Consider the following 144,179-nt stretch of genomic DNA (forward strand, 5'->3'; position numbering starts at 1 on the left):
GTGTGTGTGTGTGTAACCTGCTCTGTGTCTCAGTGTGTGTGTTTAGCCTGCTCTGTGTGCCAGTGTGTTTGTGTAACCAGCTCTGTGTGTCAGTGTGTGTTTTGTGTTTAGCCTGCTCTGTGTGTCAGTGTTTAGCCTGCTCTGTGTGCCAGTGTGTGTGTGTAACCTGCTCTGTGTGCCAGTGTCTGTGTTTAGCCAGCTCTGTGTGTCAGTGTGTGTGTGTGTGTAGCCTGCTCTGTGTGTCAGTGTGTGTTTGTGTTTAGCCTGCTCTGTGTGTCAGTGTGTGTGTTTAGCCTGCTCTGTGTGCCAGTGTGTGTTTGTGTTTAGCCTGCTCTGTGTGCCAGTGTGTGTGTTTAGCCAGCTCTGTCTGTCAGTGTGTGTTTGTGTTTAGCCTGCTCTGTTTGCCAGTGTGTGTAGCCAGCTCTGTGTGTCAGTGTGTGTGTGTGTGTGTCAGTGTGTGTAGCCTGCTTTGTGTCAGTGTGTGTGTGTTTAGCCAGCTCTGTGTGCCAGTGTGTGTGTTTAGCCAGTTCTGTGTGCCAGTGTGTGTGTATGTAGCCTGCTCTGTGTGTCAGTGTGTGTTTGTGTTTAGCCTGCTCTGTGTGCCAGTGTGTGTTTGTGTTTAGCCTGCTCTGTGTGGCAGTGTGTATAGCCAGCTCTGTGTGGCAGTGTATGTGTGTGTGTGTGTGTCAGTGTGTGTTTGTGTTTAGCCTGCTCTGTGTGTCAGTGTGTGTGTTTAGCCTGCTCTGTGTGCCAGTGTGTGTTTGTGTTTAGCCTGCTCTGTGTGCCAGTGTGTGTGTTTAGCCAGCTCTGTGTGTCAGTGTGTGTGTGTGTTTAGCCAGCTCTGTGTGCCAGTGTGTGTGTTTAGCCAGCTCTGTGTGCCAGTGTGTGTGTATGTAGCCTGCTCTGTGTGTCAGTGTGTGTTTGTGTTTAGCCTGCTCTGTGTGCCAGTGTGTGATTGTGTTTAGCCTGCTCTGTGTGGCAGTGTGTATAGCCAGCTCTGTGTGTCAGTGTATGTGTGTGTGTGTGTGTGTGTCAGTGTGTGTTTGTGTTTAGCCTGCTCTGTGTGTCAGTGTGTGTGTTTAGCCTGCTCTGTGTGCCAGTGTGTGTTTGTGTTTAGCCTGCTCTGTGTGCCAGTGTGTGTGTTTAGCCAGCTCTGTGTGTCAGTGTGTGTGTTTAGCCTGCTCTGTGTGTCAGTGTGTGTGTGTAGCCTGCTGTGTGCCAGTGTGTGTGTGTAACCTGCTCTGTGTGTCAGTGTGTGTTTGTGTTTAGCCTGCTCTGTGCGTCAGTGTGTGTTTGTGTTTAGCCAGCTCTGTGTGTCAGTGTGTGTGTTTAGCCTGCTCTGTGTGCCAGTGTGTGTGTGTAACCAGCTCTGTGTGTCAGTGTGTTTTTGTGTTTAGCCAGCTCTGTGTGTCAGTGTGTGTGTGTGTAACCTGCTCTGTGTGTCAGTGTGTAGCCTGCTCTGTGTGCCAGTGTGTGTTTGTGTTTAGCCTGCTCAGTGTGTCAGTGTGTGTGTGTGTGTAACCTGCTCTGTGTGTCAGTGTGTAGCCTGCTCTGTGTGCCAGTGTGTGTGTGTAACCAGCTCTGTGTGTCAGTGTGTGTTTGTGTTTAGCCTGCTCTGTGTGCTAGTGTGTGTAGCCAGCTCTGTGTGTCAGTGTGTGTGTGTGTGTGTCCGTGTGTGTAGCCTGCTTTGTGTCAGTGTGTGTGTGTGTTTAGCCAGCTCTGTGTGCCAGTGTGTGTTTGTGTTTAGCCTGCTCTGTGTGCCAGTGTGTGTGTATGTAGCCTGCTCTGTGTGTGTGTGTGTTTGTGTTTAGCCTGCTCTGTGTGCCAGTGTGTGTTTGTGTTTAGCCTGCTCTGTGTGCCAGTGTGTGTAGCCTGCTTTGTGTGTCAGTGTGTGTTTGTGTTTAGCCTGCTCTGTTTGTCAGTGTGTGTTTGTGTTTAGCCTGCTCTGTGTGTCAGTGTGTGTGTGTGTGTGTTTTGCCTGCTCTGTGTGTCAGTGTTTAGCCTGCTCTGTGTGCCAGTGTGTGTGTGTAACCTGCTCTGTGTGCCACTGTCTGTGTTTAGCCAGCTCTGTGTGTCAGTGTGTGTGTGTGTAGCCTACTCTGTGTGTCAGTGTGTGTTTGTGTTTAGCCTGCTCTGTGTGCCAGTGTGTGTGTGTGTAACCTGCTCTGTGTGTCAGTGTCTGTGTTTAGCCAGATCTGTGTGTCAGTGTGTGTGTGTGTAACCTGCTCTGTGTCTCAGTGTGTGTGTTTAGCCTGCTCTGTGTGCCAGTGTGTTTGTGTAACCAGCTCTGTGTGTCAGTGTGTGTTTTGTGTTTAGCCTGCTCTGTGTGTCAGTGTTTAGCCTGCTCTGTGTGCCAGTGTGTGTGTGTAACCTGCTCTGTGTGCCAGTGTCTGTGTTTAGCCAGCTCTGTGTGTCAGTGTGTGTGTGTGTGTAGCCTACTCTGTGTGTCAGTGTGTGTTTGTGTTTAGCCTGCTCTGTGTGTCAGTGTGTGTGTTTAGCCTGCTCTGTGTGCCAGTGTGTGTTTGTGTTTAGCCTGCTCTGTGTGCCAGTGTGTGTGTTTAGCCAGCTCTGTCTGTCAGTGTGTGTTTGTGTTTAGCCTGCTCTGTGTGCCAGTGTGTGTAGCCAGCTCTGTGTGTCAGTGTGTGTGTGTGTGTGTCAGTGTGTGTAGCCTGCTTTGTGTCAGTGTGTGTGTGTTTAGCCAGCTCTGTGTGCCAGTGTGTGTGTTTAGCCAGTTCTGTGTGCCAGTGTGTGTGTATGTAGCCTGCTCTGTGTGTCAGTGTGTGTTTGTGTTTAGCCTGCTCTGTGTGCCAGTGTGTGTTTGTGTTTAGCCTGCTCTGTGTGGCAGTGTGTATAGCCAGCTCTGTGTGGCAGTGTATGTGTGTGTGTGTGTGTCAGTGTGTGTTTGTGTTTAGCCTGCTCTGTGTGTCAGTGTGTGTGTTTAGCCTGCTCTGTGTGCCAGTGTGTGTTTGTGTTTAGCCTGCTCTGTGTGCCAGTGTGTGTGTTTAGCCAGCTCTGTGTGTCAGTGTGTGTGTGTGTTTAGCCAGCTCTGTGTGCCAGTGTGTGTGTTTAGCCAGCTCTGTGTGCCAGTGTGTGTGTATGTAGCCTGCTCTGTGTGTCAGTGTGTGTTTGTGTTTAGCCTGCTCTGTGTGCCAGTGTGTGTTTGTGTTTAGCCTGCTCTGTGTGGCAGTGTGTATAGCCAGCTCTGTGTGTCAGTGTATGTGTGTGTGTGTGTGTGTGTGTGTGTCAGTGTGTGTTTGTGTTTAGCTTGCTCTGTGTGTCAGTGTGTGTGTTTAGCCTGCTCTGTGTGTCAGTGTGTGTGTGTAGCCTGCTGTGTGCCAGTGTGTGTGTGTAACCAGCTCTGTGTGTCAGTGTGTGTTTGTGTTTAGCCTGCTCTGTGCGTCAGTGTGTGTTTGTGTTTAGCCAGCTCTGTGTGTCAGTGTGTGTGTTTAGCCTGCTCTGTGTGCCAGTGTGTGTGTGTAACCAGCTCTGTGTGTCAGTGTGTTTTTGTGTTTAGCCAGCTCTGTGTGTCAGTGTGTGTGTGTGTAACCTGCTCTGTGTGTCAGTGTGTAGCCTGCTCTGTGTGCCAGTGTGTGTTTGTGTTTAGCCTGCTCAGTGTGTCAGTGTGTGTGTGTGTGTAACCTGCTCTGTGTGTCAGTGTGTAGCCTGCTCTGTGTGCCAGTGTGTGTGTGTAACCAGCTCTGTGTGTCAGTGTGTGTTTGTGTTTAGCCTGCTCTGTGTGCTAGTGTGTGTAGCCAGCTCTGTGTGTCAGTGTGTGTGTGTGTGTGTCCGTGTGTGTAGCCTGCTTTGTGTCAGTGTGTGTGTGTGTTTAGCCAGCTCTGTGTGCCAGTGTGTGTTTGTGTTTAGCCTGCTCTGTGTGCCAGTGTGTGTGTATGTAGCCTGCTCTGTGTGTGTGTGTGTTTGTGTTTAGCCTGCTCTGTGTGCCAGTGTGTGTTTGTGTTTAGCCTGCTCTGTGTGCCAGTGTGTGTAGCCTGCTTTGTGTGTCAGTGTGTGTTTGTGTTTAGCCTGCTCTGTTTGTCAGTGTGTGTTTGTGTTTAGCCTGCTCTGTGTGTCAGTGTGTGTGTGTGTGTGTTTTGCCTGCTCTGTGTGTCAGTGTTTAGCCTGCTCTGTGTGCCAGTGTGTGTGTGTAACCTGCTCTGTGTGCCACTGTCTGTGTTTAGCCAGCTCTGTGTGTCAGTGTGTGTGTGTGTAGCCTACTCTGTGTGTCAGTGTGTGTTTGTGTTTAGCCTGCTCTGTGTGTCAGTGTGTCTGTGTGTAACCTGCACTGTGTGTCAGTGTGTGTGTTTAGCCTGCTCTGTGTGCCAGTGTGTGTGTGTAACCTGCTCTGTGTGCCAGTGTGTGTTTGTGTTTAGCCTGCTCTGTGTGCCAGTGTGTGTGTGTGTAACCTGCTCTGTGTGCCAGTGTCTGTGTTTAGCCTGCTCTGTGTGCCAGTGTGTGTATGTAGCCAGCTCTGTGTGTCAGTGTGTGTTTGTGTTTAGCCTGCTCTGTGTGCCAGTGTGTGTTTATGTTTAGCCTGCTCTGTGTGCCAGTGTGTGTAGCCAGCTTTGTGTGTCAGTGTGTGTTTGTGTTTAGCCTGCTCTGTGTGTCAGTGTGTGTGTTTAGCCTGCTCTGTGTGCCAGTGTGTGTTTGTGTTTAGCCTGCTCTGTGTACCAGTGTGTGCGTTTAGCCAGCTCTGTGTGTCAGTGTGTGTGTTTAGCCTGCTCTGTGTGCCAGTGTGTGTGTGCAACCAGCTCTGTGTGTCAGTGTGTGTTTGTGTTTAGCCTGCTCTGTGTGTCAGTGTGTAGCCTGCTCTGTGTGCCAGTGTGTGTGTGTAACCAGCTCTGTGTGTCAGTGTGTGTTTGTGTTTAGCCTGCTCTGTGTGCTAGTGTGTGTAGCCAGCTCTGTGTGTCAGTGTGTGTGTGTGTGTGTCCGTGTGTGTAGCCTGCTTTGTGTCAGTGTGTGTGTGTGTTTAGCCAGCTCTGTGTGCCAGTGTGTGTTTGTGTTTAGCCTGCTCTGTGTGCCAGTGTGTGTGTATGTAGCCTGCTCTGTGTGTGTGTGTGTTTGTGTTTAGCCTGCTCTGTGTGCCAGTGTGTGTTTGTGTTTAGCCTGCTCTGTGTGCCAGTGTGTGTAGCCTGCTTTGTGTGTCAGTGTGTGTTTGTGTTTAGCCTGCTCTGTTTGTCAGTGTGTGTTTGTGTTTAGCCTGCTCTGTGTGTCAGTGTGTGTGTGTGTGTGTTTTGCCTGCTCTGTGTGTCAGTGTTTAGCCTGCTCTGTGTGCCAGTGTGTGTGTGTAACCTGCTCTGTGTGCCACTGTCTGTGTTTAGCCAGCTCTGTGTGTCAGTGTGTGTGTGTGTAGCCTACTCTGTGTGTCAGTGTGTGTTTGTGTTTAGCCTGCTCTGTGTGTCAGTGTGTCTGTGTGTAACCTGCACTGTGTGTCAGTGTGTGTGTTTAGCCTGCTCTGTGTGCCAGTGTGTGTGTGTAACCTGCTCTGTGTGCCAGTGTGTGTTTGTGTTTAGCCTGCTCTGTGTGCCAGTGTGTGTGTGTGTAACCTGCTCTGTGTGCCAGTGTCTGTGTTTAGCCTGCTCTGTGTGCCAGTGTGTGTATGTAGCCAGCTCTGTGTGTCAGTGTGTGTTTGTGTTTAGCCTGCTCTGTGTGCCAGTGTGTGTTTATGTTTAGCCTGCTCTGTGTGCCAGTGTGTGTAGCCAGCTTTGTGTGTCAGTGTGTGTTTGTGTTTAGCCTGCTCTGTGTGTCAGTGTGTGTGTTTAGCCTGCTCTGTGTGCCAGTGTGTGTTTGTGTTTAGCCTGCTCTGTGTACCAGTGTGTGCGTTTAGCCAGCTCTGTGTGTCAGTGTGTGTGTTTAGCCTGCTCTGTGTGCCAGTGTGTGTGTGCAACCAGCTCTGTGTGTCAGTGTGTGTTTGTGTTTAGCCTGCTCTGTGTGTCAGTGTGTAGCCTGCTCTGTGTGTCAGTGTGTGTTTGTGTAACCTGCTCTGTGTGTCAGTGTGTAGCCTGCTCTGTGTGCCAGTGTGTGTTTGTGTTTAGCCTGCTCTGTGTGCCAGTGTGTGTAGCCAGCTCTGTGTGTCAGTGTGTGTGTGTGTGTGTCAGTGTGTGTAGCCTGCTTTGTGTCAGTGTGTGTGTGTGTTTAGCCTGCTCTGTGTGCCAGTGTGTGTGTATGTAGCCTGCTCTGTGTGTCAGTGTGTGTTTGTGTTTAGCCTGCTCTGTGTGCCAGTGTGTGTTTGTGTTTAGTCTGCTCTGTGTGCCAGTGTGTGTAGCCAGCTCTGTGTGTCAGTGTATGTGTGTGTGTGTGTCAGTGTGTGTTTGTGTGTAGCCTGCTCTGTGTGTCAGTGTGTGTGTTTTGCCAGCTCTGTGTGTCAGTGTGTGTTTGTGTTTAACCTACTCTGTGTGTCAGTGTGTGTGGTTAGCCAGCTCTGTGTGCCAGTGTGTGTTTGTGTTTAGCCTGCTCTGTGTGCCAGTGTGTGTGTTTAGCCAGCTCTGTGTGTCAGTGTGTGTGTGTGTAACCAGCTCTGTGTGTCAGTGTGTGTTTTGTGTTTAGCCTGCTCTGTGTGTCAGTGTTTAGCCTGCTCTGTGTGCCAGTGTGTGTGTGTAACCTGCTCTGTGTGCCAGTGTCTGTGTTTAGCCAGCTCTGTGTGTCAGTGTGTGTGTGTGTGTAGCCTGCTCTGTGTGTCAGTGTGTGTTTGTGTTTAGCCTGCTCTGTGTGTCAGTGTGTGTGTTTAGCCTGCTCTGTGTGCCAGTGTGTGTTTGTGTAACCAGCTCTGTGTGTCAGTGTGTGTTTTGTGTTTAGCCTGCTCTGTGTGTCAGTGTTTAGCCTGCTCTGTGTGCCAGTGTGTGTGTGTAACCTGCTCTGTGTGCCAGTGTCTGTGTTTAGCCAGCTCTGTGTGTCAGTGTGTGTGTGTGTGTAGCCTGCTCTGTGTGTCAGTGTGTGTTTGTGTTTAGCCTGCTCTGTGTGTCAGTGTTTAGCCTGCTCTGTGTGCCAGTGTGTGTGTGTAACCAGCTCTGTGTGTCAGTGTGTTTTTGTGTTTAGCCAGCTCTGTGTGTCAGTGTGTGTGTGTGTAACCTGCTCTGTGTGTCAGTGTGTAGCCTGCTCTGTGTGCCAGTGTGTGTTTGTGTTTAGCCTGCTCAGTGTGTCAGTGTGTGTGTGTGTGTAACCTGCTCTGTGTGTCAGTGTGTAGCCTGCTCTGTGTGCCAGTGTGTGTGTGTAACCAGCTCTGTGTGTCAGTGTGTGTTTGTGTTTAGCCTGCTCTGTGTGCCAGTGTGTGTAGCCAGCTCTGTGTGTCAGTGTGTGTGTGTGTGTGTCCGTGTGTGTAGCCTGCTTTGTGTCAGTGTGTGTGTGTGTTTAGCCAGCTCTGTGTGCCAGTGTGTGTTTGTGTTTAGCCTGCTCTGTGTGCCAGTGTGTGTGTATGTAGCCTGCTCTGTGTGTGTGTGTGTTTGTGTTTAGCCTGCTCTGTGTGCCAGTGTGTGTTTGTGTTTAGCCTGCTCTGTGTGCCAGTGTGTGTAGCCTGCTTTGTGTGTCAGTGTGTGTTTGTGTTTAGCCTGCTCTGTTTGTCAGTGTGTGTTTGTGTTTAGCCTGCTCTGTGTGTCAGTGTGTATGTGTGTGTGTTTTGCCTGCTCTGTGTGTCAGTGTTTAGCCTGCTCTGTGTGCCAGTGTGTGTGTGTAACCTGCTCTGTGTGCCACTGTCTGTGTTTAGCCAGCTCTGTGTGTCAGTGTGTGTGTGTGTAGCCTACTCTGTGTGTCAGTGTGTGTTTGTGTTTAGCCTGCTCTGTGTGTCAGTGTGTCTGTGTGTAACCTGCACTGTGTGTCAGTGTGTGTGTTTAGCCTGCTCTGTGTGCCAGTGTGTGTGTGTAACCTGCTCTGTGTGCCAGTGTGTGTTTGTGTTTAGCCTGCTCTGTGTGCCAGTGTGTGTGTGTGTAACCTGCTCTGTGTGCCAGTGTCTGTGTTTAGCCTGCTCTGTGTGCCAGTGTGTGTATGTAGCCAGCTCTGTGTGTCAGTGTGTGTTTGTGTTTAGCCTGCTCTGTGTGCCAGTGTGTGTTTATGTTTAGCCTGCTCTGTGTGCCAGTGTGTGTAGCCAGCTTGGTGTGTCAGTGTGTGTTTGTGTTTAGCCTGCTCTGTGTGTCAGTGTGTGTGTTTAGCCTGCTCTGTGTGCCAGTGTGTGTTTGTGTTTAGCCTGCTCTGTGTACCAGTGTGTGCGTTTAGCCAGCTCTGTGTGTCAGTGTGTGTGTTTAGCCTGCTCTGTGTGCCAGTGTGTGTGTGCAACCAGCTCTGTGTGTCAGTGTGTGTTTGTGTTTAGCCTGCTCTGTGTGTCAGTGTGTAGCCTGCTCTGTGTGTCAGTGTGTGTTTGTGTAACCTGCTCTGTGTGTCAGTGTGTAGCCTGCTCTGTGTGCCAGTGTGTGTTTGTGTTTAGCCTGCTCTGTGTGCCAGTGTGTGTAGCTAGCTCTGTGTGTCAGTGTGTGTGTGTGTGTCAGTGTGTGTAGCCTGCTTTGTGTCAGTGTGTGTGTGTGTTTAGCCTGCTCTGTGTGCCAGTGTGTGTGTATGTAGCCTGCTCTGTGTGTCAGTGTGTGTTTGTGTTTAGCCTGCTCTGTGTGCCAGTGTGTGTTTGTGTTTAGTCTGCTCTGTGTGCCAGTGTGTGTAGCCAGCTCTGTGTGTCAGTGTATGTGTGTGTGTGTGTCAGTGTGTGTTTGTGTGTAGCCTGCTCTGTGTGTCAGTGTGTGTGTTTTGCCAGCTCTGTGTGTCAGTGTGTGTTTGTGTTTAACCTACTCTGTGTGTCAGTGTGTGTGGTTAGCCAGCTCTGTGTGCCAGTGTGTGTTTGTGTTTAGCCTGCTCTGTGTGCCAGTGTGTGTGTTTAGCCAGCTCTGTGTGTCAGTGTGTGTGTGTGTAACCAGCTCTGTGTGTCAGTGTGTGTTTTGTGTTTAGCCTGCTCTGTGTGTCAGTGTTTAGCCTGCTCTGTGTGCCAGTGTGTGTGTGTAACCTGCTCTGTGTGCCAGTGTCTGTGTTTAGCCAGCTCTGTGTGTCAGTGTGTGTGTGTGTGTGTAGCCTGCTCTGTGTGTCAGTGTGTGTTTGTGTTTAGCCTGCTCTGTGTGTCAGTGTGTGTGTTTAGCCTGCTCTGTGTGCCAGTGTGTGTTTGTGTAACCAGCTCTGTGTGTCAGTGTGTGTTTTGTGTTTAGCCTGCTCTGTGTGTCAGTGTTTAGCCTGCTCTGTGTGCCAGTGTGTGTGTGTAACCTGCTCTGTGTGCCAGTGTCTGTGTTTAGCCAGCTCTGTGTGTCAGTGTGTGTGTGTGTGTAGCCTGCTCTGTGTGTCAGTGTGTGTTTGTGTTTAGCATGCTCTGTGTGTCAGTGTGTCTGTGTGTAACCTGCTCTGTGTGTCAGTGTGTGTTTGTGTTTAGCCTGCTCTGTGTGCCAGTGTGTGTGTGTAACCTGCTCTGTGTGTCAGTGTGTGTTTAGCCTGCTCTGTGTGCCAGTGTGTGTGTGTAACCTGCTCTGTGTGTCAGTGTGTGTTTGTGTTTAGCCTGCTCAGTGTGCCAGTGTGTGTGTATGTGTAACCTGCTCTGTGTGCAAGTGTCTGTGTTTAGCCTGCTCTGTGTGCCAGTGTGTGTTTGTGTAACCTGCTCTGTGTGCCAGTGTCTGTGTTTAGCCTGCTCTGTGTGCCAGTGTCTGTGTTTAGCCAGCTCTGTGTGTCAGTGTGTATGTGTAACCTGCTCTGTGTGTCAGTGTGTGTTTGTGTTTAGCCTGCTCTGTGTGCCAGTGTGTATGTGTAACCTGCTCTGTGTGTCAGTGTGTGTTTGTGTTTAGCCTGCTCTGTGTGCCAGTGTGTGTGTGTGTAACCTGCTCTGTGTGTCAGTGTCTGTGTTTAGCCAGATCTGTGTGTCAGTGTGTGTGTGTGTAACCTGCTCTGTGTCTCAGTGTGTGTGTTTAGCCTGCTCTGTGTGCCAGTGTGTGTGTATGTAGCCTGCTCTGTGTGTGTGTGTGTTTGTGTTTAGCCTGCTCTGTGTGCCAGTGTGTGTTTGTGTTTAGCCTGCTCTGTGTGCCAGTGTGTGTAGCCTGCTTTGTGTGTCAGTGTGTGTTTGTGTTTAGCCTGCTCTGTTTGTCAGTGTGTGTTTGTGTTTAGCCTGCTCTGTGTGTCAGTGTGTGTGTGTGTGTGTTTTGCCTGCTCTGTGTGTCAGTGTTTAGCCTGCTCTGTGTGCCAGTGTGTGTGTGTAACCTGCTCTGTGTGCCACTGTCTGTGTTTAGCCAGCTCTGTGTGTCAGTGTGTGTGTGTGTAGCCTACTCTGTGTGTCAGTGTGTGTTTGTGTTTAGCCTGCTCTGTGTGTCAGTGTGTCTGTGTGTAACCTGCACTGTGTGTCAGTGTGTGTGTTTAGCCTGCTCTGTGTGCCAGTGTGTGTGTGTAACCTGCTCTGTGTGCCAGTTTGTGTTTAGCCTGCTCTGTGTGCCAGTGTGTGTGTGTGTAACCTGCTCTGTGTGCCAGTGTCTGTGTTTAGCCTGCTCTGTGTGCCAGTGTGTGTATGTAGCCAGCTCTGTGTGTCAGTGTGTGTTTGTGTTTAGCCTGCTCTGTGTGCCAGTGTGTGTTTATGTTTAGCCTGCTCTGTGTGCCAGTGTGTGTAGCCAGCTTTGTGTGTCAGTGTGTGTTTGTGTTTAGCCTGCTCTGTGTGTCAGTGTGTGTGTTTAGCCTGCTCTGTGTGCCAGTGTGTGTTTGTGTTTAGCCTGCTCTGTGTACCAGTGTGTGCGTTTAGCCAGCTCTGTGTGTCAGTGTGTGTGTTTAGCCTGCTCTGTGTGCCAGTGTGTGTGTGCAACCAGCTCTGTGTGTCAGTGTGTGTTTGTGTTTAGCCTGCTCTGTGTGTCAGTGTGTAGCCTGCTCTGTGTGTCAGTGTGTGTTTGTGTAACCTGCTCTGTGTGTCAGTGTGTAGCCTGCTCTGTGTGCCAGTGTGTGTTTGTGTTTAGCCTGCTCTGTGTGCCAGTGTGTGTAGCTAGCTCTGTGTGTCAGTGTGTGTGTGTGTGTGTCAGTGTGTGTAGCCTGCTTTGTGTCAGTGTGTGTGTGTGTTTAGCCTGCTCTGTGTGCCAGTGTGTGTGTATGTAGCCTGCTCTGTGTGTCAGTGTGTGTTTGTGTTTAGTCTGCTCTGTGTGCCAGTGTGTGTAGCCAGCTCTGTGTGTCAGTGTATGTGTGTGTGTGTGTCAGTGTGTGTTTGTGTGTAGCCTGCTCTGTGTGTCAGTGTGTGTGTTTTGCCAGCTCTGTGTGTCAGTGTGTGTTTGTGTTTAACCTACTCTGTGTGTCAGTGTGTGTGGTTAGCCAGCTCTGTGTGCCAGTGTGTGTTTGTGTTTAGCCTGCTCTGTGTGCCAGTGTGTGTGTTTAGCCAGCTCTGTGTGTCAGTGTGTGTGTGTGTAACCAGCTCTGTGTGTCAGTGTGTGTTTTGTGTTTAGCCTGCTCTGTGTGTCAGTGTTTAGCCTGCTCTGTGTGCCAGTGTGTGTGTGTAACCTGCTCTGTGTGCCAGTGTCTGTGTTTAGCCAGCTCTGTGTGTCAGTGTGTGTGTGTGTGTAGCCTGCTCTGTGTGTCAGTGTGTGTTTGTGTTTAGCCTGCTCTGTGTGTCAGTGTGTGTGTTTAGCCTGCTCTGTGTGCCAGTGTGTGTTTGTGTAACCAGCTCTGTGTGTCAGTGTGTGTTTTGTGTTTAGCCTGCTCTGTGTGTCAGTGTTTAGCCTGCTCTGTGTGCCAGTGTGTGTGTGTAACCTGCTCTGTGTGCCAGTGTCTGTGTTTAGCCAGCTCTGTGTGTCAGTGTGTGTGTGTGTGTAGCCTGCTCTGTGTGTCAGTGTGTGTTTGTGTTTAGCCTGCTCTGTGTGTCAGTGTGTCTGTGTGTAACCTGCTCTGTGTGTCAGTGTGTGTTTGTGTTTAGCCTGCTCTGTGTGCCAGTGTGTGTGTGTAACCTGCTCTGTGTGTCAGTGTGTGTTTAGCCTGCTCTGTGTGCCAGTGTGTGTGTGTAACCTGCTCTGTGTGTCAGTGTGTGTTTGTGTTTAGCCTGCTCAGTGTGCCAGTGTGTGTGTATGTGTAACCTGCTCTGTGTGCAAGTGTCTGTGTTTAGCCTGCTCTGTGTGCCAGTGTGTGTTTGTGTAACCTGCTCTGTGTGCCAGTGTCTGTGTTTAGCCTGCTCTGTGTGCCAGTGTCTGTGTTTAGCCAGCTCTGTGTGTCAGTGTGTATGTGTAACCTGCTCTGTGTGTCAGTGTGTGTTTGTGTTTAGCCTGCTCTGTGTGCCAGTGTGTATGTGTAACCTGCTCTGTGTGTCAGTGTGTGTTTGTGTTTAGCCTGCTCTGTGTGCCAGTGTGTGTGTGTGTAACCTGCTCTGTGTGTCAGTGTCTGTGTTTAGCCAGATCTGTGTGTCAGTGTGTGTGTGTGTAACCTGCTCTGTGTCTCAGTGTGTGTGTTTAGCCTGCTCTGTGTGCCAGTGTGTTTGTGTAACCTGCTCTGTGTGTCAGTGTCTGTGTTTAGCCAGCTCTGTGTGTCAGTGTGTGTGTGTGTAACCTGCTCTGTGTGTCAGTGTGTGTGTGTGTTTAGCCAGCTCTGTGTGTCAGTGTGTGTGTGTGTAACCTGCTCTGTGTGTCAGTGTCTGTGTTTAGCCAGCTCTGTGTGTCAGTGTGTGTGTGTAACCTGCTCTGTGTGCCAGTGTCTGTGTTTAGCCAGCTCTGTGTGTCAGTGTGTGTGTGTGTGTAGCCTGCTCTGTGTGTCAGTGTGTGTTTGTGTTTAGCCTGCTCTGTGTGTCAGTGTGTCTGTGTGTAACCTGCTCTGTGTGTCAGTGTGTGTTTGTGTTTAGCCTGCTCTGTGTGCCAGTGTGTGTGTGTAACCTGCTCTGTGTGTCAGTGTGTGTTTAGCCTGCTCTGTGTGCCAGTGTGTGTGTGTAACCTGCTCTGTGTGTCAGTGTGTGTTTGTGTTTAGCCTGCTCAGTGTGCCAGTGTGTGTGTATGTGTAACCTGCTCTGTGTGCAAGTGTCTGTGTTTAGCCTGCTCTGTGTGCCAGTGTGTGTTTGTGTAACCTGCTCTGTGTGCCAGTGTCTGTGTTTAGCCTGCTCTGTGTGCCAGTGTCTGTGTTTAGCCAGCTCTGTGTGTCAGTGTGTATGTGTAACCTGCTCTGTGTGTCAGTGTGTGTTTGTGTTTAGCCTGCTCTGTGTGCCAGTGTGTATGTGTAACCTGCTCTGTGTGTCAGTGTGTGTTTGTGTTTAGCCTGCTCTGTGTGCCAGTGTGTGTGTGTGTAACCTGCTCTGTGTGTCAGTGTCTGTGTTTAGCCAGATCTGTGTGTCAGTGTGTGTGTGTGTAACCTGCTCTGTGTCTCAGTGTGTGTGTTTAGCCTGCTCTGTGTGCCAGTGTGTGTGTATGTAGCCTGCTCTGTGTGTGTGTGTGTTTGTGTTTAGCCTGCTCTGTGTGCCAGTGTGTGTTTGTGTTTAGCCTGCTCTGTGTGCCAGTGTGTGTAGCCTGCTTTGTGTGTCAGTGTGTGTTTGTGTTTAGCCTGCTCTGTTTGTCAGTGTGTGTTTGTGTTTAGCCTGCTCTGTGTGTCAGTGTGTGTGTGTGTGTGTTTTGCCTGCTCTGTGTGTCAGTGTTTAGCCTGCTCTGTGTGCCAGTGTGTGTGTGTAACCTGCTCTGTGTGCCACTGTCTGTGTTTAGCCAGCTCTGTGTGTCAGTGTGTGTGTGTGTAGCCTACTCTGTGTGTCAGTGTGTGTTTGTGTTTAGCCTGCTCTGTGTGTCAGTGTGTCTGTGTGTAACCTGCACTGTGTGTCAGTGTGTGTGTTTAGCCTGCTCTGTGTGCCAGTGTGTGTGTGTAACCTGCTCTGTGTGCCAGTGTGTGTTTGTGTTTAGCCTGCTCTGTGTGCCAGTGTGTGTGTGTGTAACCTGCTCTGTGTGCCAGTGTCTGTGTTTAGCCTGCTCTGTGTGCCAGTGTGTGTATGTAGCCAGCTCTGTGTGTCAGTGTGTGTTTATGTTTAGCCTGCTCTGTGTGCCAGTGTGTGTAGCCAGCTTTGTGTGTCAGTGTGTGTTTGTGTTTAGCCTGCTCTGTGTGTCAGTGTGTGTGTTTAGCCTGCTCTGTGTGCCAGTGTGTGTTTGTGTTTAGCCTGCTCTGTGTACCAGTGTGTGCGTTTAGCCAGCTCTGTGTGTCAGTGTGTGTGTTTAGCCTGCTCTGTGTGCCAGTGTGTGTGTGCAACCAGCTCTGTGTGTCAGTGTGTGTTTGTGTTTAGCCTGCTCTGTGTGTCAGTGTGTAGCCTGCTCTGTGTGTCAGTGTGTGTTTGTGTAACCTGCTCTGTGTGTCAGTGTGTAGCCTGCTCTGTGTGCCAGTGTGTGTTTGTGTTTAGCCTGCTCTGTGTGCCAGTGTGTGTAGCCAGCTCTGTGTGTCAGTGTGTGTGTGTGTGTGTCAGTGTGTGTAGCCTGCTTTGTGTCAGTGTGTGTGTGTGTTTAGCCTGCTCTGTGTGCCAGTGTGTGTGTATGTAGCCTGCTCTGTGTGTCAGTGTGTGTTTGTGTTTAGCCTGCTCTGTGTGCCAGTGTGTGTTTGTGTTTAGTCTGCTCTGTGTGCCAGTGTGTGTAGCCAGCTCTGTGTGTCAGTGTATGTGTGTGTGTGTGTCAGTGTGTGTTTGTGTGTAGCCTGCTCTGTGTGTCAGTGTGTGTGTTTTGCCAGCTCTGTGTGTCAGTGTGTGTTTGTGTTTAACCTACTCTGTGTGTCAGTGTGTGTGGTTAGCCAACTCTGTGTGCCAGTGTGTGTTTGTGTTTAGCCTGCTCTGTGTGCCAGTGTGTGTGTTTAGCCAGCTCTGTGTGTCAGTGTGTGTGTGTGTAACCAGCTCTGTGTGTCAGTGTGTGTTTTGTGTTTAGCCTGCTCTGTGTGTCAGTGTTTAGCCTGCTCTGTGTGCCAGTGTGTGTGTGTAACCTGCTCTGTGTGCCAGTGTCTGTGTTTAGCCAGCTCTGTGTGTCAGTGTGTGTGTGTGTGTAGCCTGCTCTGTGTGTCAGTGTGTGTTTGTGTTTAGCCTGCTCTGTGTGTCAGTGTGTGTGTTTAGCCTGCTCTGTGTGCCAGTGTGTGTTTGTGTAACCAGCTCTGTGTGTCAGTGTGTGTTTTGTGTTTAGCCTGCTCTGTGTGTCAGTGTTTAGCCTGCTCTGTGTGCCAGTGTCTGTGTTTAGCCAGCTCTGTGTGTCAGTGTGTGTGTGTGTGTAGCCTGCTCTGTGTGTCAGTGTGTGTTTGTGTTTAGCCTGCTCTGTGTGTCAGTGTGTCTGTGTGTAACCTGCTCTGTGTGTCAGTGTGTGTTTGTGTTTAGCCTGCTCTGTGTGCCAGTGTGTGTGTGTAACCTGCTCTGTGTGTCAGTGTGTGTTTAGCCTGCTCTGTGTGCCAGTGTGTGTGTGTAACCTGCTCTGTGTGTCAGTGTGTGTTTGTGTTTAGCCTGCTCAGTGTGCCAGTGTGTGTGTATGTGTAACCTGCTCTGTGTGCAAGTGTCTGTGTTTAGCCTGCTCTGTGTGCCAGTGTGTGTTTGTGTAACCTGCTCTGTGTGCCAGTGTCTGTGTTTAGCCTGCTCTGTGTGCCAGTGTCTGTGTTTAGCCAGCTCTGTGTGTCAGTGTGTATGTGTAACCTGCTCTGTGTGTCAGTGTGTGTTTGTGTTTAGCCTGCTCTGTGTGCCAGTGTGTATGTGTAACCTGCTCTGTGTGTCAGTGTGTGTTTGTGTTTAGCCTGCTCTGTGTGCCAGTGTGTGTGTGTGTAACCTGCTCTGTGTGTCAGTGTCTGTGTTTAGCCAGATCTGTGTGTCAGTGTGTGTGTGTGTAACCTGCTCTGTGTCTCAGTGTGTGTGTTTAGCCTGCTCTGTGTGCCAGTGTGTTTGTGTAACCTGCTCTGTGTGTCAGTGTCTGTGTTTAGCCAGCTCTGTGTGTCAGTGTGTGTGTGTGTAACCTGCTCTGTGTGTCAGTGTGTGTGTGTGTTTAGCCAGCTCTGTGTGTCAGTGTGTGTGTGTGTCACCTGCTCTGTGTGTCAGTGTCTGTGTTTAGCCTGCTCTGTGTGTCAGTGTGTGTGTGTGTAACCTGCTCTGTGTGTCAGTGTCTGTGTTTAGCCAGCTCTGTGTGTCAGTGTGTGTGTGTGTCACCTGCTCTGTGTGTCAGTGTGTGTGTGTGTGTAACCTGCTCTGTGTGCCAATGTGTGTCTGTGCAGCCAGCCTTAGGTTTTGATGTGTGTTGCCATTGCTGAGATTCAATGTGTGTGTAATTAACCCCAGTGGCAGCACATTACACCAAGATTAACTAATAGACCAGTAATAGAAACCAGTAATTTGTGATGATCTCAGAGCTGCTGAAGACAGTCACATGATAAGGACAGTGCCAGTCATTCTGTGGATTAATCTCACTGCAAGGATGAGTTCCAATAATTAAACCGATTCCATCCTATTCAATTCCAGTGCAGTTTAACTCCTATCCCTGTCAATGCTGTGCCTCCTCATCAATTCCTGCAACAACCTGAGGCTGATAAAGAGGGTGGTTTTAACCCAGCCCCCTAGCGGGTACCAGACAGTGGTTATTTATCGGCCATTCAGCCACCCGCATATTGCCGACTTTAACATTTATGGGAGCTTCTAGATGGGCAGCTGATGCTGGCAGGATCTTCTTTAAATTTGTAGATTGGGGTTCTGTGATGTCATCAAGCTCTAATGTCCTTTAGGGAAGGAAATCTGCTGTCCTTACCTGGTCTGGCCTATATGTGACTCCAGACCCACAGCAATGTGGTTGACTCTTACATGCCCTCTGAAATGGTCTAGCAAGCCACACAGTTGTATCTAACCGTTATGAAGTCAATCAAAAAGAATGAAACTGGACGGACCACCCGGCATCGACCTAGGCACCGGAAACGACAATGGCAAACCCAGCCCTGTCGACCCTGTAATGTCCTCCTTACTAACATCTGGGGGCTTGTGCCAAAGGTGGGAGAGCTGTCCCACAGACTAGTCCAGCAACAGCCTGACATAGTCATACTCAGGGAATCATACCTAACAGACAATGTCCCAGACACTGCCATCATCATCCCTGGGTATGTCCTGTCCCACCGGCAGGACAGACCCAGCAGAGGTGGTGGCACACTGGTATACAGTCGGGAGGGAATTGACCTGGGAGTCCTCAACATCGTCTCCGGAACCCATGAGGTCTCATGGCATCAGGTCAAATATGGGCAAGGAAACCTCCTGCTGATTACCACCTAATGCCCTCTCTCAGCTGATGAGTCAGTACTCCTCCATGTTGAACACCACTTGGAGGAAGCACTGAGGGTGGCAAGGGCACAGAATGTACTCTGGGTGGGGGACTTCAATGTCCATCACCAAGAGTGGCTCGGTAACACCACTACTGACCGAGCTGGCCGAGTCCTAAAGGATATGGCTGCTAGACAGGGTTTGCGGCAGGTGGTGAGGGAACCCACAAGAGGGAAAAATATACTTGACCTCATCCTCACCAATCTACCTGCCGCAGATGCATCTGTCCATGACAGTATTGGTAGGAGTGACCACCGCACAGTCCTTGTGGAGACGAAGTCCCGCCTTCACATTGAGAATACTCTCCAACATGTTGTGTGGCACTGCCACCGTTACACATGGGATAGATTTCGAACAGATCCAGCAATGCAAAACTGGGCATCCATGAGATGATGTGGGCCATCAGCAGCAGCAGAATTGTACTCAACCACAATCTGTAACCTCATGGCCAGGTATATCCCCCACTCTACCATTACCATCAAGCCAGGAGACCAACCCTGGTTCAACGAAGAGTGCAAGAGAGCATGCCAGGAGCAGCAGCAGGCATACCTCAAAATGAGGTGTCGACCTGGTGAAGCTACAACTCAGGACTACTTGCGTGCCAGACTGCGTAAGCAGCATGCGATAGACAGAGCTAAGTGATCCCATAACCAACGGATCAGATCTAAGCTCTGCAGTCCTGCCACATCCAGCCGTGAATGGTGGTGGACAATTAAACAACTAACTGGAGGAGTTGGCTCCACAAATATCCCCATGCTCAATGACGGGGGAGCCCAGCACATCAATGTGAAAGATAAGGCTGAAACATTTGCAACAATCTTCAGCCAGAAGTGCCCAGTTGACGATCCATCTCGGCCTCCTCCTGAAGTCCCCAGCATCACATGCCAGACTTCAACCAATTCGATTCACTCCGCGTGATATCAAGAAACGACTGAAGCACTGGATACTGTAAAGGCTATTGGCCCTGAAAATACTCTGGCAATAGTACTGAAGACCTGTGCTCCAGAACTTGCCACGCCCCTAGTCAAGCTGTTCCAATACAGCTACAACACTGGCAACCAACTTCACCAACTACAACCAACTTCAGCTGCTTCATCAATGACCTTCCTTAAATCATTAGGTCAGAAGTGGGGATGTTCGCTGATGATTGCACAATGTTCAGCACCATTTGCAACTCCTCAGATACTGAAGCAGTTCGTGCTGAAATGCAGCAAGACCTGGACAATATCCAGGCTTGGACTGATAAGTGGCAAGTAACATTCGCGCCACAGAAGTGCCAGGCAATGATCATTTTCAACAAGAGAGAACTTAACCATCTTCCCTTGACATTCAATGGCATTACCATCACTGAATCCCCCACTATCAACATCCTAGGGGCTACCATTGACCAGAAACTGAACTGGAGTAGCCATATAAATACCGTGGCTACAAGAGCAGGTCAGAGGCTAGGAATCCTGCCACGAGTAACTGACCTCCTAACTTCCCAAAGCCTGTCTTCCATCTACAAGGCACAAGTCAGGAGTGTGATGGAATACTGTCAACTTGCCTGGATGGGTGCAGCTCCAACAACACTCAAGAAGCTCGACACCATCCAGGACAAAGCAGCCCACTTGATTGGCACCCCATCTACAAACATTCACTCCCTCCACCACCGACGCACAGTGGCAGCAGTGTATACCATCTACAAGATGCACTGCAGCAATGCACCAAGGCTCCTTCAACAGCACCTGCCAAACCTGCGACCTCTACCAACTGGAAGGACAAGGGCAGAAAATGCATGGGAACACCACCACCTGCAAGTTCCCCTCCAAGTCACACACCATCCTGACTTGGAACTATATCGTTGCTCCTTCACTGTTGCTGGGTCTAAATCCTGGAACTCCCTTCCTAACAGCACTGTGGGTCTACCTACAACAAATGGACTGCAGTGGTTCAAGAAGGCAGCTCACCACCACCTTTTCAAGGGCAATTAGGGATGGGCAATAAATGCTGGCCTGGCCAGTGATGCCACCTCCCATGAATGACTTAAAAAAAAATGTTTACTCTGACCTGAGTGGGGGAGTGACAGCAGCTGAACCAGGTCAGTGGAGCATTGGGACATGACTACTCTTTGAAAGCTAAGTTTTTCACTTTTCGTTGTAGGGTCAGGAAGAGCAGGACTGAATTCTCCATCTCCTGCCCACACCTACCTGCGCACTGGCAGGCGGCTCAGGGCTGCCCGATGTTTCCACAGGCCACTAGCTGCTGGTGCCCATGGTTTGGGGAAGACAACTGGTGGCTTATTAATGAGGCTTGGGAGTTAAGATAAGCAGGGCTTTGTTTCTGCAGTGGTGGGACCTTACCAATCATCCACCCAGAGTTAAAACTGGAGCCAGTGTTCTCTCATGTCCTGTCAAATGTTTAGTTTCTTTTCAGTCAGCCAGTGCCACTCTTTATCTCTGTATACCAGCAGGTGCCACCCTCTACCTCTGTATACTAGCAGGTGCTCTTCTCCTACCTCTTGTGTACCAACAGGTGCCAATATCTCCCTCGGTGTACCAGTAGGTGGCACCCTCTTGCTCAGAAGATAGCCTGTCTGCTGCAAATTACTCAGAGTTTTACTTAACTGAGCATTACAGTTTATTGTATGAGTACAAATCAGCGCTGTTATACTCTTGATCATGCTCAGTGATGTTAACTGGATAAGGTAAAGTCAGAGCTATTAAAAAACAATCTGCAAATAAAACATTCATTTCTAGAAAGACTTCATTTATATAGTACCTTTCACAACCACCAGACATCTCAAAGCACTTTACAGCCAATGACGCACTCGTTAAAGTGTAGTCACTGTTATAATGCAGGAACCACAGCACCAATTTACACACAGCAAACACCCACAAACAGCAATGCAATAATGACCAGATAATCTGTTTTTGTGATGTTGATTAAGGAATAAATGTAGACCAGGCCAATGGGGATAACTCTCTTGCTCTTCTTTTGAAATAGTGCCATGGGATTTTTTACATTCACCTAAGCAAACAGATAGGGCTTTGGTTTAATATCTCATTTGAAAGACAGCACCTCTGACCGTGCAGCACTTCCTCAGTACTGGAATGTTACACCTGATTTTTATGCTCAAGCCCCAGAGGAGGGCTTGAAGCTGGAACCTCATGACTCAGAGCTAAGAGTGCTACCAACTGAGCCATAGCTGACATGCCTGTAGAGTGACTTCATATCTTTCAAACTGAAGCAAGTATGGGGGAGCATCAGGTGAGGACGGGATTGGCCTTCTGCTCTATTGCCTCCTGATGGTTGAATAACCTGGTGGCCCACACGGTCAAGATATAGCCTGGCCATCTGGGGCCTTGTGGAACCACATCCTGCCAAAAGGGTCATCGGCACGAGCAACGTGCCAGGGATAAAGGGAGAAAGATGGTGGAATAGAGGGTGGGGAGTGGGGGTGTCAGTGGGTGTGGGGCTGTAACACATCTTTCGAAAGTGAGAAGGAAGTCATTGAAACTTCTCCTTCATGGCTTACAAGTCGTTGGTCACCTTTGACTGTGTTTTAAGCTGTTTATAATTGTTGTTTGAAGGGATGCTGAGCAGGTTGCCTGTATTTTCCTGAGGCTCTCCATTCAACTCCAGGATTGAATCCTCAATAGGAACAGTGAACCCCTGCCCTGCAGTCACTGACTGGATTATAATTCTCATTCCCTCACAGGATGGGGAAACCCAGATAAAAACAGCTGCTGGCAAAGCAACATTGCTGTATTGAGGCACAGCCACTCCCCAAAGGTCTCCCCTCCAACTTTGGGAGGCCAAACAGAACAAGTGGCTTCCAACAATGATAAAAAAGTAGACTAGAATTTTCCACACCTCTTTTGAACATAAGGAAGTGGCCCTGGTTATGAGGAAGGAGTGTGTTGCACAGAAGCACTCGAACCCATTGCCTAAACTGGAAGTGATGCACGGAGGAGCCACAGGACACTTTTTTTTTTAGTTTATTTTTAGAGATACAGCACTGAAACAGGCCCTTCGGCCCACCGACTCTGTACCGACCATCTACCACCCATTTATACTAATCCTACACTAATTCCATATTCCTACCACATTCCTCCCCTGTCCCTATATTTCCCTACCACCTACCTATACTAGGAGCAATTTATAACGGCCAATTTACCTACCAACCTGCAAGTCTTTGGCATGTGGGAGGAAACCAGAGCACCCGGAGGAAACCCATGCAGACACAGAGAGAACTTGCAAACTCCACACAGGCAGTACCCAGAATTGAACCCAGGTCGCTGGAGCTGTGAGGCTGCGGTGCTAACCACTGCGCCACTGTGCCGCCCTTGCACCACTGTGCCGCCAAGACACTGGTGTGCAGGTCTGCACTCATCTGTGGGATCTGTCTCCCCACGAGGGTCACCACCCTCTTGATGGAGGAAGCCATGCACTCACATACCTGAGACATGGCATCACTCATGGCATGGATGGACTCCGCTCATGGCTACACATTGCCTCCAGCGATAGTGATCACAATTCGGTTAGGTTTACCTTAGCGATGGGCAGGGACAGGTATATACCGCAGGGCAAGAATTATAGCTGGGGGAAAGGAAATTATGACGCGATTAGGCAAGATTTAGGATGTGTAGGATGGGGAAGGAAACTGCAGGGGATGGGCACAAACGAAATGTGGAGCTTATTCAAGGAGCAGCTAATGCGTGTCCTTGATAAGTATGTACCTGTCAGGCAGGGAGGAAGTTGTCGAGCGAGGGAGCCGTGGTTTACTCAAGAAGTTGAAGCGCTTGTCAAGAGGAAGAGGGCGGCTTATGTTAGGATGAGACGTGAAGGCTCAGTTAGGGCGCTTGAGAGTTACAAGCTAGCCAGGAAGGATCTAAAGGGAGGGCTAAGAAGAGCAAGGAGAGGACACGAGAAGTCATTGGCGGATAGGATCAAAGAAAACCCTAAGGCTTTCTATAGGTATATCAGGAATAAACGAATGATAAGAGTTAGAACAGGGCCAATCAAGGATAGTAGTGGGAAGTTGCGTGCGGAATCAGAGGAGATAGGGGAAGCGTTAAATGAATATTTTTCGTCAGTATTTACAGTAGAAAAAGAAAATGTTGCCGAGGAGATTACTGAGATACAGCCTACTAGGCTAGATGGGATTGAGATTCACAAGGAGGAGGTGTTAGCAATTTTGGAAAGAGTGAAAATAGATAAGTCCCCTGGGCCAGATGGGATTTATCCTAGGATTCTCTGGGAAGCCAGGGAGGAGATTGCAGAGCCGTTGTTGTTGATCTTTAAGTCGTCATTGTCGACAGGAGTAGTGCCGGAGGACTGGAGGATAGCAAATGTTGTCCCCTTGTTCAAGAAGGGGAGTAGAGACAGCCCTGGTAATTATAGACCTGTGAGCCTTACTTCGGTTGTGGGTAAAATGTTGGAAAAGGTCATAAGAGACAGGATTTATAATCATCTTGAAAAGAATAAGTTCATTTGCGATAGTCAGCACGGTTTTGTGAAAGGTAGGTCGTGCCTCACAAACCTTATTGAATTTTTCGAGAAGGTGACCAAACAGGTGGATGAGGGTAAAGCCGTGGATGTGGTGTATATGGATTTCAGTAAGGCGTTTGATAAGGTTCCCCACGGTAGGCTATTGCAGAAAATACGGAAGTATGGGGTTGAAGGTGATTTAGAGCTTTGGATCAGAAATTGGCTAGCTGAAAGAAGACAGAGGGTGGTGGTTGATGGCAAATGTTCATCCTGGAGTTTAGTTACTAGTGGTGTACCGCAAGGTTCTGTTTTGGGGCCACTGCTGTTTGTCATTTTTATAAACGACCTGGATGAGGGTGTAGAAGGGTGGGTTAGTAAATTTGCGGATGACACGAAGGTCGGTGGAGTTGTGGATAGTGTCGAAGGGTGTTGTGGGGTACAGAGGGACATAGATAGGCTGCAGAGCTGGGCTGAGAGATGGCAAATGGAGTTTAATGCGGAGAAGTGTGAGGTGATTCACTTTGGAAGGAGTAACAGCAATGCAGAGTACTGGGCTAATGGGAAGATTCTTGGTAGTGTAGATGAGCAGAGAGATCTTGGTATCCAGGTACATAAATCCCTGAAAGTTGCTACCCAGGTTAATAGGGCTGTTAAGAAGGCATATGGTGTGTTAGCCTTTATTAGTAGGGGGATCGAGTTTCGGAGCCATGGGGTCATGATGCAGCTGTACAAAACTCTGGTGAGGCCGCACCTGGAGTATTGCGTGCAATTCTGGTCACCGCATTATAGGAAGGATGTCGAAGCTTTGGAAAGGGTGCAGAGGAGGTTTACTAGGATGTTGCCTGGTATGGAAGGAAGGTCTTACGAGGAAAGGCTGAGGGACTTGGGGTTGTTTTCGTTAGAAAGAAGGAGGAGGAGAGGTGACTTAATAGAGACATACAAGATAATCAGAGGGTTAGATAGGGTGGATAGTGAGAGTCTTTTTCCTCGGATGAGGATGGCAAACACGAGGGGACATAGCTTTAAGTTGAGGGGTGAAAGATATAGGACAGATGTCAGAGGTAGTTTCTTTACGCAGAGAGTAGTAGGGGCGTGGAACGCCCTGCCTGCAACAGTAGTAGACTCGCCAACTTTAAGGGCATTTAAGTGGTCATTGGATAGACATATGGATGTAAATGGAATAGTGTAGGTCAGATGATCGGCGCAACATCGAGGGCCGAAGGGCCTGTACTGCGCTGTAATATTCTAATTCTAATTCTAATTCTAATCTCCTCTCTCTGAAACTCCAGCACGTCCTGTGCTGGCTACACCAGAAGCTCAGGTGCCTGGGGCTCAACATGGGTCTGGACACCTACAATCTTCTGATGCCAGAGACCTCGGCTGTCATAGCCTCCGTCAGCTGCTCAGGCGCATATATGGTGCTCTTACCAGCTTGTGACCCTGACTGCACACAAACCTCACTCAAATGTGCGGACACTCCTGTCTCACCACCCGCTACTGGAAGGCTGCCCTAGGCCCCTGCTAGCTCCAGTGTCTCCTCCTCAGCTGTTGACAGAAACCAAAGATCTGGAATGCGCGCCCCTCCACCCCACTCTGTCCTTGAGGTCTCTCTTGTGCTTTGGGCCTGTATATCCCGCAAGTTGAAAGAGGGACATATTGAGACTTCACAAGAAGAGCAAGAGAACAGTTATGCTAGTGGAAGCCAGGATGTTGTGATGCTAACGCCCTTGGCAGCACCTTTGTGGTCACTCCCTCCCCATGTAGCGTTTGCTCCCATGTCGTCACATGCAAGCCCCAAAGAGGAGAGAGGTATGGAGGATTCACCTTGGCGGAATGAAGGAGGCCATTGACTCCCTTTCAACAGTGGACCCAGTTCTGTGGGTCCGGGAGCTCCAACAAATCTTTAGCCATGTCCAGCAGCAGTCCAGCTTCACTGCCTGACTGAGAAGCAGCAATACAAGCAGGGCTGGCAGCACTTTAAATATGGTACCAGCACCTGCGTTAAAGTCAACTGATGCAGCATTCATGCCTCAGAGCCCACCCCCGTTGCATAATTGGATGGGCCCTGCGCTTCCATTATGGTAAGCAGCCGCTGCCAACACATGATCGCAGTCAGCTGTCCGCTCACATCACTGGTGCAACGGCATCCACTTCCAGGTCCGCCAAAGGGACCCATAACAGGGTTGCTAAATTCAGTACATCCCCTTTTTTATTATTCTTTCATGGGATGTGGACGGCACTGACTAGGCCAATATTTGTTGCCCATCAAAGAAGGTGAGCTGCCTTCTTGAACTGCTGCAGTTGATCTGGTGTGGGTCCTGCCACAGTGCTGTTAAGGCAGGGAATTCCAGGATTTTGATCCAGTTACAGTGAAGGAATGGCGATACATTTCCAAGACAGAATGGTGTGTGGCTTGAAGGGGAACTTGCAGGTGATGGTGCTCCCATGCGTTTGCTGTCCTTGTTCTCCGAGGTGGTAGAGGTTGTGGGTTTCAAAGGTGCTGTCACGGGAGCCTTAGTGAGTAGCTGCAGTGCATTTTGTAGATGGTACACACTGCTGCCACTGTGTGTTAGTGGTGGAGGGAGTGAATGTTTAAGGTGGTGGATGGGATGCCAATCAAGTGGGCTGCTTTGTCCTGGATGGTGTCGAGCTTCCCGAATGTCTTTGGAGCTGCATCCATCCAGGCAAGTGGACAGTATTCCTTCACATTCCTGACTTGTGCCTTGTAGATGGTGGACAGGCTTTGGGGAGTCAGGAAGTGAGTTACTTGCTGCAGAATTCCCAGCTTCCGACCTGCTCTTGTAGCCACAGCATTTATGTGGCTGGTCCAGTTCAGTTTCTGGTCAGTGGTAGCCCCCAAGATGTTGATAGTGGGGGATTCAGCGATCGTAATATCATTGAACGTCAAGGGGAGATGGTTAGATTTTTTCTTGTTTGAGATGGTCATTGCCTGGTACCTGTGTGGCGCGAATGTAACTTGCCACTTATCAGCCCAAGCCTGAATGTTCTCCAGGTCTTGCTGCGTATGGACACGGACTGCTTCAGTATCTGAGGAGTTGCAACAGTCTGGGCCACCACATTGGCCAGTGCATTGTCTGTGAAACTCTCCTCTTGCTTTCAAAGAGATAAAAGAGTGCAAGCGTAACAGATGGAGTGTGAGAGCCTGTGAGAGAGCAAGAAAGTGAGAAATGTCTTGCTGATCTAAGTCCTGCACTAAATTACATCTCCATACATGAATGTGTTTCTGTAGCTGCTCTGCTGTGTCTGGTTAACAGAGTAAGATAAATTGGTGATCATGCTTAGGGGTACCAACTCTAGTTGGACATATTCTGGGAGGCTTCATCACATGACCTCCAACTGCCTCCGACCCGACACTCCCACCATTGGCCACCTGACTTGTCAGTCCTTGCGACCATTGTAAAGCAAACAGAATCTCTGTTTTCCGATTGGAAGATTCCTGTCAATCAAACAGCCTTTCTTCCCATCTCCAATATTTTTTAATTTCTAATAAACAAAAGTCTTCAAAGAAAATTAAAGCAAAACAATTTTTTTTAATGGCCACATGCTTTTTTCTCCTCGGTTTCTTGCAGCATTGTTCTTTAAATCTTGGAGCCTCCAGGATGATTGATTGGCATGTCAACGACTTATGCCTTTGTGTGGAACTGATTCAGATAAGCAGATTTTAAATGGAATTGGGCTTAGCGCTAGTTTTTCCACTGTTGGAAAATCTCAGAATAGAATAGAAAATAAATTCCCGAGCAAAGCAGAAATTCATTCTGTAACAAGCAAAGTTAATTTGTAAGCCACATTTATTGGCAAGCATCTTGCAGCACAGCAGCCTGAACTTCAGGTCTCCTCCAGTTACCCTGCCTACACACACACAGTCCCAAGAAGTAAAACCAGCGCCTCTCTGTTTTCACTGCTGGATGGCACTGTTGGGCAGCTGTAGAATGGCTCCAGATCTCCTGCAAGAACTTAATTCCTGGATGAAAACATCACGCAGTCTGATTGCATAGAACAGCACAAGAGAAAGAACACGTCAAATGTATTTCTGCCTATACCTCTGCTATCCCAAGATGACAGTGCAGTTACTGAGCTGCAAGTGGCTCATTTGTGATGGACAAGTCTGAGCGATTGACTGTCAGTGCAGAAAGAATGACTTGCATTTGTATTGAGCATTTCACAATCTCAAGATGTCTCAATGTGCTTTACAGCTAACTAAGTACTTTTAAAGTATAGTCACTATGTAGAAACTTGATCCTTTGCTAGGATCACTGTCATAAAAATACAAATATAACAAGTTTCGCTTTTACTCAACCAATGCCAAGAGTGTCCAAACGTGTGTTTCTAATATTTTACACAATCTGAAGCTATGCTAGTGATGTGTATATGAAAGGCTGTTCTGTTCTTCCATTTTTGCTTGTGGGTAATGGCACTGACTTAAAATGTTTGAAAATATACCAGCATTTTATTTTAATCATAACTATAGGGTGAAGCACATACTGGACTGTGTTACACTCAAGGTAGCATACAAACTATGCAGGAGGTTACACACGGCACGATGCACAGTCAGGAGTGTGTTATACAAAGAATAGCACATAAACCAAGAGTGGGTTATGTGTATGGTGACTAGTATCCTGTGTACCACACAGGTTGCAGTGCATCATGCACTCTATGATGTGCAGGTACTTGGATCAGTACTTGGAGCTACGATGTTGTGGCCATTACGGAGACGTGGATATCACAGGGGCAGGAATGGATGTTGGATGTTCCGGGGTTTAGATGTTTCAATAGGAATAGGGAGGGAGGTAAAAGAGGTGGGGGAGTGGCATTGCTAATCAGGGATAGTATCACAGCTGCAGAAAGGGAGGTCGTCGAGGAGGGTTTGTCTACTGAGTCAGTATGGGTGGAAGTCAGAAACAGGAAAGGAGCAGTCACTTTGTTGGGAGTTTTCTACAGACCCCCCAATAGCAACAGAGACATGGAGGAACAGATTGGGAGGCAGATTTTGGAAAGGTGCAGAAGTAACAGGGTTGTTGTCATGGGTGACTTCAACTTCCCTAATATTGATTGGAACCTCCTTAGTGCAAATAGTTTGGATGGAGCATTTTTGTCAGGTGTGTCCAGGAAGGTTTCCTGACTCAATATGTAGATAGGCCGACTAGAGGGGAGACTATGTTGGACTTGGTGCTTGGCAACGAACCAGGCCAGGTGGCAGATCTCTCGGTGGGAGAGCATTTCGGTGATAGTGATCACAACTCCCTGACCTTTACTATAGTCATGGAGAGGGACAGGAGCAGACGGGATGGGAAAATATTTAATTGGGGGAGGGGGCATTACAATGCTATTAGGCAGGAACTGGGGAGCATAAATTGGGGACAGATGTTCTCAGGGAAATGCACGACAGAAATGTGGAGGTTGTTTAGGGAGCACTTGCTGCGACTGCTGGATAGGTTTGTCCCGATGAGGCAGGGAAGGGATGGTAGGGTGAAGGAACCTTGGATGACAAGAGATGTGGAACAGCTAGTCAAGAGGAAGAAGGAAGTTTACTTAAGGTTGAGGAAGCAAGGATCAGACAGGGCTCTAGAGAGTTACAAGGTAGCCAGGAAGGAACTGAAGAATGGACTTAGGAGAGCTAGAAGGGGACATGAAAAAGTCTTGGCGGGTAGGATTAAGGAAAATTCCAAGGCGTTCTACACTTATGTGAGGAACAAGAGGATGGCCAGTGTGAGGGTAGGGCCGATCAGGGATAGTGGAGGGAACTTGGTGCTCAAGTCGGAGGATGTAGGGGAGGTCCTAAATGAATACTTTGCTTCAGTATTCACTAGTGAGAGGGACCTGGTCGTTTGTGAGGACAGCGTGGAACAGGTTGATATGCTCGAACAGGTTGAGGTTAAGAGGGAGGATGTGCTGGAAATTTTGAATGATATGAGGACAGATAAGTCCTCGGGGCCAGACGGGATATACCCAAGAATATTACGGGAAGCGAGGGAAGAGATTGCTGCGCCTTTGGCGATGATCTTTGCATCTTCACTGTCCACTGGAGTAGGACCGGATGATTGGAGGGTGGCAAATGTTATTCCCTTGTTCAAGAAAGGGAATAGGGATAACCCTGGGAATTATAGACCAGTCAGTCTTACGTCAGTAGTGGGCAAATTATTGGAGAGGATTCTGAGAGACAGGATTTATGATTATTTGGAAAAGCATGGTTTGATTAGAGACAGTCAGCATGGCTTTGTGAGGGGCAGGTCATGCCTCACAAGCCTTATTGAATTCTTTGAAAATGTGACAAAACTCATTGATGAAGGAAGAGCAGTGGATGTGGTGTATATGGATTTTAGCAAGGCGTTTGATAAGGTTCCCCATGGTAGGCTCATTCAGAAAGTAAGGAGGCATGGGATTCAGGGAAAGTTGGCTGTCTGGATACAAAATTGGCTGGCCCATAGAAGTCAGAGGGTGGTAGTAGATGGAAAGTATTCAGCATGGAGCTTGGTGACCAGTGGTGTTCCACAAGGATCTGTTCTGGGACCTCTGCTCTTTGTGATTTTTATAAATGACTTGGATGAGTAAGTGGAAGGCTGGGTTAGCAAGTTTGCCGATGACACGAAGGTTGCTGGAGTTGTGGATAGTGTGGACGGCTGTTGTAGGTTGCAACGGGACATTGACAGGATGCAGAGCTGGGCTGAGAAGTGGCAGATGGAGTTCAACCTGGAAAAGTGTAAAGTGATTCATTTTGGAAGGTCGAATATGAATGCGGAATACAGGCTTAAAGACAGGATTCTTGGTAGTGTGGGGGAACAGAGGAATCTTGGGGTCCATGTCCATAGATCGCTCAAAGTTGCCACCCAAGTTGATAGGGTTGTTAAGAAGGCGTATGGTGTGTTGGCTTTCATTAACAGGGGGATTGAGTTTAAGAGCCGCGAGGTTATGCTGCAGCTCTATAAAGCCCTGGTTCGACCACACTTGGAATATTGTGTTCAGTTTTAGTCGCCTCATTATAGGAAGGATGTGGAAGCTTTCGAGAGGGTGCAGAGGAGATTTACCAGGATGCTGCCTGGACTGGAGGACATGTCCTACGAAGAAAGATTGAGGGAGCTAGGGCTTTTCTCATTGGAGCGAAGAAGGATGAGAGGTGACTTGATAGAGGGGTACAAGATGATGAGAGGCATAGATAGAGTGGACAGCCAGAGACTTTTTCCCAGGGTGGAAAGGGCTATCACCAGGGGGCATAATTTTAAGGTGATTGGAGGAAGCTTTCGGGGAGATGTCAGTGGTAGGTTCTTTACACAGAGAGTGGTGGGTGCGTGGAATGCACTGCCAGCGGTGGTAGTCGAAGCAGATACGTTAGGGGCATTTAAGCGACTCTTGGATAGGTACATGGATGATAGTAGAATGAAGGGTAGGTAGTTAGTTTGATCTTAGAGTAGGTTAAAGGTTTGGCGCAACATCGTGGGCCGAAGGGCCTGTACTGCGCTGTACTGTTCTATGTTGTAACATATTACAAGGCAGCGACAAAGCAGAAGGTTAAAAATTATATTACAAGCTACACACGTTCAGGTATGCTCAGCCTTCATTTAAATACTGTTTCAAGTTTTCTTAACAGCAAAATACTTTGTGTCATACACTTTGAAGTATTGTTTAAAATATTATGAATACCATGCCCATGTGTGAACTTCCACAATCAGATGAACAGAAGTGTGCATTGGAGATGTAGCAAAATTAATCTTGAATAGATTGGAAATTATCTATGTTGAGAACCACCAATATTAATAGCAATATGACTGTGTGCTTTATGTCGCATAGCCGCACTGGTATTGGAACCTGCAAGTGAAAAGCAGCAGTGATCTGTATCTCTACTGCAATTCCACCTCACCTTAGCACATTTAATTACTTTTAAAATTTGAAGTGTGGACCAATTTTATTTCACTAGCTCTTAATTATAATTTGAGTGGAAAGGATAGGGTTAAGGATTATAAATTATACAGATTGAATAACCAAAGCCAACATTTAAGTTTCTACCACAAACTCTAATACTTGCAAGGGGGCTCCATTCCCCTCTCTGGCCAGTGTCTCAGACCGAAATGGACTATTCACAACCTCAACGTCCCCTTCAACCCTGACCTCAATTTCTGACCTCATATCCTTTCCATCACAAAAACCATCTCTACCACCTTGGTAATGTCGTCTGTCTCCGCCCCTACCTCAGCCCATCTACTGCCGATTATACCTTCCCATCTCCAGACTTGACTATTCCAATGCTCTTCTGGATGGACTCCCACCCTCCATAAACTTCAGTTCATTCAAAACTCTGCTGCACCAATCCTATCTCACATCAAGTGCCACATGCCCATCACTCCTGTCCTCATTGCTCTGCATGGGCTCCTGGTTCCCAATGCTTCAAATTAAGAATTCAGAATACGCCATTCACACCTCCTCTTGACACATCTTTTGATTCTTTACTTGTCCCATTACCACTTCCTTAGGCCCTGCACCATGAAACCTTTTGCCATTTGATCTCTCCTGCCCTCCACCCTATCATAGACCTTCCCTTTTGTCCTTCTTCCCACTCTTGACCCCGTCACTTGCTCAAAACCTATTACATTTCCAACTTCTCCCAGTTCTGATGAACGGACGCTGACCTGAAACATGCAATTTCTCTCTCCACAGATGTTGCCGGACCTGTTGAGTATTTCCAGCATTTTCTGTTTTTTATTTCTGATTTCCAGCACCTGCAGGATTTTGTTCACGTAAAAATTTTGGTTCTTGTGTTCAAATCCCTTCATGCCCTCGTCCCTCCCTTTATTGCCTTTCAAGCCAACACATTAAGGTAAGTTTCCACTCAATTATACACTCTGACTATGCTTGATGCTGTTTATACTGAAGAAATGGCATTCAACAAATCACCAAGTTACTTTTTCAGTTCAGTGGCATCTGACGATTCTTCTAAAAATACACTCCTCCAGACCTGCAAACATGACCACACCCCCTCCCCACATTCCCCACACCACTCTCCACTCCTCCGTCAAGCACTCTATTCATCTAACTCTGGCCTTTTGTGCATTCCCTCCTCCTTCTGCCCCATCAGTTCCAGCCATGTTTTCAGCTGCTAAGATTCCACACTCTGGAATTCCTTTCCTAAAACCCTCCATCTCCATCTGTCTCCTCTTCAATACATCCCTTAAAACCAAACCTTCTTTAGTACACGTTTTGATCACCACTTCTAATCTCTCCTCCTTTGGCTTGATGTCTGTTTTTACTTGCATCTCTGTGAAGCACCTTGGGATATTTTCTATGGTAAAGATAATATAAAAATACAGGTTTCTGCAGTGCAGACCTTGTCTATATTTTCCAGTTTCTTTACAGCAAGGAGTGTTGGCATGCTGGCGGTATGGGAGGGTAGTTGGATTGATGCTTCAACTGAAGGCAGTTCTGTGGGATGGGGTAGATGGAGGTGTCTGCACCCATTGTATTAGACTGCATTTCTATTGTTGGGGCAGGTGCACTTTGGAAGAGTCTACAGCATTTTCTGTGTTTATTTCAAAACTCCAATGTCTGCAGGGTTTTTTTTTCCAATTTTGCCCATTTCCTTGGCTTATTTGGGCCTTTTGTTACACCTTGTCAATGTCAGCTATTTGCACATTCTTTTGTTCTATTTATGTCTTTTTATTGCCTCACTGATACGATCTTTTAGATCATCTAACAAGTTCCTGCTTTTCTATTAAGCCATTTGCTGGCGATTAAACCCATTAACCTTCTCTCTGTGTTTGTTGTTTCTTCACCGCCTTTCTCTCTCTCGCTCTCTTTCATGACCATTACTCTCTGTTTTTGTTACTTTACTGCGTTTACTTTAGAGATCTGTACAATTGCTGCACCCATAGAAGAGTTGCATTTATATAGCGCCTTTCATGATCTCAGGACATCTCAAAGCACTTTACAGCCAATTAAGTATTTTTCAAGTATATTCACTGCTGCAATATAAATAATGTGGCAGCCAGTTTCTGCCTAGCAAGGTTCCACAAATAGCCGTGAGATAATGACTAGAAAATCTGCTTTATGGGTTGGTTGAGGGACACATTTTATGCAGGACACTGGAGAGAACACCCTTGCTCTTCTTCATATAGTGCCATGGAATCTTTTACACCCACCTGAGAGGGCAGACAGGGCCTTTATTTAACAATTCATCCAAAAGACTGCACCTCCGGTAGTGCAGCACTCCCTCAGTGCTTCACTGAAGAGTCTGCCTGGATTTTGTGCTCCAGTGTCTAGAGTGGGACTTGTAAGGATGTTGTATAATTACTAAGGCAGGTTCTGGTGTCTGTGTCCAAAAGAGGGTGGAGATGGAGGCGTAGCAGACCATGAATTTAAGCAGAAATCAGTTCCTCCTATTTTCGACCCTACTAAAACTTCCAGTTGGATCTGGGAAAAATGTTGGAGGCTCCTATCCAAAACAGGTGGGAACTTCATTTCAATGCTACACAAGAGGGTATGCTGCAGTAACTGGCTAGTGGGGATGCTGAGATGTCCAAATCACATCTAGGAAACTTGGCATCTATTTTGATGGGAATGGACCATCAATAACAACAACTTACATTTATATAGCAACTTTATTGTAGAAAAACATCCCAAGGCACTTCACAAAAACTTAATGGACTAAAATAGATGCTGAACTAAAGTACGAAATATTAGGAGAGGTGACCAGAAGCTTGTTCAAAGAGGTTGGTTTTAAGTTGGATTTTAAAAGAGTAGGGGGGACTGGAGAGGCAGCAGCATTTAATGAGAGAATTCCAGAGAATGGAGCCTAACTGGCTGAAGGCACAGCCACCAATGGTGGGGCTTGGGAGGGGGGGATGTAATAGAGGCCAGTGTCAGCGAAAGAGAGAGCTCTGGGGGTGTGGTGGGGGTGGTGCTGTGGTTGGAGAAGGTTACAGAGATGAGAAATGGTGAGACCATGAAGGGATCTAAACATGACGATGATATTTTATGCTGGAGGCGTTGGGGTCCTAGGAGCCAATGTAGGACAGGAGTGATGTGTGAGCAGGATGTGAGGGATGGGATACAGCAGAGTTTTGGATGAGCTGAAGTTTACAGAGTGTGGAAGAAATGTGACTGTCAATGAGAGCATTGCAAAAGTAGAGCCTGATGGTGACTAAATCGTGGATAAGGCTTTCAGCAGCAGGGGGGCTGAGGTAGTGGTGGAGGTGGGTGATGTTACAGCAGTGGAAGTGGGTAGTTTCTGTGCTGGACAGGATATGGGGTTGGAAACTCAGCTAAGTATTGAATAGGATGCTGAGCTTATGAACAGTCTGGTTCAACCAGATACAGCATCTGGGAGAGGGATTGAATCAGTGTCAAAATCATGGAGTTTGTGCTGGAGGCTGAAGATGATGGCTTTGGCCTTCCCAATGTTTATCAAATACTGCAATTCATCCAATGTTTGGATGTCGGACAAGCAGTCTAGCAGCACAGAGGTAGTCGATGGGTCATGAGAGGTGGTGGAGAGGCAGGTCTTGGTGTCAGGAGATGATTTTAAGGGCACTTTGCTTAGAGGTGTACACTGCTGCGTCCCCACCTGTCACCTGTTCCAGAGGGCAAAGGTATCAAATGCACCATCCATATCTGGGCAATGCATCAAAATCAATACAAAATCAGGAAAACACAATTTTTCCTGCCATTTGACCTGTTTCAGTATTGGACACCAGGGCCCAGATGCAGCAAATGCCTTCATCTCCTGCATCAAGTTTCCAGCTCCAATTCTGTGCAAGACTGGGAAGCTGACTTCCAGCACACTAATGACCTTGGGGCTGGAAAGTTGGCCGGTGAGGAGGGGCATCTCCTTGGTCAGTGGAAGTACATTGAGGAGGGATAGTCCTCGATTAGACAGACTAGGCCATTGTGTAAAATGTAACCATCACTGTGTAATTACTGTTTCCAGAGTGAGGACTGTGTTGTGGGGAATGCTGTACTGTTACTGTGCCCAGTGATTTGTCATTACTGCCTCCAAAATAAGTTCTTGGTGCTATGTCCAGATTAAGGATGCTGTGTGATTACTGTGTCCAGAGTAAGGGGACTTTATTATTATAAAAGCAAAATACTGCTGATGCTGGAAATCTGAAACAAAAACAAGAAATGCTGGATTCACTCAGCAGGTCTGGCAGCATCTGTGGAAAGAGAAGCAGAGTTAACGTTTCGGGTCAGTGACCCTTCTTCGGAACAGTTCCGAAGAAGGGTCACTGACCCGAAACGTTAACTCTGCTTCTCTTTCCACAGATGCTGCCAGACCTGCTGAGTGAATCCAGCATTTCTTGACTTTATTATTACATTCTTTAGCAATGAAAATGCTGTTGGAGAAAGCCATAAAACTGGGTCCTGGGTCTTATACGAGGGACATTGAATACAACAGCATGTGGGTAATGTTGAATTTGTGCAAGCAATTGGTGAGGCCACAGTTGGAGTTGTGCATGCAGATCTATTATTGGAAGATTACTGGAACCAGGGGAAGGTGCAACATAGATTCACAAGGATATACAGAGCTATGATAAATAATGGGATAAACTAGGGGTGTGCTCACTGGAGGAGAGAGGTTGATAGGTGATCGAACAGAAATATTCTACATTATGACAGGGTTTGAGAGGGTCAACAGTAGCAAGTTATTATCACTGGTCAGTGAATTGTACTAGCAGCATGAAGAAGGAGGAGAGGATTTTTATCGTGCAAAGTGCCATTAGATTATAGAGTGCCTGACGATATCTGACTTTCAAAACACAGGAGGGAATTCGACGTAATTTAACAAATATATGCTCCCAGTGTGACGCTTTACCCTCTGGGAGCACACAAGACAATTTGGGTGCACACCTATTCATTAAAATTATCCCTTGGAGTATAACATTTACAAGATTGCATGTATCGGGAGAGAGTAAGGAAGTGGGACTAATGCAGGTTGCTTGAGTGTGATGATAGCAGTAACAAAGACAGGATGACTTCTTTTTGTGTTGAGGTTCTGATTGTATAATAGATTGGCACATTGTACAAAAGGAGTTGAGGTGACAGAAAGTTATTGACATAGCTGTAATGGAAAGGGTTAGTAGTAAATTCTAAAATGGGCCTCTTTTTTTATTTTGCTCGGTGGATGTGGGGGTCAGTGGCCAGGCCAGCATTAATTGCCCATCCCTAATTGCCCTTGAGAAGGTGGTGGTGAGCTGCCTTCTTGAACTGCTGCAGTCCATGTGGGGTAGGTACACCCACAGTGCTGTTCAGAAGGGAGTTCCAGGATTTTGGCCCAGTGACAGTGAAGGAACGGCGATATAGTCCCAAGTCAGGATGGTGTGTGGCTTGGAGGGAAACTTGCAGGTGGTGGTGTTCCCATGCATCTGCTACCCTTGTCCTTCTAGCTGGTAGAAGTCGCGGGTTTGGAAGATGCTGTTGAAGGAGCCTTGGTGAGTTGCTGCAGTGCATCTTGTAGACGGTATACACTGCTGCCACTGTGCGTCTGTGGTGGAGGGAGTGAATGTTGATGGGGTGACAATCAAGCAGGCTGCTTTGTCTTGGATGATGTCAAGCTTCTTGAGTGTCACTGGAGCTGCACCCATCTAGGCAAGTAGAGAGTATTCCATCACACTCCTTGTAGATGGTGGACAGGCATTGGGGAGACAGGAGGTGAGTTACTCGCTACAGAATTCCCAGCTGGTTCATGAGGTTACAGATTGTGGTTGAATACATTTTTGCTGCTGCTGATGGCCCACGGTGCCTCATGGATGCCCAGTTTTGAGTTGCTATATCTGTTCGAAATCTATCCCATTTAGCATGGTGGTAGTGCCACACAACACGATGGAGGGTATCCTCAATGTGAAGACGGGCCTTCGTCTCCAGTGGTTTGCAGTGGTTACTCCTACCAATATTGTCATGAACAGATGCATCGGCGACAGGAAGAGAACGAGGTCAAATAGGTTTTTCCCTCTTGTTATTTCCCTCACCACCTGCCGCAGACCCAGTCTAGCAGTTATGTCCTTTAGGACTCAGCCAGCTCGGTCAGTAGTGATGCTACCAAGCCACTCTTGGTGATGGACATTTGTGGCTTTGCTACCCTCTGTGCTTCTTCCATTTGGTGTTCAACATTGAGAAGCACTGATTCATCAGCTGAGTGGGGTGGTGGGGGTGGGCGGGGGGGGGGGGTGGGTGTTGTGGTAGGTGGTAATCAGCAAGAGATTTTCTTGCCCATGTTTGACCTGACTTCATAACACTTCGTGGTTTCTGGAGTCAATGCTGAGGACTCCCAGGGCAAATCCCTCCCTTCCATCTGTATACCACTCTGTCACCACCTCTGCTGGATCTGTCCTGCTGATGTTTGACATGGTTTCATTGCTTCTGTTTCTGCCCAACTTCAGCACCATCTTCACATCAGTTTCCCCTGAGTGTCTCAGCATTGGTTTCTGCTGTGTGTCTGTGTGCGGCTGGTGTGCCTGTGTGGGCGTGTCTGGTGTCTGTGTGATCTGTATTTTTGTGAGTTGTGTGTCTGTGGCATATGGTTGGGTGTGTCTGTTGTCTATGTAGGTGTGTGTCAGTGTGTGCCGGTGTTTGATGAGTCTATCTACGTGGTGTGTGATGTGTGTGTGTGATGTATTGTATTTGTCTGTGCTGTGTCTGTGTGGTGTTTGTGGTGGGTATGCATGTCTGTGTGGTGGGTATGGTGTTTGGATATGTGTCTGTGGGTGTGTGTCTGTATGTGGTGTGTCTGTGAGTTGGTTTGTGTCTGTCTCTAGTGGGTGAATGTATGTCTGTCTGAGGTGTTGCTGTCTATGTGGTGTGTCTGCCTAGGTGGTGTGTCTCTGTGTGGTGTGCGTCTGTGTGTGATATATGATGTCTGTCAGTTGGTATGTCTGCGAGTGTGTTTGGTGTGTTTGTGTCTATCTCTGGTTGATGTGTGCGTGTGTGCGTGTTGGTGTATGTGGTGGCTGCAGATGTATGTGATGAGTGTATCTCTGTGGTGTGTCTTTGTATTTGTGCCTGTGTGATGTATCTGTGTGGGTTTGTGGTACATCTGTCTGTGTGGCGTGTGTCAGTGTGTGATGTGGTTGTGTGGTATACATTTGTCTGTATGGCTGGTGTCTGTTGGTGTGGTGTGTCTGTCTCTGTGATGTGTGTGGTGTGTTGCTATGTGGTGTCTGTGTTTGTCCGCGTGATGTCTGTGTGGTGTGTGTCTGCATGCTGTAATTGTCTGTCTGCGTGGTGTGTGTCTGTGTGGTGGGAGGGTGTGTGTGTGTTTGTCTTTATGGTGTCTGTCTGTGTGGAGTGTGTATGTCTGTCTCTGTGGTGGGGGTATGTGTCTGCATGGTGTGTGTGTGGTGTGTGTCAGTCTGTGTAGTGTGGGTGTGTGACTGTCTGTGTAGTATGGGTGTGTGTCTGTCTGTGTAGTGTGGGTGTGTGACTGTCTTTGTAGTGTGGGTGTGTGACTGTCTTTGTAGTGTGGGTGTGTGGGTGTGTGTGTCTGTCTGTCTAGAGTGTGTGTGTGACTGTCTGCGTAGTGTGTGTGTGTGAAAGTCTGTGTAGTGTGGGTGTGTGACTGTCTTTGTAGTGTGGGTGTGTGACTGTGTAGTGTGGGTGTGTGTGACTGTATGTGTAATGTGGGTGTGTGTGTGTGTGACTATCTGTATAGTGTGGGTGTGTGACTATCTATATAGTGTTGGTGTGTGACTGTATAGTGTGTGTGTGTGTGTGACTGTGTAATGTGTGTGTGACTGTCTGTGCAGTGTGTGTGTGATTGTGTAGTGTGTGGTGGATGTGGGTGATGTTACCTATTCTGATGCAGTCACTGGCTGAATTTCAATGTATCACTGCTGCCTCGGCACGTGGGTGGGTGTGATATTGTAAAAAGCCAGTAGTAACCAGAGACACAAAGAGAGAGAGAGAAGGTTCAGGACACAACTGCTTCCTGGGGACTGACGGGCTTGGCTGCTCCTGAGCACCAAAGGCATCGGGCACGGGCAAAGTCAGCAGGAAAGAGACGCGAGGATGAAAAGCAAATCACAACATCTGTTGCTGACCTATTGCATTTTTTTGTTTCAAAATGAAAAGTTGGAGGAATATTTCTAGCAAGAAGAAAATTAAAGAGGGCAGTTTTGGGGGATTGATTTGACGTCTAGAAGCTGAGAGCTCTCTCCTCCTTCCCCCACTTCCCGTAAGTTGGTGACCTGGTAAAGTTTGTGTGTGTTTCTGTGCTGGGTGCTGGATGCAGCAGCGAATCCGGGCTGGCAGGCGCTGCTCTCGGTGCCAAGTGCGGGCAGCAGAACAGTGAAAGCCAGACGATACTGAGAGCCGACAGCGAGTCCCACAGCCCGGCAACGCCAGCATGAAGGTCCCCGGGATCTCCCTACTCCTGGCGCTTGTCGGTAAGTACAACAACATTCAAACCTGGACCTTTCTGCAGTTCCATCCTTTTAAATTATTGGAACTGCATTGGTTTGCTTTTGCAGAATGAATATATATATATATATAAGAAATAGATAATATATAAGTAAAAGCAGAACATTATAAAATCCGGTTTAAATTCCTCAATAATTTGTTGTCTCTTTTAGAATTGCGAGTCTTTGTACTTTTATCTTGTTCGCTGGTTCAGTTGTTGATGCTATTTGAGAAACCTGAAGGGAATAAAAGGAACAAACACAGATAAGATTGGGCAGCATCTAAACGTGCTTTTAAGATGTCACCAATTTTAAAACAGTCGGCACACCAGGTTATCCCAGCGCTGATCTGATTGTGGTCAAACCCACAGGGAACCGTTGAAAGACTGAAGTTCCCACACAAAGGAAAAAATGCCTTGTTCGGCTGTCGGAACGATTCTGATCGAGCAAGTGTCATTAATTCGATTTTATGATTCTGTTGTTCAGAAATGAACGAAAGGAATTGCAGCACAAATGTGTAATACACTGTGCTATTAGTGCAATACTGCCGATTGCATACCCCATGTACAACACCACCTGCACAATAGTGTCTGTACAATAACACCTGCCCAATAGTGTCTGGACAATAACACCTGCCCAATAGTGTCTGTACAATAACACCTGCCCAATAGTGTCTGGACAATAACACCTGCCCAATAGTGTCTGGACAATAACACCTGCCCAATAGTGTCTGTACAATAACACCTGCCCAATAGTGTCTGTACAATAACACCTGCCCAATAGTGTCTGGACAATAACACCTACCCAATAGTGTCTGTACAATAACACCTACCCAATAGTGTCTGGACAATAACACCTGCCCAATAGTGTCTGTACAATAACACCTACCCAATAGTGTCTGGACAATAACACCTGCCCAATAGTGTCTGTACAATAACACCTGCCCAATAGTGTCTGGACAATAACACCTGCCCAATAGTGTCTGGACAATAACACCTGCCCAATAGTGTCTGTACAATAACACCTGCCCAATAGTGTCTGGACAATAACACCTGCCCAATAGTGTCTGTACAATAACACCTGCCCAATAGTGTCTGGACAATAACACCTGCCCAATAGTGTCTGGACAATAACACCTGCCCAATAGTGTCTGTACAATAACACCTGCCCAAAGGTGTCGCTACAACAACATCTGCCCAATACTGTCTGTACAATAACACCTGTCCAAAGGTGTCTCTACAACAACATCTGCCCAATAATGTCTGTACAACAACACCTGTCCAAAAGTGTCTGTACAATAACACCTGTCCAATAGTGTCTGGACAATAACACCTGCCCAATAGTGTCTGTACAATAACACCTGCCCAATAGTGTCTGGACAATAACACCTGCCCAAAGGTGTCGCTACAACAACATCTGCCCAATACTGTCTGTACAATAACACCTGTCCAAAGGTGTCTCTACAACAACATCTGCCCAATAATGTCTGTACAACAACACCTGTCCAAAAGTGTCTGTACAATAACACCTGTCCAATAGTGTCTGGACAATAACACCTGCCCAATAGTGTCTGTACAATAACACCTGCCCAATAGTGTCTGGACAATAACACCTGCCCAATAGTGTCTGTACAATAACACCTGCCCAAAGGTGTCGCTACAACAACATCTGCCCAATACTGTCTGTACAATAACACCTGTCCAATAGTGTCTGGACAATAACACCTGCCCAATAGTGTCTGTACAATAACACCTGTCCAATGGTGTCTGTACAATAACACCTGCCCAATAGTGTCTGCACAATAGCACCTGCCCAATAGTGTCTGGACAATAACACCTACCCAATAGTGTCTGGACAATAACACCTGCCCAATAGTGTCTGTACAATAACACCTGCCCAATAGTGTCTGGACAATAACACCTGCCCAATAGTGTCTGGACAATAACACCTGCTCAATAGTGTCTGGACAATAACACCTGCCCAATAGTGTCTGGACAATAACACCTACCCAATAGTGTCTGCACAATAACACCTGCCCAATAGTGTCTGGACAATAACACCTACCCAATAGTGCCTGGACAATAACACCTGCCCAATAGTGTCTGTACAATAACACCTGCCCAATAGTGTCTGGACAATAACACCTGCCCAATAGTGTCTGGACAATAACACCTGCCCAATAGTGTCTGGACAATAACACCTGCTCAATACTGTCTGGACAATAACACCTGCCCAATAGTGTCTGGACAATAACACCTGCCCAATAGTGTCTGGACAATAACACCTACCCAATAGTGTCTGGACAATAACACCTGCTCAATAGTGTCTGGACAATAACACCTGCCCAATAGTGTCTGGACAATAACACCTGCTCAATGGTGTCTGTACAATAACACCTGCCCAAAGGTGTCGCTACAACAACATCTTCCCAATACTGTCTGTACAATAACACCTGTCCAAAGGTGTCTCTACAACAACATCTGCCCAATAATGTCTGTACAACAACACCTGTCCAAAAGTGTCTGTACAATAACACCTGTCCAATGGTGTCTGTACAATAACACCTGCCCAATAGTGTCTGGACAATAACACCTGCCCAATAGTGTCTGTACAATAACACCTGCCCAATAGTGTCTGGACAATAACACCTGCCCAATAGTGTCTGGACAATAACACCTGCCCAATAGTGTCTGTACAATAACACCTGCCCAATAGTGTCTGGACAATAACACCTGCCCAATAGTGTCTGTACAATAACACCTGCCCAATAGTGTCTGGACAATAACACCTGCTCAATAGTGTCTGTACAATAACACCTACCCAATAGTGTCTGGACAATAACACCTGCCCAATAGTGTCTGTACAATAACACCTGCCCAAAGGTGTCGCTACAACAACATCTGCCCAATACTGTCTGTACAATAACACCTGTCCAAAGGTGTCTCTACAACAACATCTGCCCAATAATGTCTGTACAACAACACCTGTCCAAAAGTGTCTGTACAATAACACCTGCCCAATAGTGTCTGTACAATAACACCTGCCCAAAGGTGTCGCTACAACAACATCTGCCCAATACTGTCTGTACAATAACACCTGTCCAAAGGTGTCTCTACAACAACATCTGCCCAATAATGTCTGTACAATAACACCTGTCCAATGGTGTCTGTACAATAACACCTGCCCAATAGTGTCTGGACAATAACACCTGCCCAATAGTGTCTGTACAATAACACCTGCCCAATAGTGACTGCACAACCCCACCTGCCCAATAGTGTCTGTACAATAACACCTGCCCAATAGTATCTGTACAACAACACCTGCCCAATAGTGTCTGTACAATAACACCTGCCCAATAGTATCTGTACAACAACACCTGCCCAATAGTATCTGTACAACAACACCTGCCCAATACTGTCTGTACAATAACACCTGTCCAAAAGTGTCTGTACAATAACACCTGTCCAATGGTGTCTGTACAACAACAACTGCCCAATAGTGTCTGTACAATAACACCTGCCCAATAGTATCTGTACAACAACACCTGCCCAATAGTATCTGTACAACCCCACCTGCCCAATAGTGTCTGTACAATAACACCTGCCCAATAGTATCTGTACAACAACACCTGCCCAATAGTGTCTGTACAATAACACCTGCCCAATAGTATCTGTACAACAACACCTGCCCAATAGTGTCTGTACAACCCCACCTGTCCAATAGTGTCTGTACACCAGCTGTCCAATAGTGTCTGTACACTATCTGTCCAATAGTGTCTGTACACCACCTGTCCAATAGTGTCTGTACACCACCTGCCCAATAATGTCTGCACAATAACACCTGCCCAATAATGTCTGCACAATAACACCTGTCCAATAGTGTCTGTACACCACCTGTCCAATAGTGTCTGTACATCACCTGTCCAATAATGTCTGCACATTAACACCTGTCCAATAGTGTCTGTACAATAACACCTGTCCAATAGAGTCTGTACACCACCTGTCCAATAGTGTCTGTACACCACGTGTCCTGTAATGTCTGCACAATAACACCTGTCCAATAGTGTCTGTACACCACCTGCCCAATAATGACTGCACAATAACACTTGTCCAATAGTGTCTGTACACCACCTGTCCAATAGTGTCTGTACAACAACACCTGACCAATAGTGTCTGTACAATCACACCTGACCAATAGTGTCTGTATAATAACACCTGACCAATAGTGTCTGTACAACAACACCTGATCAATAGTGTCTGTACACCACCTGTCCAATAGTGTCTGTACACCACCTGTCCAATAGTGTCTGCACAACAGCACCTGCCCAATAGTGTTTATACAACCCCACCTGCCCAATAGTGTCTAAACAATAACACCTACCAAGGGCTGAAGGGCCTGTTTCAGTGCTGTATCTCTAAGTAAATAAATAAATAACACCTGCCCAATAGTGTTTATACAACTACACCTGCCCAATAGTGTCTATACAATAACACCTACCAAGGGCCGAAGGGCCTGTTTCAGTGCTGTATCTCTAAATAAATAAATAAATAACACCTGCCAAATAGTGACTGCACAATAACACCTGTCCAATAGTGTCTGTACACCACCTGCCCAATAGTGTCTGCACAACAACAGCTGACCAATTGTGTCTGTACAACAACACCTGACCAATAAGGTCTGTACAACAACAGCTGACCAATAGTGTCTGTCAAATAACACCTGTCCAATAGTGTCTGTACAATAACACCTGCCCAATAGTGTCTGCACAACAACACCTGCCCAATAGTGTCTGTACAATAACTCCAGCCCAATAGTGTCTGGACAATAACACCTACCCAATAGTGTCTGGACAATAACACCTACCCAATAGTGTCTGTACAATAACTCCAGCCCAATAGTGTCTGGACAATAACACCTACCCAATAGTGTCTGGACAATAACACCTGCCCAATAGTGTCCGTACAATAACACCTGCCCAATAGTGTCTGGACAATAACACCTGCCCAATAGTGTCTGGACAATAACACCTGCCCAATAGTGTCTGGACAATAACACCTACCCAATAGTGTCTGGACAATAACACCTGCTCAATAGTGTCTGTACAATAACACCTACCCAATAGTGTCTGGACAATAACACCTGCTCAATAGTGTCTGTACAATAACACCTGCCCAAAGGTGTCGCTACAACAACATCTGCCCAATGCTGTCTGTACAATAACACCTGTCCAACGGTGTCTCTACAACAACATCTGCCCAATAATGTCTGTACAACAACACCTGTCCAAAAGAGTCTGTACAATAACAGCTGTCCAATGGTGTCTGTACAATAACACCTGCCCAATAGTGTCTGGACAATAACACCTGCCCAATAGTGTCTGTACAATAACACCTGCCCAATAGTGTCTGGACAATAACACCTGCCCAATAGTGTCTGGACAATAACACCTGCCCAATAGTGTCTGTACAATAACACCTGCCCAATAGTGTCTGGACAATAACACCTGCCCAATAGTGTCTGTACAATAACACCTGCCCAATAGTGTCTGGACAATAACACCTGCTCAATAGTGTCTGTACAATAACACCTACCCAATAGTGTCTGGACAATAACACCTGCCCAATAGTGTCTGTACAATAACACCTGCCCAAAGGTGTCGCTACAACAACATCTGCCCAATACTGTCTGTACAATAACACCTGTCCAAAGGTGTCTCTACAACAACATCTGCCCAATAATGTCTGTACAACAACACCTGTCCAAAAGTGTCTGTACAATAACACCTGCCCAATAGTGTCTGTACACTAACACCTGCCCAAAGGTGTCGCTACAACAACATCTGCCCAATACTGTCTGTACAATAACACCTGCCCAATAGTGTCTGGACAATAACACCTACCCAATAGTGTCTGGACAATAACACCTGCTCAATAGTGTCTGTACAATAACACCTGCCCAAAGGTGTCGCTACAACAACATCTGCCCAATACTGTCTGTACAATAACACCTGTCCAAAGGTGTCTCTACAACAACATCTGCCCAATAATGTCTGTACAACAACACCTGTCCAAAAGTGTCTGTACAATAACACCTGTCCAATGGTGTCTGTACAATAACACCTGCCCAATAGTGTCTGGACAATAACACCTGCCCAATAGTGTCTGTACAATAACACCTGCCCAATAGTGTCTGGACAATAACACCTACCCAATAGTGTCTGGACAATAACACCTGCTCAATAGTGTCTGTACAATAACACCTGCCCAAAGGTGTCGCTACAACAACATCTGCCCAATACTGTCTGTACAATAACACCTGTCCAAAGGTGTCTCTACAACAACATCTGCCCAATAATGTCTGTACAACAACACCTGTCCAAAAGTGTCTGTACAATAACACCTGTCCAATGGTGTCTGTACAACAACAACTGCCCAATAGTGTCTGTACAATAACACCTGCCCAATAGTATCTGTACAACAACACCTGCCCAATAGTATCTGTACAACCCCACCTGCCCAATAGTGTCTGTACAATAACACCTGCCCAATAGTATCTGTACAACAACACCTGCCCAATAGTGTCTGTACAATAACACCTGCCCAATAGTATCTGTACAACAACACCTGCCCAATAGTATCTGTACAACAACACCTGCCCAATACTGTCTGTACAATAACACCTGTCCAAAAGTGTCTGTACAATAACACCTGTCCAATGGTGTCTGTACAACAACAACTGCCCAATAGTGTCTGTACAATAACACCTGCCCAATAGTATCTGTACAACAACACCTGCCCAATAGTATCTGTACAACCCCACCTGCCCAATAGTGTCTGTACAATAACACCTGCCCAATAGTATCTGTACAACAACACCTGCCCAATAGTGTCTGTACAATAACACCTGCCCAATAGTATCTGTACAACAACACCTGCCCAATAGTGTCTGTACAACCCCACCTGTCCAATAGTGTCTGTACACCAGCTGTCCAATAGTGTCTGTACACTATCTGTCCAATAGTGTCTGTACACCACCTGTCCAATAGTGTCTGTACACCACCTGCCCAATAATGTCTGCACAATAACACCTGCCCAATAATGTCTGCACAATAACACCTGTCCAATAGTGTCTGTACACCACCTGTCCAATAGTGTCTGTACACCACCTGTCCAATAATGTCTGCACAATAACACCTGTCCAATAGTGTCTGTACAATAACACCTGTCCAATAGAGTCTGTACACCACCTGTCCAATAGTGTCTGTACACCACGTGTCCTGTAATGTCTGCACAATAACACCTGTCCAATAGTGTCTGTACAATAACACCTGTCCAATAGAGTCTGTACACCACCTGTCCAATAGTGTCTGTACACCACGTGTCCTGTAATGTCTGCACAATAACACCTGACCAATAGTGTCTGTACAACAACACCTGATCAATAGTGTCTGTACACCACCTGTCCAATAGTGTCTGTACACCACCTGTCCAATAGTGTCTGCACAACAGCACCTGCCCAATAGTGTTTATACAACCCCACCTGCCCAATAGTGTCTAAACAATAACACCTACCAAGGGCTGAAGGGCCTGTTTCAGTGCTGTATCTCTAAATAAATAAATAAATAACACCTGCCCAATAGTGTTTATACAACTCCACCTGCCCAATAGTGTCTATACAATAACACCTACCAAGGGCCGAAGGGCCTGTTTCAGTGCTGTATCTCTAAAGAAATAAATAAATAACACCTGCCAAATAGTGACTGCACACTAACACCTGTCCAATAGTGTCTGTACACCACCTGCCCAATAGTGTCTGCACAACAACAGCTGACCAATTGTGTCTGTACAACAACACCTGACCAATAAGGTCTGTACAACAACAGCTGACCAATAGTGTCTGTCAAATAACACCTGTCCAATAGTGTCTGTACAATAACACCTGCCCAATAGTGTCTGCACAACAACACCTGCCCAATAGTGTCTGTACAATAACTCCAGCCCAATAGTGTCTGTACAATAACACCTGCCCAATAGTGTCTGTACAACAACACCTGTCCAATTGTGTCTGTCAAATAACACCTGCCCAATAGTATCTGTACAATAACACCTGTCAAATAGTGTCTATCAAATAACACCTGCCCAATAGTGTCTGCACAGTAACATCTGTCCAATAGTGTCTGTCAAATAACACCTGCCCAATAGTGTCTGCACAAGATCTGCCTAATAGTGTTTATACAACTCCACCTGCCCAATAGTGACTGTACAATAACACCTGTCCAATAGTGTCTGTACAATAACACCTGCCCAATAGTGTCTGTACAATAACACCTGCCCAATAGTGTCTGTACAATAACACCTGTCTAATAGTGTCTGTACAATAACACCTGCCAATAGTGTCTGTACAATAACACCTGCCCAATAGTGTCTGTACAATAACTCCTGCCCAATAGTGTCTGTACAATAACACCTGCCCAATAGTGTCTGTACAATAACACCTGTCCAATAGTGTCTGTCAAATAACACCTGCCAATAGTGTCTGTACAACAACAGCTGACCAATAGTGTCTGTACAACAACAGCTGACCAATAGTGTCTGTACAATAACACCTACCCAATAGTGTCTGTACAACAACACCTGCCCAATAGTGTCAGTCAAATAACATCTGCCCAATAGTGTCTGTACAATAACACCTGTCCAATAGTGTCTGTACAATAACACCTGCCCAATAGTGTCTGTACAACAACACCTGCCCCATAGTGTCTGTACAGCAACACCTGTCCAATAGTATATGTACAACACCAACTGCCCAATAGCGTCTGTACTACAACAGCTGACCAATAGTGTCTGTACAATAACACCTGCCCAATAGTGTCTGTACAACAACACCTGACCAATAGTGTCTGTGCAACAACAGCTGACCAATAGTGTCTGTCAGATAACATTTGTCCAATAGTGTCTGTACAATAACACCTGCCCAATAGTGTCTGTCAAATAACACCTGCCCAATAGTGTCTGTACAATAACACCTGTCCAATAGTATCTGTCAAATAACACTTGCCCAATAGTGTCTATACAACCCCACCTGTCCAATGTTGTATGTACAACACCAACTGCCCAATAGCGTCCGTACACCATCTGCCTAACAGTGTCTGTACTACGCCACCTGCCCAATAGTGTCTGTACAATCACTCCTGCCCAATAGTGTCTGTACAACCCCTCCTGCCCAATAGTGTCTGTACAATAACATCTGTCCAATAATGTCTGTACACCACCTGTCCAATAGTGTCTGTACAATAACATCTGTCCAATAATGTCTGTACACCACCTGTCCAATAGTGTCTGTACAATAGCACCTGTCCAATAGTGTCTGGACACCACCTGTCCAATAATGTCTGCACAATAACACCTGTCCAATAGTGTCTGTACACCACCTGTCCAATAGTGTATGTACAACAACACCTGACCAATAGTATCTGTACAGCAACACCTGACCAATAGTGTCTGTACAATAGCACCTACCCAATAGTGTCTGTACAACAGCACCTGACCAATAGTGTCTGTACAATAGCACCTACCCAATAGTGTCTGTACAATAGCACCTACTCAATAGTGTCTGCATAAGAACACCTGACCAATAGTGTCTGTACAACAACACCTGACCAATAGTGTCTGTACAACAACACCTGTCCAATAATGTCTGTACACCACCTGTCCAATAGTGTCTGTACACCACCTGTCCAATAGTGTCTGTACACCACCTGTCCAATAGTGTCTGTACAACAACACCTGCCCAATAGTTTCTGCACAACAGCACCTGCCCAATAGTGTTTGTGCAACCGCATCTGCCCAATAGTGTCTATACAATAACACCTGCCTAGGGCCGAAGGGCCTGTTTCAGTGCTGTATCTCTAAATAAATAAATAAATAACACCTGCCCAATAGTGTCTGTACAATAACTCCTGCCCAATAATATCTGCACAAGATCTGCCCAATAGTGTTTATACAACTCCACCTGCCCAATAGTGACTGCACAATAACACCTGTCCAATAGTGTCTGTACACCACCTGCCCAATTGTGTCTGTACAACAACAGCTGACCAATAGCTTCTGAACAATAACACCTGCCCAATAGTGTCTGTACAACAACAGCTGACCAATAGTGTCTGTACAACAACAGCTGACCAATAGTGTCTGTCAGATAACACCTGTCCAATAGTGTCTGCACAATAACACCTGTCCAATAGTGTCTGTACAATAACTCCTGCCCAATAGTGTCTGTACAATAACACCTGCCCAATAGTGTCTGTACAATAACACCTGTCCAATAGTGTCTGTCAAATAACACCTGCCCAATAGTGTCTGTACAATAACACCTGACCAATAGTGTCTATCAAATAACACCTGCCCAATAGTGTCTGTACAATAACACCTGTCCAATAGTGTCTGTACAATAACACCTGCCCAATAGTGTCTGTACAACAACACCTGACCAATAGTGTCTGTGCAACAACAGCTGACCAATAGTGTCTGTCAGATAACACCAGTCCAATAGTGTCTGTACAATAACACCTGCCCAATAGTGTGTGTACAACAACACCAGCCTAATAGTGTCTGTACAACAACACCTGCCCAATAGTGTCTGTACAACAACAGCTGCCCAATAATGCCTGTACAATAACACCTGTCCAATAGTGTCTGTACAATAACTCCTGCCCAATAGTGTCTGTCAAATAACACCTGCCCAATAGTGTCTGGACAATAACACCTGTCCCATAGTGTCTGTCAAATAACACCTGCCCAATAGTGTCTGTACAATAACACCTGTCCAATAGTGTCTGTCAAAAACCACCAGCCCAATAGTGTCTGGACAATAACACCTGCTCAATAGTGTCTGTACAATAACACCTACCCAATAGTGTCTGGACAATAACACCTGCTCAATAGTGTCTGTACAATAACACCTGCCCAAAGGTGCCGCTACAACAACATCTGCCCAATACTGTCTGTACAATAACACCTGTCCAAAGGTGTCTCTACAACAACATCTGCCCAATAATGTCTGTACAACAACACCTGTCCAAAAGTGTCTGTACAATAACACCTGTCCAATGGTGTCTGTACAACAACAACTGCCCAATAGTGTCTGTACAATAACACCTGCCCAATAGTATCTGTACAACAACACCTGCCCAATAGTATCTGTACAATCCCACCTGCCCAATAGTGTCTGTACAATAACACCTGCCCAATAGTATCTGTACAACAACACCTGCCGAATAGTGTCTGTACAATAACACCTGCCCAATAGTATCTGGACAACAACACCTGCCCAATAGTGTCTGTACAACCCCACCTGTCCAATAGTGTCTGTACACCAGCTGTCCAATAGTGTCTGTACACTATCTGTCCAATAGTGTCTGTACACCACCTGTCCAATAGTGTCTGTGCACCACCTGCCCAATAATGTCTGCACAATAACACCTGCCCAATAATGTCTGCACAATAACACCTGTCCAATAGTGTCTGTACACCACCTGTCCAATAGTGTCTGTACACCACCTGTCCAATAATGTCTGCACAATAACACCTGTCCAATATTGTCTGTACAATAACACCTGTCCAATAGAGTCTGTACACCACCTGTCCAATAGTGTCTGTACACCACGTGTCCTGTAATGTCTGCACAATAACACCTGTCCAATAGTGTCTGTACACCACCTGCCCAATAATGACTGCACAATAACACTTGTCCAATAGTGTCTGTACACCACCTGTCCAATAGTGTCTGTACAACAACACCTGACCAATAGTGTCTGTACAATCACACCTGACCAATAGTGTCTGTATAATAACACCTGACCAATAGTGTCTGTACAACAACACCTGATCAATAGTGTCTGTACACCACCTGTCCAATAGTGTCTGTACACCACCTGTCCAATAGTGTCTGCACAACAGCACCTGCCCAATAGTGTTTATACAACTCCACCTGCCCAATAGTGTCTATACAATAACACCTACCAAGGGCCGAAGGGCCTGTTTCAGTGCTGTATCTCTAAATAAATAAATAAATAACACCTGCCAAATAGTGACTGCACAATAACACCTGTCCAATAGTGTCTGTACACCACCTGCCCAATAGTGTCTGTACAACAACAGCTGACCAATTGTGTCTGTACAACAACACCTGACCAATAAGGTCTGTACAACAACAGCTGACCAATAGTGTCTGTCAAATAACACCTGTCCAATAGTGTCTGTACAATAACACCTGCCCAATAGTGTCTGCACAACAACACCTGCCCAATAGTGTCTGTACAATAACTCCAGCCCAATAGTGTCTGTACAATAACACCTGCCCAATAGTGTCTGTACAACAACACCTGTCCAATTGTGTCTGTCAAATAACACCTGCCCAATAGTGTCTGTACAATAACACCTGTCCAATAGTGTCTATCAAATAACACCTGCCCAATAGTGTCTGCACAGTAACATCTGTCCAATAGTGTCTGTCAAATAACACCTGCCCAATAGTGTCTGCACAAGATCTGCCCAATAGTGTTTATACAACTCCACCTGCCCAATAGTGACTGTACAATAACACCTGTCCAATAGTGTCTGTACAATAACACCTGCCCAATAATATCTGCACAAGATCTGCCCAATAGTGTTTATACAACTCCACCTGCCCAATAGTGACTGCACAATAACACCTGTCCAATAGTGTCTGTACACCACCTGCCCAATTGTGTCTGTACAACAACAGCTGACCAATAGCTTCTGAACAATAACACCTGCCCAATAGTGTCTGTACAACAACAGCTGACCAATAGTGTCTGTACAACAACAGCTGACCAATAGTGTCTGTCAGATAACACCTGTCCAATAGTGTCTGCACAATAACACCTGTCCAATAGTGTCTGTACAATAACTCCTGCCCAATAGTGTCTGTACAATAACACCTGCCCAATAGTGTCTGTACAATAACACCTGTCCAATAGTGTCTGTCAAATAACACCTGCCCAATAGTGTCTGTACAATAACACCTGACCAATAGTGTCTATCAAATAACACCTGCCCAATAGTGTCTGTACAATAACACCTGTCCAATAGTGTCTGTACAATAACACCTGCCCAATAGTGTCTGTACAACAACACCTGACCAATAGTGTCTGTGCAACAACAGCTGACCAATAGTGTCTGTCAGATAACACCAGTCCAATAGTGTCTGTACAATAACACCTGCCCAATAGTGTGTGTACAACAACACCAGCCTAATAGTGTCTGTACAACAACACCTGCCCAATAGTGTCTGTACAACAACAGCTGCCCAATAATGCCTGTACAATAACACCTGTCCAATAGTGTCTGTACAATAACTCCTGCCCAATAGTGTCTGTCAAATAACACCTGCCCAATAGTGTCTGGACAATAACACCTGTCCCATAGTGTCTGTCAAATAACACCTGCCCAATAGTGTCTGTACAATAACACCTGTCCAATAGTGTCTGTCAAAAACCACCAGCCCAATAGTGTCTGGACAATAACACCTGCTCAATAGTGTCTGTACAATAACACCTACCCAATAGTGTCTGGACAATAACACCTGCTCAATAGTGTCTGTACAATAACACCTGCCCAAAGGTGCCGCTACAACAACATCTGCCCAATACTGTCTGTACAATAACACCTGTCCAAAGGTGTCTCTACAACAACATCTGCCCAATAATGTCTGTACAACAACACCTGTCCAAAAGTGTCTGTACAATAACACCTGTCCAATGGTGTCTGTACAACAACAACTGCCCAATAGTGTCTGTACAATAACACCTGCCCAATAGTATCTGTACAACAACACCTGCCCAATAGTATCTGTACAATCCCACCTGCCCAATAGTGTCTGTACAATAACACCTGCCCAATAGTATCTGTACAACAACACCTGCCGAATAGTGTCTGTACAATAACACCTGCCCAATAGTATCTGGACAACAACACCTGCCCAATAGTGTCTGTACAACCCCACCTGTCCAATAGTGTCTGTACACCAGCTGTCCAATAGTGTCTGTACACTATCTGTCCAATAGTGTCTGTACACCACCTGTCCAATAGTGTCTGTGCACCACCTGCCCAATAATGTCTGCACAATAACACCTGCCCAATAATGTCTGCACAATAACACCTGTCCAATAGTGTCTGTACACCACCTGTCCAATAGTGTCTGTACACCACCTGTCCAATAATGTCTGCACAATAACACCTGTCCAATATTGTCTGTACAATAACACCTGTCCAATAGAGTCTGTACACCACCTGTCCAATAGTGTCTGTACACCACGTGTCCTGTAATGTCTGCACAATAACACCTGTCCAATAGTGTCTGTACACCACCTGCCCAATAATGACTGCACAATAACACTTGTCCAATAGTGTCTGTACAACAACACCTGACCAATAGTGTCTGTACAATCACACCTGACCAATAGTGTCTGTATAATAACACCTGACCAATAGTGTCTGTACAACAACACCTGATCAATAGTGTCTGTACACCACCTGTCCAATAGTGTCTGTACACCACCTGTCCAATAGTGTCTGCACAACAGCACCTGCCCAATAGTGTTTATACAACTCCACCTGCCCAATAGTGTCTATACAATAACACCTACCAAGGGCCGAAGGGCCTGTTTCAGTGCTGTATCTCTAAATAAATAAATAAATAACACCTGCCAAATAGTGACTGCACAATAACACCTGTCCAATAGTGTCTGTACACCACCTGCCCAATAGTGTCTGTACAACAACAGCTGACCAATTGTGTCTGTACAACAACACCTGACCAATAAGGTCTGTACAACAACAGCTGACCAATAGTGTCTGTCAAATAACACCTGTCCAATAGTGTCTGTACAATAACACCTGCCCAATAGTGTCTGCACAACAACACCTGCCCAATAGTGTCTGTACAATAACTCCAGCCCAATAGTGTCTGTACAATAACACCTGCCCAATAGTGTCTGTACAACAACACCTGTCCAATTGTGTCTGTCAAATAACACCTGCCCAATAGTGTCTGTACAATAACACCTGTCCAATAGTGTCTATCAAATAACACCTGCCCAATAGTGTCTGCACAGTAACATCTGTCCAATAGTGTCTGTCAAATAACACCTGCCCAATAGTGTCTGCACAAGATCTGCCCAATAGTGTTTATACAACTCCACCTGCCCAATAGTGACTGTACAATAACACCTGTCCAATAGTGTCTGTACAATAACACCTGCCCAATAGTGTCTGTACAACAACACCTGCCCAATAGTGTCTGTACAATAACTCCTGCCCAATAGTGTCTGTACAATAACACCTGTCCAATAGTGTCTGTCAAATAACACCTGCCCAATAGTGTCTGTACAATAACACCTGCCCAAAAGTGTCTGTGCAACAACACCTGCCCAATAGTGTCTGTACAATAACTCCTGCCCAATAGTGTCTGTACAATAACACCTGCCCAATAGTGTCTGTACAATAACACCTGTCCAATAGTGTCTGTCAAATAACACCTGCCCAATAGTGTCTGTACAACAACAGCTGACCAATAGTGTCTGTACAACAACAGCTGACCAATAGTGTCTGTACAATAACACCTACCCAATAGTGTCTGCACAATAACACCAGACCAAGTGTCTGTACAACAACACCTGCCCAATAGTGTCAGTCAAATAACATCTGCCCAATAGTGTCTGTACAATAACACCTGTCCAATAGTGTCTGTACAATAACACCTGCCCAATAGTGTCTGTACAACAACACCTGCCCCATAGTGTCTGAACAGCAACACCTGTCCAATAGTGTTTGGACAACACCAACTGCCCAATAGCGTCTGTACTACAACAGCTGACCAATAGTGTCTGTACAATAACACCTGCCCAATAGTGTCTGTACAACAACACCTGACCAATAGTGTCTGTGCAACAACAGCTGACCAATAGTGTCTGTCAGATAACACCTGTCCAATAGTGTCTGTACAATAACACCTGCCCAATAGTGTCTGTCAAATAACACCTGCCCAATAGTGTCTGTACAACCCCACCTGTCCAATATTGTATGTACAACACCAACTGCCCAATAGCGTCCGTGCACCATCTGCCTAATAGTGTCTGTACTACGCCACCTGCCCAATAGTGTCTGTACAATCACTCCTGCCCAATAGTGTCTGTACAACCCCTCCTGCCCAATAGTGTCTGTACAATAACATCTGTCCAATAATGTCTGTACACCACCTGTCCAATAGTGTCTGTACAATAACACCTGCCCAATAGTGTCTGGACACCACCTGTCCAATAATGTCTGCACAATAACACCTGTCCAATAATGTCTGCACAATAACACTTGTCCAATAGTGTCTGTACACCACCTGTCCAATAGTGTATGTACAACAACACCTGACCAATAGTATCTGCACAGCAACACCTGACCAATAGTGTCTGTACAATAGCACCTACCCAATAGTGTCTGTACAATAGCACCTGACCAATAGTGTCTGTACAATAGCACCTACCCAATAGTGTCTGTACAATAGCACCTACTCAATAGTGTCTGTATAAGAACACCTGACCAATAGTGTCTGTACAACAACACCTGACCAATAGTGTCTGTACAACAACACCTGTCCAATAATGTCTGTACACCACCTGTCCAATAGTGTCTGTACACCACCTGTCCAATAGTGTCTGTACACCACCTGTCCAATAGTGTCTTTACAACAACACCTGCCCAATAGTTTCTGCACAACAGCACCTGCCCAATAGTGTTTGTGCAACCGCACCTGCCCAATAGTGTCTGTACAATAACACCGGCCTAGGGCCGAAGGGCCTGTTTCAGTGCTGTATCTCTAAATAAATAAATAAATAACACCTGCCCAATAGTGTCTGTACAATAACTCCTGCCCAATAATATCTGCACAAGATCTGCCCAATAGTGTTTATACAACTCCACCTGCCCAATAGTGACTGCACAATAACACCTGTCCAATAGTGTCTGTACACCACCTGCCCAATTGTGTCTGTACAACAACAGCTGACCAATAGTGTCTGCACAATAACACCTGCCCAATAGTGTCTGTACAACAACAGCTGACCAATAGTGTCTGTACAACAACAGCTGACCAATAGTGTCTGTCAGATAACACCTGTCCAATAGTGTCTGCACAATAACACCTGTCCAATAGTGTCTGTACAATAACTCCTGCCCAATAGTGTCTGTACAATAACACCTGCCCAATAGTGTCTGTACAATAACACCTGTCCAATAGTGTCTGTCAAATAACACCTGCCCAATAGTGTCTGTACAATAACACCTGACCAATAGTGTCTATCAAATAACACCTGCCCAATAGTGTCTGTACAACAACACCTGACCAATAGTGTCTGTGCAACAACAGCTGACCAATAGTGTCTGTACAATAACTCCTGCCCAATAGTGTCTGTACAATAACACCTGTCCAATAGTGTCTGTCAAATAACACCTGCCCAATAGTGTCTGTACAATAACACCTGCCCAAAAGTGTCTGTGCAACGACACCTGCCCAATAGTGTCTGTACAATAACTCCTGCCCAATAGTGTCTGTACAATAACACCTGCCCAATAGTGTCTGTACAATAACACCTGTCCAATAGTGTCTGTCAAATAACACCTGCCCAATAGTGTCTGTACAACAACAGCTGACCAATAGTGTCTGTACAACAACAGCTGACCAATAGTGTCTGTACAATAACACCTACCCAATAGTGTCTGCACAATAACACCAGACCAAGTGTCTGTACAACAACACCTGCCCAATCGTGTCAGTCAAATAACATCTGCCCAATAGTGACTGTACAATAACACCTGTCCAATAGTGTCTGTACAATAACACCTGCCCAATAGTGTCTGTACAACAACACCTGCCCCATAGTGTCTGAACAGCAACACCTGTCCAATAGTGTTTGGACAACACCAACTGCCCAATAGCGTCTGTACTACAACAGCTGACCAATAGTGTCTGTACAATAACACCTGCCCAATAGTGTCTGTACAACAACACCTGACCAATAGTGTCTGTGCAACAACAGCTGACCAATAGTGTCTGTCAGATAACACCTGTCCAATAGTGTCTGTACAATAACACCTGCCCAATAGTGTCTGTCAAATAACACCTGCCCAATAGTGTCTGTACAACCCCACCTGTCCAATATTGTATGTACAACACCAACTGCCCAATAGCGTCCGTACACCATCTGCCTAATAGTGTCTGTACTACGCCACCTGCCCAATAGTGTCTGTACAATCACTCCTGCCCAATAGTGTCTGTACAACCCCTCCTGCCCAATAGTGTCTGTACAATAACATCTGTCCAATAATGTCTGTACACCACCTGTCCAATAGTGTCTGTACAATAACACCTGCCCAATAGTGTCTGGACACCACCTGTCCAATAATGTCTGCACAATAACACCTGTCCAATAATGTCTGCACAATAACACTTGTCCAATAGTGTCTGTACACCACCTGTCCAATAGTGTATGTACAACAACACCTGACCAATAGTATCTGCACAGCAACACCTGACCAATAGTGTCTGTACAACAGCACCTACCCAATAGTGTCTGTACAATAGCACCTGACCAATAGTGTCTGTACAATAGCACCTACCCAATAGTGTCTGTACAATAGCACCTACTCAATAGTGTCTGTATAAGAACACCTGACCAATAGTGTCTGTACAACAACACCTGACCAATAGTGTCTGTACAACAACACCTGTCCAATAATGTCTGTACACCACCTGTCCAATAGTGTCTGTACACCACCTGTCCAATAGTGTCTGTACACCACCTGTCCAATAGTGTCTTTACAACAACACCTGCCCAATAGTTTCTGCACAACAGCACCTGCCCAATAGTGTTTGTGCAACCGCACCTGCCCAATAGTGTCTGTACAATAACACCGGCCTAGGGCCGAAGGGCCTGTTTCAGTGCTGTATCTCTAAATAAATAAATAAATAACACCTGCCCAATAGTGTCTGTACAATAACTCCTGCCCAATAATATCTGCACAAGATCTGCCCAATAGTGTTTATACAACTCCACCTGCCCAATAGTGACTGCACAATAACACCTGTCCAATAGTGTCTGTACACCACCTGCCCAATTGTGTCTGTACAACAACAGCTGACCAATAGTGTCTGCACAATAACACCTGCCCAATAGTGTCTGTACAACAACAGCTGACCAATAGTGTCTGTACAACAACAGCTGACCAATAGTGTCTGTCAGATAACACCTGTCCAATAGTGTCTGCACAATAACACCTGTCCAATAGTGTCTGTACAATAACTCCTGCCCAATAGTGTCTGTACAATAACACCTGCCCAATAGTGTCTGTACAATAACACCTGTCCAATAGTGTCTGTCAAATAACACCTGCCCAATAGTGTCTGTACAATAACACCTGACCAATAGTGTCTATCAAATAACACCTGCCCAATAGTGTCTGTACAACAACACCTGACCAATAGTGTCTGTGCAACAACAGCTGACCAATAGTGTCTGTCAGATAACACCAGTCCAATAGTGTCTGTACAATAACACCTGCCCAATAGTGTGTGTACAACAACACCAGCCTAATAGTGTCTGTACAACAACACCTGCCCAATAGTGTCTGTACAACAACAGCTGCCCAATAATGCCTGTACAATAACACCTGACCAATAGTGTCTGTACAATAACTCCTGCCCAATAGTATCTGTCAAATAACACCTGCCCAATAGTGTCTGGACAATAACACCTGTCCATAGTGTCTGTCAAATAACACCTGCCCAATAGTGTCTGTACAATAACACCTGTTCAATAGTGTCTGTCAAATAACACCAGCCTAATAGTGTCTGTACAACAACACCTGCCCAATAGTGTCTGTACAACAACAGCTGCCCAATAATGCCTGTACAATAACACCTGTCCAATAGTGTCTGTACAATAACTCCTGCCCAATAGTGTCTGTCAAATAACACCTGCCCAATAGTGTCTGTGCTTTAACACCTGTCCAATAGTGTCTGTCAAATAACACCTGTCCAATAGTGTCTGTACAATAACACCTGCCCAATAGTGTCTGGACACCACCTGTCCAATAATGTCTGCACAATAACACCTGTCCAATAATGTCTGCACAATAACACTTGTCCAATAGTGTCTGTACACCACCTGTCCAATAGTGTATGTACAACAACACCTGACCAATAGTATCTGCACAGCAACACCTGACCAATAGTGTCTGTACAATAGCACCTACCCAATAGTGTCTGTACAATAGCACCTGACCAATAGTGTCTGTACAATAGCACCTACCCAATAGTGTCTGTACAATAGCACCTACTCAATAGTGTCTGTATAAGAACACCTGACCAATAGTTTCTGTACAACAACACCTGACCAATAGTGTCTGTACAACAACACCTGTCCAATAATGTCTGTACACCACCTGTCCAATAGTGTCTGTACACCACCTGTCCAATAGTGTCTGTACACCACCTGTCCAATAGTGTCTTTACAACAACACCTGACCAATAGTGTCTGTACAACAACACCTGTCCAATAATGTCTGTACACCACCTGTCCAATAGTGTCTGTACACCACCTGTCCAATAGTGTCTTTACAACAACACCTGCCCAATAGTTTCTGCACAACAGCACCTGCCCAATAGTGTTTGTGCAACCGCACCTGCCCAATAGTGTCTGTACAATAACACCGGCCTACGGCCGAAGGGCCTGTTTCAGTGCTGTATCTCTAAATAAATAAATAAATAACACCTGCCCAATAGTGTCTGTACAATAACTCCTGCCCAATAATATCTGCACAAGATCTGCCCAATAGTGTTTATACAACTCCACCTGCCCAATAGTGACTGCACAATAACACCTGTCCAATAGTGTCTGTACACCACCTGCCCAATTGTGTCTGTACAACAACAGCTGACCAATAGTGTCTGCACAATAACACCTGCCCAATAGTGTCTGTACAACAACAGCTGACCAATAGTGTCTGTACAACAACAGCTGACCAATAGTGTCTGTCAGATAACACCTGTCCAATAGTGTCTGCACAATAACACCTGTCCAATAGTGTCTGTACAATAACTCCTGCCCAATAGTGTCTGTACAATAACACCTGCCCAATAGTGTCTGTACAATAACACCTGTCCAATAGTGTCTGTCAAATAACACCTGCCCAATAGTGTCTGTACAATAACACCTGACCAATAGTGTCTATCAAATAACACCTGCCCAATAGTGTCTGTACAATAACACCTGTCCAATAGTGTCTGTACAATAACACCTGCCCAATAGTGGCTGTACAACAACACCTGACCAATAGTGTCTGTGCAACAACAGCTGACCAATAGTGTCTGTCAGATAACACCAGTCCAATAGTGTCTGTACAATAACACCTGCCCAATAGTGTGTGTACAACAACACCAGCCTAATAGTGTCTGTACAACAACACCTGCCCAATAGTGTCTGTACAACAACAGCTGCCCAATAATGCCTGTACAATAACACCTGACCAATAGTGTCTGTACAATAACTCCTGCCCAATAGTATCTGTCAAATAACACCTGCCCAATAGTGTCTGGACAATAACACCTGTCCATAGTGTCTGTCAAATAACACCTGCCCAATAGTGTCTGTACAATAACACCTGTCCAATAGTGTCTGTACAATAACACCTGCCCAATAGTGTCTGTACAACAACACCTGACCAATAATGCCTGTACAATAACACCTGACCAATAGTGTCTGTACAATAACTCCTGCCCAATAGTATCTGTCAAATAACACCTGCCCAATAGTGTCTGGACAATAACACCTGTCCATAGTGTATGTCAAATAACACCTGCCCAATAGTGTCTGTACAATAACACCTGTCCAATAGTGTCTGTCAAATAACACCAGCCTAATAGTGTCTGTACAACAACCCCTACCCAATAGTGTCTGTACAACAACAGCTGCCCAATAATGCCTGTACAATAACACCTGTCCAATAGTGTCTGTACAATAACTCCTGCCCAATAGTGTCTGTCAAATAACACCTGCCCAATAGTGTCTGTGCTTTAACACCTGTCCAATAGTGTCTGTCAAATAACACCTGCCCAATAGTGTCTGTACAACAACACCTGACCAATAATGCCTGTACAATAACTCCTGCCCAATAGTGTCTGCACAACATCTGCCCAATAGTGTTTGTACCACCCCACCTGTCCAATATTGTATGTACAACATCAACTGCCCAATAGCGTCCGTACACCATCTGCCTAATAGTGTCTGTACAACGCCACCTGCCCAATAGTGTCTGTACAATCACTCCTGCCCAATAGTGTCTGTGCAATGCCACCTGCCCAATAGTGTTTGTACAACCCCACCTGCCCAATAGTGTCTGTACAATAACTCCTGCCCAATAGTGTCTGTTCAATAATTCCTGCACAATAGTGTCTGTGCAATAACATCTGCCCAATAGTGTCTGTAAATCCCCACCTGCCCAAGAGTGTCTGTACAATAACTCCTGCCCAATAGTGTCTGTACAATAACTCCTGCACAATAGTGGCTGTGCAATAACATCTGCGCAGCAGTGTCTGTACAACAGCACCTGCCCAATAGTGTCTGGACAACACCATCTGCCCGAGAGTATCTGTACACCATCTGCCCAATAGTGTTTGTACAACACCATCTCTCCAATAGTGTCTGTACAATTCCACCTTCCCAATAGTGTCTGTATAATAACACCTGCCCAATAATGTCTGTACACCACATGTCCAATAATGTCTGCACAATAACACCTGTCCAATAGTGTCTGCACAATAACACCTGTCCAATAGTGTCTGTACACCACCTGTCCAATAATGTCTGCACAATAACACCTGTCCAATAATGTCTGCACAATAACACCTGTCGAATAATGTCTGTACACCACCTGTCCAATAGTGTCTGTACAACAACACCTGACCAATAGTGTCTGTGCAACAACAGCTGACCAATAGTGTCTGTCAAATAACACCTGTCCAATAGTGTCTGTACAATAACACCTGCCCAATAGTGCCTGTCAAATAACACCTGCCCAATAGTGTCTGTACAATAACACCTGTCCAACAGTGTCTGTCAAATAACACCTGCCCAATCGTGTCTGTACAATAACACCTGTCCAATAGTGTCTGTCAAATAACACCTGCCCAATAGTGTCTGTACAACAACACCTGACCAATAATGGCTGTACAATAGCTCCTGCCCAATAGTGTCTGCACAACATCTGCCCAATAGTGTTTGTACCACCCCACCTGCCCAATAGTGTCTGTACAACCCCACCTGTCCAATATTGTATGTACAACACCAACTGCCCAATAGCGTCCGTACACCATCTGCCTAATAGTGTCTGTACAACGCCACCTGCCCAATAGTGTCTGTACAATCACTCCTGCCCAATAGTGTCTGTACAACCCCTCCTGCCCAATAGTGTCTGTACAATAACATCTGTCCAATAATGTCTGTACACCACCTGTCCAATAATGTCTGCACAATAACACCTGTCCAATAATGTCTGCACAATAACACTTGTCCAGTAGTGATTGTACACCACCTGTCCAATAGTGTCTGTACAACAACACCTGACCAATAGTATCTGTACAGCAACACCTGACCAATAGTGTCTGTACAATAGCACCTACCCAATAGTGTCTGTACAATAGCACCTACTCGATAGTGTCTGTACAATAACACCTGACCAATAGTGTCTGTATAAGAACACCTGACCAATAGTGTCTGTACAACAACACCTGTCCAATAATGTCTGTACACCACCTGTCCAATAGTGTCTGTACACCACCTGTCCAATAGTGTATGTACAACAACACCTGCCCAATAGTTTCTGCACAACAGCACCTGCCCAATAGTGTTTATGCAACCGCACCTGCACAATAGTGTCTATACAATAACACCGGCCTAGGGCCGAAGGGCCTGTTTCAGTGCTGTATCTCTAAATAAATAAATAAATAACACCTGCCCAATAGTGTCTGTACAATAACTCCTGCCCAATAATATCTGCACAAGTTCTGCCCAATAGTGTTTATACAACTCCACCTGCCAAATAGTGACTGCACAATAACACCTGTCCAATAGTGTCTGTACACCACCTGCCCAATTGTGTCTGTACAACAACAGCTGACCAATAGTGTCTGTACAACAACACCTGACCAATAGTGTCTGTACAACAACAGCTGACCAACAGTGTCTGTCAGATAACACCTGTCCAATAGTGTCTGTACAATAACACCTGCCCAATTGTGTCTGTACAACAACACCAGCCTAATAGTGTCTGTACAATAACACCTGTCCAATAGTGTCTGTACAATAACCCCTGCCCAATAGTGTCTGTACAATAACTCCTGTCCAATAGTGTCTGTACAATAACTCCTGCCCAATAGTGTCTGTACAATAACACCTGCCTAATAGTGTCTGCACAATAACACCTGTCCAATACTGTCTGTCAAATAACACCTGCCCAATAGTGTCTGTACAATAACACCTGACCAATAGTGTCTATCAAATAACACCTGCCCAATAGTGTCTGTACAACAACACCTGACCAATAATGCCTGTACAATAACTCCTGCCCAATAGTGTCTGCACAACATCTGCCCAATAGTGATTGTACCACCCCACCTGCCCAATAGTGTCTGTACAACCCCACCTGTCCAATATTGTATGTACAACACCAACTGCCCAATAGCGTCCGTACACCATCTGCCTAATAGTGTCTGTACAACGCCACCTGCCCAATAGTGTCTATACAATCACTCCTGACCAATAGTGTCTGTGCAACAACAGCTGACCAATAGTGTCTGTACAATAACTCCTGCCCAATAGTGTCTGTACAATAACACCTGTCCAATAGTGTCTGTCAAATAACACCTGCCCAATAGTGTCTGTACAATAACACCTGCCCAAAAGTGTCTGTGCAACAACACCTGCCCAATAGTGTCTGTACAATAACTCCTGCCCAATAGTGTCTGTACAATAACACCTGCCCAATAGTGTCTGTACAATAACACCTGTCCAATAGTGTCTGTCAAATAACACCTGCCCAATAGTGTCTGTACAACAACAGCTGACCAATAGTGTCTGTACAACAACAGCTGACCAATAGTGTCTGTACAATAACACCTACCCAATAGTGTCTGCACAATAACACCAGACCAAGTGTCTGTACAACAACACCTGCCCAATAGTGTCAGTCAAATAACATCTGCCCAATAGTGTCTGTACAATAACACCTGTCCAATAGTGTCTGTACAATAACACCTGCCCAATAGTGTCTGTACAACAACACCTGCCCCATAGTGTCTGAACAGCAACACCTGTCCAATAGTGTTTGGACAACACCAACTGCCCAATAGCGTCTGTACTACAACAGCTGACCAATAGTGTCTGTACAATAACACCTGCCCAATAGTGTCTGTACAACAACACCTGACCAATAGTGTCTGTGCAACAACAGCTGACCAATAGTGTCTGTCAGATAACACCTGTCCAATAGTGTCTGTACAATAACACCTGCCCAATAGTGTCTGTCAAATAACACCTGCCCAATAGTGTCTGTACAACCCCACCTGTCCAATATTGTATGTACAACACCAACTGCCCAATAGCGTCCGTACACCATCTGCCTAATAGTGTCTGTACTACGCCACCTGCCCAATAGTGTCTGTACAATCACTCCTGCCCAATAGTGTCTGTACAACCCCTCCTGCCCAATAGTGTCTGTACAATAACATCTGTCCAATAATGTCTGTACACCACCTGTCCAATAGTGTCTGTACAATAACACCTGCCCAATAGTGTCTGGACACCACCTGTCCAATAATGTCTGCACAATAACACCTGTCCAATAATGTCTGCACAATAACACTTGTCCAATAGTGTCTGTACACCACCTGTCCAATAGTGTATGTACAACAACACCTGACCAATAGTATCTGCACAGCAACACCTGACCAATAGTGTCTGTACAACAGCACCTACCCAATAGTGTCTGTACAATAGCACCTGACCAATAGTGTCTGTACAATAGCACCTACCCAATAGTGTCTGTACAATAGCACCTACTCAATAGTGTCTGTATAAGAACACCTGACCAATAGTGTCTGTACAACAACACCTGACCAATAGTGTCTGTACAACAACACCTGTCCAATAATGTCTGTACACCACCTGTCCAATAGTGTCTGTACACCACCTGTCCAATAGTGTCTGTACACCACCTGTCCAATAGTGTCTTTACAACAACACCTGCCCAATAGTTTCTGCACAACAGCACCTGCCCAATAGTGTTTGTGCAACCGCACCTGCCCAATAGTGTCTGTACAATAACACCGGCCTAGGGCCGAAGGGCCTGTTTCAGTGCTGTATCTCTAAATAAATAAATAAATAACACCTGCCCAATAGTGTCTGTACAATAACTCCTGCCCAATAATATCTGCACAAGATCTGCCCAATAGTGTTTATACAACTCCACCTGCCCAATAGTGACTGCACAATAACACCTGTCCAATAGTGTCTGTACACCACCTGCCCAATTGTGTCTGTACAACAACAGCTGACCAATAGTGTCTGCACAATAACACCTGCCCAATAGTGTCTGTACAACAACAGCTGACCAATAGTGTCTGTACAACAACAGCTGACCAATAGTGTCTGTCAGATAACACCTGTCCAATAGTGTCTGCACAATAACACCTGTCCAATAGTGTCTGTACAATAACTCCTGCCCAATAGTGTCTGTACAATAACACCTGCCCAATAGTGTCTGTACAATAACACCTGTCCAATAGTGTCTGTCAAATAACACCTGCCCAATAGTGTCTGTACAATAACACCTGACCAATAGTGTCTATCAAATAACACCTGCCCAATAGTGTCTGTACAACAACACCTGACCAATAGTGTCTGTGCAACAACAGCTGACCAATAGTGTCTGTCAGATAACACCAGTCCAATAGTGTCTGTACAATAACACCTGCCCAATAGTGTGTGTACAACAACACCAGCCTAATAGTGTCTGTACAACAACACCTGCCCAATAGTGTCTGTACAACAACAGCTGCCCAATAATGCCTGTACAATAACACCTGACCAATAGTGTCTGTACAATAACTCCTGCCCAATAGTATCTGTCAAATAACACCTGCCCAATAGTGTCTGGACAATAACACCTGTCCATAGTGTCTGTCAAATAACACCTGCCCAATAGTGTCTGTACAATAACACCTGTCCAATAGTGTCTGTCAAATAACACCAGCCTAATAGTGTCTGTACAACAACACCTGCCCAATAGTGTCTGTACAACAACAGCTGCCCAATAATGCCTGTACAATAACACCTGTCCAATAGTGTCTGTACAATAACTCCTGCCCAATAGTGTCTGTCAAATAACACCTGCCCAATAGTGTCTGTGCTTTAACACCTGTCCAATAGTGTCTGTCAAATAACACCTGTCCAATAGTGTCTGTACAATAACACCTGCCCAATAGTGTCTGGACACCACCTGTCCAATAATGTCTGCACAATAACACCTGTCCAATAATGTCTGCACAATAACACTTGTCCAATAGTGTCTGTACACCACCTGTCCAATAGTGTATGTACAACAACACCTGACCAATAGTATCTGCACAGCAACACCTGACCAATAGTGTCTGTACAATAGCACCTACCCAATAGTGTCTGTACAATAGCACCTGACCAATAGTGTCTGTACAATAGCACCTACCCAATAGTGTCTGTACAATAGCACCTACTCAATAGTGTCTGTATAAGAACACCTGACCAATAGTTTCTGTACAACAACACCTGACCAATAGTGTCTGTACAACAACACCTGTCCAATAATGTCTGTACACCACCTGTCCAATAGTGTCTGTACACCACCTGTCCAATAGTGTCTGTACACCACCTGTCCAATAGTGTCTTTACAACAACACCTGCCCAATAGTTTCTGCACAACAGCACCTGCCCAATAGTGTTTGTGCAACCGCACCTGCCCAATAGTGTCTGTACAATAACACCGGCCTAGGGCCGAAGGGCCTGTTTCAGTGCTGTATCTCTAAATAAATAAATAAATAACACCTGCCCAATAGTGTCTGTACAATAACTCCTGCCCAATAATATCTGCACAAGATCTGCCCAATAGTGTTTATACAACTCCACCTGCCCAATAGTGACTACACAATAACACCTGTCCAATAGTGTCTGTACACCACCTGCCCAATTGTGTCTGTACAACAACAGCTGACCAATAGTGTCTGCACAATAACACCTGCCCAATAGTGTCTGTACAACAACAGCTGACCAATAGTGTCTGTACAACAACAGCTGACCAATAGTGTCTGTCAGATAACACCTGTCCAATAGTGTCTGCACAATAACACCTGTCCAATAGTGTCTGTACAATAACTCCTGCCCAATAGTGTCTGTACAATAACACCTGCCCAATAGTGTCTGTACAATAACACCTGTCCAATAGTGTCTGTCAAATAACACCTGCCCAATAGTGTCTGTACAATAACACCTGACCAATAGTGTCTATCAAATAACACCTGCCCAATAGTGTCTGTACAATAACACCTGTCCAATAGTGTCTGTACAATAACACCTGCCCAATAGTGTCTGTACAACAACACCTGACCAATAGTGTCTGTGCAACAACAGCTGACCAATAGTGTCTGTCAGATAACACCAGTCCAATAGTGTCTGTACAATAACACCTGCCCAATAGTGTGTGTACAACAACACCAGCCTAATAGTGTCTGTACAACAACACCTGCCCAATAGTGTCTGTACAACAACAGCTGCCCAATAATGCCTGTACAATAACACCTGACCAATAGTGTCTGTACAATAACTCCTGCCCAATAGTATCTGTCAAATAACACCTGCCCAATAGTGTCTGGACAATAACACCTGTCCATAGTGTCTGTCAAATAACACCTGCCCAATAGTGTCTGTACAATAACACCTGTCCAATAGTGTCTGTACAATAACACCTGCCCAATAGTGTCTGTACAACAACACCTGACCAATAATGCCTGTACAATAACACCTGACCAATAGTGTCTGTACAATAACTCCTGCCCAATAGTGTCTGTACAATAACTCCTGCCCAATAGTGTCTGTCAAATAACACCTGCCCAATAGTGTCTGTGCTTTAACACCTGTCCAATAGTGTCTGTCAAATAACACCTGCCCAATAGTGTCTGTACAACAACACCTGACCAATAATGTCTGTACAATAACTCCTGCCCAATAGTGTCTGCACAACATCTGCCCAATAGTGTTTGTACCACCCCACCTGTCCAATATTGTATGTACAACATCAACTGCCCAATAGCGTCCGTACACCATCTGCCTAATAGTGTCTGTACAACGCCACCTGCCCAATAGTGTCTGTACAATCACTCCTGCCCAATAGTGTCTGTGCAATGCCACCTGCCCAATAGTGTTTGTACAACCCCACCTGCCCAATAGTGTCTGTACAATAACTCCTGCCCAATAGTGTCTGTTCAATAATTCCTGCACAATAGTGTCTGTGCAATAACATCTGCCCAATAGTGTCTGTAAATCCCCACCTGCCCAAGAGTGTCTGTACAATAACTCCTGCCCAATAGTGTCTGTACAATAACTCCTGCACAATAGTGGCTGTGCAATAACATCTGCGCAGCAGTGTCTGTACAACAGCACCTGCCCAATAGTGTCTGGACAACACCATCTGCCCGAGAGTATCTGTACACCATCTGCCCAATAGTGTTTGTACAACACCATCTCTCCAATAGTGTCTGTACAATTCCACCTTCCCAATAGTGTCTGTATAATAACACCTGCCCAATAATGTCTGTACACCACATGTCCAATAATGTCTGCACAATAACACCTGTCCAATAGTGTCTGCACAATAACACCTGTCCAATAGTGTCTGTACACCACCTGTCCAATAATGTCTGCACAATAACACCTGTCCAATAATGTCTGCACAATAACACCTGTCGAATAATGTCTGTACACCACCTGTCCAATAGTGTCTGTACAACAACACCTGACCAATAGTGTCTGTGCAACAACAGCTGACCAATAGTGTCTGTCAAATAACACCTGTCCAATAGTGTCTGTACAATAACACCTGCCCAATAGTGCCTGTCAAATAACACCTGCCCAATAGTGTCTGTACAATAACACCTGTCCAATAGTGTCTGTCAAATAACACCTGCCCAATCGTGTCTGTACAATAACACCTGTCCAATAGTGTCTGTCAAATAACACCTGCCCAATAGTGTCTGTACAACAACACCTGACCAATAATGGCTGTACAATAGCTCCTGCCCAATAGTGTCTGCACAACATCTGCCCAATAGTGTTTGTACCACCCCACCTGCCCAATAGTGTCTGTACAACCCCACCTGTCCAATATTGTATGTACAACACCAACTGCCCAATAGCGTCCGTACACCATCTGCCTAATAGTGTCTGTACAACGCCACCTGCCCAATAGTGTCTGTACAATCACTCCTGCCCAATAGTGTCTGTACAACCCCTCCTGCCCAATAGTGTCTGTACAATAACATCTGTCCAATAATGTCTGTACACCACCTGTCCAATAATGTCTGCACAATAACACCTGTCCAATAATGTCTGCACAATAACACTTGTCCAATAGTGATTGTACACCACCTGTCCAATAGTGTCTGTACAACAACACCTGACCAATAGTATCTGTACAGCAACACCTGACCAATAGTGTCTGTACAATAGCACCTACCCAATAGTGTCTGTACAATAGCACCTACTCGATAGTGTCTGTACAATAACACCTGACCAATAGTGTCTGTATAAGAACACCTGACCAATAGTGTCTGTACAACAACACCTGACCAATAGTGTCTGTACAACAACACCTGTCCAATAATGTCTGTACACCACCTGTCCAATAGTGTCTGTACACCACCTGTCCAATAGTGTATGTACAACAACACCTGCCCAATAGTTTCTGCACAACAGCACCTGCCCAATAGTGTTTATGCAACCGCACCTGCACAATAGTGTCTATACAATAACACCGGCCTAGGGCCGAAGGGCCTGTTTCAGTGCTGTATCTCTAAATAAATAAATAAATAACACCTGCCCGATAGTGTCTGTACAATAACTCCTGCCCAATAATATCTGCACAAGTTCTGCCCAATAGTGTTTATACAACTCCACCTGCCAAATAGTGACTGCACAATAACACCTGTCCAATAGTGTCTGTACACCACCTGCCCAATTGTGTCTGTACAACAACAGCTGACCAATAGTGTCTGTACAACAACACCTGACCAATAGTGTCTGTACAACAACAGCTGACCAACAGTGTCTGTCAGATAACACCTGTCCAATAGTGTCTGTACAATAACACCTGCCCAATTGTGTCTGTACAACAACACCAGCCTAATAGTGTCTGTACAATAACACCTGTCCAATAGTGTCTGTACAATAACCCCTGCCCAATAGTGTCTGTACAATAACTCCTGTCCAATAGTGTCTGTACAATAACTCCTGCCCAATAGTGTCTGTACAATAACACCTGCCTAATAGTGTCTGCACAATAACACCTGTCCAATACTGTCTGTCAAATAACACCTGCCCAATAGTGTCTGTACAATAACACCTGACCAATAGTGTCTATCAAATAACACCTGCCCAATAGTGTCTGTACAACAACACCTGACCAATAATGCCTGTACAATAACTCCTGCCCAATAGTGTCTGCACAACATCTGCCCAATAGTGATTGGAGCACCCCACCTGCCCAATAGTGTCTGTACAACCCCACCTGTCCAATATTGTATGTACAACACCAACTGCCCAATAGCGTCCGTACACCATCTGCCTAATAGTGTCTGTACAACGCCACCTGCCCAATAGTGTCTGTACAATCACTCCGGCCCAATAGTGTCTGTACAACCCCACCTGCCCAATAGTGTCTGTACAATAACTCCTGCCCAATAGTGTCTGTACAATAACTCCTGCCCAATAGTGTCTGTACAATAACATCTGCCCAATAGTGTCTGTATAATAACACCTGTCCAATAGTGTCTGCACAATAACACCTGTCCAATAGTGTCAGCACAATAACACCTGTCCAATAGTGTCTGTACACCACCTGCCCAATAATGTCTGTACAATAACACCTGTCCAATAGTGTCTGTACAACAACACCTGCCCAATAATGTCTGTATAATAACACCTGCCCAATAGCGTCTGTACAACACCTGCCCAATAGTGTCTGCATAATAACACCTGTCCAATAATGTCTGCACAATAACACCTGTCCAATAGTGTCTGTAAACCACCTGCCCAATAATGTCTATACAATAACACCTGCCCAATAGTGTCTGTACAACAACACCTGCCCAATAGTGTCTGGACAACAACACCTGCCCAATAGCGTCTGTATAATAACACCTGCCCAATAGTGTCTGTACACCACCTGCCCAATAGTGTCTGTACAATAATATCTGCCCAATAGTGTCTGTATAACAACACCTGCCCAATAGTGTCTGCACAATAACACTTACCCAATTAAATAAAAGCAAAATACTGCGGATGCTGGAAATCTGAAACAAAAACAAGAAATGCTGGAATCACTCAGCAGGTCTGGCAGCATCTGTGGAAAGAGAAGCAGAGTTAACGTTTCGGGTCAGTGACCCTTCTTCGGAACCCTTAACCAATAGTGTCTGTACAACAACACCTGCCCAATAGTGTCTGTTTAACAACACCTGTCCAATAGTGTCTGTACAATAACACCTGTCCAATCGTGTCTGAACACTACCTACCCAATCTGGTCTGTACAATAACACCTGTCCAATAGAGTCTGTACAACAACACCTGTCCAATATTGTCTGTACAATAACAGCTGACAAATAGTGTCTGTAGGATAACACCTGTCCAATAGTATCTGCACAACAACACATGCCCAATAGTGTCTGTACAATAACACCTGTCCAATAGAGTCTGTACAACAACACCTGTCCAATATTGTCTTTACAATAACACCTGCCCAATAGTGTCTGTCGAATAACACCTGCCCAATATTGTCTGTACACCACCTGTCCAATAGTGTCTGTACAATAACACCTGTCCAATAGTGTCTGTCAAATAACACCTGCACAATAGTGGCTGTGCAATAACATCTGCCCAGTAGTGTCTGTACAACAGCACCTGCCCAATAGTGTCTGGACAACACCATCTGCCCGTTAGTATCTGTACACCATCTGCCCAATAGTGTTTGTACAACACCATCTCTCCAATAGTGTCTGTACAATTCCACCTTCCCAATAGTGTCTGTACAATAACACCTGCCCAATAGTGTCTGTAAACCACCTGTCCAATAATGTCTGCACAATAACACCTGTCCAATAATGTCTGCACAATAACATTTGTCCAATAGTGTCTGTACACCACCTGTCCAATAGTGTCTGTACAACAACACCTGACCAATAGTATCTGGACAGCAACACCTGACCAATAGTGTCTGTACAATAGCACCTACCCAATAGTGTCTGTACAATAGCACCTACTCAATCGTGTCTGTACAATAACACCTGCCCAATAGTGTCTGTATAATAACACCTGACCAATAGTGTCTATACAACAACACCTGACCAATAGTGTCTGTACAACAACACCTGTCCAATAATGTCTGTACAATAACACCTGTCCAATAGTGTCTGTACACCACCGGCGCAATAATGTCTATACAATAACACTTGCCCAATTGTGTCTGTACAACAACACCTGCCCAATAGCGTCTGTACAACAACACCTGCCCAATAGCGTCTGTATAATAACACCTGCCCATTAGTGTCTGTACAATAACATCTGCCCAATAGTGTCTGTACAACAACACCTGCCCAATAGTGTCTGTATGACAACTCCTGTCCAATAGTGTCTGCACAATAACATCTGCCCAATAGTGTCTGTACAACAACACCTGCCCAATAGTGTCTGTATGACAACTCCTGTCCAATAGTGTCTGCACAATAACACCTGTCCAATCGTGTCTGTACACTACCTGCCCAATAGTGTCTGTACAATAACACCTGTCCAATAGAGTCTGTACAACAACACCTGTCCAATATTGTCTGTACAATAACAGCTGACCAATAGTGTCTGTAGAATAACACCTGTCCAATAGTATCTGCACAACAACACATGCCCAATAGTGTCTGTCGAATAACACCTGCCCAATATTGTCTGTACACCACCTATCCAATAGTGTCTGTACAATAACACCTGTCCAATAGTGTCTGTCAAATAACACCTGCACAATAGTGGCTGTGCAATAACATCTGCCCAGTAGTGTCTGTACAACAACATCTGCCCAATAGTGTCTGGACAACACCATCTGCCCGATAGTATCTGGACACCATCTGCCCAACAGTGTTTGTACAACACCATCTCTCCAATAGTGTCTGCACAATTCCAACTTCCCAACAGTGTCTGGACAATAACACCTGCCCAATAGTGGCTGTACACCACCTGTCCAATAATGTCTGCACAATAACACTTGTCCAATAGTGTCTGTACACCACCTGTCCAATAGTGTCTGTACAACAACACCTGACCAATAGTATCTGTACAGCAACACCTGACCAATAGTGTCTGTACAATAGCACCTACTCAATAGTGTCTGTACAATAACACCTGCCCAATAGTGTCTGTATAATAACACCTGACCAATAGTGTCTGTACAACAACACCTGACCAATAGTGTCTGTACAACAACACCTGTCCAATAATGTCTGTGCACCACCTGTCCAATAGTGTCTGTACAACAACACCTGCCCAATAGTTTCTGCACAACAGCACCTGCCCAATAGTGTTTATGCAACCGCACCTGCCCAATAGTGTTTATACAATAACACCGGCCTAGGGCCGAAGGGCCTGTTTCAGTGCTGTATCTCTAAATAAATAAATAAATAACACCTGCCCAATAGTGTCTGTACAATAACTCCTGCCCAATAATATCTGCACAAGATCTGCCCAATAGTGTTTATACAACTCCACCTGCCCAATAGTGACTGCACAATAACACCTGTCCAATAGTGTCTGTACACCACCTGCCCAATTGTGTCTGTACAACAACAGCTGACCAATAGTGTCTGTACAATAACACCTGCCCAATAGTGTCTGTACAACAACAGCTGACCAACAGTGTCTGTCAAATAACACCTGTCCAATAGTGTCTGTACAATAACAGCTGCCCAATTGTGTCTGTACAACAACACCTGCCCAATAGTGCCTGTACAATAACACCTGTCCAATAGTGTCTGTACAATAACCCCTGCCCAATAGTGTCTGTACAATAACACCTGCCCAATAGTGTCTGTACAATAACACCTGTCCAATAGTGTCTGTCAAATAACACCTGCCCAATAGTGTCTGTACAATAACACCTGTCCAATAGTGTCTGTCAAATAACATGTGCCCAATAGTGTCTGTACAATAACACCTGTCCAATAGTGTCTGTCAAATAACACCTGCCCAATCGTGTCTGTACAACAACACCTGACCAATAATGCCTGTACAATAACTCCTGCCCAATAGTGTCTGCACAACATCTGCCCAATAGTGTTTGTACCACCCCACCTGCCCAATAGTGTCTGTACAACCCCACCTGTCCAATATTGTATGTACAACACCAACTGCCCAATAGTGTCTGTGCAATGCCAACTGCCCAATAGTGTTTGTACAACCCCACCTGCCCAATAGTGTCTGTACAATAACTCCTGCCCAATAGTGTCTGTTCAATAACTCCTGCCCAATAGTGTCTGTACAATAACTCCTGCATAATAGTGTCTGTTCAATAACTCCTGCCCAATAGTGGCTGTACAATAACATCTGCCCAGTAGTGTCTGTACAACAGCACCTGCCCAATAGTGTCTGGACAACACCATCTGCCCGATAGTATCTGTACACCATCTGCCCAATAGTGTTTGTACAACACCATCTCTCCAATAGTGTCTGTACAATTCCACCTTCCCAATAATGTCTGTACAATTACACCTGCCCAATAGTGTCTGTATAATAACACCTGTCCAATAGTATCTGTACAATGACACCTGTCCAATACTGTCTGTTTAATAACACCTGTCCAATAGTATCTGTACAATGACACCTGTCCAATACTGTCTGTATAATAACACCTGTCCAATGGTGTCTGTACAACAGCTGCCCAATAGTGTCTGTATAATAACACCTGTCCAATAGTGTCTGCACAATAACACCTGTCCAATAGTGTCTGTATAATAACACCTGTCCAATAGTGTCTGTACAATAACACTTGTCCAATAGTGTCTGTACACCACCTGCCCAATAATGTCTGTACAATAACACCTGTCCAATAGTGTCTGTACAACAACACGTGCCCAATAGTGTCTGTACAATAACACCTGTCCAATAGTGTCTGTCAAATAACACCTGCCCAATAGTGTCTGTACAACCCCACCTGTCCAATATTGTATGTACAACACCAACTGCCCAATAGTGTCTGTGCAATGCCACCTGCCCAATATTGTCTGTACAATAACTCCTGCCCAATAGTGTCTGTTCAATAACTCCTGCCCAATAGTGTCTGTACAATAACTCCTGCATAATAGTGTCTGTATAATAACACCTGTCCAATAGTGTCTGTACAATAACACTTGTCCAATAGTGTCTGTACAATAACTCCTGCATAATAGTGTCTGTTCAATAACTCCTGCCCAATAGTGTTTGTACAACCCCACCTGCCCAATAGTGTCTGTACAATAACTCCTGCCCAATAGTGTCTGTATAATAACACCTGTCCAATAGTGTCTGTACAATAACACTTGTCCAATAGTGTCTGTACACCACCTGCCCAATAATGTCTATACAATAACACCTGCCCAATAGCGTCTGTATAATAACACCTGCCCAATAGTATCTGTACACCACCTGCCCAATAGTGTCTGTACAATAACATCTGCCCAACAGTGTCTGTACAACAACACCTGCCCAATAGTGTCTGTATAATAACACCTGCCCAATAGCGTCTGTACAACACCTGCCCAATAGTGTCTGTATAATAACACCTGTCCAATAGTTTCTGCACAATAACACCTGTCCAATAGTGTCTGTACACCACCTGCCCAATAATGTCTATGCAATAACACCTGCCCAATAGCGTCTGTATAATAACACCTGCCCAATAGTGTCTGTACACCACCTGCCCAATAGTGTCTGTACAATAACATCTGCCCAACAGTGTCTGTACAACAACACCTGCCCAATAGTGTCTGCACAATAACACTTACGCAATAATGTCTGTACAACAACACCTGCCCAATAGTGTCTGTATAACAGCACCTGTCCAATAGTGTCTGTACAATAACACCTGTCCAATCGTGTCTGTACACCACCTGCCCAATAGTGTCTGTACAATAACACCTGTCCAATAGAGTCTGTACAACAACACCTGTCCAATATTGTCTGTACAATAACAGCTGACCAATAGTGTCTGTAGAATAACACCTGTCCAATAGTATCTGCACAACAACACATGCCCAATAGTGTCTGTACAATAACCCCTGTCCAAGAGTTTGTACAACAACACCTGCCCAATAGTGTCTGCACAATAACACTTACCCAATAGTCTCTGTACAACAACACCTGCCCAATAGTGTCTGTATAACAACACCTGTGCAATAGTGTCTGTACAATAACACCTGTCCAATCGTGTCTGTACAATAACACCTGCCCAATAGTGTCTGTACAATAACCCCTGTCCAAGAGTTTGTACAACAACACCTGCCCAATAGTGTCTGCACAATAACACTTACCCAATAGTCTCTGTACAACAACACCTGCCCAATAGTGTCTGTATAACAACACCTGTCCAATAGTGTCTGTACAATAACACCTGTCCAATCGTGTCTGTACACTACCTGCCCAATAGTGTCTGAACAATAACACCTTCCCAATATTGTCTGTACACCAACTGTCCAATAGTGTTTGTACAATATGGGGCGGCACAGTGGCGCAGTGGTTAGCACCGTAGCCTCACAGCTCCAGCGACCCGGGTTCAATTCTGGGTACTGCCTGTGTGGAGTTTGCAAGTTCTCCCTGTGTCTGCGTGGGTTTTCTCCAGGTGCTCCGGTTTCCTCCCACAAGCCAAAAGACTTGCAGGTTGATTGTTAAATTGGCCATTATAAATTGCCCCTAGTCTAGGTAGGTGGTAGGGAAATATAGGGACAGGTGGGTATGTGGTAGGAATATGGGATTAGTGTAGGATTAGTATAAATGGGTGGTTGATGGTCGGCACAGACTCGGTGGGCCGAAGGGCCTGTTTCGGTGCTGTATCTCTAAACTAAACTAAACTAATAGCCCCAGCTAAATAGTGTCTTTACATTGCCACCTATGCCATACTATCTTTTTGGTACAGTGCACAATACCCACCTGTACAATACCATCTATGCTACAACACCTATGCAATACAGCTTGAATTATACCCTTTGTATGACACGGTCAGTTCCACACTACCATTACCATACTGCCTGTACAATGAGGTCTGTACAATGAGGTTAGTCTGAAACAACCTGTATGATATCAACAGTACAATATCAGCTGTCTCTACCACCTGTATGATACTACCTGTGCAATAATACCCACATAATATTGCCTGTAAAGTATTGCCAATACCAAACTGCCTGTACAATGACACCTGTTTATCTGCAGAGTAATATTGCATATACATGACCAGGGTGTTCCCATTCGTACAATTTTACTTGCACAATGCTGTCCGTCCATTATCACTTCTACAGAACATAAGGTATCAACACTGTGATGGACCCAAATCATATTCTTGTGTGTTGGTAAGCAAAAAATAATTGTTTCATGAGTAACATAGCATTAAAGAGAATGATTCCTGTTTTAATAACCTGGCTAGTGATCCACCCCTAATTACAATGTTGTTAATCTTCTTTAAGACCTGCCAGCAATATTCAGGAATCAAACTTCAAAATCTTGGTCAGTAGTCAGTAATTGTAAGGAAGTGTGTTCTACCTCAGTGTCTCAGCACAGCTTTATTTACTGATCCCCTTCAGGCAAAGCAACAGGTCGGAGGCTTCATTGGGGGTGAGCTCAATACCTTTCACTGCTGAAGTGGAAATGAAAACTAGTGGAGTGGAAAAAAGAGCGCTTGTGTTTCATACCAACAACAACTACTGCATGTGTCTTTGAGTTTTTGTTAAAAATGCTGGGCACTTATGAATGAAGCAGTCCTGGTGTAATCTGTGTAAAAAAAAATTGTAACATTCTATAACAAGATGTATTAGCCCCCACCCAGCCTAACCATCCATTTCTTTTGCTGCTTGGTGACAGAAGTTCTTTGTATGCTTTTGTGGTCACCTTAGTCTTTTCACTTTTCATCGAGTGAGGAACAGACAGGGAATGAATTTATCAAAAACCTAATTACAGACGGGCAGCCTTTGTTGATTACGTAGCACCAATTCCGCTCCAGAAAGATTTTTTTGAGAGTCTGTTAGCATGAAATGTGGTGCAGGGTTCGTTGATGAGTGGTGTAGTGGTGCTGAGTGTAGTGATGCACGAAATAGAGGTGTTCAGTACAATGTTGGTGTGCCAACCCCTTTTGTTCCTTTTCACTTCTACCATCTTAGTTTAGTTCAGTTTAGTTTAGTTTAGAGATACAGCACTGAAACAGGCCCTTCGGCCCACCGAGTCTGTGCCGACCATCGACCACCCATTTATACTAATCCTACACTAATTCCATATTCCTACCACATCCCCACCTGTCCCTATATTTTCCCTACCACCTACCTACACTAGGGGCAATTTCTAATGGCCAATTTACCTATCAACCTGCAAGTCTTTGGCATGTGGGAGGAAACCGGAGCACCCGGAGGAAACCCACGCAGACACAGGGAGAACTTGCAAACTCCACACAGGCAGTACCCGGAATTGAACCCGGGTCGCTGGAGCTGTGAGGCTGCGGTGCTAACCACTGCGCCACTGTGCCGCATCTATCTAATCTAATCTCAAATGTTGACATGGCCTCTGTTTCAATCACTAACCTTGGTAGTGCCTTCAAGAGCCTCACAATCCTATGCGTAGAACAGGCTTCTCCTGCTCTCCGCTCTAGATCTCTTGCATTTACCATTGTATCTGAGTTCCTTCATTCTGAGTCCCCGAATCACTGGAAATCATCTTTTTTTTTATTCATTCATGGGATGCCGGTGCCGCTGGCTATGCCAGCATTTACTGCCCATCCCTAATTGCCCTTGAGAAGGTGGTGGTGAGCTGCCTTCTTGAACCACTGCAGTCCATGTGGGGTAGGTACACCCACAGTGCTGTTAGGAAGGGAGTTCCAGGATTTTGACTCAGCGACAGTGAAGGAACGGCGATATAGTTCCAAGTCAGGATGGTGTGTGACTTGGACGGGAACTTGCAGGTGGTGATACTCCCATGCATCCGCTGCTCTTGTCCTTCGAGGTGGTAGAGGTTGCGGGTTTGGAAGGTGCTGTCTAAGGAGCCTTGGTGAGTTGCTGCAGTGCATCTTGTAGATGGTACACACTGCTGCCACTGTGCGTCGGTGGTGGAGGGAGTGAATGTTTGTGGATGGGGTGCCAATCAAGCGGGCTGCTTTGTCCTGGATGTTGTCGAGCTTCTTGAGTGTTGTTGGAGCTGCATCCATCCAGGCAAGTGGAGAGTATTCCTTCACACTCCTGACTTGTGCCTTGTAGATGGAAGACAGGCTTTGGGGAATCAGGAGATGAGTTACTCGCGGCAGGATTCCAAGCCTCTGACCTGCTCTTGTAGCTAAGATATTTATGTGGCTGGTCCAGTTCAGTTTCTGGTCAATGGTAGCCCCTAGGATGTTGGTAGTGGGGGATTCAGCAATGGGAATGCCAATGAATGTCAAGGGGAGATGGTTAGATTCTCTCTTGTTGGATATGGTCATTGCCTGGCACTTGTGTGGCGTAAATGTTACTTGCCACTTATCAGCCCAAGCCTGGATATTGTCCAGGTCTTGCTGTATTTCTACACGGACTGCTTCAGTATTTGAGGAGTCGCGAATGGTGCTGAACATCGTGCAATCATCAACGAACATCCCCACTTCTGACCTTATGATTGAAGGAAGGTCATTGATGAAGCAGCTGAAGATGGTTGGGCCTAGGACACTACCCTGAGGAACTCCTGCAGTGATGTCCTGGAGCTCAAATGATTGACCTGCAACAACCACAGCCATCTTCCTTTGCGCTAGGTAAAACTCCAACCAGCGGAGTGTTTTCCCCAGAATCCCATTGATTCCAGTTTTGATAAGGTTCCTTGATGCCATACTCAGTCAAATGATGCCTTGATGTCAAGGGCAGTCACTCTCACCTCACCTCTTGAGTTCAGCTCTTTTGTCCATGTTTGAACCAAGGCTGTAATGAGGTCAGGTGCTGAGTGGCCCTGGCAGAACCCAAACTGAGCGTCACTGAGCAGGTTGTTGCTAAGCAAGTGCTGCTTGATGGCACTGTTGATGACACCTTCCATCACTTTGCTGATGATTGAGAGTAGACGGATGGGGCAGAAATTGGCCGGGTTGGACCTTTCCTGCTTTTTTTTGTGTACAGGACATACCTGGGCAATTTTCCACATTGCCGGATAAATGCCAGTGTTGTAGCTGTACTGGAACAGCTTGGCTAGGGGTGTGGCAAGTTCTGGAGCACATGTCTTCAGTACTATTGCCGGAATATTGTCAGGGCCATAGCCTTTGCAGTATCCAGTGCCTTCAGTCGTTTCTTGACATACCGGAGTGAATTGAATTGGCTGAAGTCTGCAATCTGTGACTTCAGGAGGAGGCCGAGATGGATCATCAACTCAGCACTTCTGGCTAAAGATTGTTGCAAATGCTTCTGCCTTATCTTTTGCACTGATGTGCTGGGCTCCCCCATCATTGAGGATGGGGATATTTGTGAAGCCACCTCCTCCAGTTCGTTGTTTAATTGTCCACCACCATTCACGGCTGGATGTGGCAGGACTGCAGAGCTCAGATCTGATCCGTTGGTTATGGGATCGCTTAGCTCTGTCTATTGCATGCTGCTTATGCAGTTTGGCACGCAAGTAGTCCTGTGTTGTAGCTTCTGTTTCTACTGATTCTGTCCCATCCCTTCATAAATTTAAACATCTCTGTCAAATCAACTCTTGATCTCCTCTTTTCTAATGCAAATAGCACTACCTCTTCAAATCTTTCTTCATATTATACTTCGGTAGACCGGCAGCATCCTAGTGAATCCTGTACCCTCCCTATTGCATCAGCATTCTTCCTATAATCAAATTGAAGTTTTTGATGAAGTAACAGAGAAGGTTGATGAAGGGAATGTAGTGGATGTTGTCTATATGGATTTTAAGAATACGCTTGATAAAGTTCCCCATAAAAATGGAATTAGGAGGGTCAGTGTCCAATTGGATAAAAAAATTGGCTTAAGGACAGAAAACAGTGAGTCGTGGTAAATGGTCATTCTTCAGACTGGAGGATGGTAGACAGTGATGTTCCCCAAGGGTCAGTGCTAGGACAACTGTTTTTTCTCCTATATGTAAATGACTTGGAGCTTGGAATACAGAAAAGCATTTCAAAATTTGCCGACCATAACAAACGTGGAGGAATGGCAAACAGTGAAGATGATATGAACTGCCTGCAACAGGAAATAGATAGGCTAGCAGAATGGGCAGACAGGTAGCAGATGGAATTTAATATAGACAAGATGAGGTGATGCATTTTGGCTGTAGGGATAAGGTGAGGCAATGTAGACTTAATGGCGCAGTTCTAAAGAGTGTGCAGGAACAGTGGGACCTGGGGGTTGCATGTGCATCAATTTTTGAAGATGGCAGGACATATTGAGAGAGTGGTTAGTAAAGCATATGCAAACTTGACCTTCATAAATAGAGGCATAGAGTATAAAAGCAGGAAAGTTATGCTGAACCTTTATAAAACTCTGGTTAGGCCTCAACTAGAGTATTGCATCCAGTTCTGGTCAACACACTTTAGGAAGGATGTGAATGTCCTTGAGAGGGTGCAGAGGAGATTTACCAGAATGGTTCCAGGGATTGGGGATTTTAGTTACTAGGTTAGATTGGAAAAGCTGGAATTATTCTCTCTGGAGCAACGGAGATTGAGGGGAGATTTGATAGTGGTATACAAGATTATGACAGGTTTAGGTGAGTTAGACAAGGAAAAACTGTTCCCATTAACTGATGGTACAAGGACTAGGGGACACAGATTGAATTGGGCAAGAGATGCAGGGAGAACGTGTGGAAGAACTTTGTACACACCGAGTGGTAATGACCTAAAACTCACTGCCTACGATGGTGGTGGAAACAGAGACAATCAATGATTTTAAATGGAAATTGGATGGGCACTTGAAGGAAATAAACTTGCAGGGGAGTGGGACTCACTGGATTGCTCTGAGGAGAGCTGGCAAGGACTCGATGGGCCAAATGGCCTCCTTCTATGCCATTAATGATTCTATTGGGGGAACTTTATGCTGGCAGAAGAGGTTTCAATGTTGAGGGAAACCGATGCCGAGATCCCTGTGCCCCCTCTTCTGTGGAAGGCCTGCTGAATTTAGTGGCAATCAGGCACTTAACTGGACAGCGGCGGGCCTTCAGTAGGATTTAGGACCCTGTCACCAGAAGCCCTGGCCATGTAGAGTTGCTGGCCAATCAGAGGCCGGCAGTTGCAGTGTCACCGTGGATGTGGTGGCTGCTGCTGTAGCTGCAATGATCAGACACCAAGGAGTGGCGCTGGAACCAGGCTTAAAGTAGGTCAGGGCGAGAGGGGTCTCACAAGGTGTGGTGGGGGGGGGGGGTTGTTGGAGTGGGGGGAGAGGGTTCAGCAGCAAGGGCAGGGGAGTGGCCCTCAGGCGCCCCCAACTCTTCCTGATGTCGGGTCCCTCATTCAGGCACCAAGTGCCTTTTGAATGAGGGACTACCCATCCCTTCCAGAGCCAGGAAGCAGCCAACACAGTTTTTCGTGCAGTGCTTCCCATGAGGCAGCAGGACTGCACAATGCATGGGTAATTGCGGCTGCGACGGGAAGAGGCCCTTAATTGGGGGTTAATTACCCCAGTTAAGAGCCTCAATTGACAATGTCAATTTTGATGGAGGTGGGATGGTGCTGGGGTCCTTCATTTCAGTTTTTTTGTTTAAATTTGTGTTTCAGTCTATTCTCATTGGTGAGCGCTCAGTCCCTGTTCAAGGGTATTTCCATCTACCCTGATATATCCAGGTAACATAGCATGCCTCAGATAATGTACAGGGGGGACATTCTCTGTACGATTATTTCGATGACTGGTTTGATCCTTTGCCTCCATGTGATCCTCCTTTGCTTCCAGAGGAAGCAGAATAACACTGACACCAGAGCTTAATTTAAGCTGTACGTTTGTAAAAAACTAGTCAGTTTGCGTGGGTAGCCAGCTGATTAACAGATCAGAGAGGAGAATGTGGGCTTTTGTGCTGCTACTCTGCTGGAAAAGAGTAAAATTATCCATTGACAAAAAAAAGAGGTGGATACAAGGTATATCAGTGAAACTCAAGCCAGTCATAGCCATCAAATAGACCCGGGGATATTTCCTGAAAGCTATGTGAGCTCCTGGGAGAGGTAACAAACCAGATAAAAACCGAGGCTAATTTGGAAAAAATAAAATCTCGGAAATTCATCTCTAAACCCTTTAGGCAATTGAAATTAGTCCAGGAGACCAGCCTGGCTCTGATTAATGTCGTGCGTTTCCTACTTTTTGTACCAAGCTATCTCCGCCCCAGCTAGAAATAGATCCAGCTCTCGCTTGAATAATATATAATATATGGATGTCAGGGAGATTTTATCAACTTTATTCTCATATTGTTTCCGTGCTGAGTGTCATGGCAGACTCCATGTTATAGATATGTCATGATTATGATATAATCATGGCAGCAGAGAGTGTGAAGTGTATCACCGGACTAGAGTAAGTAGTGAATGGAATTCTTTAAGGGCCAGTGCTGGGACCTCTGTTTCACATTTACATAAATGACCTGAATTGCAAAATGAAATGCAAGATTTGCAAGAGGCCAGAGCAGAATGAGAAGTAAAATCTGAGATGCAGCTAAGAATGTGTGATCGGAGAAAAACAATCTGTAATAATAATTCTCGTTGTTTTGTCTGTCTGGACTGGTTTGCTTGGTCAGTTTAAAGGGTGTGTCTGTAGGTAGGTTTATTTGGTGGGTGGTGCCTGGCACTCACGGAGGCAAGTGTGGCGCGTGGAGGCCTGGAGTGCCTGACACATGTGCAGCTACCAATAATTGGTGATGGCAGCAGTGGGCTGTTGGTGGAGAACAAAAATAGCGGAAGGTAAGGGGAGCCCAACAACAAAGTTATTTGATACAACTTATTATTCTTTATGCTAAAAATTAAGATTCACTTGATTTGAATGAAGATGTTTTGGGAAAGCTGTCAGATGAATTAAAAGAGTACATCAGCATTGATTCTATGGATGAAGAAGATGATAACAGTCTGTACCCTCCAGTGTTCCAACACAGTCTAACTTCAATGGCCATGCCACTGCACAAACTTAGACTCAAGGAAGGAGCAGTTATATTCTTGCTACGAAACTTGAATCCTAAACAAGGACTTTGTCATGGAACAAGACTGGAAGCTGTTTTATTTAATGATAGATGCTGAAATTCTAAGTCAGATTTCAAGGAAGTAGTCTTTATTCCTCAAATAGTATTGAGCCCATCAGATGTAAACCTGCCCTTTCAACTCAGGAGAAAACAGTTCCCAATTAGACTTTCATATTCTGATACAATAAAGAAGTCACCAGGCCAGACTCTTGACGAAATTTGTATTCATATTTCCAGGCCTGTTTTTAGACCTGGACAGCTTTATGTAGCTTTTTCCAGAGTGAGAATTTTTGATTCTGTTAAAATCTTTGGTGAAAGAATAACTAGAAATCATGTATTTAAAGAAGTACTGTTGCAGTAAAGATACTAATTTGACCACAAATGTTTTGCAGGTCTCTGCTAGTTTACACTAATTTCCAGACAGATGAAAGACGAAATTTAATATTGAGGAATGCTAAATATTGCAGATCAGATTAAATAATGTGAATACAGAAATAGAATAGAGAAACTCATAATGGGTCCTGAGAATAACAATGGGCTTACTCTCGGTCTATTGTAGTGGCAATGTGGAGAGGTAATTAGAAAAGCAAATAAAATGCTGGAATATATATCAAGAATGGTGGAATGCACATCTGCTGAGGTTACAGTGACATTTGCAATGCTCTGATCAGACTAATGCTACAGTACTGTGACCTTAACAGCCATTGAACACAGGATTGATCCCAAGAGCGATAGATATCAGCCCATTTGACATTTACTGGCTTGTCATCAAATGTGGGGCAAACAAGACAACTCAAGAAAAGTTCACTTGTTTTATTCCAGTAACAGTTATATTTTAGTCTGGTTGAAGCAGTATTGAGCTGCTTTCAGAATAGTTTGCCCACCATCTTGAAAATCCCATCAATTGGGGATCATGATTAGCAAAGGGCATATACTTTTTAATAACAGGTTAAATTTGTAGTTCCTATAAATGTCAATATATTATATGTATATATATATGCCTCAGATCAGTGTTTATATAAAAATGTATATCTCACTAGGTTGGACAGAGAAAACTATGGTAGTAATTTCGACATTTGGCCAATGACGTAAAGCCGGAGATATTGGATCATCCGTCTGTTAAATATCGCTCTTGATTTTTATTTCCATTGACATTGAGCTGTATAATGGGAGGCTGATCCAATATCTCCTGCTTTAGACTGTTGCCCAAAGCCAAAATTATGATGTGATAATTTATCACTCGGCCCTGTTTCCAGCACCCTGTTTTATTTGCCCACGCTTATTGTTTAGTTGTTGTCAACAATACTGCTTCTGTCTCAATTTTACTTTGTTATTCACACTTTCTCCCCTCAACCTGGCTCTTTTAACTTTGAATTCATCAGTAATCTGGTGTGTTACTGTTGATAGCTTTGGCTCAGATGTCTTTTCACAAGATCACATGATACTTACAGGATAGGCCATTTGGCCCATCTTAATTCATCCATCCAGATTTATCCTATTGCCTCCCCTTTGCTGTTAGGGGAAAGAATCTCTCAGTGTCTACCCTGCCAAGCCCCTTCAGAATCTTGTATGTTTCAATGAGATTACCTCTCAATCTTCTAAACTCCAGAGAGTATAGGTCCAATTTACTCAGCTTCTCATCATAGGACAACCCTGTCATCCCAGGAACCAATCTAGTGAAGAGCGTTGTACCACCTCCAATGTAAGTATATTCTTCCTTAAATACAGAGACCAAAATTGCGCACAGTACTGCAGGTGTGGTCTCATCAAAGCCCTGTACAATTGTGGCAAGACTTCCTATTCTAACTTCAATACACTTGCAATAAAGACCAACATGCCATTTGCCTTCCTAATTGCCTGCAGTACCTGCATCCTAACTTTCTGTGTTCCTTGTACAACTACCCATGTCTCTCTGAACGTCAACATTTAAAAGTTTAATGGCTTAAAAAAAAAATTCTGTTCTTCTATTCTTTTACCAAAGTGAATAACCTCACACTTTCCCACATTGTACTCCATCTGCCATCTTGTTGCCCACTCACTTAACCTTTCTATATCTCTTTGCAGCCTTTCTGTGTCCTCCTCACAGCTTGCCTTCCGATCCAGCTTTGTATCATCAGCAAGCTTGGATACATTACTCTTGGTCTCTTTGTCTCAGTTATTAATATAGATTGCAAATAGCAGAGGCCCCAGCACTGATCCTCGCAGCACTCCACTAGTTACAGCCTGCCAAATTGAAAATGGCCCATTTACCCCACTCTCTGCTTCCTGGCAATTAACCAATCCTCCATCTATGCTAATATATATCCCCCAACTCCATGAACTCTTATTTTGCACATTAATCTTTTGTGTGGTACCTTATCGAATGCCTTTTGGAAGTCCAAATATATTACATCTACTGGTCCCCCTTTATCTACCCTACTAGTTACATCCTCAAAAAGCTCTAATAAATTTGTCAAACACGATTTCCCTTTCATAAAACCATGTTCACTTTTTCTGATCATACTATGATTTTCTTCACGCATTGTTACGACTTTCTTCATAATAGATTCCAGCATTTTCCTGATGACTGATGACAGGCTAACTGTTTTCTCTCTCCCCTTTCTTGTATAGCAGTGCTACATTTGCTAACTTTCAATCCATTGAGACCATTCTAGAATCTAGGGAATTTTGGAAAATCATAACTAGCGCATCCACTATCTCTGCAGCTACCTGTTTTAGAACCTTAGGATGCAGGCCATCAGGTTCTGGGGATTTGTCGGCTTTTAGTTCCTTAAATTTTTCCAATACTTTTTCTCTGCTGATATTAATTACCTTAAGTTCCTCACTCTTATTAGCTTAAGGGAAGGAAGGGAGAGAAGGTAGGAAAGTGTGTTTGGCATGCAAGTCCCAATCACTAATTCTGAATAACTTAATCCCAATCAGCACTGCTGATTAAAGAAATCCCAGTCAGCATTCCTCAGCACTTGTGAATAACTTAATCCCAATCAGCTCTCAAGAATAAATTATAAAGCAACTGCAGAGCAGGTTATAGGAAATTTGTGATATTCCCATTGCTACTGGAGTCCAATTTTTCTAAACCTCTCTGCACCCTCACCAGCTACCTGGGTACTAATTCCAAGATATCAGTTCCCTTTCTGACTGTGCCTGAATGTACCTGCTTGCTATGCCAGTTGTGGAGGTGTTTGCCATGTTAGCCATGGTAAACCTTGTCCTTGTGATTTGAGAGGATAGTAGTGTCAAGATGCCGAGTGTTGATGACTCTACATTATTAGTAGGGTCGGAGGTTACATCATGAATGGCTTAGTAAAGCTCTGTGGTTAAATATGTTCCCCTGTGGTGAAATATATTTTCCTCTGGAAATGGCTGCTTTTCCATAACTAAGCTGTTTCTGGTAACTAGGCTGCCATCCTGTAATTAGGTGGATCTCTTTTAACTAGGCTTCTCTCTATTGACTAGGCTGCTCTCTCGTAACTAGACTGCCCTCTTGTTAGTAGCTACTCTAGCGTAACTAAGCTGCTTTCTCATAACTGGACTTTCCTTCCATAAGTAGACTACTTTCTTGTCACGAGGCTGCCCTCTGTAACTAGTTGTTTTCTTGTAACAAGGCTGCTCTCCCTCACTGCTGAATACTCTATTTTCTTTCTTCTGCAGTGGATTTCAAATGAAAATAATGCAAAAATAATATGTTTCTGTGCCCACGTATATACACAGTCACACATATAGATGTACAGATCCAAGAAAAATGTAGGAAGCAGCATCAACTGCTGTACATGGCCTTTTTTAACCTCACAAAAGCTTTTGACTTGAGGGTTTATGGAGGGTCCTCCTCAAGATTGGCTGTCCTCAGAAATTTGTCACCATTGTTTGCCTACTACATGATTACATGCAAACCGTAATCCTTACCAACAGGACTATCACAGACCCTATCTCCATGAAAACAGGCATCAAACAAGGCTATATCATTGCACCAATCTTCTTCTCCATCTTCCTTGCCACAATTTTGCACCTCACTTCCAGCAAGCTCCCCTAAGAGTGGAAATAACCTACAGGACGGACGGGAAATTATTTAACCTCCATCGCATCCACTCCAAAACGAACGTCACTCCAACCTCAGTCATTGAGCTTCAGTCATTGAGTTTCAGTATGCGGACAACGCTAGTGTATGTGCTCACTCGGAGACTGAGCTCCAAGTCATTGTTGACTCCTTCGCTGAAGCATACAAGAAGATGGGCCTTATATTAAACATCCAGAAAACTAAGGTCCTCTTCCGACCCAGTCCCGCAGCACAATGTCATCCTCCGTCAATCAGGATCCACAGCAAGACCCTGGAAAACATGGACCATTTTCCATATCTCTGGAGTATCCTCTCAACCAAGGCAGACATAGATGACGAAATCCACCACTGGCTTCAATGTGCCAGCTCTGCCTTCAGCCGACTGAGTAAGAGCGTATTCAAAGACCAGGACCTCAAATCTGGGACTAATGTCATGGTGTAATGGGCAGCAATGATCCCTGTGTGCTTATATATTTCAGAGACTTGGACAATCTACAGCAGGCACCTTAAGGGGCTGGAGAAAGGCCACAAATGCTGTCTCCACAAAATCCTTCACATATGTTGGCAGGATAGGTGGTCTAATGCCAGCATCCTCTCCCAAACCAACATTCTCAGCATCAAAGTACAATTAGTCCATGTCCCTCAACTGCTCAATTTGGAGATGGTGCATTTGGGAAGTTACCGAGCACCTCGTGAGATTTCAATAGGAGCACATGGAAGCCAAGTCCAGGCAGTGGAAGGAGCGCACAGCCCCCTGAAGTAACCCGCCTATCCAATTCTTCAAACACCACATGCCCCACTTGTGGTAGAGTCTGTGGTTCGCGCCTCAGACTCGTTAGCCATGTTAGAACTCATTATACCGGAGTGGGAGCAAGTCATCCTCGGTCCTGAGGGACTACCTAAGAAGAGGAAGAAGATGCACAGGCACACATATACATACACAGAGAAGCAATCAGAAACAAACACCCACAATCAGGTGTACAGCCACAGGCAGACATGGAGGAAGAGATACAGGTAAACAATAAAAGGTAAAAATCAACAATCACATACCCAGCGGCAGAGATATATGTGGAAACACAGATAGACATTTCCACAAGCTGAGGCACTGAGTAATATTTGCCTGCTATGGTGCACAGGCAGACATTTTAACAAGGTGTTGTTCATTTTGAACTTTAGCCATTTTCTCCCACAGATTATGCCCTCACGGATGAAATCGCAACTCAAGATGGCTGCCTGTCAGCAGCAATGCAGTGCTCTTTGGATCCCGATTGCAACACCAATTTCCGCACACTAGGGCAGTGCACAGTTGGAAGTGGGGTAGAACACTTTCAACCAGCTGCCAGGAATGATTGCATGATTGCCGCACTCAGTCTTCAGTCCAACCAGCTCTTCACATGCAAGTGCAAAAGAGGAATGAGGAAAGAGAGGAACTGCCTGCGGATATACTGGATCATGCACCAAAGCCAGGTTCCAGGTACATTGGGGTTCCTGTATCTAGCGGCAGAGACAATAAGGAAAATTATTAATCTATAAAAGATGGAGGAACGAAAGAGATATATAAAGATTATACCATTGTGATAGAGGGAGGGAGAGGTAAAATTGAAGAGTGAGCGAGAGAAAGAATGAGGCTTACCAAGTTTGCATAGTATACTGGACAAGAGATGACACTGTGACACATACAATTTTTACTGGACCAGATAGGAGTATATTGTCCCCTTTTATCTACTGCGCATTACATGTGTACAAGAATTGAGACTCAGATGCTCATATCTAATATATACTGTAAATGCACAGGGGTTGACCCTTAGGAACTCATACAGTACAATAAAATGACTCCCTAGACCACTGAAACCTGCGGCAGTCATAGGTGATCCTGTCTTTATCAGTGCTGAGATAGAATATTACTAGTTCAGAAAGTGCCTATGCAGTTCAAGGACATGGCTCTAATCCAGGCCAGACAGATGGGAGGAGCTAAGCGACAGCACACTAATACCTCAATGTTGTGGCTTTGATTCCGGGCTGAATGGGAAGAAAGTCCCTTTTCCCTTGACAGCTGCTGAGGGACCAATCTCAGTCCCAGTGTCAACAAACAGAATCAACAGCACAATACAGAGTACAAATCCAAAGATAGGCAATAGAAATGTTAAACTGCTGCACTAATTGGCTGAACTTCAAGAGATTGGGGTTAAAACAGATTGTTGGAAGCAACAAGAAGCTGTGTATAACCCTTGCTTGGATGAAGAGTGAATTGCCTTGTCTTTCCTTTCCTGTAGGCTACAATGATTTTGAAGCATCACCCTATGAATATTCAATGCCTGGTCCGTCCTGGGGCCTGGACTACGGTAGACTTGCCTCTCTGGTGTCAGGTACTGCAACGTGTAAAACTTCACTGAATGCCTCATTCTAGAAATGCATAATAAGTGTATAATACCAAGTTAGACCATTATATATTTTTTGGGGGGAAGGGATAGAATTACATAATGAGTCACAGAATTTCCTACTAATCAACTTCAGATTATTTGTTGATAAATAATATAACAATCATTAAATTTCTGGTGTCAACATCATTGTGTCAATGACCTGCAGACAGTTCCTGCTTGATGAAGAGCAGCCACTGGAATTATAGCAAAATACCACACACCGTCCTGACGTGGAAACATATTGCCGTTCCTTCACTATTGCTCGGTTAAAATCTTGGAACTCCCTTCCTAACAGCACTGTGGGTGCATCTACACCACATGGACTGCAGCAGTTCAAGAAGGCAGCTCACTACCACCTTCTCAAGGGCAATTAGGAATGGGCAATAAATGCTGCTCTTACCAGTCACGCCCACAACCTATGAATGAATTTTAAAAAAGGCCCTACATTGAATAACCTCCTGTGCCATAAAACTGACAGTATACTATAATTAGGGTTATTGTGCCTTACATTATTGATTTATTGTATATCATCAGCCCTTGATTAGACTGCAGCCTGCAACTCATTCCCAGGGATTCAGTAATTGACATATATCCCATCTAACTATTTGATCAAGTATCCATTATTCGATGTTCACTCCAACGAAACTGCTTGATTAGATTTGCTGAAAAAAGCTACTACACAAGACCTTTGAAGGCAATAATGTAAATGAGTTCAAGAGACAAGTAAAAGATTTGAAGGCTATGGATTTGTAATCTGTTAATAAGGAATGGGATTTCTGGGCAGAAAGGCCACTTCATTCAGACATTGATTGGAGCCATTACATTGAAATTACAGCACAGAATGTCAGTGTCCATTCTCCACACAAGACTCCTCATACCCTACTTCATCTAACCCTGTATGCATATCCTCCTACTCCTTTCTCTCTCATTTGCTTAGCTAGCGTCCCCCTAAAGGTCTTTATGCTATTCGCCTCAACTACTCCATGCGGTAGCAAGTTCCATATTCTAATCACTCACTAGATAATAAGTCTCTCCTGAATACTTGGGTTTGTTAGTGACCATCTTCTATTTGTGGCCTCTAGTATTGGACTTCACCACAAGTGGAAACATTTTCTCTACATGTACTGTATTGAACCCCTTCATAATTTCAAAGACCTGTATTTGGTCACCCCTCAGTCTTCTGTTTACCAGCAAAAGGATCCCCAATCTGCTTAGTGTTTCCTGATAGATATACCATCTTACACCTGGTATCATGTAACTCCATTTTGCACCTTCTCCAGTGCCTCTATATACTTTTTTATAATTTGGAGACCAGAACACTATACCAAGCAGGGGAGGTACAAAGAGGAAATCGTGATACCTCTTTGCAAGTGGGAAAGAAGATGATAATGGCCATTCTTGGGAAATATATGGATTAGCAACTGGTTGCTTCCTCACACCTTAACCAGACAGTGCAGAGATGCAACGACAAGTGGACCCATGGATAATTTACCATGAAAAACTACAGAAAAGAAAGGATCTAAAAATGTGCGGTGGTGGTGGTGGTTGGGGGGGGGGGGAGGGGGAGGGGTTGGTAGATTCCAATTTCTATCGTATTGCTGACCATGAAGAAAGCAAAATAAATGTATGACTGAGTAAACTCAAAGTAGCTAAATTGCAGTAAATTTGAATTCACAAAGTGGTTTAGCACTGGCTATAGGCTGCTTATATTGATTTGCTGTTGCATACCATTGGCTGTGACCTGGATGGATTACAATTGTGTTTCTGTTTTGTTGTCCTGTTGTTTCCCAGAAGGACCCAAAGTTCAACTACCTACCAATGTTAACCATTGCTTAGATGCTGCTAAAGCATGCAATGTGGATGAGACTTGTAAACAGTTCCGCACTGAGTATGCCAAGTACTGCCTCAAGCCTGCCTCTCGATCTGGCTGCAACAGACATAAGTGTCACAAAAGCCTCCGCCGCTTTTTCGACTTCGTGCCAGAGGAATACAAATACCCAGTCCTATTTTGCCCGTGTGAAGACAGTGCATGTGCTGAACGCAGACGCCAGACTATTGTTCCTGCTTGCTCCTTTGAGGAACCAGATAAACAGAATTGCTTGAGTCTGCAGGACACGTGCAAGGCAGATGTCATTTGCAAGTAAGAATGCTGACCCATAGAATTAAGTTGGAGTTTCCAGGGAATTTGAAAGAAAGAAATGAAAGGAATTACAGCTGTTGGAAGATGATTGTATGGCCTATTCTGTATAGTGTTTATATTCAAAGCCCATCCATTTCTAGTTACCACACTTTAGGGAGGATGTGAGGGTCCTTGAGAGGGTGCAGAGATTTACCAGAATGGTTTCAGGGATGGGGGATTTTAGCTCCAAGATTAGGTAGGGGAAGCTGTTCTCCTTGGAGCAAGGGAGGTTGAGGGGAGATCTGAGAGAGGCGTATACGATTATGATAGGTTTATATAAGGTAGACAAAGAAAAGTGCTTCCCATTAGCTGATTGCACAAGGACTAGGGACACAGATTTAAGGTTTTGGGCAAGAAATACAGGCAGCAAGTGGTAATGACCTGGAACTTGCTACCAATGAGGGTGGTGGAAATGGAGATGATGAATGATTTCAAAAGGAAAGTGGATGGGCACTTGAGGGGAATAAGCTTACAGGGCATAAAGCAGGGGAAAGGGACTGACTGGATTGCTCTACATGGAATTGATGGACCAAATGGCCTTTTCTGTGCCATTATGACTCTATGATTCTCGTTCACTTCTATTGTGTAGAAATCTAGTGAACCAACCCCCCCCCCCCCCCACCCCACCCTCCTTCACATTTGCTTCCATTCTAAGGAATTCCATTCACTACTATTTATAAAATTCCAATGGAACAAAGCCCTTTTCATTCACTCCCGGTGTATTGAATTCCAGGGATTGAACCTTTTCCCAATCACACCATTGCATAGCATTTTAATGAATCAAACCGTTCCCATGCATTGTCCTTTTTCAGGATTCCAAAAGCTTTAGTTGTTTTGCTACCAGTCACTGCATAAATAAACATGTAAACAGTTGCGTGAATACAGACATATGCCAATATCCCTATGGTGCCACATTATTGCCCCTTCTGTCCTCCATCCACATTCCCACACTGGCCTCATGCCCTGCCATCCATGTATGGGTACATAACCCTGCTCCTTGTAGGCTTTCCTGCTAGCCAGTCAGAGAGCTTCAGGCAATCCTCCATGATTGTGAAGCTAGCCTATCACTTGCTGGATTACTTACTGAATATAAATGTTTTCACTCTATATTCTCTTTCTGTTGTAACAAATCCCCCAAAATTTGACTGTTGTCCCAAGTGTAACATCTTGCTTTCTTTTATTTTTCTGGCAGATCCCGACTGGCGGACTTTCAGACTAACTGCCAACCATCCAAGATGTCTGCCAGCTATTGTTTCCAACAGAACTTTAATGCCTGCCTTCAGTCTTACACAGGCCTCATTGGTAAATACCCTGATCTTTACTAGACTGTACTGAGTGTTTCTAACACTGAGGAGCAAGCAGTGCTGAACATACTCATGTGGTGGCCGCAAATACTTTGGAAGATTTCTGCTGGTTGTTGTGTATTATCGACCTTGTAAATGCAATGTTTCTAGTGCTCAGTATTTCTAGGGGATCCTTGAAAGTGTCCTAAAACCACATATTTATGATTTTGCTAGAAATAATCCAAGGAAAATAGGAGCTGCTAGCTGAAAAAAAAATGGTCCATTTGGTTCACCTTCTACCATCCTGGTAGTCCCATGATACAACCATAATGGAGTTGTTCCCTAATCATAGCAATCAATCTCTGTCAAATAGTCTACAACAGACCTAGGCATGACATGAGGAAAACCCCAGTGGTGGAGAGCTTTGGGAACCACAGATCCAAAGTCAGTTGATCAAAATCTTCAATTACAATGTCATCGTCACATAGTGATCAGAGTAATAATCCCTCACAAATTGTAAGTGAACCCAAATTAAGTTAAAACTATCCATTATTTAGTCACTTATATGTTTTTTAACTGGATGAACTTGTATCTGAAATGACCTATCAAATTATTTTGTTGAGGTGATGTTATTAGGATATGGGAGATTATATTGTTTTCTCAAGTGTTTAGCAATTGGTAATACATGTCTATTGTTTTAGAGGGTGCTTAGGCCTTCTGTCTCACTTCTTCTGTAAGTCTTTCCAGGCTGCATATTATCTGTAGTAGAGAGTGCAACGGGACACATTGTAGCCAGACTCACGCCAATGCTGCCTTTTAACTAGCTGCAAGAACATACAACATTAGCAGAAGACTTTCCCACTGATGTTGCTCCCCAAGCTCTTCACCCCCAAGGAGAGGTACTTGGTATCTGTTGAGTGCTGCACTTCAATGGTGAGCCAGAGATCAGGAACTCATCAGCGTGAGCAGTGACCCCTCACTCCAAATGGCAAAGCAATGGTTTTGCAGTGCACTACAACATCATCATGAATTCCCCGTAATTTATCATCATGTTTACTGCATCTCGACCTAATTCTCGTCATTTTAATCATAGCAAAATTAACCATAATAAATCCAGCCAACTTTTGGGATGTGAGCAAAACTGGCAAGGTTGTATTTATTAGTCATCCCCAGTTGCCCTGACAGCATTAAGATTTAACCACATCGGCTGGAATTTTACGCTGGGCGGACGGAAGCCGGACTCTGATGTAAATGTCGGTGCCGATCCCGCTCCCGCCCAGCCTGGGGATCTGTCCTGGATTTTACGGATCCCCAGGCTTTAATTGGCCCGAGGCGGGACTTCCACCCACTTGAGGGAGGAGGTCCCGCCTCAGTGAGCTGCCAGCCAATCAGCTCTTAGTCTCAGCAGCGCCAGCGGGAGCGGTGGCCACTGCTGAGACTGCAGCCCAGCCGACCTAGGAGGATGCAATGGAACCGGGACAGAAGGTAAGTTTGGGCAGCCTCGCCAGGGGAATCGGTCGTGCCCTGGTGAGGCTATGGTGGTCGTTTGGGGGAAGGGGGGCGTCCTGGTTTCTGGGGTTGAGGTGGGAGGTGGGGGCGGCCCTCAATTGGGCACCCTGTGCCCGATTCCCAGGGCCCACCCCGGGGTGCGGAAAGGCCGGCAGCTGTAGCTGGGCAGCCTTTCACATCCCCGGCACATCCGCTTTCCACGGGTAAAATACTCGTTGAGGCGGGCGAGGGCCCTTAAGTGGCCATTTAGTGGCCACTTAAGGGTCTTGATTGGCATCGGGCAGGCGGGCTATCTCTCAACTCCACCCCCCACCGGACCAACGTAAAGTTGGTCGGAGGCAGAATCGGGGCGGTGAGGCCTCCCGAAGCCTGCCGCTCAATTTTACGCCGCCCCACGCCACCATTCGACCTGCTGTGGCGGCGTAAAATTCTGGCCATAGTGTGGGATTCTGTAAGTGGGGTGGTATGTTCTCCCTCTTTGAAAAAAACAGTTGAGTTTTGCGACAATCTAGAAGCTTCCATGATCATTTTCTAGTGCTCGTCCACAAATTACCAGATTTATCAGATTCATTTTCACAACTTTCCATTGTGGGATCTGAACTCACGATATTTAGCTTGCTAATCCAGTACCATACCCATTAGTTCTCCATGTCACAGATTGGTAGGTTGCCTCTAATTCCTGCATGGCTTGTTGCTGAACTAGTTTGCTAGTTTAAAAAAAAAAGGAACAGGAGGGACTTCTGAACAGCTCAGCGAATAAGTGCATTGTGTGATTGGATTTTGTGCCAGGTTTGACCCTAGTCTCTGTTTAGCTCCTGATTTCAGTGAAAGTGTTCTAGTTGCTTTCCACATCCACATAGTGATCAAGTGAAAACATCAGCTCGGGCTCCTTCTCTTGATTTGCTATCCAGTGATCTCTATTGTAGAGGGTTCAAATAGGGCAAGAACAACTTTTCCACCACCCCCACAAATTCACTTATTGTCCAAAGTCATATGTGGCAATGGCCACTTGAGTGCAGTACTGGAGGCTGCCACTGCTTGTGGAATTACACTCCGCAGGAGTCATTGCCTTCAGGAGAGGGAAGATGAAACTAGACAAACTTCTGTAAAACAGCAAGATTAAGTAGTTGGGATGAGTTTCATTTGGGGTTTGCTTCATCTTCAGTTGATGCAGTTTAGATGACCCAAACACAAATTCTCATCCAAGCTTCAGACAGTCTATAGTATCTGTTGGGAGGTTTATTTCATATTTAAGTGAAGTTTTAGTCTTGACCTTGTTGGGGAATTGATTGGATTTGTGCACCTCCTGTCTTTGCAATTTGATGTTCAACAAGAAGTACTTTATAGAACTGTCTACAACTCTTGTTTCCTGACAGGTACTGTTCTAACACCAAACTACATAAGTAACAGCAGCTCCGATATCTCCATATGGTGCACATGTGTCAACAGTGGCAATCAGCGTGAAGAGTGTGAGAACTTACTGAACCTTTTCACAAACAACAACTGCCTCAGTAAGTATGATAGGGTAAAGAAAGTGGTTTACTCTCAAGACTTTTGCTAAGAATTGAGTAAGAGCAGCCCATAGCAATTTTCACTGTCAATTATCCTCACTCCTATTCCTGTGAAGAAGATCTTGGAATCCACACGCCACCTCCCAAAAAAAGAAAAGAGTGAAGTTAGGAACCCATGTTCTACCATTACAAGGCACTAAGGGTTGAGTTCTAAACTGCTACCTAGATTAATTGTTCTGTTATTAACAGTTTAGTATCTGATGGAGTTGGCTGTATGTATGCTAGGCCATTTTGCACTAAGATATTGGTCTTTGTTCCAGTTATTTTAATTAAGTTTTCAGTTAAAAGAACAGGTGTGGCCTTATCCCTCCCTACCCTGTAACCTCTTACAACCCTACAACCCTCTGAGATCTCTTCGCTCCTCTGCTTCAGGCCTCTTGTGTATCTCCAATTTTCATTGCTTCATCATTGGCGGCTTTGCCTTCAGTTGCCTGGACCTGAAGCTCTCAAATTCCCTCTCTAAACCTCCTCATCTCTCCATCTCTTCGTTTTAAACTCTCTCTAAAACCTACCTCTTTGACAAAGCTTTTGTCCACCTGTCCTAATATCTCCTTTTGTGGCTCGGTGTCAAATTTTGTTTGATAACATATCTGTGAAGCGTCTTGGGACGTTTTATTACATTAAAGATACTTTATGAATGTAAGCTGTTGTTTTCATGGAATTTTTACCCCAGTAAAAGACCCAATGATTTTTGTGATGGAGAACTGGACTCCTAATGATGGGATCCAATTGGCTTTAGTAGTACAACAGCGAACTCTTAATCAGAGGGCCCAATGACAGAATAGTAGAGCATCAGTTTCTTACATGGAAGACTAGTTAACCTTAAAGAAATGTGTTGGATTCTCAATGAGAAACCCGGATGTTTGGATGTCAGCCTGAACTAGCAGGTGATCTCATCCACCATTATTGTGTGATCATTTCTCAGTTTTTGGCCATACCTCATCAAGCAGAGTCCTTTACAATGTGATCTGCTGGGCCTCAGAGCTGAAGGAGGAAGGGGCTGGAGAAGCAACTGGGAACACGTCAGGCTTAAATCAATTAATGAATTCATCTTGTTTGGAAAATTTAAGTAAGAAGTGTATACATCATCAGTCAACATTTATATAGGGATTAGATTCAGGGAGACGAGTGACACTGTGTAAAAGAATGCTGTTTTCACTTCAGGAACTTAGGTTTGAATCCAGAATAAGTTGAGATGAGCAATTTTGCCACCTTATGACTGTTGAGCTGCTCATATGAACAATGTTTTGAGCCACCTCAGTTTTATTAAGCTACTTTAATAATGGTCTTTAAATTCGGATTGGGGAGCCAGTGCCTAAGATCACTGTTATTAATTTTGTTTTCTGTAGATTGGTGGCAGTCACATCTCCAAATATGTTGCCAGCCTACAGAAAACAGTAAGAAGAAAATCCGCCCTACCAAAATACCGGATTTTTTTCCTGCTAATATTCTTAGCCTTTTGCCTGAAGTTTAACTTGGTCTGTTACAGGAAATTCTATAAATTCCTACACCAGTTCTTTGCTGGTTCATCTGTCAGACAAGGGGAAGACTGCACTAACAAATGCTGATCATTTATCCTTCAACTTCCCAGACAAGGATGGGTCAAGTGATGATGCCAGTGTGATAGTCAAGTTGGACTCAACTGAGGTAAAAGCCCTTTCTAACCTCCCATTTTGTCACCAGTGTTACCAATGTAAATTATTTGCAGTTGAAGTGTGGGGAGTTCATCCACATTGAGAGCCAATGATAGAGTTGGGTTTGCTTACAGTGAAAAGAAGATTGAAAAGGGACATTGCCAAGGTTTTAAATGTTGAAAGCCATAGATTAGCCGTGTGATTTATCCCTTACACCATAGATTGCCAGTGTTGGTTTAGTGGACCAAATGGGCCTTCCTGTTCTGTACTGTCTTGTATTGTCTTGTTACATGGTAGTTATTTGATCTTCATCATGTCATCTTTGGAGGCAGGTGTTTCCCTACATTTAGTGAAGGAAAATTGGAGAAAATCAAATCCATCTACTCTTACACATCTCCTTGTGGCTGGTCACTGAGCAGCATTGAATCAGCAGTCTGCCCTCTCAGGTTGACTAAAGTTCATGTTGAGGGAAGATCCCTTCTTTGATGCTTATTTCCTTCTTGCCTTGCCTTTGTCCTTCAGCTAGCAAGCAGGAACGTTTTGGAACTGAACATCTCCATGCTTGATGCCTAACATGCCTCGTGAATCAGGATAAACATTCCTGTCTGTTGTGGCTCCCTCCATGACGGAGTGTCTCATCAGTATAAGCTATTTCATCTAGCACCTAAGAACACGACACAAGATGATTCCCAATTTAGAATAATTGGGTGCTCGCATTTAGTGACCACCGATAGTTCGCACGGGGGCTCATTTCAATAGTGAGGGCGGAGCGTCCGCCCCTGATGACGTGGCGGGCCTCTCCCCGTGGTGTCGAGGGGCCGGTAAAATTCAGCCCGTCAAGTCTGAATGCAATGCAAAGGCCAAGATTTTGACTTTAGTATTAGACATAGAGGTGCAATGCTTTATCAATAGAAGTACCACGCTGCTGTCAGGTGCATGTTGCTGCCAGATAACTGCTTCAAACTGCATTGAGGCAGTTTGTACTTTCTTCAGTTTTATTCTCTTAAGAGGTATCAGAGAACAAAGACCTTTATCTCATATACTGAGCTACATGTGGATCCATGGCCCAAAGTTGAAATGACAATGTTCTAACTCATTGCACAATACAGCAATCTGAGAATTTATGAGACACCTAAGACTTTGATCACCTTATTTATCTCATTCCATTGCAGGACTGTGATCGTAGAGGCAAGCTAGAGGCTTCTCAAGAAAAGTCGCTGCCTGAGAAAATGACTGATTGTAATGCGAAATCAGGAACTGATACCCAGAGCCTCTCTGTAATGGTACCCTGCACCATCACATCACTCTACATCTACATGACCATTGTAGAAAATGCCATTTGAAAAGAAGTAACCAAGACTTTCTATAGAGACTGAAGGAAAGAAGAATCTAATACTTTCCTTTTCCACGAGCTCCACCCTAATTGTGATTGCTTCAAAAAGAAAAACAAATGCCTGAAGTACAACATGAACTGAGAAAATTGTTTGTTAAAATATCCAGCAGAATTGTCTTCTTGCTAAAACATTAACTCAAAATGTAGTACAGTTAATTCCACTTCAGTGTATCTCTATATTCACAAAGGTATATAACAAGCCAAAATCTCTTCACATTAATTTTCATCACAGCCAGTATGAGTGTGTAAGCAATTCAGTTAAATGGATGGGTTTACTAACAAACATTTACCCCATCCATTTAATTTCCTTCATTTGTTACAACCAGTGATTACACTCAGACCTCTTAATACACTTCCTATCTATGGGAAATCAGGGTAATTGTCTTTCAATTGGACCACATCTGCGTGGGAGGAAAGGTATTAAAGTTTGATTTCTAACATTTAAATGAGAGGCTAGAGAAGTTCTACAGTACTCTGCATAATTTTCTTTGGCCTCCTTGTCTTGAGAGACAATGTGTAAGCGCTTGGAGGTGGTAAGTGGTTTGTGAAGCAGCGCCTGGAGTGGCTATAAAGGCCAATTCTAGAGTGGCAGACGCTTCCACAGGTGCTGCAGATAAAATTGGTTGACAGGGCTGTTATGCAGTTGGCTCTCTCCTTGCGCTTCTGTCTTTTTTCCTGCCAACTGCTAAGTCTCTTCGACTCACCACACTTTAGCCCCGCCTTTATGGTTGCCCGCCAGCTCTGGCGATCGCTGGCAACTGACTCCCACGACTTGTGATCAATGTCACAGGATATTATGTCGCGTTTGCAGACATCTTTAAAGCAGAGACAAGGACGGCTGGTGGGTCTGATACCAGTGACTAGCTCGCTGTACAATATGTCCTTGGGGATCCTGCCATCTTCCATGCGGCACACATGGCCAAGCCATCTCAGACGCCGCTGGCTTAGTCGGGTGTATATGCTGGGGATGTTGGCCGCCTTGAGGACTTCAGTGTTGGAGATACGGTCCTGCCACCTGATGCCAAGGATTCTCCGGAGGCAGCGAAGATGGAATGAATTGAGACGTTGCTCTTGGCTGACGTACATTGTCCAGGCCTCCCTGCCGTAGAGCAAGGTACTGAGGACACAGGCTTAAGGGTAAGTAGGCAAAATCCTGGAACTCCCCTCCGAACAGCACTGTGGGCTTACCCACCCCACATGGACTGCAGCAGTTCAAGAAGGCAACCCACCACCACCCTCTCAAGGGATGGGCAATAAATGCATAGTATGAAATTGGTAAACTCTCATTTTGGGTTATCACTTCTATATTTTGAGGTCTGTGTGCTACTCTATGAACCTGAGAGATGTCAATGAGGTTGTTGTTATGCTGCTTTTCACAGGTGTCATTGGCACCCCAATTGCACCATGAAAGCTAGTCCCAAAATTGAATGAGTGGTGGAGATAAAGTGTTACCTGTACTACGTTAAGTAGCTGGCATCATTTCAAAAGTTGTAGTGCATAAACCAGCAATGAACTCAACAAACTTTGTTCAGTGATGAATGACATGCGAAGTACTACTTGATAAAGTCAGACCAATTCTCACTGCAGAAGCTATGTAATGTAGTTGAAGTATTTACATGTAGCTATTCATCAAGCTGGTTCAGCAAGGTCACCTTATACTAATGTTACGCAGGTGTCACTGACATCGCACCTCCACCTTATACTATGCATTGTTTGTTTATGAGTCTGCTGCTCTAATAGTTATAATGTAGGAAATGGTGGCATTCCCTGTGTTGTAGAAGTTTAATGTTTAAGAAATGACCTGGCAAATCTACTGGTCTTGTTCCAACTATCATAAATGTCTTTTGTACTGTGTCACATGGCAGCTGCTGTCATCTTCAAATGGTATTAGAAAACCACTGTGAAAAAATGGACAGCTGGACTGCATGGCTGTGGTGAGAAAATCAATTTGAAAAGAAGATTTACTGTCATATATAATATATATTTTATCAGTGATAACAGATTAGATGATTGTAAAGCACCAGTCTAATGTTTGGATTCAAATACCATTCATAAACTCCTTGAAATTGACCACTTTTGGTTTACGGCATTGAATTTCTTGATTGGATTAGTGTCTTGTGATTCACCGATGGTGTCCTTTGCAAATATACACCAGCTATGCCAATGTTGCATCAGTGTACACTCCTGATGATTATTTACAGCACATATTGAGCCAGTGATGTGGCATTGAGGCATATACATCAGGAAGATCTTTAGATCACGTCCTATACCTCACCTTCAGGTGACCATATTCTATATACAAATCATCTGAAACCCTCAATTACATTCTGGTTTAAAATTCACTCTTGGATATCATTATTCTATGTATAAATCATCCATGCCAATCAATTATATATGAACCTTTAAGTCCCATTCAGTTGTCCAGTATTCCTTACATGCCATTTGAACCCTTCAATTAGAATCTAACCTGAAACTCACTTCCAGATGTCAGTTATTGTATATATCTGATACCTTTGATTAGATTCCAACTTGCAACCCAATTTCATATCTGTTATTCTATATATAAACTATCTGATCTTGTCAAATAGTTTTTAACTTACTCTCAAAATGTCAATCATCTTGCTTATAAGCTATACAAAGCCTTCAATTCCAGCTGTTATTCACTAAGTGAATTATCTGAATCCTTCAATGAGAATTCAGCATGTACCTCACTCCTGGGTATTCTCTTCATTTACACAGCAGATATCATTTTTGTGTTCTGTGGATTTTAGGGATCAAGAAAAGATCAAATTGAGCTTCATCTTGGAACTCCAAAACTGCACTCAATCCCAAATTGTCACATATTGGGTCAAGTGGATACAAAGAAGGGGCTGCAAGTGTCATAACGTATTGATACTCTTACGGTGCATTCATGAAGCAGTTTTGTTTCACACCAATGCTGCTGTTTTGGCGTAAGTGCAGCTTGAATCCAGTCTCAAGACCTGACCTGACACTGGAGTAAAGCAGAGACATTCCCTGGAGGATGGACATTCATTCTGCTTTGCTTCAAAGTCACTTTGGACCTTCAACCGTAGACTGACATCAATATATTGATGCAAAGGTAAATCTGCTCCATGTTGTAGACCCAGTAAAACACATAGTAAAAACACATAAGAACTTAGTTAAAACAAAGGGGCACAGCACACAGATAGCCGAGGAATTGTAGATGTGATTATAGAAAGGGTATTGAGGAGGATCCCAGAAACTAGGAGTTGTCATGGACACCAGATATGATTAAAGAAAAGGTATTGAAGAGGATCCCAGAAACTGTCCTTGGACTTAGCAGATATAGGGAGTCGTCATGGATACCAGATGTGATTAAACTCACAATAGACAATGGGAAAACTGTGAAGTTTTGAACAGGTTCTCACTGAGCCAAATAAGGAATTATCATTATGTCATTATACCAGACCCCTATGAGTAAGTAAGAGGGTCGGGTCTTAGAAACAATATTTAACCCCTGACTGAAACTGAGGAAGGTACAAGAACCCTGGGGAAGAACACTCGAGAAGAAACCCTGAGCCAGGGCTCAGAGAACAGAAGAGCAGCCGCAAGTCTGAGACTGATCACCTCGTGTCTTGACGGGTAGTATACAAGTAGTGACTACAAGTCACTACAAGTAGTGAGAGCTTGTACTTTGATGAATTTTGATACTGTACAAGTAGTGAGAGCTTGTACTTGATGATTTAGTGTGGGAATAAAGTATTGAGATACCTTTCACCAATCGGACTCCGCGGATTCTTTAAGAGTAGCGTACGTGCGTGTTAGGCACAACAATGTCAAACTAAAGCTGTAGTGTGCATACACCGTTAAAGCCTCTTGTAACCAAATAATCTCTCCTGTAGCCAATGAAAACTTAACAACTGATGTTTGGTGGATTGAAGAACATGTCAGTATTATATTCCCAAACACAGTTCTGAATGAACATGAACAACTAAACCACACGTGGTGGCTTTGGCTTGCCCTAGTCCTTATTACCTTTAAATCGCAATGTCCGCTGAACTTATTGCAGTCAACATGTGCTTATGGTCAATGCCAGAGGAGATGGTGGCATAGTGGTAATGTCACTGAGCCAGCATTCCAGAGGCCAGGCTAATGCCTTGAGAACTTGGGTTCATGGTAGCTGGTGGATTTTAAATTCAATTAGTTAATTTAAAAAAGTCAATTAATTAATAAAAATCTGGAATTGAAAGCTGGTGCCAAACTTTCCTCGATAGTTGAAAAAACTAATGTTCTTTAGGAAGGAAATCTGCTGTCCTTACCTGGTCTGGCCTATATGTGACTCCAGACCCACAACGATGTGGTTGACTCTTAACTACCCTCTGAAATGGCTGAGTAAGCCACTCAGTTGTCAAGGGCAATTAGGGATGGGCAACAAATGCTGACCTTGCCAATGACACCCACTTCCCATTAATTTAAAAAAAATGCACTTTGGTCTCAGGATCAGAATTAATCACTTAGCCTGTATGGAATCAAATAAACCCAATTCCTGCTTGGCTCAGAGGTGCCCTTCCTGTCAGCAGCTTCACCGTTGCATTGCAGATATTGGAAATGGAAGTTTGGTGTTATTGGTTGAGCTTTTTAAATTCCAGAGCTCTTTTCACTGTTTGCTAGATTGGTAAGAAAGAAATTGGGAAGACTTGCATTTAAATAGCACCTTTCATGACCTCAGGATGTCCCAAAGTGCTTTACAGTCAAAGAAGTACTTCTGAAGTGTAGTCGCTGTTGTAGTGCAGAAATCACAGTAGCGAATGTTTGCACAGCAAGGTTCCACAATCAACAATGAAATAATGATCAGATAATCTCTTTCAGTGGTATTAATTGAAAAATAAATATTGGTCTTCTTAAAAATAGTACCATGGGATCTCTTACATCCACCTGAGAAGGAAGATGGGCCTCAGTTTACTGTCTCATCCGAAAGATGGCACATCCGACAGTGCAGCACTCTCTCATTACTGCACTGGAGCATCAAGTCTAGTTTATATCCCACTCCAGTGAGTTGAACCCACAACCTTATGACTCAGAGTGTGTTTCATAATTCTCACGTACTTGATCTCACCCATTTCTTGTTCCTTCCTCTGTCCCACTCCCACAATTTCTTATCCATCCCTTTCTTATTCTTTCTCACCACCCTAGCTTTATAATACAACCTTTCTCTCCTCACCCACCTCATTTTCTTATTCTATCCTCTCTTCCAACAGTTCTTTACTCCCCTCTTTCCATCCATTGTCCAATTCTCTCCCTCCCATTCTCCATTCTCTTTCATTTACAATGGACCCCACTCTGGTTTCATTCTTCCCCACTCTCTTCCCAGGTTCATTTTCACCTTTGTCTGGTTTCTTCTTCTTTATTTTCCCACCTTTCTCTTTACATCATTATTTCTCCACCTCTTCCTATTTCTTATTCCTCCCTTCTCATGTCTTATTCCAAAACTCACCATCATTTCTTACTCATCATTCTCCCATTTACTTCCTACTCATTTCTTATTTCTCTAGTTTCCCCTCTCATTTTTATCTGTCTCTGGTGCCTCATCTTTTTCAGTCCATTTATGGTCCATCTCCCTTTCCCATTTCATGCACTGAATCCTTTCTTACAACCATTTTCCTTGTCTTTTGCTTAATTGCCACTTTCCTATCCTGCTCTTGATTCTTATCCATCTCCCATCCTTATTTGCTTGCCACATCCTCTATCTCAGTTCACTTTGCAAAGGCAAATTATTGACCTGTTTAGGACATTGGTTAGCCAGAAGGTGGTAGAAGGCAGAAAATGCTCTTAAGTGAAGTCAATACTGGGCACATATAAAACCAGTATTCTACCAAATCCCATGGGTCTTCGCCTGCCAAGTTATATTAAAATTACCCATATTGCTTCGGGAGAACAAGCTAACAAATTAGACTCGTCACTCCGGAGAACAGACAGTTGGATGCAAAAGATACCAAAAGATGAACTGTCTGTAGTTACAACTAACAGCAGTCAAAGCACCATATGAACGGACATCCATCAGTATTATATTCAAAGAGAAAAAGCCAGATAAATCGAGTATTTTTCTTGAAAGACTTGTATTTCAATTGATTTGAATAAAATATGCCATCACTAGGAAGTTCCCCAAGAGTTGTGTTCACTTGATGTAGATAGGCTTTTTACTCAATCTTCTGCCGAAGTTACTGAGGCTAATCAGGAAAACCCCATCCAATAAAATCTCCAATACATGACTCTTGGTTGGAGCAGAATCAGGACTAGCAGTAGGAGATGAAATGCAACACGAGTAAATGAATTAAATCTTGTGTCATGCATGGAAGGAGCCATGATGAAATGAATTGGAGGAATTATGAAAATAAAAAATAAACTGTTAAACTAAACCACAAGAACATGAACACTTGTACCACAGTCAAAATGGAGTAATGGTCACGTGATCCCTCCTGTACTGGAAATCAACAAACTTGCCTGCAAAGACGAAACTCAGTAACTGCATCTGAATAGCTCTGGGAAGAACCCACTAAAATTAAAAGGAGCTCCATTACATATTTGATAACTCCTATCTACATGAACGAACTAACAAAGGGTTCTGGAGACCAGCTGATACACAGCCCAGAACAAAATGAAAAGGAATGGAGTAGCACCATTATAACAGAATGGCTCCCATTCATAGATCAACAGATAGCCATGGTTTTCATATCCTGATCCATTTTTTGGTCACAGCAGGGGAGAGGGCCACATGTCACCTAACAGAAAATCAAGGGTGATGGAGCTTTACCTTAAAAGGTAGCCCTCTGGAGAGAGAATGGAGATTCGAGAAAAAAAAACAAAAGCCAATCTAGCCAACGGCTGTGAGATCAGACCATCACAAGGAAGAAGCCCTGCTGCTAATTCAACACTTCAACTTGCAGCAACAGAGATCTTATGTGACCACTGCCTCCAGTCTGAAGTTTTAACAACTGGAAATCTTCAATACCTCAGCAGGTTCATGACTACAAACACCAGGCATCACCTTTTCCTCTCTAGAAGATACAACAGGGTTTTCTGTGAACCACGAACTCTTACATTACTTTGAACATAAATTGCATCCTACCCTTTCTTTCTCTCTATCTATCCTTGTGTATGCATGTTTGTTTGAATGCATGAGTGTGTTGAAGGTTGTGAAATTCGTGTTTTTTTGTTGTTCAAATAAATTTAATTTTTTTTTAACCTATTTAGAAAATCTGTAGTTTGTCAGTTTACTTGACCCTAAAACACTCAGGGACTAACACACCTTTTTTAACAAAACATGATTACGGTCAGTTGGGAAGCGAGGAGTGGAATTTTCCCACATTGCTTACCAGCTGTCCATAACACTTGCTGTGTTCATGATGACTCTTGCATCCTGGAAATTGCTGCTGCTGGTGTTATTGTGTGAGGGTTTAACACAGTCCCATCAAATCACTGCCTCCATTATTTTTGTGCAGGTATTAATCTCTTTAAAATGAACTGGTTAGCATCTCCATTAAAATAAGGTATAGGAATTTGATATGAGCTCATTAAACATTCATGTAATAACATCGTCTATAGTAATTTCTAGCCTCTACTGATGTTAATCTGAGCCCTCATGCTGTCAGCTTCAGCAAATCCTCCAAACCGCACCCTGTGTTACTGACTGCATCTCTACTGATGTTAATGCAGCTCCCTCACACTATGAGGCCCAGTAACACCGAACATCCAGTCTCTTGTGCCAACAATTGTTTCCGTATTGTTCATCCAGTTTTACGTACCATCGTACTTGATAACTCAAATATAACAAAGAAAACCATAAAATGGTAGGCAGCTGGCAGCAAGTACAAGGTTGTCAATTAATTCAGGGGCTCAGCTGGTATCATAAATTATAAGTGGGAAGCACAAGTGGTTTATGAGTGTATTCTGAACCCTGAGATTAAATTGCAGCTTTGTGCTTAAATTTTTATCTATCATTTTTATAATATGTACTGTGGACTCTATGATGTGGAAACAATGTTAGTGGCAGCTAAAAACAACTGATCTCACCCAGAGTGAGCACTCTGCTGTATTATCACTAAGTATTGCGAGATTGACAGAATGGACGAATAAGATTATTTACATTTGAAAGCAACGTTAACTAATGAAATTATTGCTAACTTTAACAATCTCTGTAATGGTTTCATTTTCTACCCAGGAATCTTAATGGTGAAACTGATCCAGATTGGGAAATTCATTCTATAAAACAGATCCTGACGGAGTGATTCCGTGAAACAGATCCTGACGGAGTGATTCCGTGAAACAGATCCTGACGGAGTGATTCCTTGAAACAGATTGTGACAGTGAAAATCACTCTGTAAATCAGATGTTGACTGTGAGATTCCCTCTTTAAAATAGATTGTGAGGGAGTGTTTTATTCTGTAAACTGGCCTGGAGAGTGAGACTCCTTTGTTGTATAAGGAATCCTGACAGTGAGCTTCCACTTTAAAATAATCTATGAATGGTTCTGGTGTCACACAGATTCCCTATTATAACTCTAAATATAGGCTTGCTTTATAAAGCACCAAGCATAATGTCTTGTCATCAACAAGATGGTATTGCTTTCAAATCAGTTTGGTTCATAATTGAAACCAGCCATCATCAAAACCATATAAAAATGGCCAAGATACTGAGCAGCTCAGCATGCTGGTACATTATAGAATGTCTAATGCTTGCAATTCCCCACATAGAAAGAAATAAAGAACTTGCCATTGTATAGCACTTTTCATGACCTCAAGATGTTCCAAAGCGCTTGACAGCACTCTTGAAGTGTAGTCACTGTTATAATGTAGAAAACGCACAGCTAATTAGTGCACAGCAAGCTCCCACAAACAGCAAGGCAATAATGACTAGATAATCTATTTTAGTCATATCGATTAAGGGATAACTATTGGTCGGGACATCAGAGGGAATTCTCCTCCTCTTCTTTGCATAGTGCCATGGGATCTTTGATGTTCACCTGAGAAGCCAGACACAGTCTCATTTGAAAGATTGCACCTCTGACAATGGAGCACTCCCTCAGTACTGCACTGGAGATCAGTTTAGATTATGTGCTCAACTCTCTGGTGTGAGATTTGAGCCCATAACCTTCTGACTCAGAGGATAGACAGCTACCAATTAAGCCACGGCGGACACTTAATTATTGTCTCCAACCTTCCAGCACAGCATTGCTCCACAGAAAAGAAGGACATCAAGGGAGTAAGTTATACTCAGGCCACTCTGCCAGGCCTTTCCCTGATTGGTTGAAGAGCAGCAGAGAAAGGCCTTTGAGGAGATCTCTTACCCTCTCAGCTGGGAGTCAGTACAAGGTGAAGATAAATTAAACTGGTGAAGAAAACTAAGTAAAAGATAGAGGCGAGGGAAACGCTAGGTATATGCTGAAATAATTTCTTATGGAAGGAATTGTATGGTACCTCGGAAGACTTTTGAGTGCATAAATAACTAGGAAAGGGAGAAATAAACAGTTTGGGAATGATAGCTGCAGATGTAGGGAAGCAGTCCCAAGTGGTAGTCTAAGGGCTAGATGGCCAGGCTGTACTTGCTTTCCCTTGTTGGCTCAATGTGGGACTAGAGATCAGTCTGGCACATAACTTCAAGGCTGAACAATTGGTCAATCACATGCCCAGCTCCAAAGTCTGCTTGCTTTGTTTATTCAATTTGGGTGGTTGCAGGAGTGGAGAGTAAGTGGGATGGGATTGTTACAATCTTCTGTATAGCTTCTGCTCTACACTGTATAGCAACTAATTTCTAGCCAGCAACCATTTTCTTGGCTTGGCTCCATTCTATTTTAGTTTAAGGGATTTGTTTAGGGTTTTTCAGGTTTTGATGGTAGAAACCATTAAAGTAGACCTATTGATGAAGTCCAATAGGAAGGACAGATCCTGACCAATAGCAGATTGAGAGCCGATCCCTCTAGACTGATGTTATTTTAACATTGGTGCTAACCCACTCACTTTAACTGGGTTAATATCTCCCCAATATAATGCCAGTCGGAAAATCTAGACTAGGCCAGGTGTGAGCACAGAGACATACTCCACACTGCAGGGTTAACTTGGCCAGGGTCCACTCCTGGTATGGAGCTTCACTCGCTGGGAACATGGATCAGAGAATTGGGCGTGCGTTATGATGCCCAATTTACTTTGCTCCCAATTTTCCATTGACTTACAGGAAAATGGGAAGGGTGGAAAGTGGCTGCACCAATCTCCATGTCTCCATTATCCATTTTGCTGTCAAGGGAGCTCACAAAATATCCCCTTGGATCTGGAGGAATCTCTTTCTCCAGTGTACCACCAAGAATAACATCTACATATAAATAGAATAGAAAGGATCCACCTCACATGTTACTGAGTCATACAGATCACTGAGGGTTCAAGTTTGAACCCTCAGTGATCTGTATGACTCAGTAACATGTGAGGTGGATCCTTTCTATTCTATTTATATGTAGATGTTATTCTTGGTGGTACACTGGAGAAAGAGATTCCTCCAGATCCAAGGGGATATTTTGTGAGCTCCCTTGACAGCAAAATGGATAATGGAGACATGGAGATTGGTGCAGCCACTTTCCACCCTTCCCATTTTCCTGTAAGTCAATGGAAAATTGGGAGCAAAGTAAATTGGGCATCATAACGCACGCCCAATTCTCTGATCCATGTTCCCAGCGAGTGAAGCTCCATACCAGGAGTGGACCCTGGCCAAGTTAACCCTGCAGTGTGGAGTATGTCTCTGTGCTCACACCTGGCCTAGTCTAGATTTTCCGACTGGCATTATATTGGGGAGATATTAACCCAGTTAAAGTGAGTGGGTTAGCACCAATGTTAAAATAACATCAGTCTAGAGGGATCGGCTCTCAATCTGCTATTGGTCAGGATCTGTCCTTCCTATTGGACTTCATCAATAGGTCTACTTTAATATCATCACCTCATTCCATGACAATATGAAAGGCACAATTCAACATGGTGGCTCCTCATCAGAGCCCTTTCCTATCCTGAGTGGTGTGAAACAGGGCTGTGTTCTCGCACCCACACTTTTTGGGATTTTCTTCTCCCTGCTGCTTTCACATGCGTTCAAATCCTCTGAAGAAGGAATTTTCCTCCACACAAGATCAGGGGGCAGGTTGTTCAACCTTGCCCGTCTAAGAGCGAAGTCCAAAGTACGGAAAGTCCTCATCAGAGAACTCCTCTTTGCTGACGATGCTGCTTTAACATCTCACACTGAAGAATGCCTGCAGAGTCTCATCGACAGGTTTGCGTCTGCCTGCAATGAATTTGGCCTAACCATCAGCCTCAAGAAAACGAACATCATGGGGCAGGATGTCAGAAATGCTCCATCCATCAATATTGGCGACCACGCTCTGGAAGTGGTTCAAGAGTTCACCTACCTAGGCTCAACTATCACCAGTAACCTGTCTCTAGATGCAGAAATCAACAAGCGCATGGGTAAGGCTTCCACTGCTATGTTCAGACTGGCCAAGAGAGTGTGGGAAAATGGCGCACTGACACGGAACACAAAAGTCCGAGTGTATCAGGCCTGTGTCCTCAGTACCTTGCTCTACGGCAGCGAGGCCTGGACAACGTATGCCAGCCAAGAGCGACGTCTCAATTCATTCCATCTTCGCTGCCTTCGGAGAATACTTGGCATCAGGTGGCAGGACTATATCTCCAACACAGAAGTCCTTGAAGCGGCCAACATCCCCAGCTTATACACACTACTGAGTCAGCGGCGCTTGAGATGGCTTGGCCATGTGAGCCGCATGGAAGATGGCAGGATCCCCAAAGACACATTGTACAGCGAGCTCGCCACTGGTATCAGACCTACCGGCCGTCCATGTCTCCGTTATAAAGACGTCTGCAAACGCGACATGAAATCGTGTGACATTGATCACAAGTCGTGGGAGTCAGTTGCCAGCATTCGCCAGAGCTGGCGGGCAGCCATAAAGACAGGGCTAAATTGTGGCGAGTCGAAGAGACTTAGTAGTTGGCAGGAAAAAAGACAGAGGCGCAAGGGGAGAGCCAACTGTGCAACAGCCCCAACAAACAAATTTCTCTGCAGCACCTGTGGAAGAGCCTGTCACTCCAGAATTGGCCTTTATAGCCACTCCAGGCGCTGCTTCACAAACCACTGACCACCTCCAGGCGCGTATCCATTGTCTCTCGAGATAAGGAGGCCCAAAAAGAAAAAAAAAAAAAAAGACCTATTGATGAAGTCCAATAGGAAGGACAGATCCTGACCAATAGCAGATTGAGAGCCGATCCCTCTAGACTGATGTTATTTTAACATTGGTGCTAACCCACTCACTTTAACTGGGTTAATATCTCCCCAATATAATGCCACTCGGAAAATCTAGACTAGGCCAGGTGTGAGCACAGAGACATACTCCACACTGCAGGGTTAACTTGGCCAGGGTCCACTCCTGGTATGGAGCTTCACTCGCTGGGAACATGGATCAGAGAATTGGGCGTGCGTTATGATGCCCAATTTACTTTGCTCCCAATTTTCCATTGACTTACAGGAAAATGGGAAGGGTGGAAAGTGGCTGCACCAATCTCCATGTCTCCATTATCCATTTTGCTGTCAAGGGAGCTCACAAAATATCCCCTTGGATCTGGAGGAATCTCTTTCTCCAGTGTACCACCAAGAATAACATCTACATATAAATAGAATAGAAAGGATCCACCTCACATGTTACTGAGTCATACAGATCACTGAGGGTTCAAGTTTGATCCTGGTCTGTGTTAATATTGCTGTTCTCAGCAATTGGCCCCAGTACCCTGGGTTAGTGAAGGTGGGTGGGGGAGGTGAAATCATCATCCTCATCACCACCCAATGACCCCTGTATGTGTCGGGTGACAGCAGGTTGGAACTGAGTCGTGATGCCTTCATGGGAGAATAGCCTGATGGCACTCACCATCTAGGCATACACATAAACGATGGCAGTTTGGGTGCGGTGCAAGGGACCTATAACTGAGCAAGGATCAGGAGCTTCAGGAAGGAGAGGAATATTAGAGGGGAAAAAGACAGTTAAAATATAGTCAGCATTGGATTGGTGATGGGCTCAACAAATGGACTGAGAGCCAGTCACCCCTACCCCATTAGCGGCCCTTCTGCTACCTCTTGCAGACACAGCTTCCCATCCTCAGCTAAGGATTGGGTGCACAGAGTCCTCTGTCAAAGATATCATTCGATCTGATAGTGCCTCCACTGTAGCCACCAGAAACTTGGTGATATCTGCCTCAGTCCCAGGTTGCAGATTCAATTCTTATATATAAATTAAATCCAACTGAATTATCTTAAAGCAACACCTTCCTCTATCTTTGAGATTCTGAAAACAGTTGTTGGATTCCATGATAACGAATCATTTGTTGGGGATAGGCAGGGAAAAAAGAATGCTTGGAATGAGAAAAAGCCATTCAACTACCGAGTGTGCTCCATGAACAGTTCACAGACTGGACACATTTCTTAAACCGTGGGCTCCCCTCCCCCAACCTCTATGCTCTCTTCCTGACACCTATGTGAATCAAATAAGTCAGTTAGTCTCTCTGTAGCCTTCAATCCTCTTTCTCGGCTGGCATTGATCCTGTTCCTCTACAAAGATATCAGTAGACCCAGAAATAACTACTTTTTCTGGTATTCTGCACTATACGTCAAGGCTTGTGAACTTAGTAATTGTGCTCACTATCCAAGAGAAACAGTCTGGTTATCTCAACTTTATCTAAACTTTTAATTTGCCTTAACATCTGTATCATGTCACTTTTCGATCCAACTTTTTCTGCTGAAAATAAGTTTGATTACCTGAGTCTGGATCTGGAGATAACCTTGTCACCCTTCCATCATGAATTAGGGCAACTAAAACAGTACTCCTGTGAAGCACAAGATTGTGCAGGGGTAGTTTTTTTTCTCTCTGCATGCATGCAGCTGGATTTCTTTAAAGGGATTTGCACAGCTAAACCAAAGCTCAAAGTGGGGCAGATGTCAATGGAAATAAAGTTTGAGAGAGACGTAAAGCAGCTCTGATTCACTTTCACCCATTTTACACTATCGCACAAAACCAAGATCTACCCAACGGTGTGTACTTAGTACAGACATTGCCTTTTCAGGTGCCAGCTGATCAACATACTTGAGGTCATCTAAAACTCTGCTGCCCGTGTCTTAACTCACGCCAAATCCCATTCACTCATCACCCCTGTGTTCAGTAACTTACACTGGCTCCCAGTTAAGCAATGCCTTGATTTCAAAATTCTCATCCTTGTTTTCAAATCCCTCCATGGCCTCACCCCTCACTATCTCTACAGTTTCCTGTAGCCCTCCAGGTCATCTGCGCTCCTCTAATTCTGGACTCTTGAGCATCACCATCTACCATTGGGGGCCATGCATTCAGCTGCCAAAGCCGGAAATTCTGGTATTCCCCCCATAAATCTATCCGCCATTCTAACCTCCTTTAAGACATTCCTTAAAATCCAACTCATTGACCAAGTTTTTGGTTATTTGCCCTAATATCTCCTTATGTGGCTCAGTATCAAATTTTGTTTGTTCCTGTGAAGTGCTTTGGGACATTTTACGATATTCGAGGCACTATATAAATGCAAGTTATTGTTGTTGCTGTTGATCTGCATGCAGGATAGGAAAGACTCAGAAGAACATGATTTCCATTCGTCCATCTAGCCTGTTCCATTTAGTTGTCCTGTCCAATACAAACACTCCCTACCCACATGGGGCCACATAACCTACTGGGAAGGTGAAAACTCAGATAAAAACCCACGCCAATTAGGGGAAACAATCTGGAAGATTCCTCTATGACTCCTTTAGGTGATCAAAACTAGTCCAGGAGATAACCTTTTTTAGTGTCTTACTAAGGTTCAGTGCTTCAGTCTCTGCCTTCTTTACGAGGCAATAACTGAGCCTGTCTCTCCTACTAAGTGTGGTTCAGTTTGCACTGGTTATTTACTCAGCCTAATAGATTCTTTTCTTTTTCAATCAATGCCATTACAGCCATTCACTGGTGGGCTGTAACTGAGGTCAGCTATATAGTTCCTTGATGAGGGATATAAAATGGTGGCCATGGAGGGGAGAAGTATTCAATCACAGGTTTCTCATATAATATGTTGGTAGAGGTGGAAATATTCCCCCCATCCCCCCTCCACCCCAAAACTTTTCACTAGAATCTATTATAAAGGATGTGATAACTGGACACTTAGAAAATAATGGTAAAATTGGGCTGAGTCAACATAGATTTATGAAAGGGAAATCATGTTTGACAAACCTGTTGGAGTTTTTTTGACGATGTTATTGTAGAATAGATAAAGGAGAACCAGTGGGTGTAGGTAATTTGGATTTTCAGAAGGCTTTTGATAAGGTCCCACACAGGAGGTTAGTAAACAAAATTAGAGCACATGGGATTGGGGGTAATATATTGCAATGGATTGGGAATTGGTTAACAGACAGAAAACAGAGAGTAGGAATAAACAGCTCATTCTCAGAATGTCAGGCTTTTAATAGTGGGGTACCACAGGGATCAGTGCTTGGGCCACAGCTATTCACAATCTATATAAATGATTTGGATGTGGGACCAATTGTAATATTTCCAAATTTGTTGATGACACGAAACTAGGTGGGAACGTAAGTTGTGAGGAGGATACAAGGAGGCTTCAGGCGGATTTGGACAGGTTAAGTGAATGGGCAAGAACATGACAGATGGAATATAATGTGAATCAGACTTTGGTAGAAAAAACAGAAAGACAGAATATTTCCTAAATGGTGAGAGGTTGGGAAGTGTTGGTATCCAAAGTGATCTGGGTGTCCATGTTCATGAGTAACTAAAAGCCAGCATGCAGATGCAGCAAGCAATAAGGAAGGCAAATAGTATGGTGGTCTTCATTGCAAGGGGTTTTGAGCACAGAAGTAAAGTCGTCTTGCTGCAATTGTATAGAGTCTTGGTGAGACTGCACCTGGAGTATTATGTACAGTTTTGGTCTCCTTATCTAAGGAAGGATATACTTGTTATAGAGGGAGTGCAATGGAAGTTCACCAGACTAATCCCTGGGATGGCGGGATTGTTTTATGAGGAGAGACTGAGGAAACTGGGCCTGTATTCTCTAGAGTTTCAAAGAATGAGAGGTGATCTCATTGAAACTTGCAAAATTCTTACAGGTTGAATGTAGATAGGATATTTCCCCTGACTTGTGAGTCTACAACCAGGGGACGTAATCTCAGAATAAGGGGTAGGCCATTTAAGACTGAGATGAGGAGGAATTTCTTCACTCAGAGGATGGTAAATCTTTGGAATTCTCCACCCCAGAGGGCTGTGAAAGCTCAATCGTTGAGGTGTTTAAGTCAGAAGTCGATACATTTCTGGAGACAGTGACATCAAGGGAAATGGAGATAATACGGGAAAGTGACATTGAGGTAGCTGATCAGCCATGATCTAATTGAATGGCAGAACAGGCTCGATGGGCTGAAAGGAACAGGAATAGGCCAATGTTCCTTCCTATTGTGAAATTAAACATCTCTGTGGTTTATACTGGAGCTCCAAATACTGATATTTCTGGCCTCACTGCTCTTTCCAACAGCCAACATATCTAATTAACAGTCTGACCTCAACTGATGGCTATTATACATAACAACAATTTGTATTTATATAGGGACTTTAACGTAACAAAACATCCCAAGGTGCTTACAAAACAAAATTTGACATCGAACCACATAAGGCGATATTAGGGCAAACGACTAAAAGCTTGGTCGAAGAGATAGGTTTTAAGGAGCATCTCAAAGGAGGAGAGAGAGGTGGAGAAGATTAGGGAGGGAATTCCAGAGCTTAGGACCTGGGCAGCTGAGGGCACAATGGTTGAGCAATAAAAAGCAGGTTGCTCAAAAGGCTAGAATTAGATGAGGGGTGATATCACTTAGGGCTGTGGGGCTGGACCTTCGCCTCCCTGCACATATGAAAGGAGTCTACTTGCACATTAGGTCAGATGTCAAGCTCTGCAATCTATCAAGGTTGAAAGCAAAGACAAAAACACGTTACGTCCTGATCAGAGAACTCCTCTACACTGATGAGAATAGAACGATACATGGTGTAAAAGGGATTTCTGAGGTCTGGGAATATGAGCTAGTCAGTACTATGTTGTGTGGTAAGTATAAATGTTTTGGTCTGTTGTGTAATGGTCTTCACCCAGTTACATGGTTGGGGTTTCAAACTGTAAATGTGATTGTGGTAGGGTGGGGGAGGGGTGGGGGGAGGGGCGGGGGAGGCTGGGGCAGGGGTTGACATGGTGACAGAGTGAGATGCAGTTTGGATGCAATGAGCTAGTGAACCGAAGGCTGCGGGCTCACATGATAACTTGTATTGTGGATTCCTAAACTTGGGTATGGCATATTTAGGATGGGCACAGAGAACAGAGGGAAAGTGTTATTTTACATGGGAGTGTCAGCAAAGGGATTGTTTTTGCCCACCCTCTACAAACTTGAGCTCAACCTAAACTATGCTGCCAATATCCGAAGTCACATCAAATCCTGTTCACCCATCACCCCTGTGCTTGCTGCTCTACATGGGCTCCCAGTCAACCTGATGCCTCAGTTTTAAAATTCTCGTCCTCGTGTTCAAATTCCAACATAGCCTCACTCCATCCTATATCTATAACCTCCTTCAGCCTTCCTCCCCTCTGAGAACTTTGAATCCTTCCAGCTCTGGCCTTTTCTGTCCACCACTGCCCCTCGCCCCTCACACCCACTGCCGATGGCCTGGCCAACATTTATCCTTCAAACAATATCAATAAAACATCTTGCCTGGTCATCATATCATTGCTGTTAATGGGATCTTGCTGTGTGTGAGTTGGGTGTTACGTTTCCCTACATTAGAATAGTCCTACATTGATTGTGAAGCACTTTGTGATGTCTTGAAGTCATGAAAGGTGCTGTATAAATGCAAGCTCTCACTCAATGAGATTGTCAATTGTTCAGAAGTTTCACACTCATTGAGGGGTGCGGTGGGGTGAATTGGAATATCTGATGTTAAGTTTTCAGTGATACCTATATACCTACAGTTGTAACAGGCTTTGTGAAACAGCAGTTACAGCCCACTGTTCCTTGGGTTACTTTAGCACAAACCATTTCAATAACTTAATACATTTACTAATAAGACCCATAATATTGAGGCAATGTAATCTGTGCACACTCTGGGTTCCATTATGTGGTCACTGCTATGACTCAGTGGTTTATTTCTCACAAGCTGTGTGCCACTCAGCTACTCTGTACCGTAAAGACATGGGGAAGAGTGGCAGTGCTGCAGAGACATCAGATCATGCAATTACTTCTCTACGTAAAGACTGCCTTTCCTCTGCCTGTTATCTCTGGCACTCCATTAGATCTAAATTGATTAATTATTGATGAGTCGGTGAAGGAGTAGCAAAGTTAGCTGAGTGCTTAGAGATAATGATACTGTTGTCTGTTAATTGAAGATGTGTACAAATGCACCTAACACTGAGCTGCTAATAGGCCTGTAATGGGAAATGTTAATGACATGCTAATGTTCGGGGCATCCTTCCAGGCACAAACACACACAGAAAAAGCAGAAGGTGGCTTATTCATGAAGCTGACAGCGTGCATTCCACACAGCAAAACTTAAAAAAAAGCTAACAGCTTCAGGAAAAAGTGACAGCATAAAAGCAACTTTGAATATAGAGCTGTGACATGTAAAGGCAAGGAGTTAAACTGAGAGTGCAATGGGACATTGATTTGTCATATCTTAAGTCCTATTTATTGAGTGAAGAATGAAGCGAAATATGGTTGTGTCTTAGCCTCCACTCTGTTTGGCATTGTCTTCTCCAAGTTCCTGTCCTTCACCTTTCCTGCAGATATAGAAGGAGTCTACTTGCACACCAGGTCAGACGGAAAGCAATACAACCAAAGACTTGCAGGTTGATAGGTAAATTGGCCATTATAAATTGCCCCTAGTATAGGTAGATGGTAGGGGAATATTAGGGACAGTTGATGATGTGGTAGGAATATGGTATTAGTGTAGGATTAGTCTTAATGGGTGGTTAATGGTCGGCACAGACTTGGTGGGCCAAAGGGCCTGTTTCAGTGCTGTATCTCTAAATCTAAATAAAAAATCTAATCTAAAATAAAAGCAAAGTACTGCAGATGTTGGAAATCTGAAATAAAAACAAGAAGTGCTGGAAATACTCAGCAGGTCTGGCAGCATCTGTGGAGCGAGAAGCAAAGCTAACATTTCAGGTCAGTGACCTTTCATCAGAACTGGCAAAGGTTGGAAATGTAATAGGTTTTAAGCAAACAAAGCGGCGGTGGGACAAGAGATAACAAAAAGTAAGGAGCTGATAGAACAGAGTCACAGAGAATAACTGACCAGAAGGTCATCGAGCAAAGGCAAAGGGTATGTTAATGGCGTGCTGAAAGACAAAGTGTTAGTACAGAGAGGGTGTTAATGGACAGACAAATGAACAGCCCCGGACCAAAGCACAAACATGAAAAAAACAGTGGGTAGGCACATGGTAAAAAATGAATGATGAAACAAACTAAAATAAAATAAACAAGTTAAAAAGAAAAATGATGGAAAATAAAAAGGGGGGCCCATCATGCTCTGAAATTATTGAACTCATTGTTCAGTCCGGCAGGTTGTAGTGTGCCTAATTGGTAAATGAGATGCTGTTCCTCGAGCTTGCGTTGATGTTCACTAGAACACTGCAGCAAGCCCAGGATGGAGATGTGGGCATGGGAGCAGGCATGTGTGTTGAAATGGCAAGCAACCAGAAGCTCGGGGTCATGCTTTCGGACTGAGCAGAGGTATTCTGCAAAGCGGTCACCCAATCTGTGTGTGGTCTCCCCAATGTAGAGGAGACCCCATTGTCAGCAGCAAATACAGTATACTAAATTGAAAGAAGTACAAGTAAATCGCTGCTTCACCTGAAAGGAGTGTTTGCGGCCTTGGATAGTGAGGAGAGAGGAGGTAAATGGACAGGTATTACACCTCCTGCGATTGCATGGGAAGGTGTCGTGGGAAGGGGAGGAGGTGTTGGGGATAACGGAGGATGTCACGGAGGGAATGATCCCTTTGGAATGCTGATAGCGGAGGGGTAGATGCATTTGGTAGTAGAATCACGCTGGATGTGGTGGAAACAATGGAGTATGACCCTTTCCATGTGGATGAAAGCAATACAACCTATCAAGGCTGAAAGCAAAGACAAACACACATCATGTCCTGATCAGAGAACTCCTCTACACAGATGATGCTGCGCCAGTCGCTCACACAGAAACTCTGCTACAAAGACTCATTGACTGTCTCTCCCATGCCTGTAACTTGTTCTTCTTGATAATGAGCGTCAAGAAAACCGTAGTCATGGGATAAGGTGTTGCATCTCCACCCCTGATCACACTAAATAACACCCCACTGGAAGTGGTTCGCAAATTCTGCTACCTTGGGTCCATGGTAACAGACAATCTATCCCTTGATGCAGAGCTCGATACACGCAGAGGGAAAGCAGCCACCTCCATTGGCCGACTTGCGAAACGCCCATGGAATAATACTAAGCTGACCTTTACGACCAAGCTCATGGTTTATAGGGTCTGTGTTCTCAACACCTTGCTGTTTGGTTGTGAAACATGGGTGACTTACAGCTACCAGGAAAAGAAGCTCAATAATTCCATCTTCGCTGTCTGCCACATCCAGTCATGAATAGTTGTGGACAATTAACAGGAGGAGGAAGCTCCACAGATATCCCCACTCTCAACAACGGGGAGACCCCAGCACATCAGTGCAAAAGACAAGGCTGAAGCATTTGCATCCATCTCCAGCCAGAAGTGCTGAGTGGATGATCCATCTCAGCCTCCTCCTGAGGTCCTCAGTATCACAGTTGCCAGTCTTCAGCCAATCCGATTCACTCCACGTGATATCAAAAAATGGCTAAAGGCACTGGATACTGCAAAGGCTATGGGCCCTGACAACATTCCAGCAATAGCACTGAAGACTTGTGCTCCATAAGTGCCGCACCCCAGTACAGCTACAATACAGGCAACTATTCGGCAATGTGGAAAATTGCCCAAGTATGTCCTGTACACAAAAAGCAGGATAAATCCAACCCGGCCAATTACCGCCCTATCCGTCTACCTCGATCATCAGCAAAGTGATGAAAAGGGTCATCAACAGTGCTATCAAGCAGCACTTGCTCAGCAATAAGCCAAAAAGACTTGCAGGTTTATAGGTAAATTGGCCATTATAAATTGCCCCTAGTATAGGTAGGTGGTAGGGAAATATAGGGACAGGTGGGGATGTGGTAGGTATATGGGATTAGTATAAATGGGTGGTTGATGGGCGGCACAAACACGGTGGGCTGAAGGGCTTGTTTCAGTGCTGTATCACTAAACTAAACTAAGCTGCTCACTGACGTTCAGTTTGAATTCTGCCAGGGCCACTCAGCTCCTGACCTCATTACAGCCTCGGTCCAAACATGGACAAAAGAGCTGAACTCCAGAGGCGAGGTGAAAGGGACTGCTCTTGAAAACAAGGCAGCATTTGATCGAGTATGGTATCAAGGAGCACAAGCAAAACTGGAGTCAATGGGAATAAGGGGGAACCTCTCCGCTGGTTGCAGTCATACTTAGCACAAAGGAAGATGGTTCTGGTTGTTGGAGGTCTGTCATCTCAGTCCTAGGACATCAGGGTAGCAGGAGTTCCTCAGGGTAGCGTCCTCGACCCAACCATCTTCAGCTGCTTCATCAATGACCTTCCCTTGATCATAAAGTTAGAAGTGGGGATGTTAGCTCATGATTGCACAATGTTCAGCACCATTTGTGTCTCCTTAGATACTGAAGCAGCCCATGACTAGATGCAGCAAGACCTGGACAATATCCAGACTTGAGCTGATAAGTGGCAAGTAACATTCGAGCCACACAAGTGCCAGGCAATGACCATCTCAAACAAGAGGGAATCTAACCATTTCCCCTTGACATTCAATGGCATTACCATCACTGAATCCTCCACTATCAACATCCTGGGGTCACCATTGACCAGAAACTGAACTGGAGTAGCCATGTAAATACTGTGACTACAAGAGCAGGTCAGAGGCTAGGAATCCCGAGGTGAGTAACTCATCTCCTGATTCCCCAAAGCCCATCTACTATCTACAAGGCACAAGTCAAGAGTGTGATGGAATACTCTCCACTTTCCTGAATGGGTGCAGCTCCAACTACACTCAAGAAGCCCAATCCACAAACTCCCTCCACCACCGACGCAATGCAGCAACGCATCAAGGCTCCCTAGATAGCACCTTCCAAACTCATGACTGTTACCACCTAGAAGGACAAGGGCAGCAGATGCATGGGAATACCATCACTTGAAAGTTTCCCTCCAAGCCACACACTATTCTGATTTGGAAATGTATCGCTGTTACTTCACTGTCGCTGGGTCAAAATCCTGGAACTCCCTTCCTAAAAGCACTGTGAGTGTACCTACCTCACATGGACTGCAGCGGTTCAAGAAGGCGGCTCACCGTAACCTTCTCAAGGGCAATTAGGGATGGGCAATAAATGCTGTGCTAGCTAGTGATGCCCACGTCCCATGAATGAATAATCAAAAAAAATCATCATTGATTACTTCTCAAGGTGGAGAGAAGTGAGAAGGTTATATTCAACTACAACTGAAGCAGTTATAAGAGTTCTACAAGACATCTTTGCGACACATGGTATCCCTGATGAAGTACTTTTAGACAATGGACCACAGTTTGCGAATGAATGTTTCACACAGTTTGGGACAAGAATGGGATCTCAACATCTCACAAATTCACCATGTTATCCACAATCGAATGGTGAATTGGAAAGAGGTGTAAGAACCATAAAGTCCTTTTTGAAGGAGATGAAGATCTTCCAACCTCAATTCTAATTTATTGATGTACACCGTTGATGTGTGGACTATCACCTGCAGAGTTACTGATGGGCAGGTAGATAAGAATGCAACTTCCTGCTTTGCTTAAAAAATTGCTTCCAGATTGAATGTCCGGGACTACGAGAGTCAGACAATGGAAAAACTCTTATAGAAGGCAACAAACTCAAAATTACAACAAAAGATTTCACGTCAGAAACTTACCAAAACTGATGAAAGCCAACGAGTATGGATACGTGACCTAGAAAGGAAAGGTACTGTAATCCACAGAGATGAAAACTACCAGAGATTGTACGTGGTACATACAACTGAAGGAAACATACATCAAAATAGGATAAATATTATCCCTATTCTCCAGAAGCAAGTCAATCATTCATTTGGGAGACCCAGATGAAGTTGAACAAACCTAAAGCAAACTGCGTACTACAATCCTTAGTAGAAATCAACTAAGTCAGCGATCCAGACTTACAAGGAAGACTACTATTACAAGGAAGACTTTTAATACAAGGAAGACTACTGACCATCCCACTCAGACTAGAACAAGATCGGGGAGAGTTGTGAAACCTCTGAGCAGACTAAATCTGTGAAATCAGTGACTTGTGGGGAGAAAGGGTAGTAGGTTAAGTCAAGAATGTATTTATGTTTGAGAGAATGTTGGATAAAGTCTTGGGGGCAGATGTAGTATAAGGACATGTAAGTGTTAATGTTGGAGTCAGTGAGAGCGACTCCTCCTATTGTAGAGGTGATGATGTAATTGTCACATGGTAATGGGTTTTTGAGAAGAAGAGAGTAGCAGCATGAGGGATGCTAGCTAAGGAGGCTTGAGGAGAGTGTAAATAGTAATGATTATATAATAAAGAGTTATTTGTTGACCTAATTGAGACTCCTCGACATATTCTACAATGCCCTAGCTATGTTACAACTACTACTACAACAACAACATGCAACAATGGCTACCTGTACTAATATTGCCTGACATGAAATTTGGTTTGATAACTCTGCAGTAATATACTTTGGAATGTTTTACTACATTAAAGGTATCATATCAATGCAAGTTGTTGTAGGAATACCCAATGCAACAATATGCATTTATGTAGTACCTTTAACGTATAAACACGTCCTAATGTTCTTCACAGAAGCATCATCAAAAATTGAACGCTCAGCCAAAGAAACAGATATTAGGAGGGTGACAAAAATCTTGGTTTATTATAATTATGTGATTTGCTCTGAGGGCAAACAGATGCTAATCACACAGAAAGCCCTGGGGAGCTGAGAGCTACATTGAGATTTTTTAAGTCCCCTTAGCCGTCCACTTATTAAAGGAGGTGCTGGATTTAGACTGATCCAGGGGGAGTTTTGGAATGTAATGGTGTTAGTTGGAACTATGAAGTTTGAGATATTTATGTATCTGATCCCTGGACCCTGTGAACTTGAACACTCTTGCCATATTACACTCCATTTTAGATCCTGACTATCAAATAGCTATTGATACATTGAGATGACACTGGTGCCAGGATATTTACATTCTGAACAGAGATTTGTAGAGGTAAACTTGGAGGAAAAAAGATTGAGAAATTAAGACACATATTGTTAAAACATTTGAGATGCTTAAATGGTTTAAGCAGCTATTTGGCTTACATTTGATTAAATTGGATGTCACAGGTGAGAAGTTGCTATCCATTGAAAGAGGCTAACCAGAGTTAACTATTGGAGATGTATTGTAGAGATGCTATGGATGTTTGCTTGATTACCTTTTAAGGATCAAGGAGTATGTAGGCAGAATTCAAGATTTAATAAGTAATATTTGTTTGTATATGGCTGCGGAGACAATGGAGTTAGTGAGTGAAATGGCCGTTTCTAATCCTGTGCTCTCTTCTGTTTCTGGGCGTTTTAGCCCCAGCTGATCAAAATACTCTCTACAGCACCAGAGTGAAGTTTTCAATTTCCCACACCAGCCACCTTAATGCTGCTTCTGAGTGAGATTGCCACTTAATTATCAACTGATGCAACAATGTACTGGGGCTGAGATGATTGGCCTGCAAGAACCAAAATCATCTTCATTTGTACTAGGCATGAGTCCAACCAGTTTCCCCCAGATTCCCATTGACTTCGATTTTGCTAGGGCTCCTTGATGCCACAACTTGGTCAAATGCTGCTTAGATGTCAAGGGAAGTTACTCTCACCACACCTCTGGAATTCAGCTCTTTTGTCTATGTTTGGGTGAAGGCTGCAATGAGGTCTGGAGCTGAGTAGCCCTGGCGGAATCCAAACTGAGCATCAGTTAGCAGGTTATTGGTGTGTAAATACCACTTGATAGCACTGTCGAAGACACTTTCCATCACTTTGCTGATGATTGAGGGTAGACTGATGGAGCGGTAATTGACCGGATTGTATTTGTCCTCTGTTTTGTGGGTAGGACATACCTGGGCAATTTATAACTTTGGCAGGTAGATGCCAGTGCTGTAGCTATACTGGAACAGCTTGGATAGGGGCACAGCTAAGTGTTGGAGCACAGTGTTTCAGTATTACAGCTGGGATATTGTCAGGGCGGGTCGCCTTTGCTGTATCCAGTATGCTCAGCCGTTTCTTGCTATCATGTGCAGTGAATCAAATTGACTGAAGACTGGCATCTGTGATGATGGGGGTCTCAAGAGGAGGTTGAGATGAATCATTCACTCAGCTTCAGCCTCATCTTTTGCACTCGTGTGTTGGGCTCCACTATCATTGAGAATGTCAATGTTCATGGAATCACCTCCCTTTGGTAAATTGTTTACTAGTCTGCCACCATTCAAAACTGGATATGGCAAGACTGCAGAGTTTTGATCTGATATGTTGGTTGTGGGATTGCATTGCTGAGGGAAAGGAGGGGGGCAATTTCTGAAATGTTTTCAGGAGAACTTCCTTGACCAGTATGTTTTCAGTCCAACTAGGAAGGAGGCATTGCTGGATCTGGTGCTGGGGAATGAGGTGGGCCAAGTAGTTCAAGTGTCTGTGGGGAACACTGGGTAAGAGTGCTAATTGTATCATAATGTTTAGATTAGCAATGGAGAAGAGCAAGGAACAATCTAAAGTAGAACTTCGAAGAGTGTACACAGACAGGGGGGCCTGGGGGTTCATGCACATAGATCTTTAAATGTGGCAGGGACATATTGAGAGAGTAGCTAACAAAAGAATATACAATCTTGGGCTTCATAAATTGAGGTATTCTACATGGACTTCAGTAAGGCTTTTGATAAGGTCCCGCATGGGAGATTGGTTAAGAAGGTAAGAGCCCATGGGATCCAGGGCAATTTGGCAAATTGGATCCAACATTGGCTTAGTGGCAGGAGGCAGAGGGTGATGGTCGAGGGTTGTTTTTGTGAGTGGATGCCTGTGACCTGTGGTGTACCACAGGGATCGGTGCTGGGACCCTTGCTGTTTGTTGTTTACATTAATGATTTAGACGTGAATATAGGAGGTATGATCAGTAAGTTCGCAGATGACACGAAAATTGGTGGTGTTGTAAATAGTGAGGAGGAAAGCCTTAGATTACAGGACTATATAAATGGGCTGGTAAGATGGGCAGTGCAGTGGCAAATGGAATTTAATCCCGAGAAGTGTGAGGTGATGCATTTTGAGAGGACTTACAAGGCAAGGGAATGGTAGGATCCTGGGAAGTACAGAGGGTCAGTGGGACCTGGGTGTACTTGTCCATAGATCACGGAAGGCAGCGGCACAGGTAGATAAGGTGGTTAGGAAGGCACAGGGGATACCTGCCTTTATTAGCCGAGGCATAGAATATAACAGCAGGGAGGTTATGATGGAGCTGTATAAAATGCTAGTTAGGCCTCAGTTGGAGTACTTGTGTACAGTTCTCGTTGCCACACTATTGGAAGGATGTGTTTGCACTGGAGAGGGTGCAGAGGAGATTCACCAGGATTTTGCCTGGGCTGGAGCATTTCAGCTATGAATAGAGACTGGATAGGCTAAGGTTGTTTTCCTTAGAGCATAGAAGGCTGAGGGGGCACCTGATTGTGGTATACAAAATTATGAGGGGCATTGATAGGTTAGATAGGAAGAAACATTTTCCCTTAGCAGAAGGGTCAATAACCAGGGGGCATAGATTTAAAGTAAGGGGCAGGAGGTTTAGAGGGGATTTGAGGAAAAATGTTTTCACCCAGAGAGTGTTTGGAATCTGGAACGCACTGCCTGAAGAGGTGGTAGAGGCAGGAACCCTCGCAACATTTAAGAAGTAAGTAGATGAGCACTTGAAACACCGTAGCATACAAGGCTATGGGCCAAGTGTCGGAAAATGGGATTAGAATAGTTAGGTGCTTGATGGCCAGCACACTCACGATGGGCTGAAGGGCCTGTTGCTGTGTTGTATAACTCTATGACAAAAGCAGGGAGGTTATGCTGAACATTTATAAAGCTTTGGTTAGACCACAACTAGAGTATTGTGTCCAGTTCTGGTCATCACACTTTAGAAAGGACGTGAGGGTCCTAGAGAGGGTGCAAAGGAGATTTACCAGAATGGTTCAGAAATGAGGGATTTTTGCTCAAAGGTTAGATTGGAGAAGCTGGGGTTGTTCTTCGTGCAGCAAAGAAGATTGAGGTGAGATTTATTAGAGGTGTACAAGATTATGACAGATTTAGATAAGATAGACAATGAAACGCTGTTCCCATTAGTTGATGGTACAAGGTCTCAGGGACACAGATTTAGGATTTTGGGTAAAAGATGGAGGGGGATGTGAGAAAGAACCTTTTTATGTAGCGAGTGGTAATGACCTGGAACTCGCTGCCTATGAGGTTGTTGGAAATGGAGACCATGAATGATTTCAAAAGGAAATTGGATGGGCACGTGACAGAAATAGACTTACAGGGCTATAGGGATAGAGCCGGGAAATGGGACTGATTGGATTGCTCTGCAGAGAGCTGGCATGAACTCGATGGGCCGAATGGCTTCCTTCAGTGCCAATATGACTTTTTGACTCTATGACTCTTTGTATCACCTGCTTTTTCTGTAATCCTGTGTTGTAGCTTCATCAGGGTAACATCTCCGTTTTAGGCATGTCTGGTGCTGTTCCTGGCATGCTCTTCTACACTACTTATTGTGCCAGGGTTGGTTCCCTGACTTGATGGTAATGGTAGAGTGAGGGATTTTCTGGGTCATTAGGTTACATATTGTGATGGAATACAATTCTGCTGTTCCTGATGGCCCATAATGCTAAATCTGTTCTGAATCTATCCCATTTAGCACAATGGTAGTGCCACATGTCATAATGGAAGGTGTTCTCAGTGTGAACACGTCTTTGCCTGCCTAAGGACTGTGCAGTCATCACTTCTACCAGGACCATCATGGACAGATAGACCTGTGGTAAGTAGATTGGTGAGGATGACGTCAAGTAGGTTTTTCCCTCACACAAACACAAAAGCAAAATACTGAGAATGCTAGAAATCTGAAATAAAAACAGAAAATGCTAGAAATACTCAGCAGGTCTGGCAGCATCTGTGGAGAGAGACACAGAGTTAACGTTTCAGGTTGATGTTAGTGAGGAGGACTTTACAGGGTTAACTGGGCTGGGTGTGCCTTGGTCAATTCTGAATCTGATTCCTGTCGGATGCTGGGTGGTCTGTCCAGTTTTATTCTTAGTATACTTAGTTGTAGTGGTTTATTAGGTCATTTCAAAGGGCAGTTAAGAGTCAACCACATTACTGAGGGTCTGGATTCACATATAGGTCAGATCGGGGAAGGATGGCAGATTTTCTTTCCTAACGGACATTTGTGAACCTGGGAGTGCTTCACAGTGCTAAAGAGTAAAAGATCTGTGGCATTTCACAAACTAACATCCTACAATAAGGATTAAAATTACAAATTATATAAATGAACAAAAAAGAAAAATTATAATTTTCTGACCACCTAGTAAAACATCATTGCTTTACTTAAGAATACTGATAAGTTTAGTATTGCTCGTGTTTTTTTGGCAAAAGTATTCCTCATTTCATTGGAATTGAGTGTCACAAAGCAAGAGAAAGGATGAATTTATGAATTGCAGCATGGTTTTCAGTCTTGTTACTGTGAATCTCCACACTGAATACGTGAAGTTAAAAAATCCATAATGACTGTGATCACAGCAATGCTTTGATGCAAACAGCAACCTCTTTGGGTCTTTGTAGCTGCTGCTCTATAACTAGCCTTGTTCAGTTTAATTGAGTTGATCTTTAGTTACACGCAATCGGATCTCCTCTGTGCTACTCTGACTGCGGAGTATATAAAATCATTCAATAATTCATAATGGACACGAGCAATTTTGTCAGTAATTGAAGTATCTGACCATTGAAGCGGCAAGAAAATGAAATGATTGGGAGGTGATCTACTAAATACCTCCAAAGGTAGGGGAAGAGCTGCTGCAGAATCTGAATCCAGCTCATAACACATTACTCAAGAAAACGTGTTTGCCTGTCTGTGGACAGCGCTGGTTACAGAGTTCTATGCAATTCTGTGGTGTGTTTTTGGTAGACACTGTGGAGAATATTTGGTGAAGCCTGCAGGCCAATTCGACAACACTCTTGAGTGTGTTTATCTTAACAATCTTGCCAGTGGTAAAATCCAGCTCAAGTGTTACACGTTCAGCTAATTTATCCAATGAGCAAGAATCTCACAAAACACCACTTTTACACAAATATTTTCATTGTTGCACTGAGTTTAGGAATTTTTTGGACAAATGCATGAAAACCAACAGTTCTCAGGCGCATCTGATTCCCATTTTGTAAGTTATGGAAAACATTTTATACACTGCATCAATTTTCACTGCAAAGTCAGTGATACGGATGGTTGTTTTTATTTCAGACCCAAAAACTGTGGCATTATCTAATTTAGCAACAATTTCTGGGCAGCCATTATAATTTTTTAGGCCAAAAGAAACTTATTGATTTGATTCAATATAGTAAATTCTGGTTCACTAATGGATTGCTTAATTTAAATTTGAAAATTTAAGACTTCGATTTTCAAGTGGAATCTTCAAGAAGTTATTGAATTTGGCCTACAATATAGGCAAACGTGACGAAAGACTTGTGTTTATAGAGTACGCATCTGTCAGAAATGTCCCAAAGTGTTTCACCTAGATTCAATTACATTGCGCAGTTACTGTTGTGTAGGTAAATGAGGCAGCCGTTTTGCATAAGGTAAGATCTTACAAACCAAAAGAAAATGAGTGACCAGTCAGGATGGTTTTGGTGTTGTTTGTTGAGGAAGGACTGTAGGTATGGTGAGTCGGAGAATTCTCTGCTCTGTCAAAACCTCCAGATTTCTTTCAATTTCATTCTTAGCTATTTTAGCATGGGAGTGCGAGTCACCTTTTATCCTTTCCAATATGCAATACTTTACACAGTCTGCATTAGATTTCCTTTTGTCCAATTTGTTTTCCCCAAGCTACCTCCTCAGAATCCACCAGCTCTCACAGCTTGATACTGTCTGCTAATTTTGAACAATTTGCATTGAGTTTCTGAATCCAAGAGTAGGAAGACCTGAGAGCAATCCGATTCAGATCAGTTAACTCTACATGAATTGGGAACTGCAAACCATTGGTCTCTATGGCGTAGCACAACAGGCATCCTGCAAGTATCTACTTGGTGAGATGGTTGTTATGTAGGTTGGAAACCATAATGGACCCAACACTTGTCCCCTCTCCAACTCCTCCGGCATACTTCCCCACACTTCAATATAATTCCTCTAACATGTAATTTCTGCTTTCTACCCAACTGCAAATTTCTTACCCATTCTCAAGTTTTACTTTGAATCCCCACTTAGCTTTAAGCTAATCTATAGGCTTTCATGTGACTTTGTATTTCCTGGGGCTTTCCACAGTTTGCTTCAGATAAATGGCTTCAAAAAAGTCAAGGAGCTTGTTCAGGCAGGATCTTCTACTTGTGGATCAATGCAAACTGCTATCTAATAGGTTGTGACAGAGATATTTCTCAAGCTTACGCCTGATAATCAACCCCATTATTTTACATTGAAGTAAGATTCATGAGTCTGTTACCCAAATCTCTTTTGGAAAATGAGCATCACCTTTCTAGTTTATTGGTACCTCCACAATATTTAGCAACTCCACCATGATCACCATTAATGTCTCAGCAATCTCTTCCCTTGTCTCTCTTAGTTCTTTTCTTTTGGGCCTCCTTATCTCGAGAGACAATGGATACGCCCCTGGAGGTGGTCGGTGGTTTGTGAAGCAGCGTCTGGAGTGGCTATAAAGGCCAATTCTAGAACGACAGGCTCTTCCACAGGTGCTGCAGAGAAATTTGTTTGTCGGGGCTGTTGCACAGTTGGCTCTCGCCTTGCGCCTTTGTCTTTTTTCCTGCCAACTACTAAGTCTCTTCGACTCGCCACATTTTAGCCCTGTCTTTATGGCTGCCCGCCAGCTCTGGCGAACGCTGGCAACTGACTCCCACGACTTGTGATCAATGTCACAGGATTTCATGTCACGTTTGCAGACGTCTTTAAAGCGGAGACATGGACGGCCGGTGGGTCTGATACCAGTGGCGAGCTCGCTGTACAATGTGTCTTTGGGGATCCTGCCATCTTCCATGCGGCTCACATGGCCAAGCCATCTCAAGCGCCGCTGACTCAGTAGGGTGTACAAGCTGGGGATGTTGGCCGCCTCGAGGACTTCTGTGTTGGAGATACGGTCCTGCCACCTGATGCCAAGTATTCTCCGAAGGCAGCGAAGATGGAATGAATTGAGACGTCGCTCTTGGCTGGCATATGTTGTCCAGGCCTCGCTGCCATAGAGCAAGGTACTGAGGACACAGGCCTGACACACTCGGACTTTTGTGTTCCGTGTCAGTGCGCCATTTTCCCACACTCTCTTAGTACTCTTGGATAAATATCATTTATCACTGAGGCTTTTTTTTTAGCTGTTTAGGATTTCTAACTCATTTACATTGAAGTTATTAATTCTACTTGATTTGCTACTTCTGAAGAGCGTGCTGTTCAAACCTCATTTGGAATACTTGTAGGCCACCATCATTCAGCATAACTGTTTTGTGATCCTCTTCAGCCCCGATCCATTTACATCCTTTAAATTTCTTGCCTTTTCTCAGAATATCGTTTTACTGTTTAAAGTACTGGTTTTTAAAAAATCATTCTGCTTTTGTATCTGCAGCTATTCTTTATTACATGTCCCCTTTCCCCCCTCTGATTGCCCTTCTAATAGGTTTCTGCATATTCCTATGTTCACCTGATTTCCTGAGCTTCTCTTTTTCCCATAGGATTTGTCGAGTTAATTTTTCTCCTTACTTGGCTTCTAATTTTTTTTTGTTTCTCCCCATTTAGTCATGTTTATTTTATCTTAAGTTACTGACTTGATCTGTATGTTCCACACTATACCTTTAAAATGTTTCCTCTACCCAAAGTGTCTTGAAAACACTGCCAATCAATTTTCATATTTATTTCATGTTAACTCTTTTAAAATTAGATACATGACTCCTGGTCCTTTGGATTTCTGAATCCCCAAGAACCATTCTGTGGTTGTTATCCTCTTAAGGAACCAAGACTTCCATTACTTGCATACTGTCCATGTCACTTAGTTATAAGAACATTATGGTTTGCAACTTAATTCTTTAATTGTGTACAACCAAGTCTTTGACACATCCAACGTCTCTCTAAGCTGTATGCAAGTGGAGAAATAAATGAAATTCACCCATTTTTCCTTTGGGTAGAGATGTAACCTTCATTGATCATTTTGGTCCTGTCTTTACAAATTGTGAAGGAAAGCTCAAGGTCTTTATAGGTCTCTAGTTGTGCATACTGTCCTAGCTGATATATTTTGGCCTGATACTGTTATTGTGAACAAGACCCCCAGAAATGAGATAGTTCCCACAAAACACCAAAAGCTAATATCATCTGGGATGTAACTTATCTTCCTGAGCTCATTGTCCTATCTCCTTATTTCAAGACTAGCTTGGACATCCTGTTTCTCAATGTGGTGACAAAAAGAAGTTAAGACATGAATCCCATGCATTGCACTTTCAGCAGAAGTTAAACAGTACAGTCAGCTAAATTGCATGGCACATTGAATTCTAAAGCATTCTGGGAGTGAACATCTTTAGCTATTTCATTATTTCTAGCCACAGTACAAATTAACAAACCATTTATAAGTAAAAAAGAAAGCAAAAACTGCGCTCATATGAGATTAAACCAAATCCTAACCCTATATGTGTACATGACTAGGTATCATACTGTTGCCTGCTCAAGATGTGCAGTGCATCACATGGCTTCTTTGATAGAGGAATCGAGGCAATCATGCAATACATTTACTAACTTAAATGTGAATCACTTGGGTATTCCTAATTTATATTTGGTTGATTGAAATTGCCCATTAAAATGACCTACACATTTACACAAATCCTTTTTTATCTCTTCATGGAACAAACAGTTTTCCTTCTTATTCTGGTCTACTGGTCTGTAGCATAAGCCCTAGTGTTAGCTTTGCCCTTTTCATGTTAAGGGTGCTTAACCTTAATTGTTTATTTTGTAACTTCCCACCTATCACTGGATCAACTTCATTAGCTTTTCAGTCTCCCTGACAGAAAGGACTGCATCACCTCCTTTTCTGTTTGCTTGTTTTCCCTGAATACTCTGCACCCCTGTATGTTGGATTTCCATCCCTGGAGTCAAGTCTCTTTCTGATATTCCTACGACGTTGCATTTATATAGCACCTTTAATGTGCTATGTCCAAACTATGGAAGGAAGGATTATGCATGAAATAGGACAAATTGGGGTTGTCATATTAGGCTTAAGTTATAAGTTAACAGTATCAAACTGAGAATTTTATAGAATACAGGGCCATCACAAAATATGCTCCTGTCCCAGCAAGGTAGAACTATTGTATTTCTTTTGTGTTCAATAAAATATCAGAATAAATTAATTTCCAGACTTTCTTGGCGCTTTTTTATTCATGTGGTGACAGAAGAGATAATACCAGAAAATCAGCACGCAAGAATAACATGTGAGTTTGAGAGTGGAAATGAATCTGTTGCTGAAGGAGAGATGTGCCAATCCTGGATATGGTTAAGTAGTCAGTGACATTTTAACAATGACATTAGCAACCTGCATTTATTTAGCATCTTTAATTTAATAAAACAGCCCAAGGCGCTTCACAGGAGTGTAAGCAGATAAAATTTGACACTGAGCTATGTAAGATAGTAGGACAGGTGACCTAAAGCGTGGTCAAAGAGATGTTTTAAAAAGGTCTTATAGGAAGAGAGAGGGACCAATAGAGAGGAGGAGAGGTTTAGAGAGGGAATTACAGAGCTCAGGGCCTAGACAGCTGATTGCCAGCAAAATTACACGACTGTTACTGGAGATTGAAAACTTGGAGCTCCTGCACATGTTGGATCACAAGAATCCCTTCGCTCCAAGGTCGAGGAAGCTGTTGCTGTGCTGCAGGCTCACCAAGCGAAAGTAACGGTGCAGAAAAAAGGAGGCACAGCTGCCCGAGCAGGAGAGACTTGAATAACTATGAAAAAACTTTCATGAAGAAACGATGTACAAAGAAATAGAATAATTGTTCATAATGGTTAATTGAACTCCCTGTGGCATCAATTTCAAGGTCCTCATCCTGTTTTAAATGTCTCCACGGCATTTGTCCCTCCCTATCTTCATGATCTCCTTTAACTGCATGCCATTCCACTTCTCTGAAACCTGCTCATTTCTCATTCCCTGCTCCCTCCACTTTCTTTTTATTCATTTGGGGGATGTGGGCATCACTGGCTATGCCAACATTTATCGTCCATCCCTATTTGCCCTCGAGAAGTTGGTGATTGTTATAGCACTTCCAAGCCTGTTTGTGAAGAAAACAGAGACCAGGAAGATTAGGTAGAGACTGTTTATTGCTTGCCACAGAACTTACTTTTCCACCCCTAACAACCCACAGCCAGCGCTGGCTGCCTCTTCTTTATATATTATGATCCTGTAGTTTTTTTCCCCGCCGAGAAGAATGCGTTGCGACTTTAAGGCTGGAAAAAGAGCCATAATTGCTTTCAGGCAGCAAGCTCTGAAGACTGAGTCAAAGAATGCATTCTCGTTGCCTTGGATACAGCCATTCGGAGACTGCGATTCAAAAGGTGCATTCTCGTTGCCTTGGATACAGCCACTTGGACTGAGCATCGAGAGATACATTTGTTACAATTTAATTTTTAACTGGCTTATAGCAGAAAAACAGACTGTTCTAACAAAGGACACAAACAGACAGCTGTGTGTTAGCACCTGAAAGGGCTCACAGCCCATTTAAACTGAAGGAAAAGGATTTAGTCTGATTGTTATTCTCTCTCAGAATTCTAAAAAGTCAAGCCAAAACAGAGATATCTGACAAACTAAAGGAAGGGAAGTTCGACTGTGACAATCTTTTATCCCTCAAAAATTCTAAAGCCAGATTGATTCTATTGAAAGTGGTGTGAGTTGTTGATCTACTGTGGTCATCGCTGGAAGAAAGAGCAATTTGAAACTTCGGGTGTTGGACTGTTTTCCTTTCTTCATTGGACCCTGGAAAATTGCATGTGGACTTCAGAGGATTGTTCAGAGAAGTGTAAATTTGCAAGGACTCTAATTTTTTCTATTTTAAATGTTGTTTATCTCTTCGTAGTGTTTAAGAATTTAGTTTTTCTAATTAAACAGTCAATTTGTTGATTTAAAGACACCTGGTTTGGTTAGCCTCATTCAGGGGTTAATAGATGGTACAATTTGGCTGGGTCTTTCTTTAATTTGGAAAGTTTAAGATGACATGTTAGGTGCTCTGTGGAGGGACAGGATTGAATTAACAGTGTGTTTCTTCCACCACAATTAGAATCATATATTTTGATTGGGGGCTTTGACTGGAGCGATTGCCCGAGATTTGAATCATATATTAATTGGGGGCTCATTCAGGATTTGGATCATAAGTTAATTGGGGGGCCAGTCATAGTAGAATCCTATTTAATTTGGTGGCTTGCATTTGGGATCAGAATCAGACTAATTTGGAGGGCTTGCATTTGGAATCATAGTAATTACTTTTCTATGGGATAACATATTTAAATTGGAGTCTTGCGCTTGGCATCATATTAATTGCTCTCGAGTCTGGGATCATATCAATTGGAAACTCGATTGGTGTCAGATTTAGAGCCCAACATTTACAAAGAAATTCAAAGTACCAGGTCTCTTGTGTAATAAGGTACAGTCTATACCATTGTAATGGCATTAGTGGTTGTAGCAGAGTTTTTGGTAAAGCAGAATGTTTCCCTGAGTGACTTGATAACTTTAACTAAGAACAAATTAAAAGAATTGGCAGCAAAATTGGGGTTGGAATTGAAATCAGGTGCCAAAAAAGCAGAGATAATTACCATAATAGCCAAATATCTGGAATTAGTAGAAGGTGATGATGATACAGATGAAGGGCAACAAAAGGGAATACGAGAGACATGAAGGTCGTAGGTCTGAGAGTGATGCAGTGGTATTGGCTAGGATTCAGTTAGAAATGAAGAAAACTTGAGACAGAAAAAGAATTAAGAAAACTTGAATGGGAAAAAGAGGAAAGGGAGAGAGAGCATTTCATAGAGAAAGTGAAAGAGAAGAGAGGGAATTTAGGCTAAAAGAGATGGAACCAAGAAAAAGGGTCAGGATGAATCTGAATTTAGATCAGGACCCAGCGAGAAGTTGTTTAAATTTATACAGGCTCTTCCTAAGTTTGAGGAAAGGTAAGGCGAGAGACAGAATGGTTTTGTGAAGGGGAGGTCATGTCTTACTAATTTGATTGAGTTTTTTGAGGAAGTGACGAAGATGATTGATGAGGGAAGGGCGGTGGATGTTGTCTATATGGACTTTAGTAAAGCCTTTGACAAGGTCCCGCATGGCAGACTGGTGCAAAAGTTGAAGTCACATGGGATCAGAGGTGAGCTGGCAAGATGGATACAGAACTGGCTCAGTCACAGAAGACGGAGGGTAACAGTGGATGGGTGTTTTTCTGAATGGAGGGATGTGACTAGTGGTGTTCCGCAGGGATCAGTGCTAGGACCTTTGCTGTTTGTAGTATATATAAATGATTTGGAGGAAAATGTAGCTGGTCTGATTAGTAAGTTTGCAGACGACACAAAGGTTGGTGGAGTTGTGGATAATGATGAGGATTGTCAGAGGATACAGCAGGATATAGATCGGTTGGAGACTTGGGCGGAGAAATGGCAGATGGAGTTTAATCCGGACAAATGTGAAGTAATGCATTTTGGAAGGTCTAATGCAGGTGGGAGGTATACAGTAAATGGCAGAACCCTTAGGAGTATTGACAGGCAGAGAGATCTGGGCGTACAGGTCCACAGGTCACTGAAAGTGGTAACGCAGGTGGATAAGGTAGTCGAGAAGGCATACGGCATGCTTGCCTTCATCGGTCGGGGCATAGAGTATAAAAATTGGCAAGTCATGTTGCAGCTGTACAGAATCTGAGTTAGGCCACACTTAGAATATTGCGTGCAATTCTGGTCGCCACACTACCAGAAGGACGTGGAGGCTTTGGAGAGGGTACAGAGGAGGTTTACCAGGATGTTGCCTGGTCTGGAGGGCATTAGCTATGAGGAGAGGTTGGAAAAACTCGGATTGTTTTCACTGGAACGATGGAGGTGGAGGGGCGACATGATAAGAGGTTTACAAAGTTATGAGCGGCATGGACAGAGTGGATAGTCAGAAGCTTTTTCCCAGGATGGAAGAGTCAGTTACTAGGGGACATAGGTTTAAGGTGAGAGGGGCAAAGTTTAGAGGGGATGTGCCAGGCAAGTTCTTTACACAGAGGGTGGTGAGTGCCTGGAACTTGCTGCCAGGGGAGGTGATGGAAGCAGATACGATAGCGACGTTTAAGAGACATCTTGACAAATATATGAAGAGGAAGGGAATAGAGGGATATGGGCCCCGGAAGTGCAGAAGGTGTTAGTTTAGGCAGGCATCAAGATCGGCGCAGGCTTGGAGGGCCGAATGGCCTGTTCCTGTGCTGTACTGTTCTTTGTTCTTTGTACATAGAGGCATTTTTCATTTGTTTTGAAAAAATAGCAAAACAGATGAAATGGCCGAAAGAAAGCTGGACATTGCTCATGCAGGGCAGGTTGGTAGGCAGAGTTCATGAAGCTTATGCCATGATTTCTGAAGAGGCTTCTGCAGATTATGAGATGGCAAAAAAGGCTATTCTTGCTGCGTATGAGTTAGTCCCTGAAGATTACCATCAGAAGTTTAGGAATTTACGGAGATTGGCTGGGCAGACATATTTAGAATTTGAGACGGTGAAGCAAATGAATTTTGACCATTGGATATAGCCATTAAAGACAGTGAGAACTCATATAACCTGAAAGTTTTAAAAGCTAGGCAAGCGGCAGAGATTGCTGATGATTTTGAGCTTGTGAATAAGCCAACCTATTTTGCCTGTCAACCCCATAAACCCGAGAAGGATAGAAAGTGGGAGAGTGAAAGGAAGGCAAGTAGCCGGGGACAAGAAATAACAGCTTGGAATGCCCCAGGATCACCTCCTCAGGTCAGAAAGGAAGGTGCTGAGGGTAGAAGTGAGGTTCGCAAGCCAAAGTGTTATCATTGCAACAAAATGGGTCATCTTCGTTCAGAGTGCTGGAAATTGTGAGGTAAACCCATAGGACTTGTTGGGATACGCAAAGTTAGTGCAGAGGATAAGACTCTGACTGAGAGTATAGAAAACCAGGCTATAGCTTTAACAGCTGTGAATGTGAAACCAGATACTAAAACTAAAAAGAGTTTAGAGCTTAAGAATAAAATGCCTGAGAGTTATAATGAATTTTTGTCAAAGGTGAGAGTAACTCTGTATCCTGTAAGTGAGGCAGGAAAACTTATTATACATAGGGACACAGGAGCAACCCAAACAGTCTTGATGGGGAAAGATATAAGGTTTCCACTCGAGAGTCCCTTGAACGCTAAAGTTTTAATTATTGGAATTGGTGGGGAGTATATACCTGTACCTTTGTACAAAGTACATTTAGAAAGTAACTTAATATCTGGGATAATAACTATAGGCGTTGTCCACAGTTTACCAGGAAAGGGAATTGATTTACTCCTAGGAAATCATTTGGCTGGATCAAAAGTAGCAGTTTCTCCTATAGTTACAAAGGAACCAAGTAAAATTAAGGAAACGGAGCAATTACAGGAACAAGTTCCAGAAATATTTCCTGTGTGTGTAGTTACCCGAGCAATGGCTAAACAGGATCCATTGTTGGAGGTAAAAGGGAACTACAAATAGATAGCCAAGCATCTGAAACCTTATTTGGGGATTTAGATAATCTAGAGATATACCAAATAACACAGACGGCTCTGTCAGAAGCTGAGGCAAAAGGAGTTCCAGAAGGCTACTACATGGCAAACGGGGTTTTGAGTTGAAAATGGAGACCACCTCATAGACCTGCCAATGAAGACTGGATAGTCGTTGAACAGATAGAGGTACTACCTAAATATCGACAAGGATTATTATGGTTAGCACACGACATTCCTTTTGCAGGACATAGAGGAATCCAGAAGACCAAATCACACACAAGCAAACATTATTACTGGCCAGGTCTTACAAAGGATGAGACACAATTTTGTGGTGCATGCCATACCTGTCAAATGGTGGGAAAACCACAACCTACCATAAAACCAGGGGATGAAGTATTAGTGTTGTTACCATCACAGGGAGAAACATTAAAAGCACGATCCAGTGGCCCATATAGAGTGATCAAAAAAGTGGGTAATGTAGATTACTTGAATCATACCCTGATTGCCAGAAGAACTGGTTGTGTCACATTAATATGCTCAAACAATATTACTGCAGGGAGGAGGATAGGCCAGTACAGGTATGTCAGGTAATCGGGACTGTGGAGAAGGAAAAGAATAGTGAGGATGAGGCAGAAGCAGACCTAGGAAATTCTCAGATTGAACCTCCAACTATCCAATCAGCAAATACAGAACGGCTAGGAAAATTAAACAATTGGCTTTTACACTTAGAGGCAAAACAGCATGAAGTCCTAACCAGGGTTTTCACAATGTTTCAAAATGTTTTTAAGGGATAAACCAGGATGTATAACCTTAACCACACATGATGTGGGTATAGGGGGGACCATTCCTTTAAAACAACATTCTCGTCGCTTAGGTCCAGACAGACAGGCCCAAGTGGAAGCAGAGGTGCAATGCATGCTGAAGGGCAGCTTAGTTGAACCTAGTCAGGACAGCTGGAATTCGCAGATGGTCATGATGTCTAAACCTGGTGGGTCGGCTCAAACTTATAGACTCTAGAAAAGTCATTTTGGTAAAGAAGGCAGACTCCTACTTATTTTAAAAACTTTATGGATAGAGTGGGCAACACAATGTGCCTTAAAGAGTCAGATATGTTGGAGGGATACTGTCAAATTCCTTTGACACCGTAGGGTAAGAAAATATCAGCTTCTGTCACACTGGACAGGTTTTTCCATCGTCAAGTGATGCCACATAGGATAAGGGGTACTTGAGATACTTCTCAGAATAGTAAACCCAGTGGTGGTCAGTGTTCCTCGCTGTGCAGTTCACCTGGCTGAGGTGATGGACAATAGGAACACTTGGAAGGAAAACATGAAACAACTGGAAGACTTTGCTTACAAATTTGAAATGGGTTAATTGGGACAACCTTTTGAAAATTTAAAGCCGAAATGTTCTGGTGGAACTTGCTGTAGTCATAACCTTTTAGAAAAGTGCATGCCTGTAAATATGGAAGAAATGTGTTCGCAATTTATTTCAAATTGTATTTTTTACCCATTATAATGAAATGCATTCCAGGTATGGCATTTCATTCTGCCAGGGGCAAAGGTGTTATGATCCTGTGGTTTTTTTTTCGGGAAGAATGCGTTGCGACTTTAAGGCTGGAAAAAGAGCCATAACTGCTTTAAGGCAGCAAGCTCTAAAGGCGGAGTCAAAGAATGCGTTCTTGTTGCCTTGGATGCAGCCATTCGGAGACTGCGATTCAAAAGGTGCATTCTCATTGCCTTGTATGCAGCCACTGGGATTGCGATTCAAAAGGTGCATTCTCATTGCCTTGGATGCAGCCACTGGGACTGCACATCGAGAGATACATTTGTAACAATTTAATTTTTAACTGGCTTATAGCAGAAAAACAGACCGTTCTAACAGAGGACACAGACAGACAGCTGTGTGTTAGCACCTGAAAGAAGGGCTCACAGCCCATTTAAACTGAAGGAAAAGGATTTAGTCTGTTTATTTATTATTCTCTCAAAATTCTAAAAAGTCAAGCCAAAACAGAGATCTCTGATAATTTAAACTGAAGGAAGGGAAGTGAGACTGTGACAATCTTTTATCCCTCAAACATTCTAAAGCCAGACTAATTCTATTGAAAGTGGTTGCGAGGTGTTGATCTACGGTGGTCATCGCTGGAAGAAAGAGTAATTTGAAACTTCGGGTGTTGGACAATTTTCCTTTCCTCATTGGACCCTGGAAAATTGCGTGTGGACTTCAATCAGAGGATTGTTCATTGGGAAGTGTAAATTTGCAAGGTCTCTAATTTTTTCTATTTTAAATGTTGTTTGTATCTTCGTAGTGTTTAAGAATTTAGTTTTTCTAATTAAACAGCTAATGTGTTGATTTAAAGACACCTGGTTTAGTTAGCCTCATTCAGGGGTTAATAGATGGTACTATTTGGCTGGGTCTTTTAATTTGGAAAGTTTAAGATTATGTGTTAGGTGATCTGTGGAGGGACTGGATTGAATTAACAGTGCATTTCTCCCACCACAATCAGAATCATATATTTTGATTGGCGGCTTTGACTGGAGTGGTCGGTCATAACAATATACTCATTTGAATACTAATTAACATCCAACACCTGTTCACCCTATTATCTTGAATTGCCTGGTATTTATCGTCCATTAACAGAACTTCAGACCCAAACAGATTGCCCTTTTTCTTTTAAAAAAAATAGGTATATATGAAAAAGAAACAAAATAATGTTAAATTTTTCTGTATCTTACATTATTTATTATCTTTCAACAGCACCAGCCATTACCATGCTGTATATTCCCTCTTCGCAAAAAAACTTGTTTAAAGAAAAAGCGGTCTTATTAAAAAAATGTCCACGTTTTCTTAACTTATCATAACACAAGGCAGCCCTCTTCGAGGACATCCAACAATTTCTTTGAACAACATTTCTTTTATACTCAAGAGATCAAGCCTCAACCTCTCTTCCGTGACACATTTTGTCGAATGGACATTGTCCCAGAGAGAATGGTTATCTATAATAGTATTCTATAGGAAAACTTTTCTCCGATTGCCCCTTATATAAGAATTCCTTTAAAATACTCGATAAACACGTCCTCATATCTATGGCTTCTATCAGTGCAAGTGTCTCAGCAGCCAAGATGCTTTTAACTATCCTCTATTTTCTTTGATTCCCAGGCTAATCGGACAACATTTATCATTTCTTCCCACCAAAAATATAATGAAACCTGCTGCGCTCAAATAACCATCAGGAAGATTAGCGTGCAAGTCATCACTAAAAATGGCTAATTTCATTTCTTCTGGGTCACCCAATGCTGGAAACTTGAGTGCACATTTGTTTAAACTCAATTTCTTCAATGTCTTATTTGCTTTCAGCACTTCCCCAACAGGAGCATGTTTTAGCATGCTGCTCAATTCTAATACATCATAGCAAGCATTTGGCCTCATTTGTATGCACAACCAGTTCAACTGCCCGATTAAGCTCCTTAACTGGTCTGCTCCTTCCTTGGTTGCAGAGTCTTCCTTTTGTGAGGATCTGGCCCGATTTACTGGGATCCTATTAACATTCTGTAGGTAAAATTGTTGATTTAGGGTTACTCCCAACTTAGTCTACCTAATCTTCAACCTTATATATTTAAAAGCTCCGGACGCCCGACTTCCAGTTTTAAATTCCTGCAGAACTTTATCTACCACAAATTTCTTATGCCTCAGATCCTCCCCACAGAAAATTGGAAACATGCATCAAGAAAATACCTGCTAGTTTTTCTTCATAGTACCAATAAAAGATTGCCGGATCCACTTTAAGCTGAATACAACCAGCTTATCGTAGGACAGACCCAACTGAAAAATACCACACCCTGGATGCATCATCTAGCCCATGATCATACTTATTTAGCTTCCATAATTTCCCTTCTATATCTCCAGCTTCTTTTGGTGGCTTTAAAAATAGTTCCCTTTGAAATTTCTCCCCTTGCAAAAATGATGCTTTGATGTCAATGGACTTATTCCCATGAGTGTGTCACTAAAAGGGCTGGGAAAATCCTCAAACTTGCTTTTCCTGCTGTTGGGGAGTC

At 44.3% G+C, this 144,179-nt stretch overlaps 1 protein-coding gene across 2 annotated transcripts; it reads left to right on the forward strand.

Annotated features, from left to right (window-relative positions):
- Positions 1 to 38,586: 38,586 nt before the first annotated feature.
- LOC137375561 (GDNF family receptor alpha-4-like) lies at positions 38,587 to 102,999 on the forward strand. Of its 2 annotated transcripts, none has more exons than XM_068042909.1 (8): positions 38,587 to 39,087; positions 90,133 to 90,414; positions 91,214 to 91,306; positions 93,152 to 93,500; positions 94,732 to 94,841; positions 97,708 to 97,842; positions 99,392 to 99,549; positions 100,709 to 102,999. In XM_068042909.1, exons 1-8 carry the CDS (start codon positions 39,048 to 39,050, stop codon positions 100,877 to 100,879), a joined length of 1,338 nt encoding a protein of 445 aa, XP_067899010.1. In that variant the 5' UTR covers positions 38,587 to 39,047; the 3' UTR covers positions 100,880 to 102,999. The 2 variants fall into 2 exon arrangements, with proteins under 2 accessions (XP_067899010.1, XP_067899011.1); XM_068042910.1 differs by having other exon boundaries at positions 93,155 to 93,500.
- The last annotated feature ends 41,180 nt before the right edge of the window (positions 103,000 to 144,179 follow it).

The sequence above is a fragment of the Heterodontus francisci genome, chromosome 12, assembly GCF_036365525.1.
Source record: "Heterodontus francisci isolate sHetFra1 chromosome 12, sHetFra1.hap1, whole genome shotgun sequence".
Classification (NCBI taxonomy): Eukaryota; Metazoa; Chordata; class Chondrichthyes; order Heterodontiformes; family Heterodontidae; genus Heterodontus; species Heterodontus francisci.

What these genes read in the sequence shown, in the direction of transcription:
- LOC137375561 (XM_068042909.1), top strand. Translation starts at nt 39,048, where the DNA reads ATGAAGGTCCCCGGGATCTCCCTACTCCTGGCGCTTGTCG. An exon ending in GTCTTACACAGGCCTCATTG is followed by an intron (nt 94,842 to 97,707) that starts GTAAATACCCTG and finishes GTTTCCTGACAG; the next exon opens with GTACTGTTCTAACACCAAAC. An exon ending in TCAAGTTGGACTCAACTGAG is followed by an intron (nt 99,550 to 100,708) that starts GTAAAAGCCCTT and finishes ATTCCATTGCAG; the next exon opens with GACTGTGATCGTAGAGGCAA.